Here is a 144,179-nt window from a genome sequence, read left to right on the forward strand (position 1 = left end):
TGTTTAGAACTCATCTGTTCGGCTTGATTAACCAAGACGAACAATGCTGCTGCACCTGATAACGGCTGCTGATTACAAACCCGTTGGAGAGGATCATTTGTGTTTACAGATGTAGAGACAGGAAGTGTGATTTTTAACTCTGTAATGTAGACTTAATGTTAATAATGTTGAGCAAGGACAGATCTGGAGTTCTGTCGGACACACATGAAGTCGCGAGTTGGATTAAGGACAAATTTGGTGAGGTCAATATTAGTGACGTGAAAAGGAGTGGATTAATTATTGTTGGTGTCATTGGAGGGTTACCTAATTTCACTCTCAATGGAAGACTTCCAGTAAATGGTAAAGAAAAAAATGGAGAATTATTTTTATTTTTTAAATTTCTAATTAGATTAAAGTTGGGGCAGATTGGACAATGTCCAGCATTTATTTATGTATTTATTTATTAGTGCATGATTTTCCCTTTGCATTTCACCCCTTATTTATTTACCCAAACTTATTTATTTCTGTATTCTTTTCTATGTACATTTATTTATGCATATAAAAATAAATAAAAACATTTAAAAAAATAAATAAGAAATAAATGCAAAAATACGTAAAGAAATTAAATTAATAAAAAATACATATACAACAATAACACAATAATTGAAAGGCAAAAATAAACAGAAGAGTAAATAAATAAGAGAATGAATACAAAGATAAATTAATAAAGAAGCAAATTAAAACAAATTTATTTTTATTTAAATTTATGTCACATTTTATCAATTAATTAATTAATGACTACATTAATTTTTAATATTATTTTTGCTATGTTTAATGACATATTTATTTATTTATTTTGGCAGGTTCCGTACTCCATATTTGTGAAACTGGCAAGGTGAAGATTTTCAGAAACTCGTTTTTTAGTGTCGACGTGTTGAAAACAGAGATTTTGGCTTGTAACGTCAGAGTGTGCGCCGTTATCTCCTTTGCGAGGCGTCACTAATGAGCTGACATGTCGTGCAAGAGCGGAATAAATACATCCATGAACGGCAGACGTGGCCAAATAACCTGCTAACAGGACTTTTTGTTTTTTATATGTTTACACGTACAGCTACTCTTCCACTATATTAAGGAACAGTGTTACGTTCCCAAAAAAACAAAAACCTGAATGACAGGGGTCGCTACTGGGAGAATCACAAAAATAAACTGCACACAGAAATAATAATAAAAGGGTCTCTTGGGTTCTAAAAGGAAACTGAGGGAATATAACTCCCAACAGCCGCCCACTAAATCTACCAACAATGATAGATCAACACATATCAGACCTGAGGGGGGACACAAAAGAGAAGTCGAGGCTGGCTAAAGATGTGCACACTCAACAATCAAAACCCCACAAAACACAGAACCAGAGAGCCAACTGAAGGTGATGACCCTCTGCAGACCCCCAACCAGCTGAGCAGCCAACCTGCTGATTATCAGCAGCTGAGGCTGATCACAGGTGATACCAATGACTACTGATGAGCAAGACTCAGAGAAACCTGCATGTCACATCTCTCATGATCCCTCTGACCAGAACACAGAGGCGTCAGAATGTGTTACGGAGCAATAGGTGAAAAATTACATGAGATTAAGTAAGTGTATAAGACAATATCAATCCACATGAATATTGCAATATTATGTTTTGCGATACCGTACCGATTCTCCAAAACGCCGTATTTTTCAGAGGTTGTAGCAGGCTGAGTTTTAAAGCTAGTCAGTGAAGGTACTGACATCTAAAACTAGAAAAACCTCATGAATCCATCGGTACCAACCATGTCATAGTAGCATGTCACGAAGGAGGCTAAATAACGCTTCAAACTTTCAAACTGAATTTTGGCGAGGAAAAACTGGTATGGCCATTTTTTAAAGGGATCCCTTGACCTCTGACATAAAGATATGTTTAACTACAAATAGATTCAATAAGACATGCTCGCTTCATGCTCGTGTTGGGCAAAAACCCATGCCGTTTTTTTGAATGCAGTATAAATGTCTTATTTCCGCCTATTCTAAAAATGGTGTGTTTGAATATTTCTGCATGCTGGGGTCTATAAACAGTCTTGAATTACATATATTGGGTATCACTGGAAAGCTGAGACTCTTTTGGATCCAATGAGCTCAACTTTATTCACACATTTCACATAGTGAACATACGTCTTTATACTATGACACATTTCCTAAAATTAGATTCGAAAAAAAATAAGCAAATAGCAGCAAATCTCCTTGCTCACAGTATCGTAATTTATTGAATCGTTACCCCTGTATCATGATTTGTATCATATCGCCACATTCTTGCCAATACGCAGCCGTTAGATTAAGTAGGTAGAAACCCAAAAACTGAAGCCCTTTAGCAGATTCGTGCCTTACTAACTGGCTTTCTAGCACTCAAATCAAACATTGAACTGTGTTTAACTATCACATCATTGCACATTTGCAATCTATATGCAATGCAGCAAGTACTGGGTTGTGTGAGTGTGTGTGTGTGTTTGTGTGTGTGTACTGGACTGCCAAAGAGATTATCCTTCATCTGTCTCCTTCACTAAAGGCCATATGTTTCTACATGAAGCCCCCGGCTCCTCTGAGCAGCACACACACTCACTGATGGACGAGACCACACGCTACGAGTAATGAATCAAACACTACTGTATGTCTGCTTGTCAAACACACACACACACACGCACACACACGCACACACACACACACACACACACACACGGACACACACACACACACACTGCCCCTGGGATTTGTGCATCACAGATTTTGGTGTACGCCAAAATACCAGCTTCATATAGCATGTCAGCAAACCAATGACCCATATTAGACATGGAAACCCTGGACACACACACCACACACATACACATGTAGATTTACAGCATGTTGTTCTTTAACCAAATGGATAATGAGTGAGTATAATTAGCTAAACTTGTAGCTTTATTATATACCCACCTGATTATAGACCCATTTTAGCACTTTATATAACAAATTATGTGAAACCTGTTTGTGTTAAATCATTTAAAGGCACCACTACTTATACAACACAGTGTGACTTTATTGATCTGAGGGGAAATGAGGTTAGTTTTGTGGCCACAAAAGTCTTCTCCAGGGGGATCGAAGCAAATAGAATATAAGAACAGAAATAGAATATAAGGTGAGGAGGAAATAGATAGTGAGACACGGTAGCAGTTAGCGTGATTACAGCAACAGAGCCGCCTCCACGTATAAACTAATCCCTTCCATCATGCAGGCAGCAGTTCAGGTGGCGGTGACGTGCTCACATTGATCGACAGCAGTGGTTAACTGTGGTGTTGCATGCTAAAGTGGTAATCATTCAATTAACTGGAAATCAATGGCACCCATATGGGTGATCTGTTTCAATATTGCCTCGTCAGTCACACAGGGCCAGTTGACTGCTCCAACACACACACACACACACACACACACACATGGAGGTAATGATGAACAAACAAAATGTTATTAATAAGAAGGCTCTGGATAACGGCAGAGCCTTGCGGCCAGTCGGAGGAATATTAAAGATGACCTGTATTCTTACATGTGTGCATACAGAACATGTTGTTGTGCACAATTAAATATTTCAACATATATATTAATACAAAATAAAAGGCTGATATATTGATCATTTTATAGCATCACTTAAATGTTGCATGTGTTGTTCCCCTGCAAACCACTAAATCATGTACCTCCTCCATCCTCTGACCCGTCTGCCGACATAATGGCTTCATTTGAACTTCTCTATGTATGCATCACATCAGCCAGAGAGTCACAAACATCCATCTCCGCTGTCACGGGCTAAAATTAACATGGAAATTGGTGTGTTGCATTTTGGAATGAGGGAACAGGGCTTTTAAATGACGCCGTGACCCCCCCTCCTCCCTCCTCCCTTTCCTGCTTCCTTTTCTGTCTCTGTCTCTTTTCTCTCCTCTCAGGCCGTCGGCCTCTCTTCCTTCAGCCTCGATGGGCGTTCTGGCCCTGACACTGGCCTAATGAATGAGCGAGGTGATTTATGGCTGAGGTAGAGGGGAAACGAAGGGAAGCATGGAGGGGCAGAGGGAAGTTAAAGGGGCATGGAAAGGGTAAGGGGTGTTGGGTCACACCGTAGAAGGTCAGTAACGTAAATCTTCTCATCGTCTTATCTCATGACCTTTGCTCTTTGTCTGTTTGTTTTTTAATTCCACAGTCTCATGAAAGCTCAACCTAATATGCATTATAATCTCAGTAAGGGCATAGAACATACGACTTCCAGCCAAGACAGCAACTACTTAACGAGGAACATCTAATCTCTCTGAAAATCTCAAAAATGACCCACACAAAGATTAATGTTTGACCTCTACAGCAGCAGGCCGCACCCAAACAGCCCATTCAGAGTCTTTGTGTCCAATGGGCTGACTGCTTATGATAAAGGCTTTAAAATGGGTTTTCAATACTACATTGTGCTCCACGTTAACACTGATGTATTCAAGGATACGGCTGGAAATATTCTGTATTTTTCTTATTGTCAAGAAATCCCATTAAAAGACCAAAAGCAACAATAACTGTGTAATTCACTTTTGAGTTTATACGAGCCATCTCTTTGGACCAAATGTACCTCGTCTGTTAATGCTGTTATTTGAAATGCTGAATTTAATCCAATTTATACATCATGACATGAAGCCCATTCAGAAAGGTCTGGGTATCATCGGATAATCCGTAATTCCTTTTGAATTCAAAAAACGATTTTTTTGTTTTTTTGTTTCAGACCAAAAACGATAAACGTCCGTTTTCTTGTTTTTGGTTTCTGATTCAAAAAACGAAAAACAAATCCAACCTGGGCTGTTTTTTTGTTTTTGCTAACTCCTTTTATCATTATTCATTTTTAATTGAAGAACAGGAGTCACGTGGGATTTTCGTTTTTTCGTTTTAAACCAAAAACGAAAAATGAAATCACGTGGTGCTCTGTTGGTTTTTTGTTTCCAAATGAAAAACGAAAAAAAACAAATTAAAAAAACGATCTGATTTTAGTTTCTTCAAGTTTCTTTCTGTAAGGGCGGAGAACGGCAGTCACATGACCCAGAAGTGAAGGCAAACATGTCAAAATAAAAGCCAAGAAGATAGTTTGGTCATTCTATAAAAGTGTAATATTATTTAAGCACAGGATCGAGGTAACAGTAGAAGATAAATAGAATAAATATCTGACTGTCAAAGGTACCGATGAACACAAACTGATCGATCAAAATATTTTATCAGCAATTAATCGCACATTAATATCACATTTTTTATCTGTTCTAAATGAACCTTAAAGGGAGATTAGTCAAGTATTTAATCCTCTTATCAACATGGGAGTGGACAAATATGCTGCTTTATGCAAATGTATGTATATATTTATTATTGTAAATCAATTAACAACACAAATCAATGACAGATATTGATCCAGAAACCCTCACAGGTACTGCATTTAGCATAAAACAATATGCTCCAATCATAACATGTCAAACTGCAGCCCAACAGGCAACAACAGCTGTCAGTGTGTCAGTGTGCTGACTTGACTATGACTTGCCCCAAACTGCATGTGATGATCATAAAGTGGGCATGTCTGTAAAGGGGAGACTCGTGGGTACCCATAGAACCCATTTACATTCACTGATCTGGAGGTCAGAGGTCAAGGGACCCCTTTGAACATGGACATGACAGTTTTTCCTCTCCAACATTTAGTGTAAGTTTGGAGCGTTATTTAACCTCCTTCATGACCAGCTAGTCTGACCTGGTTGGTATTGATGGATCCATCAGGTTCTATAGTTTACTATGATACCAGTAGTAGTAGTAGTAGTAGTAGTAGTAGTAGTATCAGGTTCTGTAGTTTACTATGATACCAGTATCTTCACTCTAGCTTTAACACTGAGCCGCTACAACCTAAAAATCACAAGTTGCGTTAAAGTGTTAAAGAAATTAGTGGCGTTAAAACAAATATGCATTAGCACGTTATTATCACGTTAACTTAGACAGCCCTAATGAAAACCAAATTAATAACTTCCAAAAATTAGCAGTAAGAATGCGTTCCCAAAACATAAAGAAATGCCACAAGCTCTCTATCACAGGTCTTCATCACCAACAACACATCGGTAGTTATCACAAGTAAATGATTATTAAATCTTGAGACCAAACCACAAGAGCTTGAAAATGAATTCACTTTTCCCCCAAACTTCAGTGAATCACCTTCAGAGTGAAAGTCCACACAGGCTTCCACGACAGAATTTATCATTTAAAGACAACAATAAGTGATGTGAGTCTCTGAAACAGCCAGATATTATAGAGATTCATCATCACACTCCAGCTTCATCCTAAACCCTCAGCAGCCTCTCCTCTGGTGAGACGTTGTCCTCTGGTGGGACGCTGTCCTCTGGTGGGACGCTGTCCTCTGAGGGATTTCCATTGTTAGATCTGAGAGATAACCGGGGAAAAAACCAACAACCACTTTTAAAGAGCAATTCAACTGAAATGAAACGTCATGTTTCTGTACAGCAACATGTCTGCTCTGTCAATCAGTTGTTCTGTGTTCAAAAGCAGAAACCAAAAGGGAGTGTTACGTCCCAGTAAGGTCTAAGCAACATGAGCCGGTGGTATCAGGCGTACAGTAGCCGTTTATTGTTAAATGGACATTAAAATGATAGAAAACAGGCTGCAGGCAATTTACCTTCATGACATGGTTGGTACCGATGGATTCATCAGGTTTTATAGTTTCATACGATACCAGTATCTTCACTCTAGCTTTAAAACTGAGCCCACTACAACCTCCGAAAGATCGATTGCATTAATGCGTTAAAGAAATTAGTAGCGTTGAAACGGTTTTGCGTTAACTTTGACAGCCCTGCTACATATTATTCTTTCTTTGTGGGGATTTTTAGTTCTCTATATCTATAGAATATGATATGCCTTTGGGTTGAAAATATTCAGATATACCAACTTGCTCTTCAATGTGCCTTACATTAGATCATGTTCTATGTACAGCAAGGCCTCGTCTATTACAGGGTTCCTACACATTTTCCATTTCAAAGACTTCCAGACTCTACCAGACTCAAATTTCCAGACCTCTCCGTAGATTTTTCAGACCATATTTGACTTTGTGACTCGGGGTTCAGAGGACACTGTGACAAGACTACAGTGCTTCAGTGAAAGCTGATAGAAGGCTGAAATAGTCACACACACCACAACATTGCTAAATGGTATAATGAAGTGTATTTTATTTATCTATTATATTCTGAGAGCTATTTATACATCACTGCCCCATCTAGATGAATATATCGGACTTTAGAGTATTCCGTTAAATGAATAAGTCTTCATAGTACAGGCCTCTGCTGATTGCATTCACGCTTCAAAAATCATAAAGTGGTGTTCATTCTGGAGATTATCTTGCAGAACAAAACGTGTCAGTATCATAAACGTGTGTTTGCCACAAAAAAATATCTATGTATGTATTTATTTGTGTATTTATTTAGCCTATTTATCTTCTACTGTTACCTCGACCCTGTGCTTAAATAATGTTACACTTCTTTTTCACGCTCAATGACAGAAAGAAACTTGAAGAAACTAAAATTAGATCGTTTTTTTAATTTGTTTTTTTCTTTTTGTGTTTGGAAAAAAAACTAACAGAGCACCACGTGATTTCATTTTTCGTTTTTGGTTTAAAACGAAAAAACAAGAAACCCACGTGACTCCTGTTCTTCAATTAAAAATGAATAATGATGAAAGGAATTTGCAAAAAAACAAAAACGGCCCGGGTTGGATCCGTTTTTCGGTTTTTGATTCAGAAACTAAAAACTAAAAAATCGTTTTTTCGTTTTTGAATTCAAAACGACTTACGGATTATCCGATGATACCCAGACCCAGAAACCACCGAAGAAATTGTAAAGAAAAAGTAACTAGCACCTATATAAGTTCACCCAAGGCTATGTGTATTATACTGAAATATTAATGTACTAGGCCATGTATAGAATATAAAAAAGTGTCTTATTTGTGCTGGTTAACCATGTCAATCAAATCTCAATACATTCATCCTACATGTTTTTTTCCTATGTGTTCACTGTGCTGCCACCTCCTCCGTCTCCATCTGCGACAGAGCTGTGCTGCAGCATCTTGTGGTGCTCCTTTCAGTTGATCACAGAGCACCGGCAGAACAACTACACCCTGGGCTCTTCATGTAGACGTGTAGCTGAGCCTCAGAGTCAGTGACTCCGTGCATGCCAAGAAGACACAGCGAGCATCCGTAGAGCACCAGAGGGGTAATGCATGCCTTGTCTCAGGTGGACAGCGGGAGGGAGTATGTGTTGCACTTTCAGAGCAGAGAGCTTGGCAATTTCATGCTCCTCGGCGCGTACTGTACAGCACTCGCCCGGCTGCAATGTGCTGTGAAGTTGGGAGGACGACTGGGGCATTAGGAGATTAAGAAGCAAACACACCTTCAGCAATTTTTCTTTTTTATTTAGTTAGGTCTGACTGGACGGTATGGTCAGGGAGTCCAAGGCTTCAAGAAGTTTAGATGCTGAATGTATTAGATTTGCTTCAGGAGTTTGTAGTTTGCATTAACACACACAGTTTTCAGCCTTCATTTGACTAAATGACTTACTATATATCAAGAAGAATCTCAGATCTGAATCTACTGCATAGATTTGGGTGAATAATGCCCTAAGATTGGTGGGGAAACATGAGAGAGATAATGAGATGTTCGTACTTCTGGATGTTTTCAGACTCATGTTTGTGCATCCAGTTCTCTCCTGGTGATTTGTTTGTTGCCCTTTATGTGAGTAGGTGTACTACGAGGTATGGAGGGAGTTCAGATGTCTTCCAATATGAAATACCAGATCACTCATTGTGACTCCAGTGTTGTCCTTGATGTAATGTTTCCAGATAATGGAAGGTTACAAGTCATGGAAGGAACAGATATGACTGACGAGACATGGAGTAAAGTGAAAATTCACAGCCCAGAGGAATAAAAAAACACTGTAATACTGGTTTAGATCAGCAAATGTATTTTATTGTACATTTACAAAACAACAAGAGTACAAAAGTCAGTCCACGGACATTTTTTTTCTTTGTTTTGGAAGCAGTATATGCAAATATTATCTCACAACTGCAGCAAACAGTCCCTCAGACGAAGAAGGAGGAGGAGGCGACGAGAGAGAGGAGCGGGAGGGGTTACAATCAAACTTTTATAAAGCTTGTCTGTCTGCTGGCACACTGGAACGTTCCGCTGCAGAGAAACCGAAGGGGGACATAGAAAAAGGAGGACATTCTTAGCGGACTAGATGGGTGCAGGGATCCCGGCGTGGACAGCGTCCGTCCCGGGAGTGACAACCTGCTCGTTTTGGCTCGTTTTTTTCCAACCGCTCCTCTCTCAACCAGCAAACACACTTTGTGCTTCATATTTTCTGTTGTTTTGCTATCACAACAAGAGAGTGCAACAGTAGTTAATGCTTTTCCAAAAAGTATACATTTTTGACAAAAAGTTGGCACATTCAAGAAGACGAGCTTTTTCATAACAGACTTTTTTTTTTTCATTTTTGTAGTTTTTTCCTCATAAATACAATATACGTCTCTTTCCCTGTATCCAGAGCCCACAAAAGAACAGTACAGACACAGGTATTTACAAATCAGGGGAGAGGAATGAAACTCATAAATAATACCAAAGAAAAGCATGATGTTAAGTCCGTTGTTGCTTTCTTTAGAGTCTAGTGTCCTGAAACACAAAACGTGTCCTCTTGTCCAGCTCATTGTGTCCACAGTGGAAAGATGGTGGGTGATGGAGGCGTTGAAGAAACACTGACAGAGTCACCGGTGTCCTTATCTCATTTCCTGGGAAGACAGAAATATTTCAACATCCGTAAAACAAATCTAACTATTACATAAAACACGGCTGGATTTCAGCGTACTCGTACTGAAGTTTAATAAGTTGGGTGCAGACTGAAAGAGAAGACTCATCGTGGACGCGGGTTTGAATCACAATCGGTCAATTTTGTGTGTTTGTCAAGAATGAGTCCAGATTGCTGTGTCGTCAGCGGTAGGACTTCAACCTATTTCCTCTCAATCTGGGCCCCTTTTCCACAACAATGATTGATTGTATTCATTTTTAGATGTTTCCTAAAGCAGCACGCTGTTGAGCACTTCTGAACTTCGACTTTGGATGCTGAAACACTTGAAAGTAATGTGGTGTGTATTTCTGTAAGCCATGCAATAGATCACACAGACACAACTCACTGATTGTGAAGGCTGTTAAGCACACAAAGAAATGTTTTCTACAGTCACCAGCTCTCAGCTCTGTCAGCCTTTATAATTCATGTTCCTGTCTGTTTGAGAAGGGAGACGTAGCTGCTGCTACAGCACAAGTTTCATGAATATGCATCTCATCTACGGTGACTAGGGCTGTAACGATTCATCTTCTACATCCATGTATCGATTTATATTCCTACGATCCTACTACATCGATAGGTACTCGGCAAGTTGTCCTTCACGGGAGACGTATCTCGATATAAAATCGATTTGTAAATAATCGACTGTATCGATATTAAGAATTTGCATCTTGTATTTAAGCGTAACAAACATTATATGAATGTATTTTTTAGCACATTTAATAGTAAAGAAATGTTAAAAGTTACTCCGGTTCCCTCTCCCTTTGTATGACGTCATCGACGTGCGCCAGCAGCGCCAATCTCAGAAAGACAACAACAAAATGAAAGATGATCGATGGCGAGGAAGAGCCAGACGAGCGAGAGATTTTCAAGCCGCGTTTTTGCGGTCCAGAGTGTGAAAACATTTTCGCTTAAGGGAGATGATAAATGACTCGCTGTTTGCAGAATATGCAAAGGCCAGATAAAATACAACACGAGCAATCTTTCCACGCACCGACTGAGACGCCATGCGAGAGGGAGAGGGCGATGACGACACAAACTGGCAGATATGCGCAAGATCGAATGCTCAATATCTTTATATGTGTGTGTTAGTTTCGTTATATTTCTTAATTTAAACATCGTCACTCATTTTACATCCAACATCCCTTTAAGGATCAGTGTTCAGATAGAAGTATAGACTTAAAGGTGAAGAAAAACTTCACACATCTCAAATGAAAAGCCCCGTTTTCATGAGCAGAGTTTGAAGTAGTGACGTTGTCCTCTTGTGTGTTACCCAGAATCTAACGAGCAGTCAAGCGTGTCTCATCCACGCCAGTGATTCCTTATTTGATATATTTATTCTGTACACATGCGTATTGTGTCCCCCCAGCCTCGGAGCTGATGGAACAGACCCGAGGACAGCGACGAGCGCCCCGTTGTCCGCCTGGGTCAAAGGGCAGAGATAGCAGTCAGCAGCACCGCAGGAGGACGGGGTAACCTAACCTCGGCTTCCTGTAGAAACATCACAAACTTTATTGTGAGGCTTTCATGTCCCCGGCAAGGCGTGAAAAGGCCAGTTATGGGCAGTTAGGGGGGTGAGGTGTCCCTTACTGCTCCACAGGGGGGGGGTGACCTGAGAGGCACGAGTGACAAGGGAGCTCAATGTGTGGAGAGCGAGAGAAAAGAGTAATTGTGTGTCACTTTTACAAGTTGCTCTGCTACATTCCCATGTCCGATGTGTGTCGAGGTCAGCGTGGACTGACCCGTGACCGGGACGTCCTCTCTGTCCACACACAGCAGCTTTAACGGCGACGCCTCGGGTTACTGCGTGAAACAGAACAACTCCAGCACTAAAAGAAAGCATCAAAGCTGCGACGCTGTTCATTTCTCATTAACCCCTGTGTGTGCTCCTCTATCGGTTTACTTACAACTCCTTTGATTGTTGCTATACAGGCACTTTAAGGCTCTCTAGAAGTAAACTAAAAGCAGTGGTGGCAAGTAACTAAGTACATGTACTAGTACTCCATTAGACTGTTACTTGTAACGGAGTACATGGTACAAGCTCATTTAAAGTTGGATAATCGAGCCATGAATGAATGCTAAAAACAGAAAGGACAAATTTAATATTTACATACATTAATATTATGATACAAAAGCTTAAAAGGAAATTAAGGTTAAATTGAAAATGGCAGTAGCAATTAGTCATTTCAATATCCAATATTCCTTTTTGTTAATACCTAATAATGAAGAAGTAGAGCAAAATCATTTTAATTCTTGAAGCCGTCCTCATCACAGTGAGACAAGTTTCTTTCTGCTCTTGACCGATACAGGACACGGTTCATACATTTGATTTGGTAAATGGACTCACTCACTAACACACCGATGGCAACGAAGCTGCCATGCAAGGAGCCGGCCCGTCAGTGTCTTCACCGAGGACACTTGGACATGAGGACAGGAGGAGGAGCTGGGGATCGAACCGTCTCTACAGTCTGAGCCGTAGTTTCATAAAGTGAGTTACACAACTTTCGATTAACACTTAATTGATAAATGATAAATATATATAATAATTAGCAAATAACTTGTTTGAAATATCTTTAATAACTCCCTGAATCACGACATCAGCTACCAGGTTACATTAGTGTAGACCAGGGGTCAGCAGGTCTTTAGTCCGTCTCCACTGGCTCCCTGTGGCTTTCACAACTAATATACAGGAATGAATAATTTGAACTTTAATGAATCATTGTTGTAGGCCGAGAGGGATTCTTACATTCTCCAACTGCAAACATGTGTATCCTATATCAGGGATATACCGATACCAATGAGCCAAAACCCAAGGCATCCCCCCAGGTATCGCTATCGGGACTGGATAAGTGGGATCGGTGCATCCCTAGCTTTTACACTGAATAATAAAATAAGTTTTAACATTAAACTAAACTGTGTCTCACAGCCCACGTACGTCTACGGCCCGTAGACATTTGTTTGCTTTCTGCGGCGAAATATTTGCAAACAACAAAAAAATTAATTTAAAGACATTTCCAGAACAAACACACCGGAAGCTCCTGCTGAGAAGAGCTTCCAGACAAATCTCCTCAAGACGATTCTTCAACGTCCCGCCTCTCGTTGGCACCCTGGTCCTCTCTGCATCAGACTTAATAGGTGGTGCTACCTTCATTATGAGGCTCAGTTACGTTTTGCGGCTCCAGACAGATTTTATTATTTATTTTTTGGACAAAAATGACCCTATTTGAACCATTAGATGCTATTTTATCATATAATTATTAAATAATGTTTATAATAAAGTCATTTTTAATAAAGTTTGAGGTAAATATTGGGGTAATTTGGCAGTAATTCCAAAGAAATTTCAAATAGGTTGCTTACTAATTATCACCTATAATTACCATGAACTTTAAAATGAAGTGTTCCACACCTTTCTATCAGCCGCTACCTCGCCGTCTACCTACAGGCATGTTGAGGGACATGTCAAACACTGTTAGTGTTGCTTCACCAGCACCAAATACCCGCAGAGCTTTCCACGCGGCTGCCACAACTTGTTCTGCCATAAAAGACAGCGGCTCGATGCGAGGGAGCCTGCGGAGGATGCATTTAAAGGAGCGCTCCCACAGTGAAGTGCACTCCAGAGAGAGCAGTGGGCGTGCACGCTTAACATTGCTTCTTACTGTAAAGCCTATCCTGAGTAGATATAATGGTAGATGTTAGTGTGTGTGGGGCGGGGGGGATTTAGAAGCTCTTTTCATGCTCCTCTCCTGCATGATTAAGGTTGTGTGTTTTACGGAGCTCAAGTATATGTAGATAAAACTAAAGCACATGGGCCTCTCCATGGCAGGAACACTCTTTGTTCCTCTGCTCATAAATATCTGAAAGCATCAATTATTAAAAAACATTTGAGGTGAAAACGAGAACATTTTCTTTCTTGCATAAAAAACCGCAGTGAAATTATAAAAGCATTAGCGGCGCTGTACAGTGTTGTACCTCGTTGTGTTTCCTGGCCGAGTTGAGCCCTCGGGAGCCCGTGGAGCCTCTGGACGAGGAGCTTCCTGTGGTCGAGCAGTTACTGGACATCTGACTCCTGGAAAGGTAACCGGCCTTACCGCTGTACGCCATCATCTCCTCATCTGAGGAGGCAATGATGACAGAAACAAGACGGGGTTAACCTGGAGAGTCTTTGGTCTGCTGTTTAAAGGGCAGCAGGTCAGTATAGATCTTCTCCAGTGGAGGAATGACAGATTAAAGCTGCTCTGGGGAAGATCTCTAGTCAAAAACAGCCCTATAAATTCCTTCTACTTGTCTGTGACAAAGTGAATGAGAAAACACCATTTGTCCCTATTTTCAACATTTCATACTAATTCAACCTTGTTTAGTCTTTATTTAGCCAGACTTCCTTCATCTGTAGCTTGCAGACACATCCTATCCCGGGTTTGGTTAAATTAAAACACGGACCAGTGTTGTTAAGTCTAGTTATTATTTATTGGTTAAGTTCTGCATCTTATAAGTTCATTGTTTTTCTTTCTGTCCTACCCACCATGTGCTCCACAGACAAAAGGAGCCTCCTGCCTCTATGCACTGAGTGACATCATCAGTGATGTCACTGCTTGGTTGACTCCAGTGACATCATCAGTGACGTCACTGGAGTTATATACTATATATACAGTATACATTACGACAAAGTACTAGGGCCACATTGAGGAAAACAAAATAAATCTGAGATTTCGAAAATAAAGTCGTAGGGTTACGAGAAAAAAGTCGTAATATTATGAAAATAAAGTCATAATATTATAAAGTAGTAATTGTACGTGTTATTTTAGAGGTTAAATAGTGTGAAAATGAGGAACGTGGAGCATCTTGTGAAGTTCTACTTTAGTTTAGGTTTCACAAATAACCAAATACTTCATCTTTTGCCTCATCAGCACCACATTATCATCAGTAGTAAAAGTATTTTGGTACTAAGTTAGTGAGAATTACCTCCTTCATTAGTCGTCTCCCTTCCAGAGAAGGTTTGGTTAATATCAGTTACTTTATTCAGTTATTTGTTTGTATATATATATTTTTTTGGTGAATAAAACACCTTTTTTATTTTTCATAACTGGACAAAGTTTCCTGAGTCTGCCTCCTACTCTCTTAGCTTCCTAACATTGTCCATATTTAATATTTAATGCTGGCGTTGGTTTATGGTTATTAGCTGTAACTGTTGTCTATGGAAGGAGGTGAATAAAAACCCAAGGCCAAAATTTAGAATCTTTTCTTAAAAGGCTGTGATTTTCTGGTCCAGGGAGGCGTCACGTTGCAGGATCGTCTAGACCAAACCTTGTGCTTTCATTTATCACCCTGAACTTATGAGTACAGCTGCATCTTATACTGTATATATATATATATATATATATGTGGCATTCAAAAGGAATGATCGGGCAACCGGTCAAGGACGCAAGTCTCATTTAACTATACTGTGTAACGCTGGAGGAGACCATACTGCAGTGCAGTAGCAGGGCATGATACAGCATTAATGTGGAAAAGGCTCCGTCTCATCAACACCGTACACATTTTACTCTCAAGTGTTGTCTTTCCATTTGATTCCAGGAGGAACATGCACTCTCTGTTCTGCTACCGTTAAACTAAATCAGGACTGTAATACTACTCTCTAGACATCTTTTATCTTACTGTCGGGGTGTCTCTGTCCCGAGCCTTTCCGTTGGTGGCTGCTGCTGCTGCTGTATTCGCTCCTCTCCAGGGAGGACAGAGCGCCGTTCAGCACGTTGCTGGCCTCCGTGGGCCCTCCCTGGGGGCCCTGCAACCTGGCGTCCCCTGGGGGCGGCTCTGGAGGGGGGGGCAGGTCTAAACAGAGAGAAAAACATGCATGAAGAATGTCTGACTTTAGAATATAAGGATGAGAATTGTTGCTGCCTTTCTCGGTCGATGCATTGAAGCTAATTTTAGTGTCAGGTCTCTGCTACATAATAATAGATTTATATTGCTTTAAACAGAATCAGAGCATTTTGTTTTTGTTGTCTGTTTTCCCGCACATAATTGAGAGAACCCGAGAGACTGATTTCTTTTAGAAAACAAGGCTACATTTAAATCAACACTGACTTTCTGCTTTTTAAAATGAGGCTTCTGATGTGATTCACAGCCATGGGCCGTTTAATTGCAACTTTAGATAATTAGCATTTCCAAAGTGTTTGTTAGATGGTTACCTGAGGCCCGAGGCCTGTAATACGAAGCAGGATTAGGGGTTAGCGAGGTAGCCTCAGTGTTACGATAGATTGCCATGGTAACTGATGCTGAACAGCTAACCTGCTCCGGAGCCGGTTATGTTCCAGATAAGAGATCAACTCGTATGAAAGCGCCGTCTACTGACCAATCAGAGCTCGGTGTTCAGGGATCGAGCTGCATATTCATTCATACTTTTATATGTGAACTCTTCCCGGTGTGTTCAATAACACTGAACAGAGACGGAGCTGTTATTGGTCACCTCTCTCCCTGAAGTTCATGTATCAGAATCCACTCACCTGCTTGTACATCTCTTCTGTAAGCTGAACTCTTAGACACCTTTTTTTTCAGTCGTGATTTTTGGTTGGGAGGAGTGCACGTGTCTGCTGGGGACGAGCGACTGTGCACTGAATGAGGAAGAGGTGAAAACAATCAGAGTGTTTACGGACATCGATGTATTCAATGCATGAATCAACACAGCTCTAGGGTGAACGCATACACTACTTTCATGATCTTGTGTGTGTGTGTGTGTGTGTGTGTGTGTTATGTGCAGGCTTGTTTACCGGGTGTAGTTGCGCTGACGTTGTCTTCATTCGGAGCTGGCCCCTGGCTGTGGAGGCAGCGATGGGCAGGACTTTGGCACTGCAGCGTGCCAACCTCTGATGAGCCGTGATGCTGTTGGCCAGAGAGGTTGGGGTTGGACTGGGTGAGCAGCGGGCTCGGCGCCTGGGGAACTGGCACTGGACCGCAGGGTAACCTTCTGCTACGGGGATGGGAGGGCAACGTGTGAGAACAGACTGAGCTTCACAATCACACTATATTATTTTGTGTTGGGCCATCTTCTCCTGTCATTAGTTCATCCACATCATTGTTATTTAAATGGACAATTTCACATCTGGCCAGGGGATTGGCCTTTTGGCTAACAATGGTCAATGTGCATTGTTGTAGACAATGATGGAGTTTTTCCTGAATATATGGATGTTGAAAATGTGCAGCTGGTGTCAAAATGCATTATTAAAGTGTATCTTTAGTCTCTAATGTTTGCTAGAATTAGCCACTTTGAGTTACTCGTCATACCAGATCAGGTGAGGCTGCAGCGGCAAACTAAATTAAGAGAGTGTGCGTTTTGTGGTTTATGCATTTCACATTTAATTTACGACGGGATGATTTTGTCTTTAAAAAGTGACATAGTTGTGCTTTAAAGTCAAAGGTACAATAAATAACTTTAAATATAACCATTATTATGATGCAATGATTCTTCTGTTATGGAGGAATTTCTCTATATTTACAGATTGATCTGAACTACATAACAATAACTTTATTTATCGTTGCATCATAATGAGCACTGTGTCCCTCTGCTCCCAGTTCACATACCGTGACAGCTGCTGGCCTTCTAGTTGGTTGAGGCGAGGGAGGTCATGGGGTGCTCGGGTCTCCTCGTGAGGCGACGGCGTGAGCGTGGCGGTCGACTGGTGACTGTAGGAGGTGGCTGGAGACGAGGCGTTGTTCCTCTGCGGGGGAGGGGGTCCATCCTCGCAGCCCTCCATCAGGTAGGTCCTCTCTGGGAGGGGAGGACACCACTCCTCATCCGAGCTACACGACAAATAGGAGATGATACGGTGTAAGAGACGCAGCTTGTTCTTAAAAGACATTGTTGTCTCACAGGGTGCCTTCAACTCCAGCTCGCTACGAGGCTACTTAAACATTAATGCTGTTCTTTCAGGCAAGTTACAGGGCCTTGCCGTTGGCAAAAACTGCAGGAGGCTAAGCTTCCGCGTGGGTGGGATCGCTGCCGCGAGCATGATGCTGAATGATAGTTTGCTCTGAGGCTGCAGAGAGCGACTGGTGGAGGAACACAGCAAATTGTGTTGTAAGGGTGGTGAAAACAGCTTAATCACTAAAGCAAATGACCAACGCCAAAGTAATTGAGTTGTTAAAGCCAGAGGCATAAGAGCCACGTTGGGTTCGATCCTTAATGTGGCCGTTAGAGGGGACGGTAAGTCTGAAGGATGGTGAAGCACTGTAATACTAATTTATAGAGGTGTGTGTGTGTGAGAAAGAGAGGGAATCTGACTCACCCGATGTCCATGTCCTCGTGCTCTGCGGGCTGGTCGTCCGGCTCACTCTGTTCCAGCTCTCCAATGGGGGGAGGCGGGGGCAACGCCTCCATCCAGGTCAGAGACGGGGTCTTGACTGCTTTACCCATCGCCTTCTGCTTGGGTTTACTCCCTAGAAAACAGAGAAAACAGACGGAGAAACACTGTGAGTCACTGGAAGAACATACTGAGCATCATTGAGCTGATTGATCGTGAGCATCATTCACACATCAATGACGCTAAGTCACGTTCATGTGGAGTGAGAAGCAGTGATTAGTCAGTAGATCCGCACTGCATGCTGGGAACTAAACACAGACAGAAAGGGTCGAGTCCCTGGCGGCCTCCTCACCGTTGCAGCGTTCCGGCTGGGCGTACTGAGCTCCGGAGGGCCCCGGCTGAGGGATCCAGTGTCCGTCCTCCTGCTGCTCGCCGCCGCTGTGGGCCGGCGGCGCCTGCGTCTGGTTGGTGAAAGGCATGATGGAGGAGGAGGCGTAGGGAGCGGTGGAGGTGTGCTGGGCATAGGTGAAGCCGTGCAGGTCTTCGTTGGCGGCGTCGATGGTGCTGTAGATGGGACCTTCGGTGGAGCCGCCCATGCTGTACTTCTCCGTCTGATTCAGGTAGTTGGAGATACCGGCTTCTACACAGGGATGGAGGTTCTATGTTCTGTCACACTGAATGTCTCCTCTTATCACTGTACTCAATGATGCTTCAATCTGCCACAACAGCTTTCACATAAGCACAATAATACTCTATCTACCACTCCATTTAGTCTAAGCAGCAGCCTACCGTTGTAGTATCTCTCAGCTGTGTCGTGGTTGGTGGTGCAGCAGCTGACCGGCTCTTTACCGCTGTGGACCAGGTTGGTGGTGGGCCAAGAGTCCGCCAGCCACGGGTAGTTGCCCATGTTTCCTCCCAGCACGCCCGGCCTGCAGAGACATTCTGCCATTAATTTAAGACTCGGTGGGACGCAGTACAACGACTGTCCAGATGGAAATACAGCAAATAAAAAGCTGGATAGACGGTGAGAAACATTTACAACAATCAGTCCAGTCTATTGATTACGACGGAGTATCAGGGCCACACTGAGGAAAAAAAATAATCTGAGATTTCAAGAATAAAGTCGCAATATTATGAGAATAAAGTCAGAAGTTTAAGAGAAAAAAGTCGTAGTAATATAAAGTAGTAATTGTACGTGTTATTTTAGAGGGGAAATAGTGTGAAAATGAGGAACGTGGAGCATCTTGTGAAGTTATACTTTAGTTTAGGTTTCACAAATAACCAAATACTTCATCTTTTGGCACATCAGCACCACATTATCATCAGTATCAGGACCTGGACCGTGTGCAAGAAACTGCGTTTATCCCGAAGAAAGAACCACACGGACCTGATGGTGGAAACTGACTCTTTAGAGGAGGAGAAAATTACTTTTTTCCCCTCGTAAAGTTATGAATTTAATCTCGTTATATTACGACTTTTCTTTCTCGGAATATTACAACTTTTTTTCTCGTAAAGTTTTGACTTTATTCTCGTAATCTCAGATTTCTTTTTCCCACAATGTGGCCCTAATACTCCGTCGTAATTGATTACTGAGAATTTAAAGAGGAGACGGACACATAGCAGGATATAAAGGTAGCGTAGGATATAACTGAATTACCTTCCATTGAGTCCTGCTGCCTCTCCATGAGGGAAACCAACTGCAGGAGACAGAGAGAAAGAGAGTGATGAGAGGGGTTTTGTCTTTTTGTTCAGGCAAGACGATGCTTAAATGATCCGAGATCAGCTGTTTCCACAGAAATGTGCAAATGTACATTGCAACTATTTTCAATGGTCATATTTCCATTTTTGTGTTAAATACATCATACTTGCCCCCAAATGTACAGATATGAAATACCTTGAGCTACAATCTGAATGCCACCTTAGGTCATTTCCACAACTACCGCACTAAGTGCGAGGTATCATGCCAAACACGAGACACAGAGTCAGTAACAATGTTGTCGTCCGTCCTGACCTGCTGGTGTGTAGGCGAAGGAGGCGGTGTAGTGGCTCAGCTCCTTCCTCTTCTTGCGCCGGCAGTAGATCCAGACGCTGAAGCCCATGAGGATGACCCAGCAGGCTCCGCCGATACCTGCGATGAACGCCGGCTGCTTGACCACGTCGGTGATCTGCTCGGCCAGACTCACGCTGCTCTCCTCGCCGCCGTCGCTGGTGCCACCGCCGCCTCCGCCGCCGCCTGGCACGGAGGGCTGTTCAGCTGGCAGCTCTGGGGGAAGTAAACGGGAGGCAGGAGGGCAAAGTAAGATACTGTGAGAGGAAATGTTGTTTCATACATTTGGTTTATATAAAAACATATATCAACATTTATAAAAACATTATTATCATTATTGTTATTATATTATAGTAGTGCATCTGCATCTTTTCCAACTCTTATTTCTCCAGCTGTGTTTGTTGTTTGTGGACTCACTGATGAGGACAGACACCGGCTGACTGCGGGTGCCGACGCCGGCGCTGGTCACCGCCGCCACCTCCACCTGGTAGAGCACGCCGGGCATCAGGCCTTTCAACGCTGTGGACAACGTGTTTCCGTCCACCGTCCTGTTGATGTAGTAGCGTGTTTGGTTGTCGCCACCGCTACCCACACACCAAACCTGTCGGGATACACAGAGGTGGCATTGAATTCGGTATGCGGCTCATTTCGGTCACTTTTAAAAATAAGGTATCAGTCTATACTGCTCAGCTGAGAGTGGATTTGCATTTTCATTCACTGATGAAACAGCTGACTATAGGCTGCAGTATTTCATCATCTTGATCAGTCAGATATTCCCTGTGTTAAATGTACAGTAGTCATTGAAGTTGACCTCTAACCAGTGTGCTCTACTCTACGTTTGAAGTCTTAAAAACACAGCCGTAGGATTTTTCTTTCCCTTTAACAAGGTTTTATCTCTGCATGTAACCTGAATGAACAAAATATTAGCGTCATCTGTCCTCCAATAACCCTCAGCATTTGTGATTCATGTATTGGGGACATTTTATTATTCAAAGTGTGCTAGTGTTTTCTAGCAGCGTTGCAGTAATTGTTCATGCGATTCCTACGTGTTGTTGTGTGATAAAACACACTGACACCTCTCGCGTGTCACACGTGTGACTGGACTCGGCCGAGGCGTGTTTACCCTGTACTCCTGGATGATGCCGTTCTGCATCTCGCTGGGCGGAGGCTCCCAGGAGACGCTGATGCTGGAGCTGTTGCTTAGCTTCACCGTTACCACTGTAACAGCTCTGGGTGGGGCACTGGGGACTGTGAGAGGTGGAGGGGGAACAGCATTCATGTCATTTCATCAACATACTCACAGTAAGCACAATGACTGGAGGAATCATTAACAAGTACAAAGCTTTGAAACTGAAAAAAAGCTCAAGGCAATAAAAGCGAGGGCATATCGGAAAAACAAAAGTCAAGAAACATGAAAGTGAGCTGCAGCAGGAGCGGGATTAGTTTTGTCGAGTGCTTTAAAAAGTTAATGTTTCTTTTGCCAGACTAAGCTACTCAGGCAGGTCGATCCAAAGTCTACAAACGCTGATGGCAAAAGAAGTCTTGTTTTTAATCTGGAGTTTGGATCAACTAACCCGCTGAAAACCTCAGGCTGCAGAAAACGCAGTATGTGGAGGCTGAATTTAATGAAAATAGGGATCAATAGAAATGAACCCAAATTGCGGAGGATATAAAATTAACCCCAAAAAGAGATAACAGTACTGAGATCCATGTGGTGTCAGACAGGCTAATGAACAGCCATTCTAAAGGCCCCGCAATGTCAAAGAAAACCTAGCATATAGTTTATTAAAAGAGTTTTTCTTTGAATCTCTCTCCGGTACAGACGTGTTTCAGAAGTCACCAGATATATTACCCTCGTCTGGGGTTCGAACCAGCAACATCCGGCTGTCCTTTCCCTGGAATTCATCGAAATAGGGACGGATCTTTATCTCGTACTCGGTTCCTTTGAGCAGGTTGGTGAAGACGGTGTTGCGTTCGGAGGGGGAGTTGATGTCCTGGAGGAGCCATGTCCCCCCGCTGGGTCGGTAGAAGAGACGGTAGCCCTGGACGTACTGAGACTGACGGTCAACCTTGATGAATTGAGGGGGAGAGAGAGGAGAGATGGAGATAAAGTGAAAGAGTAGATTTCTCCATTCTCTGACTGTAAGTAAACCCTCAAACGCTTCATAAAAAAGAGATCCACTCACAGTCCAGGACACTCGGATGGAGGCTGTAGTCAGCGTGACGGGCTCCTGCAGCTGGACGGCCACCTCTCCCAGCTCCCGCTGCACTTGCCTGTGGTCCACTCCCTGACCCGTAGGACTCACATCTGAGAGGAAACACACATATCCACTTCCCCTTAGAGCGATGCCGCTAATGCATTAGCACACACTGTGACTGTGGGGTTTTTCACGGCTCCAGATAGGAGTCATGATTTATTTGGTGCGAGGGAGGCGCAGCACTGACCTTGCGTCCTGACGGGCTCAGAGATGGGGCTCGGGTCACTCAGGCCGTAGGCGTTGACGGCTCGGACGATGAACAGGTAGATGGTGTTGGGGAGGAGGCCGGTGATTGTGTGTGTTTCCATCTTGACCATGTCTGCTACGGTCTGCCACGTGCTGCCTGCTGATTGGCTGTGAAAGGAAAGGAGAGTAAAAACCTGTTCAGTTTTATGGACATTTTTTCAACCCCAGCTTTAAGTCCAGTACTTGAGTACATGTACTTAGTTACATTCCACCACTGAAAGACAGTACACAAAAGATGGCCCAAGTTTCATACTGCATTCAGGAGCGCTTTGTGATGCTGATCTGATGTGTAGATACACAGTTTAACTAACAGCAGGATCTATTTTTGGTTTCATCTAATATTTCTTATCTGGTAAACAATAGCAGACGTGAGCAAAGTCACTCAGCGGGGAGAGGTTTGTGCTCACGAGAAGATCTCCAAGTGATGCAATTTGCTGTCCTGATGAATAATGTAATGAGGCTTGCAAGAAGGCACAGCTGCCAGCAGGAAATGAGGGCATGTTCTTAGCCATGTGGCACTCCCCCCCCCCCAGATGCATTACCCCACCTCAACCCCTCAACCCGTCCCTCTTCATCCCTTCAACTCTTCTTCTTTCTCTGTGAATTCACTGTCACCTTGGCAGAGCAGCAGTCACAAAGGCCTCCTCAACCATTTGTTTGACACTTTTAGATTCTCCCCAAGAGGGTACCGTGGGGGTTTGTGGTGAACTAGCTTCAGCGCTGAACTGCACAATTAGACCAAAGTGGAAAACAACTCATGAATACTCATCTCTGTGTGTGTGTGTGTGTGTGTGTGTGTGTGTGTGTGTGTGTGCAGGCCACTGTGTGCTAGTATTCAAGGTAACTTGCGGAGGAGTTGGGAGTTCACAGACTCACACACGAGGCTGTGGCCCCAGAAAAGAGAAATATGAGTTCAATCTCACCAGGAGAATGTCTGCCTTCGCACATTAAATAAACTCTATTACACCTTGCATATGTGCACACACACACACACACACACACACACACACACAAACACACACACGCCCCAACCCTTCGCTCTTCCCTGTGCTCCTACAAACAAACCAAAGCACCTCAGGCGAGGAGCTGTTATTGCAAACATCCCAGCGGTCCCCTTCAGCCGCTTTATAAAGAATCAGCGTGCGTTACTTGGAAATGCTCCGCGGCTACCGTGGGCCATGGTGGACGTCTGAATCTGATTAAGCTCTGCCAGTGTTCCCTTCTTTATCGAACTGGAAGGACATATTTCCCCATAACGCTGCCAATCTTCATCTGGACGCCTCCTTCCATCCGTCGAGCCACCCATCCTGCTCCGCTAAATCTACCTTTCCCCCTAATTAATCCAAGGTGGACTTCCTCTCAGGTGGCGGTAGCTGAAAGTTTAGATTAGCCACGAAGAGTCCTTTCACATACTATGAACTGTGTGCATGTTCTTACCTGGATAAAACTAGTCTGTAAAATCTGAAATGTTTCGCTCCTTGTATATTTTATCCATTGAATTGTTCTGTTGAGTTTTTTAATCTTCTTCTCAAGGTCTTATAATAATTAATAAATGTGGCAGCACGACTCTCTTTAAAGAGCTGCATGAAAGGATGTCATCCGTCTGGGATTCGGTGAAGCTGTTTAATGTCTCCAAATGAAAAAACTTTTCTATTCTGACAATACTTTCACTTATTATAAGTGTTGGATTTGAACAGCCTTGACTTCTAAATAAAGAATGATTTGTGACAAAATTATGTGTGCAAAAAGCCTGCAGGTACAGCAGCGACGGGTTCCTGAATAAATAAATCCTCATCGACCGTGAAGATATAGAGTTCAGGTAAAAACGAAGGTGTGTGTGTGTCCTTTCTTAGATTTTGCGAAACTCACCTGAAGGCCTCGATGATGTAGGAGGTGACGGCGGCTCCTCCCTCGTGCGCGTTGGGTTGCCAGGTCAGAGAGACGCTGTTCTTGGACACGTCTGTGACTATGGGTTTGTGCGGCGGACCCGGCAACTGGAAGGGCTCCGTGGCCTGAGCGACTGACTGGTCTGCACTCTCTGGATGGTGAGGGAGCCGAGGAGGGAACAAAGATGGAGGCAGGAAGAAGGAGGAGAAAGAGGAGGGGAGCGCTCATTTGATTAAACATTAACCATGTCATGATGTTCTCTGTCTAATCCCACTGATGGTCGCTGAGGGCCGACACTTCTAACAGACTTTACAACAACTACTGGATCTTAACTAACCATTATGGCGTTAACAGTCAATAAACCTATGTGTCATCAGAGCAGCTTGTTAAGTCGCCATTTACTTTCTATTTTTATGTTTATTATGTTCATTTTATGTTTATTTTCTCATATTGTAAAGCACTTTTGCTGCATTTCTCGTATGAAAGGTGCTATACTACGACGGAGTATTAGGGCCATATTGAGGGGAAAAACAAATCTGAGATTTTGAGAATAAAGTCATAATATTTCAAGACAAAAAAAGTCGTAATATTACGAGAATAAATTCATAACTTTATGAGAAAAAAAGTAATTTCCTCCTCCTCTAAAGAGTCAGTTTCTCCATCAGGTCCGAGTGGTTCTTTCTTCAGAATAAACTCAGTTTCTTGCTCAATCTTTTCCAGGCCCTGATACTGATGATAATGTGATGCTGATGTGCCTATGATGAAGTATTTGGTTATTTGAGAAACCTAAACTAAAGTATAACTTCACAAGATGCTCCACGTTCCACATTTTCACACTATTTCCCCTCTAAAATAACAAGTACAATTACTACTTTATAATGTTGACTTTATTCTCGTCATATTACGACGTTTTTTCTCATAAATCTGACATTTTTATTCTCGTTAATTATTATTATTATTATTATTATGTAATGCCACTAATGAAATATCTACAGCTTGAACTATTGTAATGCCTGATGGGTTGTGGAGAAGATAAATAGAGCGTAGCCTCACTGTGCTTTGAGCTGCAGCAGCGGCCGATGATATTTCACAATCATGTCCTGACTGAGGCCATCGGCATGTTTTAACCTTTATTCATCCCCAGAAAGTGCTGTGACAGTGAAGCGTTACACAGAGTCTTATAGCCACATTATTAATAGTGCAGAAATAGAAGAGTGATAATCATGTTTTCAGCTGTATAAAAGTTTTTGTTTAAGATATATATATCTGTGTTTTTATATTTCATAGAGTTGTCATTTGCATGTATTTATATCACGCAGAGATAATTTACCTTTGACTGTGAGCACTCCGCTCCAGCTCGTCTCTCCACTGGAGCTGGAAGCCAGGCAGGTGTAAACCCCAGAGTCCGTTTCCTGGCAACAGTAAAAGTGTGTATCGTTAGTTTGGTGTGTGAGTGAGACCGTGACGCTATGTTAATGTACCCATTACCAGTGATTGAGACTAAATGTCATATCTCTCAGAATACTGAGCAGAGGGAAGCTGGCAGAGAGCAGAGAGCGGTTGTTCACCCACGGAGCCGACCAGTTTCACATCCAAGTAAGGTTGGCTTTTTACTATCAGTGTAGAGCAGCTTGGAGCTCCTGTTGTTGCCAATATGGTTTTAAAAAGTGCATCTATTGCATCATGATGAGGTCACGGAAAACCTCAGCAGGCATGGAAATCACAGATGACGGCAAACAAATATCTACGATGGAAACTAAGTGCGTGTAGAGAGGGGAAGTCCCGCCCCTTCCGGTGGACCACCATGGGACCTTATTTTAGAAAACATGAACGGTAGTCAACGGCGAGTTTTTGTTATCCTGTTTGAATTGTGCCATGAGTCACACATATGATATAATAGCCAGTATTGGTGACGTTTATTGTGCAAGACGAGAGATGTGGTTCACTGAGTGGTTTCACACTAAACTAAATGACACTACGACAAAATGAGACTTTCTTAATTGATTTAATTAGCCGGTGTTTTTAAGTAAAATGCAGCATTCAGCCAATAAATTGTTCTAATCTGTTCATCATTATTCTTTCATAGTAAAACAACTGCTTTTATTGGGCATTGATTATTGTTATTTGCATTTGAATATTTGCATTCTCATTAGGCATACCTAAACACAACATCTGTTTTAATGAACTGCTTTTACTTTGGACATTTTGTCAATTGTAGATATGCCTCATAAATGCTATATTCTCTGTGGACCTATTTGAAGTGAAAGCTAAAGCCAAGCTGGTGGCTTTTATGTTGTTCGCCTGATTCCTACACGGCAGAGAAGGAGACGTAGAGGAGGAGATCAAAGGACAGAATTTTAATGACCAGCTAGAGGTCGAGAAATTTCGGCGGCGCCGGTCTTTATACTCAACAGCTACTTAGCATTCTGCACCGGCTACGAGCAGATGTAATTAAGAGGTGTGTGATAAATGTGTGTGTGCGTGCACATGTGAATGCTGGCTATCACATTTTTGGGGAGGCAAGCCAAAAGCTAGACGGGCTGTGAAATTGCCTACAACAGGGGGAGATGTTGGGGGTCTCTACACGGGGGAATGGGACACTGAGGTAGTCACAACCGGTTTCTGCTGCTTTAGCTTCACTGCTCCAGCTCCTTCTTTATGGCTTTCTTTCTTTGCTTTGTCTCATTCTTTCACTTTCAGTTTCAATTCATCCTTTATTTAAAGTTAAATCTAATTTCAACCTGGACCCTATCGTCCCACGTTTTTGTGTCCAAGTGACAAATGGGGTGAACACTTTTTGAAACTGGTCCAGTATTCAAGGCAGAACGCTGCAGCCGCCAGCTGCTAAACAGGCTCTAATGTAATCCTTCGCCAAAAGAGCACCGTCAATGTTTGTCCAATAAAAGTGCTCCTTTTTGCCACTCACATTGTTATTATACGTGTCTGACAGCACAGTCAAGTAGACTGTTGTCAGGCTATTAAATAGACATTATCAGTTGCTATTAGCCCCCAAAGATGTGGGCAAATAGGGGCCTACTACATCCACTAGTAGGTTTTATCATCAGTTCACATGGTAGTTTACCGAAAGAAGGTATACAGGAACACAACAGCGACCTCTAGTCACCGTAGTAATTGTGTAGTATAGGCAGTGTGAAACTCCAGGAGTGGAGGTCGGGGATGATGGATGGGACACAAAACACAGAGTTTTCACCCAGGACACCGGAGTTTGCATCCTGTGTGAAACTGGTAGTGGTCTTTGTAGTTATTTTAACCCAAAACCCAATGTTTTTTTCCCTAAACTTAACTAAGTGTTTTGTTTGCCTAAACCTAAAGAAGTTGTAGTTTTGTTGCCCAAACTTAAAGAAGTTGTAGTTTTGTTGCCTAAACCTAAAGAAGTTGTAGTTTTGTTGCCTAATCCTAAAGAAGTTGTAGTTTTATTGCCTAAACCTAAAGAAGTTGTAGTTTTGTTGCCTAATCCTAAAGAAGTTGTAGTTTTATTGCCTAAACCTAAAGAAGTTGTAGTTTTGTTGCCTAAACCTAAAGAAGTTGTAGTTTTATTGCCTAATCCTAAATAAGCTGTAGTTTTGTTGCCTGAATTTAAAGAAGTTGTAGTTTTGTTGCCTGAATTTAAAGAAGTTGTAGTTTTATTGCCTAAACCTAAAGAAGTTGTAGTTTTATTGCCTAAACCTAAAGAAGTTGTAGTTGTGTTGCCTAAACCTAAAGAAGTTGTAGTTTTGTTGCCTAAATCTAAAGAAGTTGTAGTTTTGTTGCCTAAACCTAAAGAAGTTGTAGTTTTATTGCCTAAACCTAAAGAAGTTGTAGTTTTGTTGCCTGAATTTAAAAAAGTTGTAGTTTTGTTGCCTAAATCTAAAGAAGTTGTAGTTTTGTTGCCTAAACCTAAAGGAGTTGTAGTTTTATTGCTTAAACCTAAAGAAGTTGTAGTTTTATTGCTTAAACCTATAGAAGTTGTAGTTTTGTTGCCTAAATCTAAAGAAGTTGTAGTTTTGTTGCCTAAACCTAAAGAAGTTGTAGTTGTGTTGCCTAAACCTAAAGAAGTTATAGTTGTGTTGCCTAAACCTAAAGAAGTTGTAGTTGTGTTGCCTAAACCTTTTTATTTGTGTTCAAAACATGACGTGTTTCATTCAGTTCTATAACATGTTACAACGTGTTGCTTTTAAGTTTCACTTTTACAATGTAGTAGGTGTAGTAGGCCCCTACTGACCATCATCTATGACGCTTATAACGACTGATAACGCCTATTTAAGCCTGATAACAGTCTAATCGGGTGCACAACGTCATGGAAAGATGAGCTACCAGTGTGCCCCCATCCTTGTATTATCAACCAGCTCTCGCACAAAGGGGCACACTAATACAGTCGTGCATGTCAACTACTGGTGGCCTTAGAGCACCAGTGTGTAGCGTTTAGGGGGATCTATTGGCAGAAATGGAATAAAACATGAATACGTATGTTTTCTTTAGTGTATAATCACCTGATAATAGCACCACTAGATGCCACCAAATCCTACACACTGCATGTTTATTGGACCATAAAAGGCAGCAGTGCACAGGTAAAACAGACGATGTGAACAATGCAAGTTTCCAAACATTCACAAATAAAGGCTTTGCAAAGGTTTTATGAGGTAAGAATGCATTCAACAATTCGCTAGAGTCTTAAGAACGCGTGAAATGTGATTTGGTAAGAAACAAAACCATGTTTGTTTACAATATAGACCCCACAGAGTGGCCGTAAAACTAGAATCTAGGATCTAAATGAGGCTTCGTTTACAGTACATTGAGAGGGCAAAGGGATGGGCTGTTTGTGTTTTAACGTTGACTGCACCTGTGAGGACTGCTGGCTCTCTGAATAATTCCCCTGTTGCCCTGTGTGTGTGTGTGTGGATGTACAGGTGTGTGTGAGAGGGGAATTTTAATTAGTTTTTCATCTCTTCTGCTGCGAGAGGTTTCGGTCCTCTGTAGTTCTTCAATTTACATGCAGACCCAATCCCCCGCAAACACAATAAGCCTTTCCTTATTCACTTATTCTACGAACACAGCCCATATTACTCCCATTGAAAACCTTATACATTATGCAGAGGATGTGCAAGGCAGAGCCTATCATGACTAATGCCTCGCTGAGCGGCGTGCACATACACGTACACGTCTGGGCCGACTCATCAGTAAAGCTGACAGAGGAATTACTCAAGCCTAAGTGGCTTGTCAGAGCGTCCTGCAGGACACGGGACAGGTGACTCTCCGTCCTATACAGCGTCCCTCGCCGCTCCGCCTCTCTTTCTATAGGCCCTGACCTTGAGTTGACCTGTGGGGCCGGCTGACGGTGCGTCTGTCTGTCTGAGGAGGGGGAAAGCGGGTCCCCAGATGGCGGCGTTTGATCGGTGGATGGGGAATCGGCTCAGAGGGGCGGGGTGGGGTAAACAGCCGGGACACCTGACTATTAATCAAGCCCGGCAGCTCTGGGCGCTGCTCGGAAACAGATTGTTGAAAAATGGATTAGGTGAGAGGAGAAGAGGAGGGAGGGAGGGAGAACGGCTCCACTCTTAAAGAGGGAATATTGTTTATTTATTACATCTCTGGGATGTTTCTGCAGCGCACTTCCCAGAAATCATCTGCCAGTCACACAGAGTGATCTGAGCTCCACCTCCTGCTAACTACCCAGTTAGCATCAGCCTCCTGCACAATAGTCCACAGAAGGTCGACAATGATGTCAGATCCTTTTTTAGGGAGGGTTCAGAAGGGGAATGTGATTACCGACTATTACACACTGTGATTTAAAGTCAACATGTGAACTCGATTTCCTACTTTAACCTGATTACTCGCAGTGATCTGTTTTCTTTTGTCCACGTCGTCCTTCTCCGACTCCTCAGGCTTTGTTTGGGTTCCTCTGCTTCCCAACTGTCCCTCTGCCTTTCCTTTTTTCACTTTGCCATACCCGCACACTCCCCCCTACAACACGCCCACATCAACCGTTTAGCAGAATGGCACCACAAACCTCTTTAACCACCCCCCTCAACACACACACACACACTTCCCGTCTGTCCAGGACGTCTTGGCACGGTGAGGGACCGTGGTAGTGTGTGTCTGGCAGAGATCCCAGGGTAATGGCATCTCCTCTTTGCCAGGGTACGAGGAACAAACAGACCATCTGTCCTCCTCCAGGGGCCCCGATGAAATCAACTTATTTATACCCATTATTTCAGGGTTAACGTGTTTTACAAATGCTAATTTCAGTATTTTTACCATCATGCACGAGGAAGATTGAGCTCAATGATTACTGTTTGTGTTTCACACTCTCTTTTGACTTCAAGTTCATTCATAGCTTCTTCACTGAATCATATCATTAGATAATCAAATCATTAAACTCGTATGAGAAACAAGTGTCTACATCTATTTCTATTTGAGCATGACGGTAATATTACAGGAGATGGAGGCTCCAAGTTGTGTTGGATGTTTGTTTTTCTCTTCCACAGAGTCTGTTTAAAATCTGCCTGGTTGTCTGAGTGCTCCTGTTTTTAGTCTTTCTTTAGTGATGTCACCACGTTGGCAGACCTCAGATACTCACTCAGTGTGTACAATATTATAATAAAGTAAGATCCTAGTTGTGATAAACCAAAATGATCTCTTAAGACAAAAACACAGACATCTTTTTAGCCATGCTAGCAGCGTGGCTCTAGAGAAGGACATCACGGCGCCCAGATGATGCGTTCTCATGATCCTCTCACTTCTCATCTAACACCACCAGCAGGTTGATGTGTGTGGTTTGGAGTGAAATGTCTTGACCTCTATTTCGTAGATAAACTCAGCCCTCCTACTTTACAGCCCTGTCCCACTTTCTTTTTAAAGTCGTGAATCACTGTATCCCCCCCAAATGCCCCTAAATTGCAACACGGTATAAAAAAGTTGTTTCAATCATTCTCGTCCACCCTGTGCATGTCGAGACTGGAGGGTGTCAGATTCTACAGATTCGCTCTCGTGTTAATCTGGTCAACAGCCATCAGCACGGCTCCGTCTCAGCTGTGTCTCACGTAACCGCGACCTGAACTGAAGCCTTTATTTACGCTTCAATAATACATGCATAACGTGTGGTTTGATGCCCAATAAAAAAACACTGAATAATATATTTATACATATTTTGCAATCAGCAGAGCAGCGTGTGCTGTGGATCTTTATCCAATCATAATCAACCATCATGTAGCCTAATTCAGATGAAATCAAAGTGATCAGACATCCAGCCCACTACAGACTGTGAGTTTTGCAGCGCCTCTCGCCCCGGGCCGTTTTCACTGCGCAGTGCGCCCTCTCTCCATGTGGAGAGAGACGGGATTCACGGCACGACTGTCAACCGGGGCGGACTGTCCTCAAGTGCGAGGGGGTCTGCAACGATGTCGGCACGCCCGTCTCGTTTTCCATGCTTATGCTGTGTGACTTTTTTGCCAACAGCAACCAAGTTCTTCGTAGATCTAGCCTCTTCATTTTGCTCTCAAAGTGCTCCAGATTGATGCATTTAACAGTGTATTAGTCTAAGTCATCCAAAGCTGGTTCCCCCACTTCTAAACTCATGTCGGCGCCGCTGTCTCAGAGCATCTCTGCCTGACTGTGTAGATATTTAGTCCTGTTTTCTACCATCATTATAGCTGCAGGTAAATGGAGACAAACAACTGTGTGATTCTTTGTTTTACTGATGGACTCTAGTGTCCAATTCCTGACATCACAGAAACTAAAGTGCATCTCAAATGAAACAAACATGATTTCTACAAGTAAGTTTGTGATCTTATCTCTGAAATCCGAAGCCATAAATACCAGGTGTTGTTGTGTCTGCTGTAAAACAATAAAATCAAATACCCCGCCGTCACCGAGGGCATGTCTGTTCACTGTGTAGATAGAGTCTGATCAAACGCAGCCACAGTCTACAGAGAACCTCAACACAGAGTTTGACAACTTGAAAAGCACGAGCGCTTCCAAGTCGGTGCTCTTAGCTGTCAAGTCAGTGCCTTTTATTCCTACATGACATGAATGCAACATGAAATGTACTTGAGGCTTCTGACTCCCGACGTCTCCGTCTCTCCTCTCCTCTTACTCGCTCCTCCATCTCGCTCTCTCTCTCTCTCTCTCATTCATCCAGTCCTCACTCGCAGTGATGTATTGAGGATTTAATTACAAGTCTCAGCGATCGTTAATCATTGAGAACCCACAATCAATTAATGTGTGAGCCTCCTCGAGTTTCGCAGAGGCTGCGGTGACCTCAGGTGCTGCTTCATACCCAGGAGGGAATTCTGGGCAGAATGGATTTCATTAGCACGGAGTAAGACGATGCTAACGACTGCTAATGGCCTCGCGCGCTCATTATCATGGCGATCACGCCTCACAGATGAGGTTTTTGCTACATTCCCCACCTCTCCTCCTCTCATAAAAAACTCATAATTTGAGTCAACGGTAAAACTGTTTAAGTGCTTCGTACTTTCCCTGTAATTAAAACTGGTCTTTTATCACGGGGAATATGTTTATCTTACGTGAACGGCATCATATTTGATGTGCAAACAGTAATACATGAAGGTCGAGGATACATTTTAATGAGTTCACTGGAAATTGTGGTGTGATGGAATGAGAAGTACAGCAATAAATATAGAACGAATTAAAAATAAGTTGAAGGTCATCACAGAAACGCTGAATTTAAAAGGCAAAATAACAATTAAAAAGTTTGTTCCTGCTTCATTAGTGGAGGATTACATTAACGGATGAACTGGGTCTTAGTTGTTCAAGTGGAAGTCTTTTATTCAGATACCTGGAGGTTGGTGATTTGGAAGGTGCCGTTTTCCATCAAGCTGATTCGACCGTCGTTTCCCAGGATCCTCTGGCCGTCTTTCTCCCACTGGATGCTGGGGATGGGGTTGCCCAGGATGTGGCAGTGCAGCTGAGCGGTGGAACCGGGAGCTAAAGTGTGATTGGCTGGTCCCTGGCGGATGAGGGGCGGGAGGCGGTCCGAAGGTGCTGCAGGGACAGAGAGACGAAGGGAGATGGTTTGAGATACAACCAGGCGGCAACCTCTGGGTCTGAGAAGTGAAGCCAATTCTGAAGTGCCTTAAACCTGCATTCTCTCTACCAGCCAGCAGGGGGCGACTCCTCTGATTGTATAGACGACTATGAGAAAATGAGCCTACTTCTCTCTTGATTTATTACCTCAGTAAACATTGTAAAAATGAGTTTATGGTCTCAATCTCTAGTTTCAAGTCTTCTTCAATACAGCATGATGTCCTTTTAGTTAATTATGGTCCCATTTAGAGTCAGACAGACCATAAAGCAGGGGATGCTTTAGGGCGGGGCTACCTTGAAATTGACAGGTCGCTACCACGGCGTTGTCCGTGTTTTCGTCTTAGAACTTTAACCCAATCTTACTCAGCGTTCACTTGTACGTAGCTCCACCCTCTCGTGTCTCTTCTGGTTGCAAATAACCAAGATGGAAACAGTCAAAAACCAAAATAGCGACGGCCAAAATGCGGAACTCGAGGCTTCAAAGCCGTAGCCCACAAACCAATGAGTGACGTCACATCACAGGGATTACGTCCACTTCTTTTATACAGTCTATAAAACCAGACAAATGGATGCTGACAGATCCATCGCTGTGTAAAAAGTTAGCTGTGAGAGAATTTGTTAGCGCAAGCAAATGTAAAAAATAAATGAATAAATGTTTGTTTTCATCAGCTGCACCGCCGGGCTTCACATCCGTGGAATAAGAAGTGGAATGGACACTTATAATCATCCCTGTTTTGATGTGCAGCTACAACAACTGCTCGTAAACTCAGGAGTTCATGTCCTAAAGAGTAAGCCTGGCCCCTTGTGTGCCCACAGCCTTCACAGTCACCACCAAGGAACTCCTCATGGACATATAAGGCTGCGCTCCACATCTTTATGTCCGGAAGTATAATCTTAAATGTAAACACAACAGAGTCATGCTTAGTTTGGACAAGTCCAGTAAATTCCTGCACATACGTACAGAACTGGCTGTGGAGAGGAGTCGAAGATGACATTTACCTTCAGATGTGGAGCTTCTGTGCTGCAGAAAGCTCTGATATCATCAGCAAACTGAAGCTATCAGTCAATACAGGAGTTAGTGTAGATGGAGCTGAACAAAATCCCTGTTTACTCCCTGAATAGGGGGGGGGGATGTGCAGGGAGGGCAGCATATGCTGCAGCGAGGTTATTTGCATAGAAATATCACCAGTTGTCCCTTTTGATTACATCGGATAAGGACTCCTGCTGTTTGCTCATTTGGGGAAGAATATTTTAATTTGAGACAGATTTGTAGGACGCCTTTTTGAATTTATATCGCTGCACATGTGTGTGTGTGTGTGTGTGTGTGTGTGTGTGTGGGTGTTAAATCACTGTGATTGTGAGAAATGATTAATCAGATGTGAAGTTGAAATGTTAACTTTAATGACTAGCAAAGACTTGTTGTTGGTGTTTAGATTAGGAATGAGGTTTTCACCTTCAAACGTGCACATGTGCACGTGTACGTTCATGACTTATTGTCTCTCTTTTTTTTCTCGATTGACTTCATTACACTTACACAGAAGAGAGGTTCACACGTGTTCCTTATTAATGTTTAATAAGCATTCATTATTAAACTAGTGAGTGAAATTAGCTGCCAGCTGAGGATACACACATTGCAGCGGCAAATGCTAATTCTATTCTTCTATTGATTCAAGGCTTAAAGGACCAGTGTGCAGCATTCAGGGGGATCTATTGGCAGAAATGGAATATAATATTAATATAATCACCTGAAACTAAGAGTTGTGTTTTTGATAGCTCAGAATGAGTCGTTTATATCTACATAGGGTGCGGGTCCGACATGTTTCTACAGAAGCCCAGAACGGAAAAACCAAACACTGGCTGTAGTTCTCCAACACGCTCGGCAAACGGGAGAAGTTTCAGTCGGCTGCAATCTACAACCTCACCACTAGCTGCCACCAGATCCTACAGGCTGCTCCTTTAACAGTAATATCTCTCACACAAATGCCCAAAAAATGTCCCTAACGATGCGTCATGTAGCTCAGTGCTGTCTTCTGAAAACCAATGACAATAATCTGCCAAACAGAGGCCAGACAATATACTTCAGTTTCAATAGGAGGGTACTGTCGGTGCATTTGATCAACAGAAAGACAAAGTGATTCTTAATCTCAGTGAGGCACCTCTCCTGGTTCAATAAAGTTAAATATTTGGACCAAACTGAATTCAGATCTTGAGCAAATATATATAACAGGTGTATGAGTTTGAACAAGCCAAGTAACAAGGATGCCAAGTAAGGACCGCAAACAAGCGGCCAAGTTTTTACTTGTAGCTAACAATCACTGAATCTTTAATGTGACCTGAGTCCTTTAATGAGTCCACAGTCGGTTGTGTGTTTACACTCACCACTTTCCACCTCCAGCAGGGCTTTAGTCAGGATGCTGCCGGCCACACTGATGGCCTGGCAGATGTAATAGCCGGAGTCTTCGACTTGGACGTCGGCGACGGTGAGCTCGCCGCTCAGCGACACGGAGAAACGACCCGCCTGTGACGGCTCCTGGATGGGGAACAGCAAGATCTGGGAAAAAGAGACATCCAGATCAGACTTTTTATTCAGTTTCTTCCTGATCAGCTACATGAATGAAGAAGCTGAATGTGATGTACATTAACGTGTTCATCACTCATGTGTTTTAGCTTGTGGGCCTTTTTTTGTAATTAGTTTAAAATACAGGCATTCATTTTTATGCGTTTATTCAGTTAGCTAATATTGAAAATGAAATTCTTGAAACCCTCGAGCTCCCACACAAATGTCAATGCCAGACGTGAGCTGTTTCACCTTCGGCTTTATTAAGAATTTTAATTTCATTTTACATAACTTACATAATATTAATCCATAAATGTGTCTCTCTTGAATGTTCATGGATAAGAGCTTTTCATTTAGACAAAATAGATAAGTTAGGTCACTTGGAAATGAAGAGGTGAAGACAAGGAGGACAGTTGTTACTGTGGCAGTTATTTGAATGCAGTCTGACAGCAGCGATTGACCATGGAGAGATACCTTGAAACTTTATCACATTGTGATAAAGGACATACGACAACAAAGCTGAGGACAAATGAAGGCGAGGAATAGACAAAAGAACTAGAGAGAGCAACACCGAGGCCGCCACATCTTGGACAAGTCTAGTGCATGAAAAAGAGACATGATGTTGAGGGATGGATGGAGGAACAGCAGCACGGAGGATGAACGGTACATCATAAAGACGAGGGCTGGCTCGTTGCAAAAGAGCTGCTGTATACTAGAAAACACTGAAACTCATTACTGTCGTTGTGCACTCAGCATTAACAAATCAAGAAAACTAATTCCTTTCATTGCATCTATATCATGCAGGACCTCAGCTGTTTTATCCAACTTTTCCCCCTGATCACCTCTCCGTTTCCTTTTTCACCTGAAATAATAATAATACTATATTTCCAGGGTGTTTCACTAAAAGGCAGCGAACATTTCCCAACATGCTACCCACACACTTCCTCTCCTCCTCCATGCTTTCTCCTCTTTATCGCTCTCCTCCACTCTTGTTCTCTGTCTCCCACACACATTCTCCAGGCCTCCTCCGATCTCGCTCTTCCCCCCTCTAATCTGTACCTGGGAGCCATGCTCCGGGCACCCACGCACTCCCATCAGGCCTTTCAGTGCATTCCAACAGGCTGCTCTGCTTATCACACGCTCGCCTTTCTCACACTCATACTTATGCATGCACAAACCCACACACACACGCACAGGCCCGAGCACACACTCACGCTTTGGTGAGTAATACCCTGCGTGGATGATGGGAAAATGAGGTGTGTATGAATGTGAGTCACCCTGGCGCTAAACTACAGCACAAAGTGATAAAAGCAAAGGATGAGAGTCAAGAATATGACAAAAGAGAAGAAGAGACTTTCTTTAAAGCACATGCACCCGAGAGGCATGAGAAGAAACCAGCTTAAACTAGCATCGGGACATTATTGTCTGCTGTGTTTATCATAGTGTATTCATCTTGTTTTATCATATAACGTCATAGAAATGTTGCATACTGTACTGTCAGGAATGGGAGTTTAATTAAAGACTGAAGAACAAAAACAATACAGTTTCTATTTATGAACACTGTTGTGAGGTTTTTGTTGGATTTCACATTGGACTGCTTTCAACTGGCTCAAAGAAACATGTTTCTGACAGCTCTCTGTCTCTGTTTCAATATTATCATGATCCCAATATTTCAGATATTTTTAATTATTTATTTGCTTCAAAACTACAGTGAAAAGGAAACACAACACATCCCTCTGGATGGATAACTTTACATTTTCAAGATGGATCTGAACTTGTTCTGAACTGTATATTCGCACAGTGCACGCTGGGCTTCCAATGATTTCCAACTGCTCTTCATACCAGGCACTGGACCCCTCATTCAAAACATGCTCCATGAAAGATGTACCTGATATATATATATATATATATATATATATATAGTCAAAGATTTAGGAGAAAAAAGTGGTAAAATTATGAGAATAAAGTCATAATATTATAAAGTAGTCATTTTACGTGTTATCTTCTTTTTTTCTCGTAATATTATGACTTTATTCTCGTAATATTACAACGTATTTCTCGTAATATTATGACTTTTTTCTCGTAAAGTTATGACTTTATTCTCGTTATATTACAACTTTTTTTCTCGTAAAGTTATGACTTTATTCTCGTTATATTACGACTTTATTGTGTAAATCTGAGATCATTTTTCCCTCGATGTGGCCCTAATACTCCGTAGTACATTGTCTCTTTGACCCTCACTGCATTAGACTTATATACTATATACTTAGACTATAAACTGTGTTACCTTTCAATAGTAAAGGTTGCTGACCTCTGATCTAGTTCATTAAAAGGTGCTCAATCATTGTGATGGATGCAGTATATTCCCCATGGCTTCACTATTTTAACTCCTATTGACGTCATAGTACAGAAACTTCTATGACCGCTGGGCGCGCTGTTAACCACGAGGCCACGCTGCCACTCAAACACTGTGCTCCAATACACCTGCTGTCAGAAGCACGTTGACCGTGAGACCCCGGATGGATGCCTCAGAGGGCGGTGTAGTGGTGTCTTCCTCTATGAAACAGAGGATGACTTTAATACACATGAGCCACAAGACGTTTTCTTACCTGGCTGCCTTCTTTTTGCCAAAACACAGCTGGCGGAGGGTTTCCTTTGGTGCCACAGAGGAAGGTTACGGTGCGACCCGGCGCTGTGATCTGGTCCCGCGGCCGAACCACGATCTGAGGGGGCACTGCGACACAGAGAACGGAGAGAAATCATCATCAGGGCAACATAGACATCATGTCCTTGTGTGTGTTGAGTGGGCTTAATACAGTGAGAATACACGCCCTTTAGTCCTGCCCATGCAACATCCCACCATCTCCATCCATCTGCCTTCTTGGCGATCTGTCAGACTTAATAACACCAAGCAACACATCTTTACTTCTGGCTTCATCTATCGTCAAGAAAACAACTATTCTTCTCAATGTGAAATCCAGACGCCTCCTCTCTATAAAACCACGGTTGCACCTCCTCTCAGAGCACACGTCACTACAGCACGTCTCCAAACACAATAATCAAATCACAGAATTCAATAAAGATGTCTCATATCTTATCCTGCCTCTTAATTATATCATCTTCATATTACAATCCCACCCCGTCCCTTACCTATACCCCATCTTACCCGTTTATTTATACGTCTCTGTTCTGTCTGTGAGCTCTTTGTTTTCTCTCAACGTTAATATCTGTCTGTTTGCCTACATGTGTCCACGTCCACTCTTGAATGTTTTTTGTCGTTGTCTGTTTATTCGTTTAGATGTCGTCAAGGTGGCCAGCTCTTAAATACAGTGAGAAAGTGCCAGCAGTGACATTGAGTGCATGAATCTGTGACAGGCCACCAGTGATCATAACCAGCAGCTCATAACTCTTTCACTCAAGCTCACCTTGTCTCTTTATCTCTCTCTCTCTCTCACACACACACACACACACACTTACACTAAAGGCCACATGTGGGACAAACTTAAAAAGAAAGTATAGATATAAAGGTGTTATAGTTCATTGAGGAGAATGTAAATCAGCTGTTATTCTATTATCAGCTGCTAGTGGCTTTTAACACTCAGTTAACTATGTTCAAATATTCATTATGTCCTCATATTCAATCAAGGTTACCAACCAATTATTCTTGATTAAACAGATGATTTTGTTTCAAAATAGCAAATAACACACCATACTTTCAGCCGCTGACCTTTCAAATAAATCGCAACCGATGAGATAACAGCTGCAACTGTTGTTGTTGCCTAGAAATAGTGAGTAGCATTCCTTCGATGACATATTATACCTGCGCTGTGCTTAGCCTTTGCAGGGCTCTGTGCCACACCTGGTGCAGGCAGCTTTAAGTTGGTAGAGACTCAGGAACATGGGAACCAGGGAATACATTTAGTTCCTCTAGGATAGTTCCCGGTCATGTGATCACTCTCTCTCTTCTTCTCTCTGTCTTTTCTCTAAAGTGAAGCCGACAGCAAAGCCTAACTTGACTTTTAATGTTATCAGACAAAGAGAAATGCTCTCCCCTCGTCCTAAACTTAAAACTTTTACTTTATTAGACCAGATTATACGAGCATGAGATTTGACCTCTAAATTCAACCTTTAACCTTAGGACGCAGCGGGCTGCTGTAAAGCACCCGGGGTTCAGTGTCTCCCCAGAACTTAACGTAGACCTTGGTCCCTGTGGTCAAAACTCAATGAGTTCCTCTGAAGGTTCTTAGTTCTGGGAGAAAGTTCCTGGGGGCTAAATGAGAACATCCCAATGGTTCAGGAACTATGGGGGCGGGCTTTGCAAGGCTGGACGTCACCAATTGGCCAAACACAAACCCAGCAGCTGCTTCAACTTATGAAGCTGGGTAGTACCAGAGACAGTTCAGACAGGAGACAGGTGAACACGCCATGACCCCGCCCACTTAGGAAACAGGAGGCGTATACCATTTCAAACTACCGGCAGAGCTTGAGAGGCGTCATCTCTGTTACAGAGCATCTCTGCTAGTACTGGGCGCGGCTAGCAGCAATATTCAAATGTGGAGTAAACATCTGTTGTAACGTTTAATAAAGTTAAAAACAATGTTGTTTCCCTCCTGTCTAGTTTTAAAAAAAGAAAGAAAGAGAGAGATAGCGAGATGAAGAGAGTGTGTTAGAACGAGCTGAGAGCACGAGAGAGAGAGAGAGAGAGGGATGCTTATTGGTTAAACTACATGTCTAAATTCAGGTTGGTGGGTCACCTTTATGATGCAAGACACCAGGCTCAGATGTCTTTGAACACACACACACACACACAAGCACGCACACACATACGCACGCACGCACACACACACACACACACACACAAGCACACACACACACACACACACACACGCACACACACACCCCTCTTTGATTTCTATTGATTCTGTAGCAAGTGACAGGCCTTCCTCCACAGAGAGGGGGATGGGGGGGTGTGAATGCATAATGATGCCCTCCACCAGTCCTAATTGATTTCTCATCTTCCCACCTGATCTCATGCTTCTCTTTCATTCTCCGTCTCAATTAGCACTGAGAGAAACCGAGAGAAAAAGAGAGAGAGACAGAGGTGGAGAACCTTCCTAAAGAAGAGAAAGACAAGGACCAGAAACAGAAACACCAGCCAGTGTTTCCATCCACAGTTGTCTTATGTGAGTGGCTTTGGGGTTTCTTGCAAACGGTACGCAACGTTGTTGTGTGCCCTCCTTACAATATACTGTATTTGAAAAAAAAAGATTTTGTTGTGTTGTGTTCAAGCACAACATAACTTTGCTTCAATTTATAAACCTAAAGCAATTGCATTTTAAGAAATGCCTGCTTCCCTCAGAGGAGGCCAATTTCTCTTACACTGTGTTTAGAGGCTCAGAGATGGATTGAATTCTTAAAGCAGCACAGAAGCCAAGATAAACGGAGAAAAACTGGAGGGTCAAGTCTGAAAAACGGGCCAGCACTTAAAGCAGATGAGTGTGAAGTGTTGACATTTTCTCCGACATGAAATGTTGGTGCAGGGCCTGGAATGAGAATCCCTGACTACCCGATATCTAGCATCCCTCTTCCTGTAATCACTCACCTCAGATGAGTGTAAAAGCTTCATTTCATGCCCTGCATACACATTTGTATTCCCCCGTCTTTGGGAGTTGCCCGGCCCTTTGCTATCCTAAAGACTGCTTCCACCACAGAGCCCCTTCACACAGCAGGAGGGGATCCATGTGTCGGCCTCAGGATAAATCACATTGTAAGGAGGCCTTGGCCAAGGTGGGCAGGGTCATGTTCTGGGATCAAAGATGCAGCCCCCCCCAGTAACCCTAAAGGTCAAAGGCCAAACATGCTCCCCAGGGTTTTGGATGTAAACCACGGAGTGCAACATGGGCGCCGAACCCCTGCTTTCACTTCCGAGCTCAAGGACGGGCTTCCTGTCAAGACTGATGCAAGGCCTGAAATATTAAAGAAATGCAGTGTAATACCGGCGTCTTATGTAATGCATCTCCAGGCTCGTGCACATACAGATGTGTGATGAACACACAGGAGAAAAGACACTGTGCCATGCTAAGCAGGCCATTTGACAAAAACTTGTCAACACCTGAATATTCCCCTTCACGTCTGACACAACGCCATAACTTTGACCCACATACAGTGACAGCTTGGAATATTCAGACTATTAAAACGCTGTTATTTGGTGCGCTACACAGCCCTGTCTGGAGAATAACAATGTTTGATTTGAGGAGGCAAGCCGGCACACTGCCTGAGGCTGCAATAAATAATTAGCAATAATGGGTGCACTAGGCGCGACACTGAGCTTTAGATTTAGGGCAGGGAGAAACATTAGCATCCCTACATGGGCTGGAAACAGGGAGATGGATCGGAACAGAGCAGCTGAAATATACATGACAGAAATCAGGGAAAACAATGCCTGCATGTCATGGATGCTATTTGTACAGCACGTTGCCTGTACTGTAATTTAGTATTCTCGGCTGCTAGCTTTTAGGTACGACAGCTTTTGTTGTTTAACGTACCCTTAAAAAAGACAGAAATACTGCCTCTGCTTATCAAACACCATGGCACCTTAATTTTCCAATTTTATGAAATATTAAACCGGCTCTGCAAAAATGATGGCACATAAAACGATAACTGCGGGAGGCAGTGTCAGCGAGGTAAATTGGGAGAACGTCTAAATAAAGAATGAAACACTTGAGATAGGAATTTAAAGGAGCCTGGAGACTTCTTTTATATGCTGGGTATTGTCAGAGCTGAGAACACATACCAAGGCTAACATGCCAAGAGGAAGCAGGAATAAACAAGGACTGTTTAAAGTTCAGCCTTTAAGAGTAAGATTAGAATAGGTGGGGAGGGTTACAGTTACTTTTTGTGATGGGATCTATGGCAGATTAAGTAATCATGGTCCTGCTATGACTTCCAACAGTGATCAGGATGAAGTATATCAACAACATCTATGTAGCAGGTTGGAGACATTAGGTCAAGTTAGGCAACAGAAAGCAACAAATGCTAGTCTTGAGTTGTCCCAGACCCAGAAATGGTTTGTCCACTATGACACCATTTTCAATTTGGATGACACACGCCAAATGCGTCGAGCCATTTAGGGACTATATCATGTAGTGTGATCCATATGTCCATATTTGACAATTCTGCACCTCACCAGTTATGCCCAATGCTATTGCTCACTGCTAATGCAGGAAGTAGTGTTCCTTTCATGTAGCGAGGCACTGTTACGGCAGCGCGTGGCAGCTAACCCGCTGAACCGCTGGGTGTGCCTTGTGTGTGTCGTCCACACCGGCAGCGTTTCTGCTGCTGCTGTCAGCCCTTTCTTTCTACATAGAGTTTGCCTTTCATAATGGACATTTCATTTCACTATAAATGTAATTTATATTCATTTTAGACAGAAAAAAGGTAAGAACCGTGTTGTAATTTGTAAATAATAATCTACAATTAAAACCCCGCACTTCATTCATGGAGCCGTACAAGTCACTGCATGTTCTATAACACTGTCCTGAAAATATTTCAGAATAAAAGCCTTGTGTTAACAAATAAAGGAATTCTGTCCACAGGAAAAATGCATGAGTGTTTTTATTTTGAAATGAAAGCAGGAAGTGTTGATTTAAAAATAAATCTTTGCTTTTTTATTTTGCTGTGCCATATTCTACAGCTGTCTAGACATTTAAACGGTAGTAATGTTGCTGGTATGATGTCAATTTACTGTCAAAAGATCATTTTCACTGTCTGTTGTTGCTGTGAACTGCACACAGCTTGCGGTAAAAATAGGCGAGACCTTGAATCTCTAGAAGAGAGCTGACACGCAGCCGAGCAGCGCTGCTCACGCCGGCGGTGTAGACACGCCGTTAGGCAGGTAAGGGTGTGGAGGTCGGGGTCGTGGATGGGCCTGTAGCGAGTTTGACTTTATTGCAGGGGACAGGTGCCCTGAAGTGTTTTAGTTGCCTAACCTTAAAGGAATAGTTCACCCGAAAACAACATAAATTGTAAATAATACTCACTCCTAACCTAAACCACACTACAGTTGACAAAACAGCACTGAAGGTAATCGAGGGTTTTGCAGAGTCGTCCGATATTGCCGTTCTTCTCTGGTGTAGGATTACTGATCCCAGTTTTAGTTGGGTTATAGGGAAGGGACATAATCGATGGAAAACAGTCATAAACCCAAATACAGCAGACAAATGTTTCAACCGGCTCAGCTGCGCACCACATACTGTGCTCCCACTAAGACAGATCAGAGTGTGATTTGTTCCACTGCTGCTGTACGAACACGGTGTGTTGCTCAATCCCGCAGACAAAGTGCTTACAACCAAAGCATCTTACCTCCCCCACACCCCTAAACACACACTTGACGTGTGATTTGCTCCAACATACTGAAGCTATCACACACGAGGGGGGAACACAAATACACACACACATACACACACGTACACACTCCCAGCAGGAGCTCCTCAGGGGCCTCGATGTGACAGGCAGCTGTCACAGTCCCACGCTGATGCAGACAGCCTGTTTCACACACATATGCTTGAGTAAACACACTCTCACGCTGCTGCTGCCGCCGCCGCTGCTGATGATGATGGTGATGATGATGATGCTGCATGAGTCCTCACCTTCATCCTTACATGTAACACCCTCTTTTTCTCAGACACACACACACTCTTTTTCCTGACGTTGTTTCCAAGTGTAATGTATTAGAGTTGGACCATAATTGATATATAGGAGTGGGACTATTTATCCAACATCAATATGTGAATTGGAGGGCTGGTACAGCTTTAAGAAGACTGAGTATAAGTTATAGAAGCAGCACTGTAATTATTTGCTTTTATAATGTCTAAGCACCCACAGGCAAGTCAAGGAAGTCAACCTTCATTCTGTCTGTACAGACAATATCTAAAGCATTAGTTAGCAAAATGTGTGGTACAACTTGCACTTGTTTTCCTTCCCCATCCTTGCTTCTTCATTCCCCCCTAGGCTGGCTGCACACTAACACACTGTCAGGCTTGAGACACACTCAAGTTGTCAGAATACATATCAAGTTCTGTTCTGTACTTTTAATTTAGTAAACAATCCCAGTGGAATACGGAGCAAATTATAGCCTCGGTTTCTGTTTAGTTTGGCTTCTTGCTCAGCGTCTCCAGGAAGCAACGAGGATAAGCTTGAAAGCAAATGGGCAACTAGAGCAGTCAGGATGTCCCGATCCTTATCATGCATGCTTGAAATGTTAGTTCGAGCTCTTGTAGTGGGAGTGATCGAACAAGCCAGTTTGTTATTCTGACCAATGTCAAGGTAGGAATCACGGCTGGGTAAGGGGAGATCAGCCTGATGAGGGTGTGACAGATGAAAAGGAAAATGTTTACGTTCTCCTTTTGGCCCTCTAATCATATATCAGTATTAAACTGACACTGTTTCGTAAGTTCCTTGCAGTAACTTTAAGTACGCTCATTGCAGAGGACCATATATGAAAAGACACTGACAACTAAGTCAAACCGTCTTGGAGACGATCTCTCTTTGTCTACGTAAGACTCAATACAGAGTGAAACATGATAAGTTGATTTCATGTAGTGTGGACCGATGTGGGATTATTCACACCTCTGCTGCACAGAACTGTTTGTCTAATGGACGTACATCTGTCGATGCCCTCTGCCGATGTGTGTCATAGCTTAAAAAGAGTTATTTCATCCCTCTCAATTGCCCCTGCCCACGCATAATATGTGAAGTGACTGAGAGGCGGAAAAAGATGAAGTGTTAGACTGATGTCAGCCTTTAAAGCATCAGGACCTGTAGATACTGTACATAAAGACAACACTCTCTCCAGACACACTGTCCTCTTTGTTGTGTCAACTAAACAGTTCCTTGCCATCATTTATCTTCTCTTCTCATCTCTTATTGTCAGTAGAAAACGTAACCGTCTGGTCTAACAGCTGATTCCTCAGATACCTGTCAAAAACCACTTTCCTCAAACACATAATTGTCTTCCAGGAAAGCCAATGAAAAGCTCCTACACTATAATGAATTACGGAAAAGAGACCTATTTTCACTTTCATGGTAAAAAGGTCTACTTTGGCATTTTTTTTTTATTTCACGGCACACAAAAGAAGCATCCTGCGCTCCCTTTTCATTCACAGCTTGTTGCCATCTAATCACCATAAGCACACAAACACACTTGTTAATGACATCATCAGCCTGTTGTTATGTGATGAGTTTGTCAGCTTCCGAACTACACACAACTACACACTGCTCTGTTAGCTGTAAAATGATGATACTAATTTAATTGATTTTATGGTGTTAAAAAAAGACTGCTTGTCTTTTTTATTCCTATTTTATGTATTCAAGAGTGTACAAAATGAAAGATGCCTGGGATGAATGGAAGCTCCACCTGGATGAGCTAAAGCACAACAGGAGAGCAGTTGAGGAAAATCAAAAGCCTACTCCCAGCGTTTTCAGAGGTACTTAAATACTAATTAACTATTCTCTATTCCCAATTACCAAAAAAAAGCAACAGTGGTAGTGGGGGGTTTGCCTCCAACATGGCAACCTAAATGTCTGTATAAGTCTCTCTCTCAAACACACACACACGAGATGGGATGAAATGGAATACTCACTGGATGGGCCGACTGCGATGGAGTGATGCAGAAAGGGATGGGAAAGAAAAGAGGAAAAGAGAGATGAATGAGAATGAAATGATGAGCCCATAATGAACAGTTGATACTGGATAAGATGTTTCAACATGACAGAGTGAAGCTGTGAAGCTGTGGAGCCACTCAGAGGTCTATTCCAGATGAATAATCACAGAACGGACTCCAGTGAAATCGTCCCACTATTTAGATGAAGTGGTCCCAAAAGAAAGGAAGAGTGGACGAGAAGGAGGAGCAGTGATGAACTGAATGTGGGCGTACAGGTGTTCTGATTGATCTGTGGTTTTGTACAAGAGGGTGGGGGGGGGTTGCTATTATCTCTAATACTGCAGCTGCATGCACCGACCCACAATCCATCTCTGTTAGCCTGACAGCTGCTGCTGAGAATGACTCCTTCATTCTGCTGCACGATTCAACAACACTTTCTATGACGCCCATGTATGCATTATAAACACTCTACTACATACTGTATATAGGTATAATTACAAGCACTGACAAGTATCCATAATGCTTTATAACAATAATAATAACGCATTTTATAATGACTCATACGGTCAAGAATCATAATACTTCATAATTGCTGCTCACTCACTGACATTTTCTTTTGCGAGGATCATAATACATTATAATAATTCCCATAGTTTTAATACTTTATCATCTTTTTAGAATACATTACAACTTTTTTTTAATAATATAATGTGATTATAAGTTACTATAAGTACCAATAAGTCATTGTTTGCTTTAAGTAAAGTACCTATTAATTTGACGTTTTGTGTTTTTCTTGCATTTCTTTTTCACTTTACTTTAAATATTCAATGACCACTTATTATGACTAACATATAATCACATTATAATGCATTATAACATTAGAAAAAGGTTATAAAATATTGCAACTATGGGAATTATAATGCACTATGATCCTCGCAAAAAAAAGAAAACGTCAGTAAGTGAGCAGCAATTATGAAATATTATGATACTTGACTGTATAAGTCATTATAAAATGCGTTATTATTATTGTTATAAAGCATTATGGATATTTATGAGTTCTTATAATTATGACTATTCAGTGTTATAAGGAGATAATAATGCATTGTAGACATGGGCGTCATAGGAAGTGTTACCTGTTAGTAAAGTGTGTTTCTGCATGTGCATGTGAGTGTGTATATGTGTGCTGTGTCTGTTTGTCAGTGCATGCATGTGGATATAGTATGTGAGCAGATGTCCATACTGGAGCGCCCGCTAACAGAGCTAACTGTTACAGAATATAACTCTAAATATTCCCTTTTATCATCCCAAATGACAGATTTCTCTTGCGAAGGCCCGATTTTATTCCAAATCAATTTCAATGCTTTTTGATCTTGGCTCTCTCTCCAGAGGGATGACGAATCCAGGCTCCAACTTAAAATCCATTTTTTTTCTCCTTCATTTTTCCCCCTCTTATAGTTTCAGTTAACAGCAGGCTACCAGTGGCGTAATATGGGGAGTTTCAACCAGCAACAATGTCCGTCTGGCTTTCTCTATTCACTGATTGTTCTGACTTCTTATTGGGCGATGTGGTATAAACATCTTGGACATTGATAATAACACTTATGCTTAAAGAGGAAACTGACTTGATGGCAAATCTTTTGCAAAAGCTACCAAATGTAATCCATTCGAAGAAAGAGTGAGTTAACGAGAAGTGAAATGAGAGTAAGCTGGTGCTTTGTGATGCATCACAGCAAAACTGTCCATCTGTGCAAATAATGTACTCATGTATTCAGTGTTAAAATCTAATGTTCTGCAGAACATCAGAGAGGAGGAATGCCTCCACTGAAGTTTACAATTATTCACACAAAATATTAAATGAAATGAGTCTGCAAATCCACTCGTATTCATCCTCAAATTATAACAAGTACATCATGACTGTGCAGCCAGCTGGCGCTGTCAGTAACCGTCGCCGGAATCTCAGCTGATTGACCAACAAACTGAATTCAAAATGGAAATTTCAGGGGTGACATTTTATTAAAATATTTGGTATGCATGCCCGCGTCTTACCGTGCACTTGCAGGGCGCCCGATGCCTCGGCTTTGCCCACGCTGTTCTCCGACACGCAGGTGTAAGTGCCCTCGTCTTCACCTCGCACCTGGGTCAGACGCAGACTGTTGTCGCTGCGGATCTCAAATCTGGAAAGACATCGACACACAAGACTTGTTGTCTATTACACCACCTAAACATCTTCTCTGCAAAAACGTGTTTTTGTTTTGTTATTTTGTTCGCTTAAAGCGAGGGTGGGTGATGTGTTTTAGAAACATTGTTTTGTTATATTAGTTGAAATTCTCATGACATCCCGAACAGCAATCAATAAATAAAATGCTCTGACAAAAAAAGAAAAAGAATCTGGTATCTGTGGGTCGCAGGACTGTAACATACATGCACACAGTTGCTCTCCACTCGGAAGCTGTTATTGTATATTATCAGTGAAATGAGCAGAAATGTAATATGTTGCTAAGGAACACCCTGTTCCAGTGGCCACCAGCACATGTCGTTGCCATGATGATACCAGGGTGGTAGCCGTACCTGCCCCGGGGCAACTCTCCCTCCTCTCTCCGCCAGCGGACAGTCGGAGTCGGGTCTCCGTGCACCTCGCAGAAGAAGTCGACCGTATCGTCTGCCAACACCACCTGGTTCACCGGCTGTTTGGTGAACACTGGCCTCTCTGAAATTAGACGGAGACAGAGGATGGAGAGAGGATTAAACATGCTGGTGGTACTAAACCTAAATGACTCCTCCAGGGTAATTAGATTGTTGCAGCAGCAGAGACTGTGAGATAGAAGAGGATAACACAAATAGTGACCACCGAGGGAATAAATTGTGAAAACTAAAACCAATTCACCAACTAAACACGGTAACATTATTAAAACATTGATAGAGTTACAGGTGCATCACCAGAGACATTATGTCCAGAGAGACTCTTATCATGATCATAATCCCTGTTAGAAATGGTGATAGCCTGGAGAAATTAGTGCAGATGTGCACTGGTGATTATCTTGCAAATTGCACGGATGGTAGTAATATTAAATATAAGGAAAGCCATGCATTTTCAGAAACCATACATTGATAAATTATGCGGTACACACACTGGGTTAAGGTTCGCTGTTGCACAACAACGTGCAAAATGAGCAGCATCTGCGTGGTGGTGCGGAGGAGGTTGGGGGTGGGGGGGGTTTGGTGGGACTGCAAAGAAAAATATCAATCTTCTATCTGTTTCCTGGGATCAATACACACTTTGAGAACGCCTATATGCTGCTGCAGAGAAGCAGAGAGAAGGAATAGAAGCAGAGAGGTCAAGAGAGCAACGCTGAGGGCAGCTGGGAGGGAAACATCCACCTTCTGCTCCAACAACATCAGACTGAACAGCCCGAGAGACAAGAAACCCAGAGAAAGGAAGAAAACAGGAGACTTGTGCTTTGCAAAGCTAACTATAAGAACCATTACAACCTTCTCATTAGAGTAACTTCTCCACAGGATTATTAAATGTCCTTTGCTAATTTATGGTAAAGGACATTTATTAAAGTCCAATACTTTTTTTACAAAGTCAAATAACTCCAGTTTACACTATTTACACTGTAATCTGAATATATTTTATCACTGTATAACCTTGACCAGGATTATTTGAAGGTAAAGATCTTTGCATCTGAAATATGTGTTTGTGTAATTCAAGAATAGCCATGTTTGGAAGTTGTAATGATGATGATAACAACTCAGATTACTATATTACCCATATGTTTCATTTCCCATCAGTACTATCAAAGGGACCATGACTCACCAAACACCACCAGCTCAGCAGGATCGCTGTCTTTCTCTCCAACCATGTTGGTTCCAACACACACGTACATGCCAGCATCACTTTTCCTGGTGTTGGAAATCATTAATTTGCCTCCTCGCATCTGAAAATGAGGAGCAAAAGGAGGAGAAGAGGGGAAGGAGAGAGGAACAGAAAGAGATGGATGGAAAGGTAAGCAGAGGGGGAAGGGGAAGAGGAGAGGAGGAGGAGAGGTGGTGGTGGAGGGGATGAAGAGAAATGGAGAGAGGTTGGAAACAGGATATTGAGGCGTGTTAGTCCGGAGCGAGGCCACTCGGTCATGTTCAGTGTGTGATGACAGACGGATCCTCTGTTTGACGATGAGCCTCGCTCTGATAACACCACAGAAACATCTTCCACCGCTCACTTTGTAGATGCATTGATTAATGTTGGCGTATAGCGTGCACACACACACATGTATGCTCCTGAATAGCAGGTTTACATGTCTGCTTTTATTGTATTGTGACGTTTGCACATTCTAGAAGGTGTTCCTCTGAAGAAGGATTCAATTAAACAACAATCAATGCAGTTCAATAGTGATGCTGCTTTTCACTTATCGACAATGATGGAACTGGACTGATTCTTAATCAGGGCTTCTCATCAAAACTCTAAATGATTGATTGGTCAGTGGATGATGAAAAAAAAAAAACATTGGAAGATCACTTGAAAAATGAACTTAACTTGTGTGACCCTAACGCCACAACAACTCATCATTTGTCCAAACAAAAAGTTAAAAAAGCACAAATTAATAAGTCCAACAATATTTATATAAAATAAAATAAGGGGGAAAGAAAATCAGCAGTTCAGCTGTTTCCAGTTCAAATCACTGATTTCGTGATCCTTCTATAACGTCTATAGGGAAACTTACAGTGATCCTCTCATCTCGGTCGTTGACCCGGATGTTGTTTCTCTTCCAGGAGATGGTGGGCTCAGGGTGACCTCTGGGGGGGATACACTCCATGACGGCCGGCTCGCCTGCTGCTACCACCACATCGCTGGGCGTTTGACGGAAGTCGTCTCTCAGAACTGGGGAAAAGAAGAAGAAGAGACATGGTTAGAGTATGTGTGAGCTTCTTTGTTGATGATACTGTCTTTTATCTGACTATGCATGCGTGGATCCTGTTGACTTTGTTGGCCTTCCAAAAGACACAACATGAATGCCAAACAGGTGCAAATCACAAATTAGGATCATCTCTCACTGTTTGACTGAGCTGGATAACACAAAGCATGACAGGACATTGCTATTGATACTGTGTGAGATTGATTCCTAGTTCGGCAGTCACTTGCCAGATCGTCTAGTGTTTTGCCGCCTAGCTTTTTTCTTTGTTTTGCCTGACTAACTCTGACTTTCCTGTTTGCCTGCCCCTCATCAGGTTTGTTCACCTGTTTGGACGGATTTTCTGGTACTGAACTTTGCCTGCCTTACCAAGTAAAAGCTGAACTTTAATGTCAAACTGCCTCCTTGTTGTGCATTTGGGTTCCATTCTGCCAGTTTCATTACATGCTTTACACAATGACCTCAGATAAATCAATGATATCAACTGCAGGAAGCCACACTAAATATAATCCAGAATATAACTCCCTCTCTTTAGCTTTACTGGAGTCTCTTCATAAAACATTAGAGAGCCTCATTTACTTCCAAATGCATCCCTCTGTGGTCGACATCTTGTGCCTGTGACCTGAAGGCACTGGAGTCTCTAAAACCCTGTGACCTCTCAGATTACAGGTGTGGAGGGTGGACCAGGAAGAGACCAAAGCCATGCAGGCCTGCAGGCTAAGTCTGGCCTCAGCCACTCCAGGGACTCACAACGGGGATAAACTAATGAGCTGGTTTCTTTGGCATTCCTATCTGGACCCGAACGTATACCCAAAAAAGACGCCATAGCTCATCTGAAAAGGAGCTCCCCCCTAAAATCCCTTCTCACATCACAATCTATCCCGGGCATTTATTAAGTAACGTCTGAAGTCGAGAAGCAACTCTTTCAAAATAGCACTTGAGGAGTATCAAAGTTCTACCCTCAAATATTCTACAAAGTTCTCTTTGAAGGTATGGGAAGATACGAGATCACGGAGTTGGTGGATGATTAATTGATGCAAGAGGAGAGTATGGCTGATTTGCATACTGTCTTACATTATATTGATATATCTAATTGAGGATATCAATAAGTTATTTCTCCTGAGTGTGCCGAGATCTGCAGGGCTGTTGAGGCCGGCAAAAAGAGAGAAATCAGTTACGCAACCTTAAAAAGGGTGAGTCATGTCAGAAACTAGCTACAGACTTCACAGACTTTTGAACACCACGACTAAAAAAAGCTGTAAACCTAAACAACCCAACCAACGAAGGCAACGAGTACTAACCAATCAGAGGCACAGTCATTATGCATAGAAAAGTAGCTCATCCATTAAGATTTGAGACTCATTGGGGAATCTTTGAGAAAGCCCTACAAGCTGATCTCTACATCCAAGAGCATCAGTGAGTTGACGGATTGAGTACATATTGGCCTTTACACTATGTAAGTATGATAGCCTGTACTTCTGCTGAGGTGAGTTACAACACAAGTCATTTCTACATGAGCAATATGTACTGTAAGTACAATAACTTCTTGAGGTGAATCATTACTATTACTCTTTCCACTCCCATTCATCCCTGAGGAAAAAGATCCCTGTAAAACCTGATTCATTTCTCATGTATTTGATTCAAAGAAGTCTTCAGTAGCATGAACAGTACAAGTGCTCTGTTTACTGAAAATTAATAGAATACAGAAGGGGTTTCTAAGCTCATATTCCCATGTATGTGAAGCCTTGAGGACCAAGTAAGCAAACAGAGGAGGCCTCATCTGATTAATGACACAACTCCCCCAATGACAGCACAGGACGTTACCATTATCATCATCATCATCCACATATCTATGTGTCCATCCATTCATCCATATAGCATCGCTTACTTCTGACATGTCTTTATCTGAAATACCTGGGTTTGTATGGGAAATGCATTGTATCTCAATGTCAGGCTGTACGGCCCAAAGTCTAATTTCTCTTCTTGTCAAGATAGTGCGGCGTCCTCTTTGAATGAGGGTGAACGTGGGCGTGTATGTGAGGAGATAAATCAGCCTGTTGTGTTTGTAATCAAGGTCACGTCAGCGTTTAAGGGGGATATTTTTCATTTCCTCATTAGCTATCGGAGCCTGTGCTTGCCTTCGCTCTGATAAAAGACAACGTCTACGCGATTCATTGTGGGCTTCTGAACCACTATGTTGTTGTCTTCTTTTATCTGTTCCTCTTATTGCCACTTACGGCTTTAGTCAGACCCGTATCCTGATGGCCAATTACTTAGAGCATTTGAAGCACTCCAAATCCCATTGGCCCTCTCCATTCCTGGAATGATATGCCAAACCACACCCCTGACCTTATCTCTACCTGCTGCTGACATTTCTCCCAATCACTATTCACAGCAGATTACTAAACCCTGACTAAATTGTTCAGCAACCTGTCCCATCACGCAAAGCGAGGAGGGAAATAGGGCAGCGCGTCGCTCCCCAGGTCTGAATTACCATGCGGCGGGGTTAAAGGACCGCCGCAATGACCTGTCACACACCGTTCTGAGATCACGGCTCCAGGGGGGCCCCTGATCTTTTCCATTCTGCCCTCCGCACTCTTCACATCTGAAGCGAAAAGAGGGTGTCTAGAAGTTTATTAGGCACTGGCAATTACCCAGGAGGCCCTTTGGGGCCCATATTAAGTGGGTGCACTTTGACCCTTTCTTTAAACCCCTTCAACAAAGCCAGAGTAATCCCCACCACTGGGCCTGAACGCTGTGCTTTAATCAGAGCACAGACACACAGTAACACACAGGCCAAGAGATAAGGACCACAAGTGCATAGATTTGAAATATAGATGATTGGAATTGAAATCCTGAAAATGTATAATGCTTCACCCGCTCTGACACGTACAACTAGAGTCGGACATGACGATATAAACCATAACATGATATATGTCTACCAGTTTGCCATCTAAAGTATCAATATGTTTAAAAGCTCCGTATTTACATCTTTAAAGCTCTTGTTATTGGGCTCAACTGGAGGTAAGCAGTTGTGGGAAATATGTTTTGGGGGTTTACAGGATTTTTGCATATTATCATTATGTCATTTTATGTATCAACTGTTTCGAAAGCTGCAACAATGGATCAATGAATCGATTAGTCAATGAAAAGAAAACTAAAAGGGAAAAAAATTAAACTATTTTGATAATAAATTAATTGTTTTTGTCATTGTTCAAGCAAAAATGCCCAAATATTCTCTGGTTCCAGCTTCTCAAATGTGTCGTCTATGATAGTAAACTGAATATCTTTGGGTTTTGAACTGTTATATAAATAGCAGTAGGGAATTTTAACAAGCATTTTTTATTCTTTTCTGACATTCTGTAGACAAGTTGCAACCCTAATTGTTTCTCAATACTATTTCACAACACATATAGGTCGATGTTACGATATAAAGTCAGGTATATCACGAGAGGGGATTTCATCGTCTGCTCCTAAACACAACCGCGTCTACGTCTTGACAACAATACAGATCAGATCATCTATAAACATCTTAGTTTCTCAGTCTGTGACAGGTTTCTGGCAGCCTGTATCTTTACACAACGACAAGCACATTAGTCACACAAAAACAAACGACACCCGTCTGCATGTAGCATTTATCAGCTTGTGACGTACACTGATGGATTTGCGAATTGCAAATTTCACTGAATCATTACAAAAATTAAAAACCCACGAGAGCAGCTAATCTATTCTACGCCAAACAAAGTGTGTTCTTGTATGTTAGTAATATTTATATGTGACCACTAGACTCCTGATTTACCACCGTGTGCAAAGCACCACGACCCTGTTGTATATCAGGGCATCATTTGAGCATTTAATTGGACATAAAAAACACCTTTGGGGTGAGCGCAGGCTCACTTTTAATTAAATGGCTTTATCGCTGTCATTAATGTTCCAAGGGCTACATGTGTGTGTGTGTGACAGCACCCCCAATAAATATTCAGATGGCAGAGAGAGAATGACGGATAGTCCCCTGGCAGGCAGAGCAAAGTGAGGGATGGAGGGGAGGGGATCAGGAACAGCGTCCTTGGGTTGCAGCTCTGTTGTGGGGGGGACTGAGCCGGTCATCCGTCTATCCGTCTATCCGTCTATCCGTCTATCCGTCAGCTTACATCTTGTCCCGACAAGAAGCAATCTGCTTTGGTGTGAACGCACGCTAATACACACCGATGTTTGTGCTCTTTGCCCCGGTTCATACGTCATTCTTATCCCTTTTTCTCTGTGCTCTCTGTAGGTGTAGCGCAGTCCCCAAGGCAATATCTGCCCAGGCCCTTGGGCCCAACAGGGGCCCCCATCAGAAGCCACCTTCCATCAGCTACTCTCATTATCCAGAGTGGACCCCCTCCGATCCCTATCAACCATTACAGCCCGCACAGGATATTGTGTGTGTGTGTGTGTGTGTGTGTGTGTGTGTGTGTGTGTGTGTGTTGTGGTAACAGGAGGGTCTGGAGAGGATGGAGGGGAGGCGGGGGTCTCACAGTTGGAGACAGATGTCCACGCTGCCTTTAAGCACCCACCGCCTCCCCACCCCACCCAATACAAACACAGACACTGGCGCAGATACGCTGCACGGCAGCTGTAGCAGCAAATACAGCAAAGCACTGTCTACATCCAATATCACCAGCTCAGTCCAATATACAGGCTGACTGGAGACTGCAGTGTGCCAACACACACAAACACACTGTCAAGAAGCCCTTACCATTTCTTTATCAACCTTTTCTGACAGCTGACCTCAAACGTCGTCCCTTCTAAAAAATAAACCAACAACTTGGTTTAAATTGCATTTCTCTCATGGTGCTGTCATTTAGCTCTTTGGCCTGAGAGTATTTTATGGCCTTGAGTAAATGGCATAACATGGTTTAGCTCTCGGGGAAACGGTCACATAGCCAACGGCGAAACTGAGCCGGTGCTAAAGCTAAATGAAGGGGAATCACAGCGACAGGGCATTTCAATTACTCCCTCCGTGAGTCCAGAGGGGTCACCTTCTCGGCTCGACTGTTCCCGCCCGCCCTTCACGTCAAGCACACGATCGCATAACCTGTTCATCAATGTCTGATGCATTCTCTCCCCTTAATTTTATTCCCTTTTTGTCCCTTAGCGTGTCCACTGGTGTAGCCATTTAGGCCACCATCACTGCTGCTTGGTCCTGTCAGCTGAGTCCATTTAGCAACCACAAAAGCAGCCTCGACCCCACCCATCCATCCCCAGTACCCTGAGCCCTCCCACCCATGCTGCCAGCAAACCTGAGCTGATGGTTGAAAAGCAGTTGGTCCCATTAGTCCCAACGGCAAGAGCATGAAAAATGGTTTCCACGCATAGTAGGGATGCACACATTTATCGGCTGAATGCGGTATCGGCTGACATTCGCCGTGTCGGCAAATAAGATGACGTTCGCCGATGGTATAGTGGCTGATGTTAATCCGTTGTGTTGCATCAATTTTGTGCCGGCTAAATGTTGTGTTGCTTATTTGCTGATTCAGAGAAGAAGCCGCTGGCTGGACACGACTCTGACGGCGGGTCCCGTGTGTCGTGTTCAAGCGTGTTTTTTCTTTACAAGTAAAGGTGAAAGAAAAAGTCGGCCTGTGGGAGTATTACACCGTCTCAGAGAAAGATCAGCGACAAGTATGTTGTATTCAATGAAGAATTAAGCAGTAAAACAACAATATATGGTGAAATGCAGTGGTCAAATTTCATGTATGTACCTGTATGTATATGACAATTATAAAATAATAGCCCAGAATTTTGCTATTGACCGTACAGGGTGAGGGGAATGTTTAGAGGACCTCCTTTTTGTGTGGTTATTAGTGAGGAGATCAGGCGTTAAAGTGAAAATGGGTTAGATAGAGTTTACCAACATGATCCTGACCAGAGGTTGACAGAAAATCTCTGCAATACAAACTCACCTTAACGTGAAAGCCCTGGCAAACCTCAGGAAAACCAATTATGAGCCACCGCGCTCAGACAACTTTGAGATGAAATCCACAAATCACTGTGATGCATTACAGGCAGATTATAAACCTGTTATCAGCATTGATAAACCTCTTCTTACAACATGATCAGCAAATGACATTCAATTTAATATTCATGTCATGCTCTGATACTGTTTATGTGTTACCATCGTAGCTACGTTATGTAAAATACTGCCCAAAAATATGATAAAATATGAGACCATCAGCCACCAGAGCTGCTGAGGAAAAAATAGATGGGGTTATCTGTCAAGGTGCGACATTTCATGGCTTTTTAAGCGCTCATAAATGCCCGGGCCTGGCCCCTCCACGGTGTCTTGTCACACCCAGACGTGTTGGAAGGGGGATGGGGGGGGGGGCTAATACTTGGCAGCAGTGTAGTCTGCAGCCAATATGACCGTGGGCCCCACATGCAGCAGTGGGGCAGCACAGGAGGCACTCATTATCAGCCACACAGACACTAGAGGGGGGCTCATGGGAGGGGGGGTTGTTCTGTCTCTGTGTGTGTGTGCGTGTGCGTGTGCGTGTGCGTGTGTGTGTGTGTGCTATAATATGGCCCAAAGCATGCTGAAGAACACGGGTTGAGGATGATCAGGCCAACTAACACGGAGCTGCAATCATGTGACGATAAGATTCTATGTTTAAACTGGCTCATGCTTTACGTTTAGGATGCACGCTACACAGAGCAGGTGGTAAATATTATGTAAGTTCTATAGAAATGACGGGGAGTTAGTGAGTCTCACAAGGTGCATGATAGAAACCGCAGACGCTGCTGTGCTGCCTCCAACCAGGAAGGGGAGACAAGGACTGATTCAGATGAGTTTCTATCTTCTTGGTGAGAGATGTCGACATCTGGACTTTTCTAACTAAGCCGGAGTTATCAGCCATGCAGTTGTTGTTGGTGAAATGTGAAATTGATAAATGTCAAAGGAGGGATGCCTGCGGGGCCGGGATGCCCCGGTCGACAGTCGCACCGGGAGCAGGGGGACCCGTCCCTCCCCGGCCGTGAGAGAGGGCGCAGCGAGCCCTTTGTCCACGGCCCCGGGAAGCACCTTCGCCCCGAGCCTTTCCAAGCCGACCTAGAGCCGGACGCGGCGCACCACCTCGTATGCGGGACTCCCCAGCCTGCCGTGTGTCGCTCACACCCTCCAGCTGGCTGTTAACGAGGGTCTTTTGGCACAGAGAAGTACTCGTATTGGTACTCGGTATCGGAGAGTACCCAAATGTAAGTACTTGTACTCGGTCTGAAAAAAAGTGGTATCCCTAATCAAAGGTTCCGTTCACGCAGCAGCTACACAAAGGTTTCAATGCCTCATTTTGCCTTTCCCTCAAAATACTCAGTACAATCAACATCAGCTGCTGCTGTATACCCCACACTAGCAACCCTATCACTGGATAGGCAACATCAAAATGATTCCACCGCCCCAACCTCCACACCGGATTTACACATGTAGGCTACTTCAAATGAATATGATTGTGAATTAATCCTTTTAAAAAATGTATAAAGTAATGCTGTGATATCATAGACTCAGGTAGACGTTACTCCTCTATATCTTTACATAGACAATAGTTGATGATATATTAACGCTGTGATACAGTACAGAGAACCTTTAAGTAACGTATATAGGTTCATCTGGTTCATCCAGGTAGTTGAATCCATGAAGACACAGATAAAGTAAAAGATAATTAAAGAAGAAATATTATTGGTACTTTTGAAACGATGAATGATCAATGACTTTTCGAGCAATAAGCCGCCCTCACACTTTACTGTGTGTATGTCTACAGAGCTTTTAGAGGTCTTGGCTATAACCTTCCATCATCCTGCTGGGCTCCTCACCCATCTCCCTTCCTTCCCCCATCACACGGTGCACACACTCAAACAGAGTAGAACCAGCCTGAGGCATTGCCAAGCCCATTTGATTGAAATAGCCATATTTCAAGTCAAGAGTGAGGCTGTATTAAAATACTACTCGCAGGCAAAACCTGCCCCTAAACCCAACCTCTCCTATTAACCTGCTGCTACAGAATGGATGTGCACAGACACAGATAAAACCAGTCCGCTGTAAACATGTGTACATTCAAACACACACCAACACCAACTTTCTCCTCATTCCCGTGTAAATCCTTCCAATCTCCCGGCGTGGGGAGTGTTCACCTATGTGTGGCTCAGCAGCAGGTTCCCATCCCATTTGTGAGCCGGTGCTGCTGCTGCTGCTGCTCCGGCTGTGCTCACCCACCCAGCAACCTGGAGGTTAATCCACCGCAAACCTTCACTGGCATGCCATGTTGGCCTCCGTGTGTGTGTGTGTGTGTGTGTGTGTGTTTTTCTGCCAATTTTTCATCTATGTTTCATCTCTGCAATTCCTGATGGGATACACATGACTCCCCCCCCGACCCCTGACAGCCTGCAGACCAAACTCAGCAGAGTACGGACTGTGTAATTCTCTGGGAATTAAAAGTCACATTGTGGCTCCTCTGCTCTCGGCTTTTCCTCCAAGAAAGCCGACTGGTAGGAAGAGAGACATCCTTCAAACAGAGAGCCTGGTTAGTGCTACAAGCATCCGCCCTGCTGAAGGGCCCTTGGGCAAGACCATGATTTGTTTCCTACCGCAGGGTGTTGTGTCGTGTAGCTGACCCTGACTTCTGACCTCCTGCAGTGAGGAGAGAAAAAAAACAATTTCCTTGCGCGGATCAATAATATCACATTATCAAAACGCTGTGTTTAAGATTTATTTCTGCCTCTCTTTAGTCTCTTAACGGGAGCTGGTGATAAACAGTGAAGGCTCATGACCTCTGAGGAGGAAAGCTATGTGAGAGGGAGTTCAGTCGAGGTGAACGGTTGTTCCATGTTCAGTCCGTGTCAGATCTATCAGCTTAATGAAGCTGTGTATTTATTGGTTTATCTTTTGGAGGATTTTAGTCCAAAAGTTTTTATGTTTGATGAATATTTTTGGATTGATACCATAATCTCCCAGACACAGATGTTATGAACTTGCCCCTGCGTGAGTCTCCTCTTTAATTGAAACTAGCATATATCCTTTAGGGGAGCAAATGTATGCCTCTCTCACGGACACTACGGTGTAAAAATGACACAGATAGAAACATGTCTCTTGAAATTACCCCAGCGATTCATGAAATATTCAAACTGTTTGGCAACACTTAATTCAGCTTGAGTGGCTCCCTGCTCCTCGTAAAGCTGAATAAATTATCAGGTGAAGCCGTGCACGCCTGATTGACAGGCTCATAAAAACGGCTTCTACCCTTTTGACAAAGAACAATCTGTCAGTGAAACCACACAATTTGAAGTGTTTTTTTTTTGCTTCAGTTGGAAATGCACCATGCCTTTAGATACGGAGGAAAAGACGAGATGAAACAGCATGTTGGAGGGATTTTTTTTTTCTTTTTTTTTGGCAAAAACAAGCCAGTCGAGAGATTCAGAGAAAAAAAAATCTGGACCGCATGCTAAGAAGGGGAGGAAGAAGAGGAGGGGGATTTGCAATCATGCACACCCATACCCGCACTTAATCTGATTGTAATTCAGGCAATATGTCCACCGATGAGTGATATGGAATATGAGGTGTGGAGAGTGCCATGTGTTGCACCATAAATAGAAACACGTACATGCAGACCGATATGGCCGGTGTGAAGGGTTAAACAAGGAGAAGTAATGTATGCATGGCATTGCTAAGGAGAGCCAAAACAACAGCGACAAAGCTCCAACAGCCTCCACCTATAACACCCACCCCAAGACCCCGAGGGCCCCCCTCAACAATACCATTACAGAGGTGGTCGGGCTCCTGTGTGTGGTCAGCTAATAAAGCAATTGTCTGGACCTGAAAAGAGGATTACTTTAATCTAGTAATGGCCGGCGTCGTGCAGCCTATAGCAGCAGGGTAAGAGGGTCACTGGGATTTTCTGAGAAGCCCATTGTAAGGCAACTCCCCCCCCCCCATCACCCCACCAACCCGCCTGCCCTCAGCTGACCCTCCCGCCCAATCAAAGCTACTGTAGCTCACCCATCTGGAAAACCAGAAACACTCTTTAACCTGACCTCCAGGAGAACGGGGTGGACAGAGGCGCCTACAGACAATGGGTGCCCCCCCCACCCAACACTCACACACACTACCCATTAATTATTGACCGCCACGGTGGGATGGAGATGGTGGCGACGAGCACCTCCAAGAATTCCACTCCAACAATGTGAAGTGAACTTTTAACGGGGTGATTTAGGTCGTGTTCACAGTCAGACCGACTGCAGCGCTACGTCATGAAGCACAGCTCATTCACTTCAATGAGACCACGGCACTGGAAGAACAAACACAGGCCTGTCAAGTATTCCCATTCCTAGGAGAATATTTTGTTAACAATGTTGTACATCCCAGTCATTGAGAGGGAGGAGAGATGACCTGATAGATTTATAAATCCTGTCTCATAGTATTCTAAATCCACGTGCAGTGTTTTAGTATTAACAACACAGTCACTTGCATTGTTTTTCGCCCAGTGTTGTCTTTGTGATGAAAGCTTATTGTGTGATCACATACAGTAGTATGATGTTGAATTTGCTGCACATGTTGATAACAGCTTGTTCTTGTATTGGTGGAAAAACAGGCCGATTTATTTGCTGGGAGATGGCAAAAAAGAAAGGCAGGAGAACCTTGACGGTTACTTGTAACCAGGGTCTGAAATTAGCGGGTAAATTGTTGGCAGTGGCGTGTGAAATCATCAGGACATCTGTCGCTTTGGCATGCAGGGAAAACGCTGGTGATGGAATAGAGAACCGTAGTTATCCACTTTCTTGGCATCTCATGCCTCCATGACCATCGATTCCTCTTATTGATGATTTCCCACAGTTACGCTGCATCGTGTTTCAGTTTGATTGGGACCGGAGACGCGGCGGAGAGGAAAAAAGTGCTCAACAGCATGGCGCTACTAAACCTGAGGGGACGCACCCTATTTTACCTGATAAAGCGACACTGTGAACAACACATCTGTGTTGAAATCAGCAGGAGGAGAGTTAGTAACGTTAGCTGTTAGCAGCCGTTAGCAGCACAGTCCTGACTGGTTAAATAACGGAGATACGAACGTTAACGGAGGTGCCATTGAATTATTATTATGAGGCGTTCACGGTCTGCTCAGCAAAATACCATTTGGCGAAGGTAAATTACAACGTTATTATGATGCGTTCAAATGTAATCTCGCAAAAATTAAGTTTTTGGTGAGAAACTGATGTTTTCACATCAATATAAAACAAATAAAAGGGAGGGGATTATGACCTGTTTAACTTCATAACAACTTACCAAGATTTTTTTTTAATCAAAGCAAATATTTAAATAATCATAATCATTTGAATTGTGTTTTTATGCAAATAACCACTATAGATGACAGTTACAAAGTACAGTACTGTGTACAGTACCCTCCCATGCTCAAAAACTAGGACTCCCCTGAGACACGGTGTAATTCGAACACTGTAATTAATTAAAATTGTATTCCTTAATTTAGCGCAGAGCTTTCAAAGGTAGCAGATACAGTTTCTGAGTGGCAGACAAAAACAATACTTGTTTGCCACAGTGGCAGGAAGTGAAGAAAGTTAATTTCAGACCCTGCTTGTAAGTCTGTGAGCAGTTCCCTATGCTTGCTGTCTCACCATCTCGTAAGTTGTGTCAATTTTGTCAGCAGTGTATCTTGTTGTTTGCACACACACACACACACACACACACACATACACACACAGCCCTGTCATTTAACTTGTGTGCGGTTTCATTGTTGGGTCGCTGGCGTTGACACTGTCCACTATCCCTGCCGGCGAGGTGCCCGAGAGGTGAAGAAGGTGAATAGTCTCTCTGACATCAGCGGCTTCCTGTTGGAGGAGAGCCAATTTCCCCCATCAGCTGTCCCTGTCTGCTAATGCAACTTATGGCCGAAGCCCAACCAATGCCGCAGTTCTCCCTGTCAAACATACACTGAATGTGTTCACATAGCTGGAGCAGATGGCCGGGCCTTGTTTTCTGCCTCGTGCCCAGCACACTCTTTACCCTGCTAGGGTGCCGTTCCTGTTCATACCCCTGCACTGAAAGGGGAGGAGGTGACGGCGGTGCAACCGGGGGGAGGGAAGAGCAACAGTTCCAATTTTCCACCCTGTCAACAAACTCCAAAAACAGATGGATCTTGGAGCAGAAATCCATTTAGCTCCACTTGAATGACTTAAGCCCCCATTCGCTGACCTTTTAGAACTCCGAGGTGGGAGTGCGTCTTAAGGAGAAATGAATCTTGTACAAATACACACGCAAGTAGAAATCAATAAGCGTTTTCCACAGCTATTTGCCCTCCTATTTACCATGTGCAGACAGGTCAAATATACCTAAATCCCCCTGGAATACCTTTTCTACCACAAAGAGCTGGCGACCAGTATTACTCCGGCCGTACCAAATACTCAAAGGTGAATGCTTCTGTCGATAGAAAAGTTGCAAAGGATCATTTTAGGCGAGAGACTTTGAAACAGCCTCTATCCTGTTATCAGTCAGGGAGACTAGAAAAACTGTGACAGAGATATACGAACTAAAAGCACATCCAACCAGGCTGACATTAAAGGTAAACCAATCTCAACTGAAGATGCTCTTCACATGACAGTAGCAAACTGTCCTAAAATACAAGGGAAGAGCAGAAGCCCCTTATTCATACGCAGTAGGGGACAAAGTCAATTTACATCATGCTAATTTAACATTTCCAAACAAATATGTTTGTCCTTCACTCGGGTTGTCAAGTGGTGGGGTGTCTGACGCTTGCATTGGGGGCATTGGGTGGCTTCATTCACAATACTCTGCCGACCTATATTGTGAATGTAGCTCTCAAACTGTAATCCTTTCTGTTTACTTCTCTCTGATAATTCAGAACTGTTATTCCAGAAATCTTCCATTATTTCCTTTGGAATATCTCTCACTGACATCATTGAAAACGCCATATTGACACGCCGGGTGAGAAAGCTTGACAGGCCAAGCAACAGTAACCAAGTAGGGGAGGGGCTTAGCGAGGGGTGAACTCTACACTAGATTGTCCTGCAATTACATGAAGTTGTTCAGTGATAACAGTGAAATGTCCGTCTACTGCAGCTCCTGCAGCTCCTGCACACTGAGCTCATAAATAACCTCAATCTGTGGTTCAATAAACGCAACGGTTTTTCCCAATAACTCCACTGATTGGTTCAATAGTTGCAATGTGCCGTCCAATTACCACAACAAGTCGAGTAAAGATCATTTTGATTCTTAGAAGGCAATCCCCCGTTTTACTCTGATTTTCCTGCTTAGTAACAACCGGCAACCAGATCCTTCTCCCTCAGTTTAATGTCTAAATGTTTAATGTCCTCCCTTTTCTATCCGCTCTGTAATGACGCTGTGATTGTGTTCCACTGATTCGTTTGAACCCTGTATTGATTGTGTTGGCCCGTCTGTCATTAATGACGCCTGAAACTCCCCAGATGTATCCTGCTTCTTCTGTTATTTGGGATGAATTGATGGATTTCTTTTCAGCTACCCCCTCTGCACGTCTGCACTGCTCATACGAACTGTCTGCCAGATGTCATATCTATCTATACATCTATCTATTTATGGTATGTTCTATTTCCCTGTCATATCTATCTATCTATATATTTATTAGGGGTGGGGAAAAAAATGGATTCACCTATGTATATATTTGCTTCATTTGAGTCTACGCGGAGGTAGAAGGAAGTTACTGTTTTATTATTGTCTGAGTAACGTGATGTCATATCCGCTCCCGTTACGTCACCAAAACAAACAGCAGCCCGCCGCGCCGCTGCGATCCAAGACGATAAAGTAGAAAACATCAGAGGGTCAGCGTGGATACAACCTGAGCCTTCACATGTTAAATCCAGCGTGGTAAACACTACACATCCAGTAAAGGATGGAAACACTTTGGGTTTCACACATTGACAGGAAAAGCAGAGCTAGACAGAGCAGAGCTAAAGCTGCATACTAACTCTGTCACGGACAGGAAACGTTATCGTATGGCGGTAACGTGGCGGTCGAGCCGGCCGTCGCTCTCATCTCCGTGTTCTCTGCATTCAAACGGCCCCGATGGAGCTGACCATGGATGGATAAAGAGAACGGAGCTGACGGGAGAGCTAGACCACCTTGGAGAAGTTAGAGGAAGTAGACACGTGGGACTACGTCTGCTTTTCAAAATAAGGTGTTAACAAAGGGAACTGTATATACAAAATACATCTATGGAAATAAGATTGATGGATTATATTGAGCAGAATATAAAACATGACATGTCCCTAATAAATTACAAAGGAAATACCACTAATCTGTGAGGGAAATGTCTTTATTCTTTGATTTTGGGTTTGCTGGATAAAAAATAATTCCTGTCAATGATCCTGATATATTTGACTTCAGGACATCTCTGTCTACATACATGCTGAAAATCAAACATTTTTACTGGATTAATTTAGATATTTTCCAAAGGAAAAGTCCCTAGAAGTGTATGATTCAACTTATTCCCATGGTCTAGTGTTAAAAAGAGTTAAAAATCGCAATAAATCATAATATCGAGTCACAATACATATCGAATCGGCACCCAAGAATCACGGAGATAGGCGAATCGTCCCAGCCCTACTATCTACAGTATATATCTATTTGTGGTACGTTCTGTCTATTCGCTGTTGCAGCTCATCATTATTGTTGGCTTCTATTTTAGGTGCTGCTGCAGAGAGCTCTGGTTAAAAACATTTAAAGTTTATCCTGGCTCAACTCTTGACCCTGCACAAATCAACCACACGCAGAACAAATTACATGTGGGATCCTTCATGGCATGTTTACCTGACAAACACTGAGACAGAGGAGCAAATAATGTCTGATATGATGAACTCCAGTTCTGCTCCAAAAAGCAGAATAAACTGCGGTGCAGTGTCTTTGTGTCTGATGAGGCTCCCAACTGGACTTCCTGGTTTGTATTTCTGTCTCTAATCTGTACCCTGAGGCGCCGCACACACACACCACACAGCCCCTTGTGTAGCTTTTGCCAGAGGGCTACTGTTGGCCTCAATGAGCCCCAACAGGGGGTCATTTACATTCTGTAAGACCATGACTAATGACTCCCAATTAATTACATTTTTAATCAAGATAATTCAGCAAAAAAACTTACAAAAATACATAACATATTCATGAATACATTAAAGGCTTATGATGCATCCATTCTGTGCGTACACCCCCTGTACGTAGCTACGTATTTGTATGAGTGTATAGATGTACACGGGGCCCGAGGAAACAAGCGATGAGGACGGTCATTTAGCAGAGACGGACCGGTGAGTCTGGCAGCGCAGCGCCTGAGATCAGCAGCTCGGAGAGATAATGGCGTGTGATTGGACACAACGGTCAGAGCAAGGGGCCTTTATTGTTCTCCACAGCCCCCGTGGCCCCTGTTCTACGCTGTCATTAAAGAGGGGGGGGGAGGTTATAGCTCTTCCTCACACCACCTGTTGTCAACGCCAACCCCCTCCGACACCACCCACCCCAACCCCTCATCCTTCTGCTTTTGTCCTACTGACCCTTTATGACACACACACACACACACACACACACACACACTGGTCACTGTCACACTCGCCTTTAGTATGGTCTAATTAATTCATGGCTATCCTCTGGGAGGAGGGGGGGGGGGGGTTTGGCTGCTGGGTCTGGCTCAATGACCGGCAGACAGCCGGATCATACAGAGGGGGTTAAGCCAGAGGCCCGTGGCCTCACTCCGGCCATCTGATCCCTTCTTTTAAGACCAGAACGGCCACCGGCTCTGTCCTCCGCAACGCCGGGACCTGCAATCCCATTAGTGACGCATGAACACACCTCAGAGCTCACACACACACACACACACACACACACACACACACACACACACGCACACACACACACACAGAAGAGCTTATTATCATTAAGCAAACTGAAGAGTTGAGTATGAGAGGTGATGGTGATGGTGACGGTGTTACTGTAGGGGTGTAACGATTCATCTACTACATCAATGTATCGATTTATATTCCTACGATCCAACTACATCGATAGGTACTCGGCAAGTTGTTCTTCACGGGAGACGTGTATCGATATAAAATCGATCTGAAACGCAAAAATGGATTGTATCGATACTAAGGATTTGTACCTTGTATTTAAGGACAACAAACGTTATATGAAAGTGTTTTTTAGCTCTTTTATTAGTATAGAAATGTTAAACGTTACTCCGGTTTAATCTCCAGACATGCACCAGCTTGCCAGCTCTGCTCTCTGCAGCGCGAGCACACATCCATGGCGTGCATGCAGACGAACGGCGCACTGGACTCCTCGCTCTCTCACCCAATAGCGACTGCAGACACCGGTCTGCAAGAGCTGCTGGTGCTGCGGTGCAGAGGAGAGTTTCAGGCACTATCAATCCACTTGACGAGGGCGGCTTCACCCACAGGTCATTTTTTCATTCAGAGAAAATGACTTTCCTATCCCCGTCATGATATCTACGTGCACGCAGCATTAGCCTCACGTATCCAGCCGGAGAGCAGACGGTCCGCGAGGTACATTTTATTATTTTCTAATAAAAGCTGTATGTATTTGCCATTAATCATTGTAAACTTGTTTATATCCATAATTCATTCTTCCGGAGATCGTATCGTTGTAAAAACCTTTCGTTACACCCCTAGTGTTACTGCATCACTCCCTCTTGCCGAATACAAATCTACACTTGAGGGGAAGGACATGGATATGATGAAGCATGAGGATGCACATATCCTGATGTCCACAGAATATCTCAGCTGGTATAAAGCATGTGAGTAGGTAAAGGAGGTAATTGGAGAATAAGACTTGACAGTCTTGACAGATGAGGTCTGAATGGACAAAGTGCTTCAGACAGCTGGAGGGAAACATTGTCATGCTCCTGTGGATACACCTGAAACTCTTACCAGTGGGATGTGTGCTCATCCACCACTCACTGACTCCAATCCAGCAATATGGATTGTTTAATCATCCTGTCATGGTGTTAGCAGCAATGACAATTTGTATTCTGATGTTGTCTAAGGACGATATGAAAGGAGGAACAATAATGAATATCTAACCAGCTTTCCTTACCTGCCAGAATTAATAAAGTCGGCAAATAACAGGAGGATTACTCAGTGATGCCATCTACAATCGATTCATAATAGAACAATTACAAGATACTTGTGTGCTGATGAAGATTTCAGATTAAACTGTGTGCTGCGGCAGCAGGTCGATAGCCTCTCTTTCTTTCTTCCAACATTTAACTGACAGACTCTCAAAAACAGCTCGACCGTAACAGGTCAGAAGACAAACAGATAAACACAGCCCATTCACAACAGGTTTAAAGATTATTCATTACATTATCTCAGGACCTTTTCCTTCCACAAGACATTTTAAAGGAACAGTGTGTAACATCCGGGCGGATCTATTGGCAGAAATGGATTATAATATCAATACGTATGTTTTCTTTAGTGTATAATCACCTGAAACTAAGAATCTACCTTAGAATGAGACATTTATATCTACGTAGGAAGCGGGTCCTCTATGTTTCTACAGTAGCCCAGAAGGGACAAACCACTGTGTTAACGGTTCCTGCTCGGGCCGGAGTCGATAACGTCACTCGCTCCGGGGTTAACCGCCGTTACTCCACTCAGCCGCCGGGAAACAAGACCCGGGAAACCTCTGTTGGCCTCGGGGAGCTGCAGCTGTTATTACTGCACAAACTGAACATTCACTGATGTTCTCAGAGCTGAACTAACTCCGTCTACTGCCCCACCAGCTCAATGTTCTCACACATTCGCCGCCGCTCTCTCTCTAGCTTCAACACTCACTTCCCACATACACATTCTCTACACACCGACTCTCCTCTTCTCCAAATGACCTACGCTACTCTGACAACAGCTCTAGAGAGGGACGTCGGCCACCGTAGTTGTCCTACACACTTGGCCCTAGGAATGCTAATTTTGAAAAAAAATCTAAACTGATAACCGACCCTCGTTAACCGATTATTAACCGTTAACCGACAAGATTAGTGCCTCGCATGCAGCGGTGCTCCAGCTGCAGTGTATGAGTTGCGTGTAATGTCGCGGACATGCAGCCGCGTTCCCAGTAAAAGTCTCCACCGTACATTTAGTTTAGTTCAGCAGGTTGTCAGCTGTGTGTCTGTCCAGATTAAAGACAGCGATTGTGCTACGTTAGCAGCTGTAGCTCTGCTGGTAACTTCGTGCTCGCCGCCACTCTGTTATTGCGGCGTAACTTTTACGGATTTCCGACAGACCGTGTGTGTGTGTTGGTGGTGAGTGTGAGTTTGTTGGTGGCGTTCTAGCTATGAATGTAGGTGTAGCAGTGTGTGTACAGTTTATTTGTCAGTGGATAAATGCTATGAAACTACAACTCCTCCGCTCCGCTCAAGCGAGCCGGAGAGACCGGAGCCGACATGCTGTATCCTGCAACTCCGTCTCCGCCTCTTAAAAGCCTTAAAGAGACGAGCCGCTCCTCTGAGCCGCTAAGCTTTTTAATTAATTATTAACATTTCTTTTAACCGCTTTAACCGATAGCGTTAATCGGTTAAAGTTCTTAACGTCGGTTAACGGTTAAACGGTTAATTATTAACATCCCGAGACCTTACGCATACACCAGTGATTGGTAATGCTGGTAAACACGTCTACACAATCTGAGAGCAGGTCAGTGCTCACTTCGCTGTACGGTCTGTGTAGATGTACAGATCAGTGTGACTGCGCTCCACGGTGTATGACAGCATGCACCACAGAGCTCCAATCACAACCCATATGGCTCCAGACCACCGGGGTTAATAACGGGGGCAGAGGGCAGCTCCAGGAGAGGACACTGACAGCGGAGGGAGGGGGGGTCGGGGGTTCACTTTATCTCTTTCATCAGAGCCACCCGACCTACACTTCTCTCTCTACGGCAACTCTTTCCTAACACCACCACCCCCACCAAATCCTTTCCCCATTTCCAAATCCATAAACCCTGAAATCCATTTTTCTGCACGGGGGTCTCAGTATGACAGGTGTGTGTGTGTGTGTGCGTGTGTGTGTGTGTGTGTGTGTGCATCCTTTAAGTCTTTGAAACGGTATTCTGGCCAACTTTCTCACCCGTAGTAATCCTAGACACCAGTGTGGGAGAAACAGCTGAATGGTACTGTCACCACTTGGATCCTCCTTTCTCTTTCTGTCTCCTTCTCACACGTGCACACACACGTGCACACACACACACACACACACACACAAGAACTAATTCACATGAAGGCTGAGGAAGACAGGAGTTTCACATCTTCACCTGTTTATTCCCTAAATTCCACAATGCAGCTGCCATGTTGAACCTTGAAGGCTTGACCTCCAAACAACCTCTGAAAACAGGGGATGGGGGTTGGCCTGGGGGCGGGGGGGGGTAGCTTTATTTGAAATGCATTTGACTCCGCCCCCCAGTACCTCTTCTCCTCCCCTGTTAGCGTGAATATTCATGAGCCATAAAGCCAGGCGGTAGAGACGTAGCAGGCATAATAAAACCGTCAGACATATAAAACACTCAAAGACAGAGCCTCCGGGAGCTCAGGGCGAGTCACTCTGAATGTCAAATCCCCACCCAGGGGTGTCTGGCCCGTTAGGCCTATTGTGCTCGACTGACTTTTATGCATCCGACATGAATTGGCCTCTGCTCCTGGCACACAACTTTGTAGTCTGCATTTTCAGGATCAAAGAATCTCTTTTAATGCGTGACATCGGATCGGAGCGCGGCACAAAACACACAGCCAGGAAGTGCTCAGTAAAAGTGGTCCGGGATCTGTTCTTAACGCAAGATCATCAAATGCACTCTCTGAAAAGGATGTTTAAGGCTTACTGCTGTGATGACTGCTACACTTACAGCACATAATATGCATTAAGGTAACTCATATGTGTTTTTCTTTTGATCCTACATTTGTGGCACATTATTTATGACTCTTCATCTTCAACAATGTTTGTTTAAACTCCTGCAACCTGCCAGCTATACATCATATCTGAGGTTCAGCTCCACCTGCTGAAGCTTGAAAAGACTCATGCATCAGACATGTCATTAATAATAAGTGGAAACTGTTACTGATGTAACTGAGCAGAACTAATGACTTATTGAGGGCCTAATTGTCAGTATAAAAGCTTGGAAAGGAAATATGGTCTCACTTCTAGTGGGAGAATCTTAATGAAAGTGTATGAAACCTGCTCAGCATTCTGAATTCATGTAATGTATATTAATGTTAATCATCTGTGCTATAAAGCCAACCAGCTGCAGACAGCTGCAGACAGCTGCAGACACCACGGATGTGTCATACTTCTGTTTATACTGTCTGCTTAGTTAATGACGTGCTAACATACTCCACTAATGTTAGTTCCATGGGTTTAAGTAGAAACGTACCATTTTAGAAACGTACATCTCCCTCCAACCTCTCCGGTAACCAGAGTAGAGTTTCACTATTACACAACGGTTAACCATGAGTAGCTGAGAATCTGTGTAGGTATATCGAGCCTACGTTGAAAACCCTTTTCCTGCCTCTGAGTTAGAGATGTTGTGAATGAGGAAATAGAGTGATTTAATATCACATTTGTTTTTCTCCTTTTAATGTTTAACGTCCCTCTTTTGTTGAGAATTTGATTATTTAAAGTCCCACTAGTGGCAAAGCAACAGTGATGTTCGTCATTCTAACATGTTGGTCTAAACCAGGGGTCTGCAACCTGCGGCTCCGGAGCCACATGCTCCTCTTTAGCTCCTCTCCAGTGGCTGACGGAGTATTAGGGCCACATTGAGGAAAGAAAATGAATCTGAGATTTCGAGAATAAAGTCATAATTTTACGTGTTATTTTCTTTTTTTCTTGTTACATTATAACTTTATTCTCGAGATTATTTTTCCCTCAATGTGACCCTAATACTCCGTAGTACATTGTCTCTTTGGCCCTCACTGCATTAGACTTATATACTATATACTTAGACTATAAACGGTGTTACCTTCATCACAATGCTCATGTTTTGCGTCTCCAGACAGATTTCTTTTGTTAGTAAAGCTTGCCGACCCCTGGTCTAGACTGTCTCAGCAGCTATTAAACAGATTGCCCAGAGGATGAACCCGAAGTTTTTCATCCAGCACCACCAACAGGTCCAAATTTCCCATCAGCCAACACTCCATTCATGATGAGGGACAGAAGCTGTGTCCACGCCAGGTGGGAGGTGTTGTAAGTTGTTGTATGAAATATTTGTTTTGGATATTTTTTTCCTCACTTCTGAACTACAGCGTGACGGACTGAATTCAAGCTGACTACAGCAGATGTTCTCCGTCAGAGAGGAATCTACAGACATTTAAAGCCACCTTTTTAAAGCCTGAAAAGGGTGTTTGATCTTCAAAAGACAGATTGTGGGTGGCGGATCGGACTTTAAAGCTGAAATCCATAACTTTGTGCACTTTCAAACTATAAAGACGATGGAGTGTCCAGTGTTACATTTGTTTGGCTTGCTGCCTCAGTTCTTCATTAGCAAATGTCTAGACAAGCTGCAGTAAAAGCTCGACTTCAAAAAGATCTTTAGTCTTTAGCCTCTTTGGCACATGCACTTATGCTCTTATATATTTGTCAGCAACATTCTGCCAGTTCATCCATACTGCAGCTCAGTGGTCTTCATCACCCTGCCTGCCTTTCAGCTGCAACAGATGGCCTGTGAGGGGTTAAACCTCCTGAACCGTCCACCCTTCCCACTGTGTTGGCTCCCACCCCGATACCAAATATACACACCAACACAGCTCCCTCTGAATCGCCCCCAGTGAATCCAAGTCACAGGCTGGGGAGTAAAGTGACACCGTGCCACAAAGTGCCATCTTGTGCCTCCTCTGGTGCCACGCTGAGCCCCCTGGCAGCTCCAGGCCGGCTTATGTGCCCGTGGCCTTATCTCCGGCCCCCATTGGTGCCATGCGGAGGGGAGCTGGCACTGCCTTGGCTTTGGCACTGGCCACTGTTTGTTCTATATAACCTCTCTGTCCGTCTCTGGAGGGAGTGCTCCAAAAAGGGTTTGTGGGTTTGCGTGGTTGTGCAGGCGGACGCATGCTCAAGAAGTAAAACACACAGTTTGTTCTCTATACCACTATAACAACTGCTTTGTGCCGAGTAGTGTCCCTGTGCATTTGTCTGAATGTCACTTCCTGAAGGACCGCAGCACAACAGAAAGCTTGAGCAGCTGTGTGGCCTTGCAGACTGAAAGACACCAAGAAGCTCAGAATACACACCAAACCCAGCCTGGTTTCAGATCCTCTTTGTTGGCCCACCGTGCACAGAAACACATCATTCATGGGGAGTGAGAACCTTCTAGCATCGGTCACTGCTCTGCTCCTTTGTGACAAGTGAGTCACAATGCCTCCGCCTCTTCTACCTGCTCGGTTTCCACGTATACGGCTTATATCACAAATACCCTGCAGCTCCCGATGCCGATACCGAAACAGAGCGAGCTGAAAGGTAATCCTTCATGTTGCTTTTAGGAAAGGTGACGGACACACTGCCCAGACCTCGGCTGTTTATAGAGAATAGAGGATGATTCATGGGCTGTTTTTCTGTGCAGGCAGTCAGGGGAAATTCAGCCTGATGATTAAGTTAGGGGCTGGAGCCTACCAGGAAAATATGACGCCCGGCCGTAAGGTGTTTGACAGGAGTCTAGTTTCACCCTTTTTTTACTGGGAATAGAGTTTCCTTTACCACTTTCAGCTGGTTTGTGTTAGTGCCATGAGAAAATTCCTGAGATGGTTTCAGATGATATTAGAGGCTGGAGTGAAGGGGTTACAGGAAATGTTTAAATCTTCTTTCTGCAGAAGCTACTAACAGCGAGCTGCTGAGACTCATTCATGTCTAAATTAGAAGATAAGCGATAACAGGCAAAAGTTCATTTTGTGTGTCATACACTTCTAGGGACTTTTACTTTGGAAAATATCTAAATTAATACAGTAAGAATGTTTGATTTTCAGCATGTATGTAGTCAGAGACGTCCTGAAGTCAAATACATCAGTCATTATCGGAAATGATTTATTATCCAGCAACCCAAAAAATCAAAGAATAAAGACATTTCCCTCACAGATTAGTGGGGTTTCCTTTTTAATTTATAAGACACATGTAATGTTTTATACTTCTGGTGAATATAATCCATCAATCTTATTTCCATATATGTATTTTGTATATACAGTTCCCTTTGTTAACACCTTATTTTGAAAACCGTACGTGTGTCTACTTCCTCTAACTTCTCCAAGGTGGTCTCTAGCCCTCCCGTCAGCTCCGTTCTCTTTATCCATCCATGGATTACCTGCGTAGACTCAAATAAAGCAAATTTATCGATTCTATTTCAAGATCGTTAAAATAAAAATTGCGATACATAGGTGAATCGATTTTTTTTTCACGCCCCTCGAAGTCATTCTGCAGCACCTGATTTGAGTCACATTATCTTGTGTCAAGGTAAGACTTGGGGAAATGTCTGCTGCTGTCAAAACAAAGTTCTACTTTACCGTGATATCCGAACACTAAAGGTAACGAAGGTTAGAGCTAATTGGCCCGATCTGCATTTCATTAAAGTGACACTGATCACAAGTAGCCTTGTTATGGAGAGAGAAAAAGACCTCGAGGTGTCTGTTTGAAACCCACCTGACAAGATTTTGTTGTATTTTAAGGAACTAACATCTGCTGGAGAGAAGCTGCCAACCAACAGTGGCCTTCACCTCCTACCCCCCCACCCCCACCCTGCAAGAAAGGCTTTTTAGCTTTCCTGTCCAGTGGCGACAACTGTTATCTCTTTGCAGGAGCTAGCTGTCATCCATCTACATTAACAGGCCTGGTCGCAACACGACAGAGGCCAGGCTCTCTGGAGCGGGAGAAGATAGGATGTGATGTCGGAGGCCGGAGAGGAGGATGGGGGTCGGGCGGGAGGGGTGTTGGTGGAGGGGGTCTCGGGGTGCAAGCTGCCAGGAGATCTGACACCAAGGTCAGGGGTGGCGTCTTGAGTTAACTCAGCCGAGTGACGGTGATGATAAGAGAGCAGAGAGTCCTTTGAAGCTGCCTCTATACGCTCCTCTGCTTTTATAGTGCAGCTAACACTATTACCTCTATCTGGGATTTCATTTGGTTCTACCACATAATGCAGGACATGATGTTTGACACCTGATATGTGCACAAACACTGGGCTATCACAGCTATCTTTTCCTGCCTGTACACAGACCTGTTCCCTCTGTTTCTGTGTGTGTGATGTTCTCTCCAGCTTTACATTTCCTCTAAAACACGTCCTGTGTATTTCAGTCCACCTACATAAAGATAGACAGATCATCTGAGTTAATCTGTGTCTGTCTCCTCCGATAGATTTCTGTCTTTTGGTTCATTCGCACCGACACACACACATCCTGTGACATAATGCATTCCCCAGCCCCTTACCCTCACCTTCACCATCACAACTAAATGCCTGACCCCAACCTTAACCCTAACCTAAACCTAACTCTAACCTCAACCTTAAAACCAAGTCTGAACCCTCAAACAGGCCTTTGAAGAAGGGAAGACCGGACAAAAAGTCCCCACTTTCCAAAAACGTCGTCACTCTGAAGGTCTAAAAACTCAACTGGTCCTCACAGAGATACCAAACACCTCAGCTCTCCAGCCTGAACAGCAAAAAATGAAAGACTTACTTGCCACCTCCAGCGATGCATTGCGACTGACTGCCTCGCCCAGGTAGTTGCGCGCCACGCACACGTAGACGCCTTCGTCGGGTTTGCTTCGCCTCCCGTGTACGATTCGCAGGAAGAAGAGGGAGCCACTGGGTAAGAGCATCCGGTGGGATCGAGGGTCCTCTCGATCCGTCTCGACGCGCTCGCCGTCTTTGTACCATTCCACCATCGGAGTCGGCCGTCCCTCTGCCTTACAGTTGAGGGTGGCCGGCTCGCCCTTGGACACGATCAGATCGGACGGGTGTTCTATGATCCGGGGAGGCGCATCCTCCAACCTGGGTCGGGATCCTGGAGATAACACGACAACGGAGGGAAGAGAAAGGGTTAAGATTTAGTCCATTTTGTGATGCATTTTCTGTTATGATGTTGCAAACATGATTTTAGAAAATGAGCGTTGAACTGGTGATTTGGTGTTTTAAAGCCGACACATTAGACAACAGATTGAAGAGAACGGCGATAACAATCGGTGTTATTGAGAGTTGTTAAGGGTATTTAAAGAGCACATGTGACAACATGGTACCTTTAGATTGTTCACAGATGGCGGATGTAAAGAGTGATGTTAGGCTAGTAGAGTAAGGAGGATAATAAACACAACATAAAAGCCTTTTTTTACATTCTGGCCAGCGAGCGGCACATCCCTCTCCAAACCTCTCGAGCTGCAGAAATACACACCATTTTATCACAGACAACACGGCTGTGTGAAGCGAGCATGTAATGTAATTACTCAACAGTTACATTCAAAATATAAATCAAGAGGACGTGTGAAATTACATGCTCTAAATTCTGCATCTATCGAACCAAAGCCAAATTCCCCGGCAGTGGAGGGGAAGCAGGAGAGAAGGAAACATGGTAGAACTGTGCTCATCAGGAGCTCACGGGTTGACTGGACTACTGATATATTCAGCCGTAAATATAAAACCAACTCAAGTGTCTGTATATTAATTATCAATATAAATGTATTGCGTTCCCGGTCAGTGTTTTGCAGTCTGCAGGTTTCTTTTGAAAGTCTGATTGAAAGGAATGAATGAAGACAGAGACAGAAGCAGACGGAGACGGAGACGGAGACGGAGGCAAGGTAATTCCCACAGGTTTTTTTGCAAGCTTTGAAATTGCTTTTCTCCCCCCCCATCTTTCCTTTTCCTCCTCCAATTTGAATGACAGCATGTTGGCGGTACAATTATGTATGAAAAACAGTGACACAACCTCAAGCACCATGAGGCACAAGTGAAATTTCTCCCTGGAGAGCATATATGAAAGAAAGACAACAGGAGGTGCATCATGCCAGGTTCTTTCAGGTTTTTGTTCCAGGGGATTTCAATGCTGTTTTTAAACTGAAACCGGTTTTCACTGTCACGGTGTTGCATGCTTTAGCCATGCCATGCAGCAGCATATTACGCAAATGTATGTTTTTTAGAACATCCCAGCAGGAGATTGGCGGTCAAGGTTGTGCACATAACAGGAAGACAAAAAAACATGAATTGCTTTGTTCAGCGTTTAGGAGTTCTGTAGCTTCTGCATCACGCAGAAGTCAAGAAGTTCACTCCGATGATGCTGTTCTTGTGGAATAACTCATTACTTAGTTCATGTTTAAATATGAATTATGTGGCCAAAAGTCAGTGGACACCCCCTCATGTAATCTCCACAGACAAACATTTAGAATTCAGAATGGGTCCTAAAGAACTCAGTGACTTAAATGTGTTGCTGTCATAAGATGCCACAAGTCACTTAGTTTCTGCCTTAGATCTGCCTAGGTCAACTGTAAGTGCTATCATTGTGAAGTGGAACAGCAACAGCAGCTCTGCCATGCAGCGGTAGACCACGCAAACTCACGGAGCGGAGCCAACGAGTGCCGAAGCTTGTAAAAGTCACCAATCATCTGTCGCATCACTAACTGCAGAGCTCCAAACTGCCTCTGGAAGCAACATCAGCACACAAACTGTGCATCGGGAGCTTCATGAAATGGGTTTCCGTGGCTGAGCAACCACACATTCACCATGCGCAATGCCAAGCGTCGGCCGGAGTGGTGTAAAACACGCCACACCTGGACTCTGGCGCAGTGGAAACGTGTTCTATGGAGCGATGAATCACGACAGTCTGATGGACGGATCGCGTTTGGCGGAGTCCAGTAGAACGCTACCTACCGGACTGCATAGAGCCTACGGTACAGTTTGGAGGAGGGGTAATGGTCTTAGTTCCAGTGAAGGGTCTACTTAATGCTACAGGACACAAAGACTTTTAGCCAATTGGGTGCTTCCGACTTTGCTGCAACAGTTCAGGGCTGTCCAACCACGACTACCCCTCTGCACAAAGAGAGGTCCATAGTTGGACGAGTTCAGTGTGGAGTACAGCTGATCAGGAGCCTGTTGCAGTTTGGGTAAATCTCAAACCTCCAAGGTGATCAAGATAGGAACTGGTTTCCTGTGTTCTTCCTCTCCAAAGGAAAGGTAGCTGAGAATGTGCCTGCAGCACAGCTATAGACCAGGAAACAGTGTAATCAAGTCCAACATGAGAAAGAGGGTTGAAACGGTTCTTCCCACAGGTGCACGGATGAGAAGCAGTTCAAAGGTTCAGACTCTCCTGATAACACCCGATAACAGAAGCAGTCAGAATTCCTGTCCTCAAAGTGACAAATCCTCCGGAAGGTTTTAGGGGATTAAGAACTCAGCTAAAGTTCTTGTTGCTGATGGGAATATAGAAGTACCGTCTGATGGCTCTGCTCTCAATGCAATTACATTCACAAAGACGGAGGAATAGAAAGCTCTGAAAAGGAGGAAATGGTATTGAGGTTTTGAAGTTGCTTCTAGTTAGAATCAAACTGCTGCTGGGTTTGTGTCTGACATACTTCACTATGGATTCAACAACTTTTCTTTTCTAGTAGCCATTCCAAAACTATCACAGTGAGTATGGATACCTCATCACCACTGATGTGCTTTTATATAAATCTACACATATTCGTATACATATACATGTAAAGCTGTACAGTAACGTTCATCTATAACATTTCAATGAAGCACCTTGCCATATAAATCTACTAGTGTCTTTTGTTCACTGTTGATATTCAGAATGTGTCTGTGTATAATCTGTAGGAGTATCCTGACTGGGACACCGCTCCTAAAACCTGAATGATGGCCGACTATACTACAGGCTACAGATAACACAGGAGAGCAGTTTAACTATTAACACTAAACACACCACCTTAACCCGAAAATGTTCCAGTGGAGTATTACAGGCCAACTATAGAAGATGCATAGCCCAATATAATAATAGTCATACAACCACAGCTGATTATGACTGACACATATGATTAAAGAAATAATGAATAAGTTGACAGAGGTTGCTGATACCGGCCGATACACACGCCTAAGCGGTCATGTCGATGGTGGATGAGTCTTCATGGATGTACATTAACAGACAGCTGGCATTCTCCCATCACGCCACCTTTGGAACATCCATGGAAGTCTAATGTTATCTGTACCTATAAAGCCGCGTTACCACTACCAACTCCCCCCTGTACTTTACTCACTCCGTTGGCTTCCAGTTCGCTTTACAATCCATTTTATTAACGGCCTCGCCCCACCTTATTTGTCCCAGATTTAACTCTCCGCGAGCATAACGGGGCTCTGCAGACATCGGGTCAACTTTTTATAGAAGTCCCGAGGTGGAGGTATAAACTGTGGGGTGATCGCTGCTCCTAAACTACGGAACACGTTCCCCCCTGATATATACACACTATCACTGACCTGGTCCTCTTTAAATCTAAGCTCAAGACTTTTTTATTTAGACTGGCTTTTAATACCTACTGTAGTAGCACTGTGACATTTTCCCTGAGCTTTTTATGTACCTTTTTATGATTTTATGATATGTTGTGTTTTTATTCCTGTTATTTATTGATGTTAATGTGAAGAACTTTGGGAACCTTTTGGTTCTTGTAAAGGGCTATACTAGGCTGTACTTCCTGACCTTTTGTGGGTTAAATGTCCCCCAGAACTTAATTTAGAAACGCAACGAGTTCCTCCAATGGTTCGAAAAGGAGCTTAATATTCTAATTCTATAAAACAGGGCTACAAGGTAACAGATTTTGGATATGATCAATTTATATTAATAAATAAAAGCAATCATCTTTATAAGGCATCCTGTGGAATAAAACAGCCTCTCCTCCCTCGAGGTCTCTGAGCGGTTAAAGAGCCCGTTGGTCTGATAGCTTTAAGGTAGCGTATGTATCACGGCTGAACTGAGTCTGTCCCGTCGGGAGGGTTTGGAGGAGGGGATGGGGGTAGTGGGGGGGGGAGGGTAGTCTGTGGTGAGAGCTCAGCAGGACAGAGCCTTTAAGAGCTGACTCATAAATTTTACAGTCCAAACTGGTGGAACAAGCCATGTGGAAATGTAAAGCGGAGGCTTTTAAAGAGGAAGAGACCACCGTGTTGACTGAGCTAAATATCATGAAGAGGATGTCCCACTGAACACCAGCTCAGTTCAGACATGATGAAACCATCCCTCAGCTACTACACACAGAAACGCTCGGCTCCCTTACTCTGAGAGGTCACACAGGAAAAAAAGTAACTGCATCCGAGATGATTCTGCCAGAACGATCTGAATCTACGTTGATATCACTATAATGAACAAGCTTCTCTTGTGCAGCTGCAGGCGGTACATTAGTACGAGTGAAGATCTGCATGTTGATAGAGACTGACTGCGTTGCCACAAGACTCAAGGACATTTGAGTTTCTAAGCTGCGTTGTATTCCCCCAGCTACACAGTGAGGGTAGACGTATGTAACAGATAAGGGTGAGGCTGGAAAAAGATGAACTCAAATCGGGTAAAATGGACAGCTGGAGTCTGGAGAGTACGGCCGCCTGTCTAGAGAAGGGTGTCTAATAGGAGAGTCTGGACCCTCTAAGGACCTATTAGCTCCTGGCTGTGGTGGACTACAGCAGGAGAGCAGCAACTCTCAGAGCTCCATGTGAGCTAATGAAACCAGAGGGATGCTGTAGGAGGCCAGACTGGGAGAGTTTGTGTTTGACAAGAATGGTGCGTGGAGAAAAGATGAATTACGGTTTAAATTCCCAAAAGAAAGGTGTAGTGCACGTGAAGGGTTTATGCGTGATTTCCCGTGGAGATCTGATAGCTGTCGTCTGTAGCTGCGTTTCCATTCAACTGTCACATCTTAGCAAACGTCGCAAATTAGGTGCATTTCCATCAACTGGTTTGGAGCGAATAAACTCTGCTACAGCGTATATTTGATACTTCAAAATGTGCATAACATATGTTGATGGCACATGGTTAATAGTAGTGAAAAGGTTCTTGTATCTAGTCTTTAGAGGCGCAAACTGTAATTTTTGATAATGTAAATTGACAGACGGGTTACAAATTCAAGGAAAAACCTGCATACATGTGTCTGAGACACAGTCAGAGTCCTCCATACAGGACACCCAGACAATGGGCCCTTGCTTCTGTTGGAAACAGTAATAAAAACACTTGAATATCTTTTGTAGTGTAATTATATGGCTGGTTAATCCAGCAGAGAAAAACAGAGCACTGTTCTTTTAATTAACCCGACTCAGCACAAACTCTCCGGGCCTTTACCTGACGTGTCCAAACTGACAGAGGCAAAAACCAAACAGGCTTAACGTGGTGCACTCTGTATATAGATTACATTCAAACATGGAGACAAATGCAGAGTGAATTACTGTCAAACATCTTCAAAGTCATTTTCAGTGATGGGTGGAAATGGGAGGAGGAGAGAGTAAAGCCGGAGAGGGTGACAGAGAAATAAGAAGTGCGCAAGACAAAAGTGGACAAAAACAAAATGAGAGAAATCGGAAGAAACCGCCGCGGGGAGGACGACGTCCTGCTGCAATGTCCTCTCTGGAAGAGACCACAGCAAAGTGCTGAGACACACTTTCTCTCATCTAGTACAAGAACAAGTGGCTCGGTGTGTCACGCTGATATGAATCAAAAACAGAGGACCACTGCCAAAGATCTACAGTGGATACGCTCCCCACCCCCCACCAGCTTCTCTCACCACTAACACAAGCAGGCTTTCATCCATACGCAGATTTACTTCCTCTGAAAAGGCAAAACTGTCGGAACAACACACAGTAACTTGGCGGGGGGTCAGACTGTTGACATAAATGAAAGTGATATCAATACTAGTGACGAGTAAGATCAATTTTAAAATGCCTGAAAGTCCTAAAATAGAGAAATGTTAAAAATAAAAGTGGACTTTTTCTATTTTAATACCAGATTAGACGTGCATTAACAGTTACTTTGACTGACAGCGTGATGATAACGCAGCTTCTTCTGGCATGAAAATCATTCCGCTCCTATTTATCACAGAAATAACCCCCCTGCTGAGAAGTCACAGGTCAAATGAGCAATGTGATTAGAGATGCTGTCGACGAAAGACACCTCAACAGTTCATCATTACAACAAGGAAAACTGAGGCTAATACAAAGAAAGAAAACAATTTAAGAAAGCGTTGGAGAACGTCGTCTGGTGTAGATCTTCAGAGAGCTGTGAAAAGTTCATCTCAACAGAACTTTACTTCACTTCAGGTGACGGGCTGTTAAACCGTTCTCTGCACCTCAACAGCTTTGTATGTAAATATGCACTTCCTCCCTGCATCTTCCCCAGGCTGCATTTCACACGCAGCATTTCCCAAACACAGATGGTACAACACTCAGATGAAGCTCTGACTCATGCAATAAATCTGTGAAGACTGTCTGATACAAAAATGGCTCAATCTTGAGGTCAACAAAAATCCTCACACCTACCGACCAACTGTTTGACTTCTAGCAGCATGCTCCCCAAACCCCCCACCCCCACCACGAGCCAGCACCCCCGGCTCATACGAGTATGTGTCATCACACGTAGGATCAAAACTACTCTGTTCACCGCAGCCCTGCAGGGAAAGGCACATAAAACATGGATGGCACTTCAGCCCCATCACGTCCTCCACCCAGACAGGGTAACAGATGCCTTTTCATTCTGCGGGAAGGACTTGGAAAATACTGCCGTATATCAAACGCCTGCACTCCTCATCTCTCTCTGTGGTGAGTTATGGTAAAAAGAAAGATTAAGCCATGCTCTGGCTTACCAACTAAAATTAAGGCTAAGCTGAGCTAAACCTCACACTGCACTCGAGATAACCACCCTCCCGCCCAACTCTACTTAAGAAAAGACATAGTTGTTAATGGCTAAGAAAAGTCGTTTTAATCTGAACTTCCAGTGCAATAAAAATGGTGAACAGCTTTATAATCATTAAAGAAGAGACCGAGGGGGGGGGAGGGTGTAAGATGACGATCAAAGACAAATCAACAGCTTTCCTTTTCCCATCTCTTCCTCATCTGCAAGTCTTTTCAGCGGCTCGATTCCCTCTTACTGAATTTGTTGTTTTACAGTTTTGTTGCCTCCTCCTCCTCCTTCTCTCCATTTCCCACCAAAGCCACAGGAATTGATTTGCAAATGTGCATTCAAAGTTAAATTGGCAGCAGTGAGGGAGGCAGGCTGGAGAGCTCTCTGCAGCCTCCTACTCTTTGACCCTGTGGGGACAACAAAACCAGGCACTTGCATGAGAATACAAAGTGCTGGCCATAAAGAGACGACCTCCTTAATTGAGCCTGTGTTGATGCTAAGCACCTAAATGGGCAGGGTCAACTTTGCAAAAGGAAATTGGGTGTTTTCATGGTGTCTCTCTTGGGGCCGTGAACACATTCATGAGTAGGGAATGCTTCTTTCTGCTCTTCCTTTAGAAGAGGGGATTGAGGAAATTGTGAAAAAGATCCACGGCACTCCCACGGCAGCTCCAAAAGAAATGCCCCTGTGGCCTCTCGCGCTGGCGGAGCAGCTGAAATGAGTTTTGGCTAGATGTTTGGGCAAGTTGACAAGGTGGAAGCAGCTTGCTGCAGATAGAGAGCAAACAGTGGCGTCTTCTCTGGTCCAACAGGAACAGACAGTCGAGCCCAACGGACCAATTTTACACAAAAAGTTACTCATGGTAAAACATGGCTGAGAGGCTCGGGAGTCCATTAAGCTTTGATTCAGTTCCAAATACAGAAACAACTTTGAGGGGACGGCAGAACATCAATAAAGCATAAATAAACAAACATTAAATAAACTGTCTGTGACTTTGAAATGTACTCTGCTCAAGTTTCTGCAGCACATTGTGGTATTAATAATCATGTCTTGGCTTCTGAAGAACATGAAATGTCCACATTGATTATGCGGGGGACGGTTCGGCTAAACTATTCTCATATTTAAACATTCAGAGAACTTTGAATGCAACTCAGAGAAGCCTTCCAAACAAAAAGCAGTCCTGAGGACTTAAATACAACCAGTCCAGAAACCTTCACGTTATCACAAACCCTGCCAAGAGTTGTCAGTTTGAGTTCCAGTAACAAGCATCGATTTTCACCACCGAGGGGTGTTCTTTCTTTTTGGATAGGGCTTTGAATGAACAGCAGAACGGCAACTGCATGTGGCGACTAGACTCCCACTGTTCACTCCATTTTGCTGTAAGTGTTCTATGTGATGTGAGCGAGAAGAGACAAGAGGAAGTAGAGGAGAAAATGCCGGAGCGAGGGCAGTGAGGAGATATTTGGCTGTAGTGATGCTTCACAGGAGAGCAGACAGAAGAAACGTTTGAAACACAGTTTGTATGAAACAGGGCTGATGATTTCTTATCACTAATTATCAGTCCATTAAGGCGCAGCAGTGTATGAGCTCTCTCTCCTTCATGTTAGGGAGGAAACCTTGGAGCGGCTCCAGTATGGCACACCACTGGTTTGGTTGCGGGTGGCCAAACACAGCTGCAGGGAAATGCAGTTGGTTTCCTGTCCCACAGCAGCATAGTTCCAGATTAGCTCCTATTAGATCTGTGACCGCTTACACACACATACACACAGGCTGACTGCTATCTGCTCCTATCCGTCTGACCACATATTTATCACATAAGGCCCTCTGAGGGAGGAAAGGGTCCAGACGGGGACTTCCTGAGGCCAGGACTCAAAAGACAAACAACTGAGGTACTGTAAAAAAAACAAAAATAACCTGTTTGAGTTTAAGTTTAATTAACAGTTTACATGCAAAGATGAACCTACAGGCTGCTGTCCTTCTCGGGTTAGTGCTAGTTGGATGAATCTGAAAGTGTGCTTGTACTAAAATATGACGTTTCATTTGGTGATTTGGTGATCTGGCTGGCACTGTAAGGAGACTGCATTATGATACCATAATATGAATGAATCATAAACGAACGCTGCGTAGTGAATGTAGTAGTGAAAGATCCTTTATTTATGAGTGTGATAACAACCATGAAAGAGGAAAGTGGAGAAATGCACTCTCCGCACGTTGTTGAGGAGATTTGGAGGAGCGTTGGTTCTGAAGTATAATTAAGAGATGAGGTGGAGAAACGGGAGATGGATTCAAATCCAGCTGCCGATCACAGAGTTGCACTTAAGAGATAACAAGTAGAGGACTCTAATTGCCTCGTCACCCCAAGTCACATTTCCTTAATAAGCATTTCCCTTCAGGACATCATACATAACCGTCAATCATCAAACTGCTGCTACAGAGAACAAATAGCCAAAGAGACTCTCTGGAGCTGCCTCCTATCCCCGACTCACTTTCTGTGTATCAACACCGTCATCACGAAATAACAAGTACCCAGCAACTGTCACTTCTCGAAAAGAGCCGTCCCCGTCAGCTCTAAAGCCAGCCATTAAATAATCGACAGCGGCTGTCAAAATCCCCCCGCCGCAGCATCGCCTTGATACACCGCTGCTGAAAATGATCCATTATCAGTTGGCTCTTTCCCCACACCGAGCTCCAGAGTGCCACACTCTCACAAATATATCCTACCCGCCCACAAAGTCACGGCGGTGACAGCTGCAGCTATATACCCGCGGGCTTTCCTTTTGCTCTGTGGCTCTGAGTTCTGTTGTGCTTCAAACTGCACAACGGAAAAAGTCTGTAGACAAGAAGACCTGGGTGAACACGAAGATTTGACCGACTGTCTGCCGGTCACACTTGATGGAAACCACGAGCTCTTGTTAGACGGGTGGTCAGACACTAAAGACACTAAAGGTCAGGATGTTAGTGTTGTGTAAAGACAAAACCACGACATCGTCAGGATCATCGGGCCATTTGTGCTACTCATTTAATCATTCTCCATTTCCACTTCCGCCCCCCTCTCTTTTCAATCCTATGTTTGTCCCCTTCGCTTAGATCCATTCACTGAAACACCTCTAAACCAGTGAGACTGGGTCGGGTGTGGAAAGAAGACCTTGTGGATGTGTCCCATATTTGTGGGCACAGAGGATGCAGCGGAGGAAGACGCCTCTCTGGAGACGAGGCTGCATGTCAATGTTTATTTCAGTCCCTTTAATCCTTCGCCAGATAAATAAAAAAAGGCATGAGTATTAGTTTCTGGTAGAGAATCACACGCCAAGTTCACAACAGAGGAGCCAATTATTCAGTTTTCTTTCCTGGAAGTTAAAAGTAAAATCAAAAGTTGAACATAAAAATGCTGTTGCACTTGTTATTTTGTTATTGTCACTAGGGATGTATGCACTACGCCTCGTATGAGGGACTCCCCAGCCTGCCGTGTGGCGCTCACACCCTCCAGCTGGCTGTTAACGAGGGTCTTTAGCCACAGAGAAGTACTCGTATCGGTACTCGGTATCGACGAGTACCCAAATGTAAGTACTTGTACTTGTACTCGGTCTGAAAGTGGTATTGTTGCAGCTCTAATTTTCCCTCTTCTAAAGTCACCAGAATGCAGAAAACAAACACCCCCAGACCCCCACTCTAGTTTTCAAGTGCAAGTACGGTTCATGACTGACAGTCAGATGGCAGCAGCCCTCGGTTGGTCTATTTCAGTATTATGACCAGCACAGAGGTCCGCCCTCCTGAAACCACTGGAACTAATGCTGGGGGGCCATCCATCTGTCTGCAGCCTGAGGTGGGGAGCTCAGGCGGTTATTGTGTCGGGCCCCTCAGGCGGTCGCACTGGAGACCTTTAAGGAGAGGGAATAGCTGACTCGTCCTGTCAGCACACACTGCTAAATACAGTTCCTGTTCAGTTTCTTCCCTTTCCATCGGGTGAGGATTGTGGCCCTCTGTGGTAGGAATGTGCTGGCTAGATATTAAATAATGCCTCTTCACTACACCTTTCCTACAACCCTCTTTAGTTCCCTATTTGTTTGTTTGTTTGCAGCCCTGCGGTTACATTTGGAAAGAGGAAGTGACCAGGCTTTTTGTCATTTACTCCAGTCAAATGCACAAATAGCTTGTTAATAATGCATCATCAGGCGGCGTCAAGCTGTTGTGTAATGAATATTTGGGACTGTGAAATTCTATTATCCTGGGTGTACATAATGAGCGGCTGCACAATGACAAGCAAACCGGAATACAGCTCAACCCCAGCTTTTTGATTACTTATTCCTCATTTCTAAATTGAGCCAGGAGCTGTGGAAAAAAGCCGGAAATAAGCAACGAGGCTTCAAACGTGGATTCCAGCGTTTGATTAACACTGCTGATTCTGGGATGACAGGGAAAAGGGACGTTTAGTTCCTTGCCCTGCCTTTTTACTGTTATTATTCAGTGAGCGTGAATTAGGATTCACTTGAACCTTCAACGATTTTCAGGAACTCAATGTATCATACCGAAGCTGGCCGAGCTATCGACGGCTAATTGATCTGTAGAGAACAGATGGGCGGGCAGGTGGGGGAGGAGGAAGGTACACTGAGTGTGTGTTGCTTTTCAAAAATGACTACAAAGCTTTCTGTCTCCTTTTTTTTTTTCTCTTCAGACATGTTGTCAATATGCCAACAGCAAAACCCTGAGCTGCTGGATGTTGCCTTGCTGCGCTGTTATGACCGTTATCCACAGTTATACTGGTACGTGTCCACAGGGCGCTTTTTATCACCAGGGATCGCCTCACTTCCCAGCATTGGACGCTTTAAGAGCTGCCACTATAGACGCAAGGCACCTGATTGGACGACATGGCGGCTCGTTTGGAAACCGAAATGCGTTTCTGAAAACATTTTATGCGAGAAATAATCCGTGCAGTTGCTGAATCCGTCTTTATTTTTGATTGGCAACATTTAGTTTAAAAGTTTCACGGGAGTTTCCAGAGGTGGCGAGTCACGTCGGACGCCTCTGATTTGCATAAAGTAGCCTCTGGACCTCAACTTTATGCAAATGAGGAGCGGGCGACGTGACGGTCCGATTCTCGAATTGCACCGCCACGCTACCAGAATGCATTGAACAGCTGCTTACATAGACAATTAATCGGAAGCGTGGAAAGGACGGAGCCTGTGGACATTACAAGTCAGTCATATCAGCAATGTGTTAATAACTACAAGTCTGAGACTGTTGAGTAAAACTCGCTAAAAGAGGCGATAGACTCCTTCCGATTGAGAGTACGCCGTGCCGTTGCTCTGGCCTTTGTGAGTTTTTTTTGCTTCTGTGTCACGTTCAACGTTACGGACACTCCGGCCAGCACCAGAAGCCGGGTTAATAAACAGTAGAGAATATACGTATTCAGTCTCTCTTTCAAACTGTCAAACCAGAGCTGGTGGTTGTTGGAACAATGGAACGACTAACGGAGACGGTTTTGATGAGTTTTATTTTATTTCTGTCCAGTTTGAATGAAGTGTGTTTCACGACGATCGGTGAGGTGAAGTGACTGTCGTCGTCTGACTGGAGTCTCTTTGAGGAGAGCAGATTAATTGTATGTTTTGCACATTAAATAAATTATAATAATTGAAACAGCATTGCACCAGAAAAGGGGTTTAAGATTATTGCATCCGCCCGGGTGTCATGTTTCGGAGCTGGAACCGATAAATACCCGTAACTACTGCAGAGTCATTTGTCCCGGGAATGAATGCTGATTGTAACCTGTCCCTCTGAAGACAAAGACCAGATGTTAGAGGGTTAATTGTCCGCTGGGAAGGGGGCTTAACAATGCCATACAAGCGTAAGCTGTGCCTGTAAAATAAACTAGATGTGGGTAAGCCCTGTGTAATGTGGGTAATTACTTCAAGTTATGGGCTTCCAACTGATGACCTGAGCAGTAAGATCATAATAGTGTAATATGTAATCAAACAGATACGTTTCTCACTGGCCTCTAGTGATATACAGACATGCAGATAGTCCAGGTTTAATATGTCCAGGTTTCGACTCATCGTTTAAATAATATTTCAAGCAAAAAAATGCCAAACATTTCCAGCTTCCAGCCCCTCAGACGTTGAGAATATACGGCGGTAAACTTTGGGTTTTGGACTGCCGGTCAGAAAAAACAAGTCTGTGGAAAATGGAAATGGGCACGTCCTTGTGGCATGTTGTAGGCAAAACAATGAATTGGTAAATGGAGGAAAATAAAAGACAGATTAATGATAATCTTTATCGGCAGCGTTTCTCCACAGAACTGCCTGTCAGCCCCTCTACCAAAGAGATCGTCCCCAGTGGAGCCCGGTGATTATCAGAGGAACAGGGACATTGTTTCTGGAGAGAAATGCTGCTGTTCACCTCCATTGTATTGGGCAGATTTCTCAAAGCCAAACAAAAAACCTTCACGGCGAGATATCTCTACGGTTTAGAGAGGAGATCTGTTCATCTCGTCTCTGTAATGTGGCTGATTTTAACTAGCTGTTTTTAGGATAAATGTGATATGTGCATCCCAAGAGTAAAGAACCATACTATTACTGGAATGTCTGTCACAGATTCAATCCCAGCAAACTCCTGTCAAACTGTCCTTGACCAATCCATTAAAGGCCTCCCAGCCTCCTCTACTGGAAGTCACCGTGGCTGACGGCACGTCTTAAATGCCACAAGTGAAAACGCATAACTGCCAGTCACCGCAGAAAAGGACTGTGAACAATGAGACGTCTTGTTAATTGTGCTATTTCAGCTGCATTACACACCCACCACACTTCCCTCCCTCCAGGAAACGGAGTTGTACGCTCTGACGGTAATTGCAGTGTGGGTATTTGGCGTGGACTATTTGATCTGGTTACTGGTCATGTTTGGGGACAGTCATGAGACAACGAGACAGCTGTCTTCAAGCCCTCCCTCCCAATCACTTCGATGAGAGCAAACACATGGCCCGTTTGACGGAGACGCTGTGTTGACTGATGGTGACAGACTCCAAGTGTCACCTTACCGGCCAAACAGTCTGAAGACCAGACCCCTGAAACACCGAGGGGCCCTTCAGATATGAAAAGGAAAGCAGAGATAGTCAGGCACTTCTTCTTATCATAGCGTATAAAGCTCTTTTTATCACTTTGCATCACATCCATGCTGGTACTGATCTGACGCTTCCGTTCCCTTTAATCTGAGCAGCTCTGGATAACGGTGTCACAATGTGACACTTATTCAAATGCAAATTTCAACGAATGAAAAAGAAAAAAGTCTTGTGGCTAAAAACAGTTCCAGGCCTTTTGTTAAAAGTCACTGTGTGCTTTGCTAAAGTGAAAATAAGAAGCTTTAATGCAGCCTTTGTAGTCCCAGAGGAGCATCTGGAGTCACTGAAGGAGCACTTTCACAGATGCTGGGTTCATATGCTCCGGGTTCATAGCCAATGTTTACAGCGTTGTAAAGAGGGAGCCTCAGCGGTAGGCCCGTCCCAAAGACACCACGCTGTCACAAACTATAACATCACACAGAACAGTCGGGGGGGTTTCTGAGCACAACACAAAGACGTAGGTATGTTGACGAAGAGCCTGTAGCCTCAATTCACCAGTTATACGTCTGTGATTGATGGAGGATCTATGGATCCAGCATCCAGTCACTAGTAAGCAGGTTTTCAATATCCCACAGGTGAGAGTCACACTGTGGCTGACGGTGTTCCTGCAGTGGAGCTTCATCTCCACACAGTTTAGTGCGACAGGAACTAAATCTACTGTATGCATATCTCTCAATATAGCCAAACCTACAGAACACAACACAGGAGTGCAACCAGTTTAACACTCAACATGCAGCATCTGGTGAAGGCTTTTATCCAAAATGTATTTCAGTAAAATAAAGAAATTAAAAAAATGTGTAGGGCTATCAATCGATTCAAACATTTAATTACCTTAAAGGGAGATTAGTCAAGTATGTAATACTCTCATTAACATGGGAGTGGACAAATATGCTGCTTTATGCAACCATTTATATAAATCAATTAACTAGGGATGCGTCCGACTGGATGTGGGATGTGCAGTGTTTAAACAATGAGCTGTATGCCTCACTGTGTGGAAGAGACTGGGATCATTATTTATGTGTAAGGAAACATCAGGCTTTGACTTAAACATCGCCTTCTTACCGTTTTAAAAACAAATATTGATTTAAATTTACTGAATTGATTAGCATAAAAATATAACAAATCCTAACATGGCAAACTGCAGCCCAACAGGCAACAACAGCTGTCAGTGTGTCAGTGTGCTGACTTGACTATGACTTGCCCCCAAACGTGGGCATGTCTGTAAAGGGGAGACTCGTGGGTACCCACAGAACCCATTTACATTCACTGATCTGGAGGTTAGAGGTCAAGGGACCTCTTTGAGAATGGACATGACAGTTTTCCCTCGTTTGGAGCGTTATTGAGTTTTAAACGTGTGGGAATCAAACCCCCAACTCTGCCTCCTCCCTTACAGTACAGTGCATCAGTAACTGTCTGCATCCTGCTGTTTCTGATCCATTGTGCCGAGGACGTGTCTCCACCTCTAATGGGCCTAATAATAGAGATAAATGAGCATCACAACAAAGTCAGATTTCAGTGGGGAGCAGATGCTGGTGTGAAGCCAACGTCCCTTGGGCAAGACACCCAGTAAGAGCTGCACATGGGCTACTACTCTGCTGTCTGCTGCTTTAAGTGGCCTTTTAAATGACATCATCCTGGGGGGATTACTCACTTTTGCCCAAATACTGACATGTGTGCTATGCAAGGGTGTTTTCCTGCATGGAAGCATACACTGGTAGAAGGAGGAACTCTGCATGTTATGTGGGACCCCTTTACAGCCCTGGACAATAAGAGAGATATAAAAGATACAGAGTGAATGGGTGAACATAGTGTGTGCAGTCCATCAATGAATAAATGTAGTATGTGCATATGTGCAGTCTATAAAGTGGTATATAGGATGTATAGTGTAAAGTGCGCCAGTGGTTAGAGCCCAAGATGGTTGCAGATAGTGCATGTTCAAAGGTAGATAGTGCATGTGTAAAGGTAGATAGTGCATGTTTAAAGGCAGATAGTGCATGTTTAAAGGCAGATAGTGCATGTTTAAAGGCAGATAGTGCATGTTTAAAGGCAGATAGTGCATGTTCAAAGGTAGATAGTGCATGTTTAAAGGCAGATAGTGCATGTTTAAAGGCAGATAGTGCATGTGTAAAGGTAGATAGTGCATGTTTAAAGGCAGATAGTGCATGTTCAAAGGCAGATAGTGCATGTTCAAAGGCAGATAGTGCATGTTCAAAGGCAGATAGTGCATGTGTAAAGGTAGATAGTGCATGTGTAAAGGTAGATAGTGCATGTGTAAAGGTAGATAGTGCATGTGTAAAGGTAGATAGTGCATGTGTAAAGGTAGATAGTGCATGTGTAAAGGTAGATAGTGCATGTTCAAAGGCAGATAGTGCATGTTTAAAGGCAGATAGTGCATGTTTAAAGGCAGATAGTGCATGTGTAAAGGTAGATAGTGCATGTTCAAAGGTAGATAGTGCATGTTTAAAGGTAGATAGTGCATGTTTAAAAGGTAGATAGTGCATGTTTAAAGGCAGATAGTGCATGTTCAAAGGTAGATAGTGCATGTGTAAAGGTAGATAGTGCATGTTCAAAGGTAGATAGTGCATGTTTAAAGGCAGATAGTGCATGTTCAAAGGTAGATAGTGCATGTTTAAAGGTAGATAGTGCATGTTTAAAAGGTAGATAGTGCATGTTTAAAGGTAGATAGTGCATGTTTAAAAGGTAGATAGTGCATGTTTAAAGTTCTTAAAGTCCTAATAGTGTCATATGGTGGTCATCCTTGGTTGTGGAGCCTGATGGCTACCAGCCTGATATGGATCATAGCCTATAAGCTCCATCTGTGCAAACATAACCCCAAAACAACAACAACCAGCCAATTTCAACTCACCATATGCCAAAGTTCTGAGAGCAAATAAAACCAGTAGAGGAACCAAAGTGTGGCTGTACTCCATCATCCACTCAGGTGTTTCATCCACTCAGGTGTTTCAGGTGTTTCATAGGTAGTAGTTGATGATATATATCCAAACAGATGTCCAGTCTATGGGACGGAACCAGCAGCAAACTCCATCTCAGGAAATTAATTAGAAGTTAAAAATAACAAATCCTCATCACGGATCCGTCCAGAGAGAGAACCGGTCCGGTACCGGAGAAGGTACCGGAGAACCTGAAGTGATGGAGCCCAGAGAGGAGGACTCTTCAGCGGGTTAAACACACAGCAGCAGCTCCATCTCCGTCTCCATGTCCGCTGTTACTACACAGCCTCATCAGCCTCCTCACACAACAGCACAGCGCTCCTCCTGCAGCCACAACACACACTGGAGACGCGCACTGCACCTACAGCAGCACGCACACAGCTTCCTGTCCGGCTTTCACAATACAACTAGGATTTATCAACGTGTTGCATTGCTTTTTCTTTTTTATTATAATAATATTTTTATTTAAGAAAACTAATATTATTCTCAGATATTTAACACAGAGTATTTTCACTTTTCTCCCACTGCCTAGACAAAATAACTTATAATAATATATCCACGCAGGGAATGAGAGTCCAAAATTAAGTAATAAGATTTAAAAAAAAAAAAAGATAAGTACAAAAAAATAAAAAATATAACAATGTAAATAACCAAAAGCAAAAATAAATAAATAAATAAATAAAAAAAATAAAACAATGCAAATAACCTAAAGCAAAAAAAATAAATAAATAAATGACGTAAATAACATAAGGAAAAAATAAATAAAACAAAAAATAAAATAAATAAAGAATAAAAAAAAAAATGTAAATAACCAAAAGCAAAAAAAAAAAAATAATAATAAAAAAATAAGGAATTAAAAAAAAGAAAGTAATTAATGAAATAAAACATACATACAGATGAATTAAAGCTGCAGTAGGCAGTATATTTTTGGCATCATCGGGCAAAATCCCATAATAACCTTTCATCATATTGTAATTGAAGTGTTCTGAGAGATAACTAGACTTCTGCTCCTCCTCATGGCTCTGTTTTCAGGCTTTAGAACATCTAGCCCGTGACGGGAGACTTTGGCCAATCACAGGTCATTCCATTGAGAGAGCGTTCCTATTGGCTGTGCTCCGGTCATGTGACCAGAACTTGGCGTTCCTTCACCAGATTTCACAATGGCGTTGGCGTCACAAACTTTCTAATTTTCCAGCTAAACCGTGCACTACAAGATGATTCTGAGAACATCTGAGGAGAGAAATAGACATTAACGTAACAGAATATTGATTCATATTTGATCAGCGCTGCCTAGTTTGACCGTTTGGTCGGAGTTCAGAGTGATTGACAGCCGGCTCTCATAGACAGCAGATGGACAGCAGACCTCAGATCAGCTCTGACTGCTTGTTTTCCTCCGGTCTGTGAAATCTTGCAGATGCCGTTAGGAGCACCGGAGGACACATGATATTTTTCATGTTACCTGTTTCATGTACTACTGTCACTATAAAAAATAACTTTTTTTAAATCATATTTGCTCCAATCTCCCTACTTCAGCTTTAATTTAACATTTTGCATAAGAAAACACACGTATACATATCTGAGTTCCACTTCAACAAAATATTTCTATATATATGAGAGAGAGCGATGATGAGATGATTTTATGTTGAAGGCACACTCACCAAGCTTCCGGTTTGCTCTTGGTTGAATCTGTGTGACTTCACCATCCCAACACCCCTCTCTTAAAGGGCCAGTGCACTCGACCAAAACTGGTCAGGCATCTTTATTAAGATTATCCTTTAACTTTCTGACATGAACATTAAAAAATGTTAACAACAATTTAAACTCAAAATAAGATATAGCCTAAGCTCCAGTGGGTGTATTCCTCAAACAAATAAAAGTCAATAAAACTATTGATATTTAATGTCTTTCTAATATCTGCAATTTCCCCAGTGTGGGACTAATAAAGGAAAATCGTATCTTATCTTATGCCTAAATGCTTCAGAGCTACTATAGTCTTTATTAATTATTATTTACAGTGTTATTGTTTGTTTGATGTTGTTTAATTCTCCATATAACATCCACACATAAGCCTTGGTTTTGTAATAGCAATAACATTGTAAGTGGTAGAAGGTAGAATGACTCAACATGGGATCATTTTACATTTAGAGTGTTTCCGACATTAATTGTGGTGATTTTTAGGCCTTTTAACAGACGTCTCATTGTCCCACCTTAGAAAATAAACATTTGTCTGAGCAAACTTGGCATTAGAGTACTGATATGTCTACCGTTTCTTTTACGAGTGTGATATCTGCATTTTCTTTTTTGCTGTTGCACTGTATTCTCTCATTTGGAGCATAACCACATACTGTGTATGCTGCTGTATTATGTTATCTATTCCAATTAGGCCACATGCAGCCCCTTTATGGTTAATTTGTGTTGAATTGTCACCTGTAGGTCATATTGGATTAGACGTTCACTTCTCTTAAATGCTGCAAAAGTGTTCCATCTTTAAGAGGTAATGCATGACGGGACAAACCAATTACCATCATCAAAGGCTAAAGCGGCATTTTGTATCTATCTGAATATTAATATTTTCCTACTAACCCTGTCACAACATAACATAGCCTAACTATAAGGTTTCCAGGGAATGTGAAAGGTATCCACTGTAAAGGCCTTTAGAAGTCGACTTGGATTAAATCTATTTAGAAATTTAATTGAAGTCGCACCATTCAATTCAGTGCAAATGTCAAACATTTATCTCAAAGCTGCCATCTATAACCACAGAGGCATAAGTTATGTTGGCAGTAGTATGAATCCAAATGCAAATTTGTCTTACATGTGAAAGACCTTTGATCGTGCCGACTGTGGTGCTATGTATACAAATCAGGCAATGGAAATGACTCAGGCACTGAGAGATACAAACAAACCCCACACACCACTGCAAAATGTCACTATTTATCTGAGCACAGGCTTTGCCTGCACTTAATGGAAAGCGAAAAGCAATATTACATGTGCCAGGAGATACTGCGAGCTGCAGCCAATGAGACTTGACATACCGAGAGCTACGATTCTGCAATGAAGCAATACGGAATGATTGGCTGGAGTGCTGTTGAGCTGAATAAATATTAGGGGTCAGACGGACCTAGTAAACACACAGCTCTTGACATTTATAGAAATGCATTGGATGGTGGGATGCATCAAGCAGCGCATACTAAGATAAGATTTTACACATTCTGTCACACACAGCTTCTGACTTTAGGTGAAAAAGAAATAATTCCACATCAGTAAAGTCACAGAGCGTGTTGTAGACGTCTTTTTGGGAGAGAACCAAGCGGTGCTTAAACGCCCTGCTACTTCTTTCATGTTTTATGCATGTACATGTTTAATTTAATTGCAGAAACTGATTAATTGAGCATCGCTGTGTGATTGAATAAAACATGATGAGGCCCTCCACTAAATGCATTTCCGTTCGCCTGTGACTGATGCTACTGTGGTGTCTTCGTCAAACATTTTGGCGTAGCTGTCAGTGGAATCAAGCACTCCATGAATTTAGACTAATTATCCCCATTAGGTACTGAATTAGACCGACAGCCCATCAGTGGGGTTCGGTGCCGGGCTGCACACTTGCAGCTGAGCCATAGATCATAGAATTATGCCCTCTCTCTCCACACACACACACACACACAAAGGCATGGTTTTATGAGGTTATTCTTATTCATTTGAATGTATTGTAAAGGCCTTCACAGTCAGTCATTAAAACATTTCCTGGCAGCTCTATGAAAAGACAACCTCCTCTATGGTCTAGCGACTGTAATTAATCTGAAAGGTTCGGGCGGCCAGTGAGTTTTCATTTCCTTGGATCATCTTTTATACATCAATGTCTGAAGTAAAATGCTGGAATTTACAATCCAGCTTGGCTATCCTATATCAGGGGAGTCGCAAGTTTTTGCTGAAACTGTTTGAAAGCTTTACCAGCTGATAAATGTAATACATTAATACAACTAATTACCACAGAGACAGCTGATATTTAACGTGAATATAGTACGTTTATAGCAAAAACTTGTGTTCTTTTCATAATGTATTGGGCAACTGATCATAATTAAACTAATGACTTTACGGGAATTGAGACTGTGATTTATGTGTGACTATTTATTTTGGCCGAGTGTGCCGCCACAGCGAGCTATTTCATCACTCCACACCGTTTAGAGTTGATTAAATGCTTCCATAAAAAGAAAGAGCAATATCAAGAGTCCTCTTTTTTTTCCTCAGAAATCAAATTCAATTGCCACGGAGACCAAATGAGCAGCTCCTGAAACTTATTACACACATCTCACTTAGCATGTCAGCTCCAAAAAATGATTAAAGAAAACTCCAGTGATGGCAAAAGTGTTATTAATTTAAGATGAGACAGTCCTGGGTTTGTACAGCTGACTAGTGGCTTTGTTGTTATCTGATGCTTCTCTTGCAGAAGCCACACTATTGCTTAAGGAAGCTCTGGGAAAAAAAGGCTAACTCTTGGTATATTTTGATTTGCTTGATCCTTTTCCTTTTAGCAGCGTGCACAGGTCAGACCTGTAGCTCCATGATTCATGGACTGTCCAGCACAGCAATATTCCCTGTCCAGGGACACCTATAGATGTGACTCCCCTCCTCACCTCGGAGGATGGAATAATACGTTTAAAGCAGCGCTGCATAGAAAATAACAACACCAACAAAAACATCTACAATATCTTCTTAATAGAATTGCCTCATATGAGCGATATTGTGTGGAAAATGAGAGGGCATATAGTGCTAAAGAACCCTGAACATAAATCAGCAACCATATAATGTAAATCCATGGTGTAAAGAGGGAATGTGGATACTGCTATAAAATAGCCTCAATTCTCAAAAATACAATGGTCATCTTGTCTACTGGAGGAAGGCGAACAAGCTTCTTTTGTCCGTATGAAATGACCGTTCAGCTCACAAAGAAACAGCCAACATCTTTAACCAGAACCGCTTCCTGCATGGGTATAAATCACTTTTTATCATGTGTGAACAACAGTGACAGCAGCTCTGATACATACTATTAAAGATGTGATTTTTGCATGCTTACAATTACAGCTGATAAAGTTGAGGAGGGGGAAAAAGTCCCCTCTGATACGTGCGCTGTCTTGAAGCAGAAAATAGCAGTGTATTAAGAAGATAGCATCAACAGCACACTGTGCAGCGAGCAGCCTGCCTAATGCATGTGTCCCTGCAGCAGAGCATCATGGGTAATAACTCATTAGGACTATTGCTTGGAATGTGGGTAGGCTGACCTATTCTTGAGAAACAGGCCCTAGAAATACCATTGAATGCGTATCACCTGTGTCTATAGCCAGCACCCCCCTCATCATTACTAGTAATGAGACCCGTATATGTCTGCACCTTTTCTGACCCATAGCTGGTAATGGGAGGACGGGCCCTTTAAGAGGCTCCACTGAATGGATTCTATTATAGATTAATTGATTAAGAGGGTGGCGCTCCGAGATGACAATATATCTCTTTATTGATCTGCCTTTCAATGAGATTGGCTGTTACCCAACCTCCCTGAGGGATGGAGAGAGAAATGAGAGGGGGAGAAGGTAAAGCCGGGCTATTTTAGGGAGCAACTCATTTCCTGTTTCTCTTGCTGGCTTCTTGCAGCTCGGATTCAGCTCCACGGTGGAAGGAAATATGAGCGATCCAACCGACTGCATCCAGGCTGGAGTTCTCTCTCGCATATATCATCTCCCTGTTTCCTTCACACACTCTCCTCTGCTCTCATTATATAAGAACCCACCTCTCTAGCTCCCCCCTTCTTCACCGAGACCTCTTTGTCTTTCCTGTTTCTCCATAATGAGGGGCCCTCTATTAATTTTGGGGCTCTGAAGCGAGACGCTCCTTCTGTCTCCCTCCCACCCCCCTCCCTCACCACCACCTCCTCCACGCTCTCTGCAAATCTACAAATTGATATGAGTGTATGAAGACAGAGTGGGCCGGGGCGTCCCCGTCTGTTTGCCACCACACATCATGATGAGAAGGGCAGATTGGAGTGTCAAAGGCGACATTAACCCCTTGTCGATCTACTGGGGTTTAACCATTCAACTGGTTTCATGCGCTGATTGTATTTTGTAATGAGTGGGGATTACATTTGGCACGCACGCCATAAACTGGATCTCTCTGTGAAGATATAGCAGTGGAGAGGGTTGCCAATAATGGAAATGAAAGGGGACCGAATTGGGTGATGAAAACGGTTATTTTGAATGTCGAACTGCAATTTAGTGTTTTATGACTTGGCTGTCTTCTGAGTTTGCAAGATGATGAGGGCATGAAGGAATCCTGAATGTGTTTTCATTGGTGCTGAGCCAGAGGAGCTCCAGTACACCCTGGAATACATTACAGTAATGGTGTCACTCTACAGGCTCCCTTAACTGTTCAATTGGGTTTATATCTAGTAACACAGATGGCATGCGCTTCACACGGTTTTCTTTTTTAAACCTGTAATTTCTTGACCTTGGGGGGACACACTGCCGTCACAGACGAACCAGCTCTCATCAGGAGACAAATCCTTCCTCTAAAAGTCTGTAAACACTCTCTATCTAAGATCTTTACTGGACCTGAGGAAGAAAGATGCACTCTAATCTATTCTCTAGGTGTTCTTTATGTATTCAAAACATCTGAGCATTCACATTCTGGTCATATGTTTTAGCAGCAAAATACTATTTCTCCATGTGACCTGTCGAAGGTTTCTGCATGATAACTGTGCTACATATACAGTATATAAATATGTACATCCTTATAGTCAGTGTCTTACATTCAGTAAGTTAGACGGCGGTCAGCATGCTCCCTGTTTGGAGAAGCAGGCAGGAAGCTAAGCGACGTACATCTGTGGACGCCACGTTAGTTCAGATCAGAAAGTCACACAATAACACAAACTAACTAACCGGTCGATGCAGCGGTAGACCTGCTACTCCCGTGTTCTGAGAGGTAAAATTACTGTTTTGTGAATGGAGTCTGGTGGCTTTGAAGAGAGCATAGATAACGTCTTCAGTTCCCCGTCAGAAAGGGCCGTCTGGTGGTGAGGTAAGTGGTGAAGATATTCTAAATATAGCGTACACTGATATTGATTTTTTTAAGGTGGCTAAAACCTGTTTTTCTGCTGCTCCCGTCCACAGCGCAAGCCGTTGAATGTGTAATTTACAACCTTAAATTTGAATGTCACAATCTCAAACTTACAAGCAAACAGAAGAGAGCAGTGAAGGTCGGTGCAATAATAGTAATCTCAACCCTGATACAGCAGCCGAGATAACACCTTTATAAAAACATGTTGATCCAGCGCCTTGGTCATTTTTTTGAAGCTACAGGTTGTAGTTTCATTGTTTTAAACTGTTGGACACCTTAACAACAAGGTAATATTTATTGCATGGCTGCGTGATATTGTACAGGACGTTATTGTGTCCACCCCATGTCGTTTCTGGCAGAAGATGTGCATCTTCTTCGAAACAGCCTTGTTCTTCTTGGGCTCCAAGTGGAGTCAGGGCGGAGGGTCAGAGTACACAAGCGGCCGCCACGCCGTGCTGCTCTGTAATTTAGCCTCCTCGGCTTCCCCACCCCACAGAGCTCCCATCCGCTCGTTTTCCTCAGAGATGAAATGACTCTTCCAATTCTCCCAGTCTGCTCTGGGGAGGAGGAGAGGAGGAAGGGGGGCAGTGGCAGCAATTACGGCCCTCCCTCCCTCCGACACACACACACACTCTGACAAAGCTGCCGGAGAGCCAGAACAAAATTGTCTCTGCTCCACAGACAAGCTCCTCCGGCTCCATCCCTGCTCTCACCTGGCATTAACAGGCAGCCCTGGCCTTTCACACAAGCTATTATGGTGTGTGACAGGACCCATTCAAGCCTAGCGGTTCTAGGTATCCTGCCGGAGACGCCTTAAAGAAAAGGCATTGATCAGTCAACATGTTTCCCTGCTGGTGAAGGCATTGTAATTATTTCATTGCATATGCATGCAAAGAGTTTATTCACCTAAAGCCTCGTCATCTAGGACTGCATGCAAAAGCTGTTTTCCTACCGAGCCGGCATGTGACGGGGAAGCCACATGAAATAAAAAGATGAAGATAGCATCTGTGAGATGGAAATCGGAGGGGAGATTGCAGCCCGATAATTCGCCTTGTTTCATCATATCCACTTCCAGGGAGCAATTATCACACACATACACAGATCACACAACGCTATGTTTTCCACATTGATTGCGAACAAAAAAAAATGCCAGAAGCTTCTGTCTGCTGCGTTGAATCTGACCTCATCTCATCGGACTCCCCGCTGAGAGGTAAGCTAATATTCTGTTATTACTTTAGCTGTGTTGGATGTAAAATAGCCCATTATATTCTAGGACGGAGCTGTTGATGTCTGGCAAATTGGGAAAGGGAAAGTAATTACACTATGAATATACACAGCCGGCTCATTTGTAGTATAGAAAATGGATCTAATAAAGCAAAATAACACTCAGAGCAGAGATGTTCTCATTTTAATAGGAGATGGCAGTAAATAGTGAGACACTGACTGTGCATACATGCAGTCATTTGTTGAAAGCATAAACCTTTAAGGTCCCGACACACCGAGCTGATGGTCGGCCGTCGTTAGGCGTCTGTTGGCCTAGTTTTTGCGGTGTGTCCACACCGTCGGCTCTAGTCTGCCTGTGTCGGAGGTTTTTCAGAAACAGAAACAGATCAGAAACGTTGAGATTCAAGGTATTGTATATCTGTGGTTTGCAGAAACTTACGATGTAATGTGATTTCTCACCAGTCCTATAGAAGCTCCTCTACAGCTCTAGTGTGTGAATCAGCTCTAAAAGGTCCCTCCAGGAGCTTTCTCTTTTTACACAGAGTTCGATTCCATGCCTCGCGGCGCTCTCCTTCATAACTCCCCTCCCCTGTCTGTCCGCTGAGGAAATGTAAAGAATCCAGGCGAAAAGTGGCATTGGCTTTCCCTCCGCGACCCGCTCCGAAGGCTGTCAGGGTTAAGCCTCACTATACCTCAAGGGGAAAATGTGAGATGATGGGTGAGAGCCAAGTCCAAACACTCGCAGAGGTCGGCGAGAGGGGCAGCGAAACATTCCACAAGGCTTAGTTACCTCTGAGAGAGGAGATACCTGCAGGGGCCGGAGGGACAGCGAGCAGTGAGCAGTGAGAGCCAGGTAGCACTGAGTAAACCCACCCTTGACAGCCTCGGTAAACAGAACAGACAGAACACTAATCTTCCTCTCTTTTAAATATAAAGTAATAATAATAATAATAATAATAATAATAATAATAATAATGAATAAGTTTGTGGGATGTTTTCATTCCTAAAAAGACATTTTTTTTTGTGATTTGTTCTTGTGGTTGGTATGAAAATGGGAGGACAGTGAGTCACACAAAGGTACCATTCAGCCATCACACACACACACACACACACACTCTGTATTATCCCTTTCATCAGTGCCTCACTTCAGCCTCTTCCCTCTCCATCAGCAATTCGTCCCCCACCATTGTCAGGGATGGCTTTATCCCCGTGAATGCAAGGACATTGCTTGGCTGTATGGGCTGGGCAGTGTTGCACTGAATGAAAGCCCTTCCCAGATGATTTTGGCTCTCTCCCTCCTGGCAGGGTAGAAATCAAAATCCCTTGTTCGCTGAAAATTATTGCCGGATAACCTTTGTCTCCCAGCGGCAGCGCTGTCAGAGCTAAACCTAGCCAACCTGGATTTATGACCTGAGCGAGTGACACAGAAAGCACGAGAGGGACTACACACACGTATTTGCTGTTTTCATTATATATGTCCGTCTAAAAAGTGTGTATCCTCGCCCACCCTTCTCTCTCCCTCCATCCCACGCCTCATCATCATCTCTTCCTGCCTTTGTCTCCCACGCTCCCTAACGACGACAGGAATGGCCCGGCTCCCAGAGAGCCAGGTTCCCACTTTAATGTCTCCTTGCCTTACTCCCTTGCTCTCGGCTCAGGTTTCTCTGATTTACAACGTCCCCGGTGGCTGACGGGGGAAGAGAGACAGAGGGGGTGGGGGTCATTGTTCTCTTTCTCTCTCCACTGTCTCTCTTTATTTATGACATCTCCAGGCTGACCGGGGATGTGGCATGACCCCAGGGAGAACGTGCAGCACGCGGTGACGGTGCCTCCCGAGGCTCAGAGCGAGGGAGTCAGCTGGGTTGAAGTTTGGGTGAATGAGAGCTATCATAGGATCGCACGCAAGGTCGGACCACGACGAGTGAATAATGGTTGTATTTGGAGTTCAGGGGGGGGAGTGGGAGGTTTAACGCATTAAGTGTAACAATGAGTGTCGCCGCCGTCCTCTGACATCGTCCCTCGGGGGACGTGTCACTTGTTTTGTTTTGTTGTTGATGGAAAACAGTAACCCCGATGCTTCTACAATCCAAACCGGACAATGTGAACGATCACTCCCACATTTTCTTTTTACCATCTGTTTGTTCTCCTGATCTATCTAACCTACACATTTAACTCTTTCAGCACATGTGCAGGTCGGTATTGTAGCATTGGGTTTCGCTCACGGCTCCCTTTGAATTCATACAGAACTAGGATCTGACTAAGTAGTGACTTATCTATCTGTCCCATCAATAGACAAAATAAAAAGAAAAACTCACCCTTTAAACATTTTGACAGATGTTTTCTTCCAATTCCTCCCTTTTTTATATTACAAATACCATATTGACCAATGATTTTGGATTAGAAGTAATGATTTTACCCGGCCTTACCCTTGGTAACCTGCTCAAAATGACAATGTTAAGCAGGTATGCCATTTTACCATCTTGGTTTAGTGTCTTACCGACAGACCAACATTGCCATCCCTATAGCCCCGGTGCTAGCCAGGCCAGAAACACTTGCCATCAACAGCTGCCTTTGACCGGTATATGCCTACACAGCAGAGCAGCTCTGACTCAGCAACTCATGTCAAGACAGGAGCCTACAAAAGAGCTAATGCAGGTAATAATGAGCTATTTGCAGCAGTTAAACAGACTGTGTAAAAAGGTTGTCAGAGCGTGAACACCTGTTTGACTGAGCTTTAGAGCAGGTGGACAGGCCAAAGGCCGGAGTCTGTCAGGAAGCAGCTCATATAGAGGTGGACGTTGTGCAGCGTTGGAAGTAGCTGAGAACAGCATCTTCAATGAACACACAAACAACTGATATGATTCAACCTTACAGCTGCTCAAGCAACTGTTGTTGCACACTATTTACACCCCTTTACCTCCTGAGTCCTGTAGCTTTGGTCATGCTAGGGATGTGCATTCCAAGCAAAAATACTATCAGACAGTGGGGGGAAAACGACGTGTAGGATCGGCACATTTTCCCATCTAACACTACGGATTAAGAGTTTATTTCAGCCATATTGTTGGAACAGTGGGAGAGGCCGGTGGAAAGACAACGTGCAACGTGCCACACATGTTTTACAGGTAGTAGCATTACTACTGCGATGGTTAAAACAGGGGAAAATATATATTTTTTAAGACAGGACGATGGTCGTATAAACTAGTAGATTTTTTTATAATTGAATTACTATTCAAAAAATAGAAATTCATGACCCATCCATAGGTCATGCCAGTGTCTACATATTCAGTCTGTGTTCCAGAAGGGCAGACGGGGTTCACCAGAGCAGCAGACAGACATTTTACTACAATAATCCAATTAAATCTTTAAAGCAATTTTATGACTCAAAACTCAATTTGGTCACCATTTAATGTAAAAAAAAAAAGAAGGCTTCCTATAGAAAGGTCATGCACTTTAAGTCTGGTTAACATTTATGAGGCAGAACTCATGCTGAGTTAGAAGATCTGCATGTTGGATCCCATAAACTGGACTTGCAAGGAAGTGGAAACACGCTGTGCAGATCACATAGGAAACAAAACGAGTGTAGATAAGGATGGATGTTATAGGAGGTTAAACATTTTGATGAGGATCTTCCAGTTAAATCTTTCCTCATTCTGAGGCATGCCCTCAAACTGGTTCATCATGAGGACAGTTTTTATGAGAGTGATTGTAAGATGAGATCAAGATAGAAGATTATTCACCAATAAAACCATAAATAAGCTTAAATCAACATTTCACATTACTGCTTGAATTGTGTGCACTGGAAATGCTTCGTGGGCAACACATGACAATACAATAAGAGACTCAAAAGAGATGAGATTAAAACTGGAATGTCAACAGGACTTGTAGGCGCTATTTGTTAGACACTAATGGAGGGAAAAGAAGCCCTCAGTGTACACCACTCCTGTCGGCAAGAAAGGCCAGTGTCAATAACAGCACATACTGTACATCTGCAGACAAATGGAAGCACGTAAAGATAAAGTAGAAGAGCTGAGCATGAAGCCGAAGTAAGAAGAGGTTTTGAATGCCAGCGGGCGTCAACTGCAATTCCCGTCCTTATCGTTTCCACATCACACTCGCAGGATGGAATGAAATATGGCAGGGCGGACTGTGAACATGTCATGAGGCCAAGTTGTGTGGGCGCGGAGAAGTGAAAACCAACCTGTCTGTCTGTTTGCTTCATTGGATGATCTCTACTGCATGTTGAGAGCTGTTCACTCACTCTAGTTTTGACTATGTTTACATGCACACTAATATTATTCAGAATATGACACTATCGGATAACAGCATATTCAATTTGGATATTCTGAATTAGGCCTTAATCCAAATGGAGCTTTTTCCATTTAAGACCATTTTCATACCCACATTAACGCACCGATACCGAGTACTGATACAAGTACTTCTCTGTGCCAAAAGACCCTCGTTAACAGCCAGCTGGAGGGTGTGAGCAACACACGGCAGGCTGGGGAGTCCCGCATACGAGGCGGTGCGCTGCGACTGGCTCTAGGTCGGCTTGGAAAGGCTCGGGGAGAAGGTGTTTCCCCGGGCCGTGGACAAAGTGTCACCGGGGCGGACTGTCCTTAGTGTGCCCCAACCGCAGTGCCCCCAATGCTGTGAGCAGGTAAAAGGCGCCAGGGGTCTACGGCGATGTCTGCAACTTACCCGACCCGTCTTGAAACACGGACCAAGGAGTCTAACGCACGCACGAGTCAGAGGGTGCAAGCAAAACCCCGTGGCGCAATGAAAGTGAGGGCCGGCACGCGTCGGCTGAGGTGGGATCCCGGCCCCACGGGGTCGGACGCCCCACCGGCCCTTATCGCCCGCACCGTCGGGGAGGTGGAGCGTGAGCACGTGCGATAGGACCTGAAAGATGGTGATGAGAGGTTAACGTCACGCTGCCATGAAGTGGTATCGGAGCTGTTTTGTACCAGGTCTGAATAGCGCCTATTACTGCCTTGGATGGGTTTACATGGAGTTATTTGAAAGCCCGGTGCGTCTCTAAAGGGTGCCTTGTGCGTCGGTATTTGACGATCGGCTAATGAGACCGGGCTGAATTGATTGATTTGTCAAAGCCACCACTCATTTGAAGCTGCCAAAATAATCATGAAACTATCACCAGAGATATTTGTTTTAAACACACAGGAAGACATTTAAATCTCACTCACTGTTAATATTATGTATGTATTTGATAGTTATGAGACAGACCAACAGCCTCTCACTCGACTAACGGCAGGTGACTCGTAATGCAGTCAAAACAGCCGGCGCGGCTCCTGTCGGACACCGTCGAAGCTCCCGCTGCTGAGGCATCATTAGCTTCTGTCTTTGTTTTCATCGGAAATGACCCATGATATTTTGATGGTCAGCTCGTTAATTCACAGTTTCTAGCCAGAGAAAATATCCCAGCTATGAAATTGGCCAATTATCTGCCAGTGTTTTCTTTCTGGATGGGCGAAGCAGGGCCGGCCTGCCAACAACTCATTAGGGTATGACTGGCTGCGTCTCCCGTGCTGGGCTCCAACATATCCAAAACCAGGCTGGGTGAGGAAACTCAAACCACAGTGTTGAACATGGCCTCTCAGGTTGCAAACAATGATGACTGATAAAGCCATGTCAATAATTGTGAATGAGCAACGCCAGAGGTAAAAGAGAGAGAATATTGGACTTCCATATCAACTTAAAAGGTGATGATGTGTCAGTGTTTCAGAGTGAAAACAGCTGCTGATTGTGTCCTTGTGAGAGCACTGAGAGTGAATCAGGACAGTAAAGTTGCAGCTGGACAGATAAACAATAAGCTGACACTGACTATAAAGCTCCATAAAGCCGAGGCGAGCTGCAGAGTCAGGTGATAATTCTCTTCTAGGTTCATCACTACAAGGGACCATCTTACAAAAATGTCATCACATTTCCCTCGACTAGAGTTTAAATGTTTTGTCTGACCAACAGTCCCAAAACCAAAGACATCCAAAGTTATAAAACAAAGGAAGCATCGTCACGCTAGAAGCTGGAACTAGAGAATGATTGGAGTTTTTCATTAATAAATGCTTATCACGCTTATTGCCATCCTGCTGTTGACTTTAGAGGCTTTATATTAATAATTTCCCCTGTGTTCCAGGGCACGGCAACAATAAAGAATGAGACTAGGGCTCTGAAATGTCTTAATTTACTGGGATACTGGTATTTATTCATTCATTAGTATTGATTCGAGGCATGCATGTGGCCGAGGTAAGGCCTTGTACGACTCTATCTTGAACAGAGACATCCACTCATGCAATCATCAACGCCAATGGAATGAGCAAAACGATTTACTACACACTACTATATTTACAATATCTAAATAGAATAAGCTGCAAAAGCAAGAGATTGGGTTCACGTGTGACAGTCAGCTGGTCACACCATGCATCTATACATGGTGAAATAAATACCATTAATTACAGCCTCACATTGCACACATAGCCTGCGGTATACTGACAGAGTGCTGTGCTTAAGCCAACAGGAGCACAAAATGTGACTGAGCCTCGCTGCTCTCAGCCCAATTATATGAAGCTCATAAATAACAGAAACAATGGTGTGCTCCCTTCAGGCATTGTAGTAATCAGCCTAAAGACGCCAGGGCACCGAGGCAACAGCACACACACACACACACATAAGGACAGGTATCATGTGATGGAGATAATAGCGGATAAAATATGATAAACAATGATGATAATCACTGGATTACATGTGAAGGTGATGTCACATCTGGTCGAAAACAAATACATAAATTAGAAACAAAAGAGATGCATTACACATGCATGATATTCAACAGTCTAAATGTAAAATGTGATGCTATATAACTAATATATATATATAAATATATATATCGAGCCTCCTCACTAATTGAGTGGGGGCTGAATTTATTCCAGAGCGGTTAATGAGTCGTTTGGGACCGGCGTTCTCTGGAGCCCGAGTACAGTGGCGAGTTCTTGTAGCTTTGTTTGACTCCCGTCTCCCCAACAATGTGCATAGCTAATGCTTACTCACAGCCGAGCCCAACACACACTCACTGCATATTGAAACCTTGTACTTTGTTCTGAGGCTCCCTGGATAAATTGGCTGAGGCTTATGCATACAGATTGCAGTTATTTTAATTGGCTGTTGTTTTTGCAACAAGATTATGAGGGATTTTTTTTATGAAAATAGACGACGACAGAGACACATATACACGTGTGATGCACAAACACACACATTCTTTGACAGCAGCAAAGGGGAATGTGCCTGTGGCCACAGCGCTCCGTGGAATTGTCAAATCCGGAAGGCCCAGATGGCCGTCCGCCGCCCTGGGCCCTCTGCTCTCACATCAGTGGCACGTAAACACGTTCACATCATTCACTCCTGACTCATTACTGTAGATACTGCCTCCCTTTTATGATTTTCCTTGGCTGCTTAATTCCCCCGCACTGCTCACTTTAAATCTGTGTATGACTGCCATTAAATTTTAATATATTGCCTCCGCTGTGACCTTGAGGCAGAGTCTGTCCCTCGTCAGCTTTAAAAAGGGAAATTAGCAAAACTGTATTGTTAATTACGGATACGCTGAGAGTGGCAGTCTTTGTTTGTTTGGGTGAATTTATTTGAAGCTGTATAAGCACAAATCATGACTACCTAAAATATAGAATATATTTGTAGCTGCCAAACTCATTCCTCAACTGAATTCCTCTGAGCCAGCAGAGAGCACGTTGGCAAGTTCACAAGAGTGCTACCGGATAAACAAAGGATGGATCCAAATATCCAGCTTCATAGCTTCATCATTATCATGCTGTTGTTTCTCCCTTTATCGCTCTATGAAGTTAAGCAAGTATATTTCACAACAAATACAATCACACGTAAACCGTTTTGCATCAGGATATGCTGCAGTATCACCCAGGCGGCAACCTCCGGGTCTGAGAAGTGAAGCCAATAATGCTGAAGTGTCTTAAACTTGCATTCTTTCCAACAGCCAGCAGGGGGCGACTCCTCTGGTTGCTAAAAGAAGTCTGATTGTATAGAAGTCTATGAGAAAATGAGCCTACTTCTCTCTTGATTTATTACCTCAGTAAACATTGTAAACATGAGTTTATGGTCTCAATCTCTAGTTCCAAGTCTTCTTCAATACAGCATGATGTTCATTTAGTAAATTATGGTCCCATTTAGAGTCAGACAGACCATAAAGCAGGGGATGCTTTAGGGCGGGGTTACCTTGTGATTCACAGGTCGTTACAACGGTGAACTTTAACCCCTTTCACAATGTGTTTTAAGTTCATCAAAGTAACATTTTGGTTACCTGAAAATGTTTTATTCAGCGTTCAGTTGTACCTAGCTCCTCCCTCTTGTGTCAAGATGGCGACAGCCAAAAAGCCAAACTCAAGGCTTCAAAACCGTAGCATCCTCTACAGTCTATTTGCACCTGATTTGACTGTTATCAGGCTTAAATAGGCGTTATCAGTCACTATAAGCATCATAGATGTGGGTCATTAGAGGCCTACTAAGTTGTAAAAGTGAAAGTGAAACTTAAAAGCAACACGTTATAACATATAAAACTGAATGAAACTTCACATTTGGAACACCAAAAAAAAGACTTCTTTAGGTTTAGGCAACAAAATTACAACTTCTTTAGGTTTAGGCAACAAAACTACAACTTCTTTAGGTTTAGGCAACAAAACTACATCTTCTTTAGGTTTAGGCAAAAAAAACAGTTAAGTTTAAGGGAAAACATTGTGTTTTGGGTTAAAATAACTACAAACAGAAAGACATCTACACATTGTTGGTTTCACATAGGATGTAAACTCCGGTGTCCTGGGTTAAAACCCTGTGTTTTGTATCCCTGACAACAGTCTAATTGGCTAGTCGATATCAGTTTTCCCTGCAAACACTGAGCCAATTGGTGATGGATAATTAATAGTAAATATATTACATGTTAATAGCTGATACAGACATGAACTGAAGTCACTGAAATCGGTTTTGTCGTGGATGGTATGTGCATAAATAAAGTTGTGTGTGGAGTTAAAAGCAGGATATTTGCCAGGAACAAAAGTGTGTGTGTGCATGAATACAGTATCTGTTTGCTAAGCAGGTTCTACACATATAACCCTTTGACACGCCACTCTGCATGCATGTGCACACGCGGAGACGCACACGGCCGCTGCCTCTTGTGCTCCCATGAGGGGGGTCTATTGATCACAGATGAATCTCGCTAATTAGGCCTGAACTGAGTAGGGAGGAGAAAGAGAGAAGCTGAAGGGGGGAAGGAAACACTGGGACGGGAGGAAGGAAAAGACAAGAGAAACGGAGGAGAGGAGAATCTGAAGAGGCAGTTTGACTTGTTGCTCTGCGATAGATCGGGACATGACGACGCAGACGAGTAAACAACAAAGGGATGCACTCACACACTGGTGGAGAGACGAGAGGAGGGAGAACGACAGACGGGATCACAAGGGAGAGAAGAGTCGTGAACTGAGGAAGATCACAACGAAGAGGGCAAAGGAGAGAGACAGAAATATTCCGGGGGTCTGACAACCTCTCGGATGATCACATCCCAGAATGCTTTGCTCTGGTTGTCTGGAAGAGGGAAGACAAAGGCTGAGGGAGGTTTGATTCCAATCACCCTTCGAGCATTTCAATGCTCCTGGGATTCAATTAAAAGATGCAATTATCTTTTTCACAACACGCCCCACCTCCCCTTTGTTTCCCCTACAACTGTATACCTCCACCACTGATTTCACTGGCTTGATGTGTCGTCTCAGACTGAAGCATGCACTTAATATTAGCCAAAGCATGGCACATCACCATGAGTGCATTTTCACTATGAGCACTGTTTAGAAAAGTTGCACCATGAGGTTTGCAAAGAGGGATAGAAGAGAAGAAAACACAAAAGTCAACAGCAGACAGCAACACTGAAGCATCCCATCCTTTGTCCAGTGATTGAACATGTTTGCCTGTAATATTTGATAGTTTTAAGTGGGGAATCATTCTTGAAATGATCATATACCAGTGCAGTATTGCTTGATCCCCGGAAGTGCTGCTTAGCAATATTGACGAGAACTCCTCATCACTCGTTGACTTCAGAGAAGTGAAGAAGAGTTCCTTGTAATATTAGTATATCCAGCATCCAGCAGCAAAAGGGAACTGCAGCCGCGGCCTGTAAAGACCCGTCAGAGACCCGTCAGAGACCACATGCTCGACTCAGTCTGCAGAGCCCTGAAGCCCCGCCCTTGTTTATTCAAAGTTTATTAATACTGGCCGTGTCGTGTGTCCACATTGCACCAAACTTGACACCAGCAGTACACCTGCCAAGTGTGAAGTAGATCGGATGAACGGTTCTCAAGATACGCAAAGGACAGAGACACATGCAGACAGAGATTCTTTGCTTTATAGTTAGATGAAATATCATATTTCAGAAGAAGAAGTTCACACTGCCGTGTTTCAAGTTCTGCTCCTGACACCAGACACATATTATGTGTCTGTAGTCACTAAAAGTATTAATACAGCACTGCATTGTAAGAGAAATATAGCCCAATGATGCTAAAAACATTCTGCCTGCTGCAGATTTAAATGTGCTTGTCAACCACATAGATTAAATCCGAGCATTGACATGAGTGGTCCAGTTGTCCTTGTGGCCTCAAACTCGAATCCCCAGCCTGGATTGTTCCTAATCAAACCAAACCTTACAAAAATACTTTTTACAACGTTAAAGGCTTTTTCTGTGGCCATAGATTCTACCTCTGAGGAAATTCAAATGTCTTTTGATCCCATCAGGCAACACCTCAGTCAGCTCACAGTGGACTCAGCTACTGCTGTGAGATGTAACAGCAAGGGATGCTGCCTTCTACATTCACCAAAGAAATTCACTCCTTTACAGCTAATTGTTCAAAACATTAGTCGGAAAAAAGCCAGACAATTAAGATCTGACAAAATAAACGCCCGACAAAACATGCCAAGTAGTGGGAGGGCCGATTGTTCAGTGTCGGGATGTTCCGAGACGAGGTGGATGTCATGCTTGTTGAGGGGAGGCGGCGCCGACGTTGAGCTCAGCAAGCAGCCCGTTTCCACACAGCCTGTACACTCCGACTAAATCTAATAAAGCTCTGCAAAAACGCTCTGCAGCACATCAGAGAGCTGTCTCACAAAGCTCTTCCCTTCACCGCCTCCGCTCGCGTCGGTCTAAAATTGCACGGGCACATTGCCTGAAGTGGTTTGGAATGTGGAACGCCAGCGTGGTACAAAATGTGTTAATTACGTGGGAGTGAGTGGAAGTAAGCTTCGAGTATCATTTGTCTGGGAATGTGGAAAAACTGAAGAGCTCGGTGGCGTGAAAGGCCACAGATGTGATTGTAAACTAGAAAAAGCCTCATAGTCGTCACCCCATCTGATATTCAGAGTTTTGATTTCTCTACTGTTTCACTTTGCTGAAATGAACTTAATCTGCACTTCAATTAATGAATGCAGAAACATATTGTATAGGAGTGTGTCCTCATGCTGTAATGTCTTCATGCTGTAATGCTATGTCTGTTTCAGCGAGTTCCTCTCCTCCCATCAACCCCTGCTGTTTACAGCCTGGTTAAACCTCCAGTATGACCTCAGACATGCATCAGTTTAGATGAACGAGTCAAATCAAACTGTCGAGTACGGAGAGTAACATAACACTTTCTCTGTAATGCATTATAAACATACTTATAATGTGTTATAATCTGCTTATAGCACTGTATAGCTATAGTTATAAGCACTCATTAATAGCCATAATGCTTTGTAACAATAATCATGACACATTGTAAAGCATTTTATAATGATTTATACAGTCAAATATCAGAATTACTTTTCACTCACTGACATTTTCTTTTGCGAGGATCATAATGCATTATAATTCCCTTAGCTGTAATACTTTATAATCTTTTTATGATATATTATAATCACTGTTATAATGCATTATAATGTGATTATATGTTAGTGGCCATTGGATACTTAATAAAGTGAAAAATATCATTAAATCTATGCAAGAACACAAAACCTTGAATCAATTTGCACTTTACTTGAAGCAAACAATTACTTATTTTCACTTATAGTAACTTATAATAACATAATAACAGTGACTATATATATATAAATTAGGGCTGTCAAAGTTAACTGGTATCATATGAAACTATAAAACCTGATGAATCCATCGGTACCAGCCATGTCAGACTAGCTGGTCATGAAGGAGGTTAAATAATGCTCCAAACTTACACTAAATGTTGGAGAGGAAAAACTGTCACGTCCATGTTCAAAGGGGTCCCTTGACCTCTGACCTCCAGATGTGTGAATGTAAATGGGTTCTATGGGTACCCACGAGTCTCCCCTTTACAGACATGCCCACTTTATGATAATCACATGCAGTTTGGGGCAAGTCATAGTCAAGTCAGCACACTGACACACTGACAGCTGTTGTTGCCTGTTGGGCTGCAGTTTGCCATGTTATGATGTGAGCATATTGTTTTATGCTAAATGCAGTACCTGTGAGGGTTCCTGGATCAATATCTGTGTAGTTAATTGATTTCCAATAATAAATATATACATACATTTGGACAAAGCAGCATATTTCTCTGTTGATAAGAGGATTAAATACTTGACAAATCTCCTTTTAAGGTACATTTTGCACAGATAATAAATGTGCGATGACAGCCCTAGTCTTTTAAACATTACAAACAAACATTACCGTTTCAACTGCTTTATCTGACGCTGATTCTCCCTTCAAGCTTCTTTAAACCCGTAGACCTGGATTTACATTGTGAGGCAGAAAAGAGAAATTGAAAGACATTTCTCTCCATCTGATTTCTCTGTGCAGAGTTATGAGTTATGAGTAACATTTTCTTTTATCAAGAGAACAAATGTAAAGAACTGCACATACTTGGCAGAGATAAAAGCATCTCTGCATGCCTCCTTGATGTGAAGTGAGCAGTTATAAAAAATGCTGTTTTCTCTTTTATTCACAAGGCTCTGCACATTTCAGAACTCTGTGTTCTTCATCTTCGACGACTTTTACAGGAATAAAATGTGCTATCCATAATGAGATGAGCATTACATGACAGCATTGTAGCACCAATCTTTACTTTGCCTGCTTGTTTTTGCTATAATCCTGTCCACTGCCGCGGTGCTGGACACATCACAGCTGGCAGCGGTAGAACGGCAGAACAACACTAGGCCGCGTTCCCTCTGCTGTAATCAGCTGCTGGCTTTGGGTTATCTTCCTGTGTGCACACAGGTAGGAAGGATGAAAGGCAGCGTGGGACAGAAATGAAAGGAAATGTCTGTAGTTAGATACAAAAGCAAAATGCGAGCGTCCTCCCAAAGACGTTTGCGGCTGTAGATGTGAACATGAAGAACAGCTGCCTGTGTACACAGACATGTTACTGTAAGTGTGTGTGTGTGTGGAGCACAGCAGAGAAAAATGCCTCAGCAACTGCCTTCCCTTCAGCCTTCATGCAACATTGATTGCTTCTATTGATTGTGTCTGTCCTTCAACACGAGGGAGACGACTCACATAAAACACCCCAACGCACAGAACGCCTCCCTCTCACACACACACCTCATGTATGACAGCCATGTCGCAGAGACACACACAGGAGCAAATAAATGAAGGTAAAGCTCTTGTTTGTCTCACAAGTAAATCTCTCCCTCTGCGTCCGTCCCTTCCTTCTTCCCCCTCCCTCCGTTCCTGCAGGTAACAATGTGCACCGAGGTCACGCAACAAAGAGTCATGGCTCCTTCGCTTTAATTTGTGTGAGGACAAGGTGGAAATCTCTCCGGTTTCAATTGCCTCAGCCCCTCAGGCTGTTTTCCAACAATGAAAAGCGAGCAGATGACCTTGTAAGGCCAGCGACCAGGAGAGAAGGCATTCATATTTCATTCTTACGGGGCCTCCTCTTTCTGTCTGTCTCTCCTGAAGGGGGATGAGAGTGACTGAAGCCTGGAACTAGACTGAGGTGTTTTACTATTTAGGTGAGTTTGGATTAAAAAGAAACAGGAGTTAGTGTCCTCTATATGTCTGTCCACGTGGTCACAGAATAAGCACATACCTCTATCTATTTTCCATCTAAAATAATAAACCAAAATGAGCTTGTGCATAATGAAAAGTACAAATCACCACAGCCGCTTACCAGCAACATGAGCCGCCTTAGACTCATCTTGGTGAATAAGAACTGATATGACTTGAGGATATATGCAAATCATTTTTTCTTTTCATGATGCCTGTCGTAACGCACACAAAGCTGCCATATGTGCGACCACACGCTGATGTACGCACAACGGTCGTTTATGTTATTCAATTAACCAAAACAGGTTGTAATTGTTTTTAATTGAAATTTAGCCAATAAAAACCCATAGCTTTGCCAAATTACTTCCCACAAAGATGTCCCCGGAGATAAGGGGGGGCGCGGCGCTGGAGACCTGTAACATTAACACGCTACAGGCGTGTCAAAAAATGACCTTTGGGAAAGAATTAGATCTTAGCAGCGAACCAGTCAGGAATTTGCATATCCAGATGTAGCCGCCTTGATTTGATTTCATTGCCTTAATTGGATTTCATGTGCTGAGCAGCAGTAGCCATAAAAAGCAGAGGCCTGGACGTCACGGCGGCTGCGCGGTGGATCGCCATCACAGCTCTGGGACGATATTAAACCAACATGAGCGGGGAATGTTAATGAAGAGAACAGCTGTCACATGAGGCCCGTTGGTATTCTTGCCAATTATGAAGCATTATGGCAAGTGTGGTGAAGCTACTCCAGGATTGTCATTTCTTCATTTAGACACTCGAGGAGCTGGTGGCAGATTGGGAGGAAACTTTAAGTGATGCGTCTGTTTGTTTTTATTCATTTTCAGCTTATTTATTTAATAAATCCCTTCCTGTCATCTGCGTGTGCGTGGACTCATATCTCTGTATTACAAGCTTGTTAAGGTTGTAGCTCTCACACCGCAATCTAAATGTCACAATGCATGTACGGGTCAAACGGTGAATGTTTGCTATTATGTTCTGCCCTATGTTGCGTACTGTGGTTGAGTATGGAGATGAGGGTTGAATGGCTGGATGATCGCTGCCTACTCAATCTAGAAATCAGTGCTAGCACGGGGTGCCCAGCATAACGACAGGTTTAATTCCATAATTCCATGTTGAGGAAATACCAAGCACCGCCCACCAGCCGGAGCACAGCCAATAGGAACGCTCTCTCTCTCTGAAATAACCTGTGATTGGTCAAAGTCTTCCGTCACGGAATAGATGTTCTAAAGCCTGAAAACAGAGCCATGAGGAGGTGCAGGAGTCTCTCTCACAACACTTGAATTACAATATGCTGAAAGGTTATTATGGGATTTTTGCCCGATGATGCCAAAAATATTCTGCCTACTGCAGCTTTAATGAAAATGTAAAATGTCAAAATATACCCTTTATTAAAAAACACTGCTGTAACGTCCACATTGCGTACAGGTTAACATGCAAACAGACTTGCTGATGCAGCTGCAAGCAGTCATTGTGCACCATAGATGTTAAAAAATGCACATTTGAAAGCATTTATTCAACAAAGGGTAATATATTCAACAACTTGTGATTGCATAATAATCATTTCTTTCAGACTACAGTACTGCGAGAAGCATAAATTAAGTCAAAATGTACATTTTCACTGCTCTAGTCCTCGACGCTCGGCTCTAGCTGCAGTCGGGACCGGAGCTTCCCCTCCGGGCATGGTGGAGGTCAATAAAAGAGGGGGAACTGAAGATACATGTACATTTTATTCAGGACCTGAAAGTACTTATATTCAGCGAGCAGCAAAAACATGTCATCTGTACAGAACATCGTTAGTGTACGCAACATAGTCTACGTTACATCTGGCCCTAAGAGAATCCCGTCCTTACGTCATTCTAAAGGAAGAGATGGAAGTTATTCATTGTTTTCTTATTTATGTGTGAAGAGATTTGTGTTGCGTTAGGAAGGGATCTCTGCACAGCCAGGAGGGATAGGAGGAATATTTACAGCAAGTAACTGTTTAAATGTTCACATGGGCATGTGAGTTTAATATTAAGATAGACTTGAAAATTGTCTACATGAAGTAACTAAAGATTCTTCTGGCTCTTTCTCTCTCACACACACACACATACACACACGCACGCATACACAGCGGAGCCTCACGTACATTGAGGCTCAGCAGGTAGCCTTTCATTTGCTTCCCCTCGACAGTTATGGAGGATGGAGCTTGCCAAAATCGAAAATAAATGAATAAATAAATAAATTAAAAAAGGAACAAATATGTCATTAAGTGTTGCAAAAATAATATTAAAAATAAATGGAACCATTAATTTATTGACAAAATGTGACAAATTGCTATTTCTGTTTTAATTTGCTTCTTTATTTATTTATTCCCTTATGCATTTACTCTTGTTTCATTTTTCCTTTTATTTATTTATGCATTTATTTTTTATTTTTTTGGCATTTATTTTTTTATTTATTTTATATTGATTTTTAAATGCATGTATGTATTTATGTATGTATTTATTTATGTATTTATGCAGAATTTTCCCTTTGCATTTCACCCCTTATTTATTTCCCCAAAATTATTTATTTCTGTATTCTTTTCTACATACATTTCTTTATATATATTTCTGCCTCATTATGCAAATTAGGGGTCTGTCACTCAAGGTGTGTCGTCATGGGGTCAGAGTGCATTAGATCTATTGACTACATGCTAGCCAGCTAGCTGCACTCCAGTCTTCATTCCCGGCTCTGTACAGCGGGTCGTCCGCCTGCTGCTGCAGAAGCAGACAATTAGCTAGCTATGTCACATTTGATCAATTAATCAGTGGCTATTTTAACATTATTTTTTTTACATTTAATGACATATTTATTTATTTATGGAGTCATTTATTTTTTTATTTTGGCACGTTCCGTCCTCCATAAGGAAGAGCGCCCGTGGAGCCCCTCTCCAATCATTACCATGTTAATATCTGCAAAATAGTCTTTTGTAGCAGCAGACAGCAGGACGCACAGGGATGAGGGCAACAGAGGTCTTCTTTAAAGCCACAGCACGAGGCGGGGGGGGGGGAACGATTGGATGGTGGAAGAATGAACGTGGAGAGAGAGAGAGAGCTGTGAGGCTGACCCAGAGAGACCAACGTCGGGGCCCCTCAGGGTTGCGTGAGTTCAGCTATGCCTTTCACCTTTTACACCGATGACTGTCGTACAAATACACCAAATCAATACATCCTAAAGTATTCTGATGATACAGCTATAATATCTCTGTTAAGTCACTCAGACAACCCTGAGCTGCACCAACATGGTGTGAACAAAATGGTCGGGTGGAGTGACAGTAATGCTCTTAAGACTAACACAAAGAAAACGGAAGAAATTGTATTTGGTTCACCATCTGACTCTCATAAAGTTCCTATTGTTATTCATAACGAAAAAATCCTGCAGGTATTTTCATATAAATATTTGGGAGTAATGATTGATCATCTGTTATCTTGGAAAGACCACATTGAATTTGTCTGTAAAAAGACAAAACAAAGAATTTACTTTCTCCGCCGTCTCAGGTCTTTTGGGGCGAGTAAACAAATTCTTCTATTGTTTTTTACTTCTGTGATTATGAGTGTCCTGCAGTATTGTTATACTACATGGTACAAGAATTTGTCAACTACTTTAAAGTCAAAACTGCTCCACCAAATGAAAATCTGCTCAAAGATTGTAGGTCAACCCCTTGAGAAACTCTATGAATCAGCCGATCATAATATCATATTAAGGCTGGCTAACAACATCGTCTCTGACCCCAATCATGTTTTGAACAGTGAATATCAATTGTTACCATTGAATCGGAGATACAGGGTTCCACGATTTAATAAGGTTAGACTGAAACACTCTTTTTTGCATCAGTCAATCCTTAAAGTAAATATGGAGCCTAATCCCAGATCAAATGTGCGTTAAAGGGCCCTGAATATTGTCTTCTGTGATTGTAATGTTTAAATGTTTGTATCCTTGTTTATTGTCTTTGTCCTTTCTGTGATGTTGCAAACGGAGCTGCTGTTATGCAAAACAAATTTCAGACCTGTCTGACAATAAAGTATAAAGTAAAGTAAAGTAGAGCTGTGAGGTTGACCCAGAGAGAGCTGTGAGGTTGACCCAGAGAGAGCTGTGAGGTTGACCCAGAGAGAGCTGTGAGGCTGACCCAGAGAGAGCTGTGAGGCTGACCCAGAGAGAGCTGTGAGGTTGACCCAGAGAGAGCTGTGAGGCTGACCCAGAGAGCGCCGCTGGTTTTAATTCCAGATGATTTCCTCCAGTTCTTAGCCGACCCAGGCCGGGAGAGGCACTGATGGAGACAGTAACCCCTGCTAGCCTCATTAGCCCTCTCCAGCTGCTTTGGTGACATTTTGCACTTCATCCGAACCCCCAGCGTCTCTCCGATCTACCGCCGCCGCTGCCAGACCACTTCAAACACACCAACAGTAATTTAGTCCAATCTTAAACCCCCTCTGAAGCCTCCGTCCAACACAGACATCAATAAAATTGCCGTGTGTGTCTCTCCTCACGTACATTTGTTTTCTTTACTTTTTTACCTCCCACATGCTCCCGCCGCCATCACCTCCATCAGTGCCAATATGGCCGCTGTGAACAAAGAGATGGTCTTCCATTAGCGTAATTGGGCAATTTAGCTGCTGCTGCAGCTGAGGGCGGCTTTATACAAGTGGCTTTTTCATGAATAACAAATTAGCCGTTACCTGGTGACAGCAGGTCCAACAAGTGGGTTCTGTCTATGCGGGGGAAAAAAAATCTAGCACTTATCAACAATATCATTTAAATAGAAATATGCTGTTTAACTTTTCCAATATGTCCATGGATGAGCAGTTAAGTGTACTATACAATTCACAATTTGATGTAAAACACAAATGAAGGCAATATGCATTATAATTTTTATTTATGGGAAGCTCCTCATCTGGAAGTAAACTGTCCATTTGCATTGTTGCGTCGTGCATTTGTCCAACCGGTGAATTATAAGAACAGACAACGACGACGTTTTGTTGCCTCCCTTCAGTACTTCCATCTCTTTACAGTGATGTACATGGAAGCTCTTCTCTCTGCTGCAGATTGAAGTGTTCTAGATGTGATTATTTTAAGATTGACATCCACATTTTGGCCATTTGTGAATATCTTATGAGGTGAAAATCAGTCCAGTGTTAAAGAATATCGGAAACTCAGCCTCAGTACATGTTAAAAAAAAAACAAGCTCACTCATATCTGATGAAAACTGTTCATAATAAAACAAATCTTAAGAACAGCCAATAACAGAATGTTTGAACACATTTATTCTGCTTCCGTCTGCCGTTAGTGCACTTTATGTTACCTGTGTGTGTATTCCTGCAGGGCCGGCTGATGAGCTGCCACCAAAAAGGAATGACCTTTCGCCACCTCTCCTCTGGCCATCACGTGCAAAAGGCATTAACCCTTCAGGCTCCCTTCAAACAAGCCGCAATCAAAGCCTGCAGGGAGCCCCGTGTGTGTCTGTATTCATGGCTGTGGTGGCACTGTGGTTCATTTCAATTCAATGCAGCTCTGATAAGCAACTTGTGATAGCCCGGCAACAGCTATTCTCCAAGCAGCAGACTATCAGGCAGGCAGATAACAGAAATAACAGGACGGGACCTCTTGACTGTCTCGATTCACACACAATTACAACGACTGTGTGGAATGATTGTGCTCTTAAAATGAAGACCTGAACAATGTCTGTTTTCAGTGTGATATATTAAATAATCCCACCTTTGCACTATATTTCACATTTACTGCAGCTGACCGCATTTTGAACCTCTGGCCACATTTTACACATTGCTGATATACTGACTGTAACCGACAGAAATAGATTCACCTTCAGCAGTTCTTCAGTCTTCTCTCAGACATTTTCCAATAGCTTTCTCCACCCTATCATTAGCATGTTGGTGTCCCATAGCGCTGTAACGCTACAGTTGAGCCAACAGCCAGTCTTCTCTGCCAATCAGAAGTAATGCATTAACATGAGAATTGATCTCGGCTCAGCTCGGCTGGCTCGATCCACGACGGCAGAGCGCCAAGAGAAAAGAAGTCAATCATGAAACACTAGATTATTTAATAGAGACAGTGGAATATAAAACCCCAGACAGGATCTGTCACTGTGCTGTAAACACATAATGGACTGTTTGTCCACCTTTAGCTGTCTTGACTATACACAGCATCCTGACTTTTGTGATCTGAGACCACCTGGCACCTGGTTGACTATAGGAATGAGAGAAGATAGTGGCACATTAGGGCTGCATGGAAGAGAAAACAAGTCCAGCACCCATCCAACCTTTCATTCCCAGACTGAGAGACAGAAAGGGTGACAGGATGGGGGGTGGGGGGGAAGAGGAGAATAAGAGAGATTGATTGCCACAAAGAGGGATCGATCTCTGCGATCAGTTCTTGGATAATCCATCAGTCCTCATACAGGAAGGTGAGCGCTGGAATGCAGGAGAATCAAGCCGGTGATCCGAGTCAGCATCAAGAAATTCTATTTCCCCAGTCACTGATTTAAATGTCATTTGGTATTGGTGTGTAAAAGCGCATATTTCTTGCAGGCGGATGTTTCCATATCTGATGTAAATGGTGGGATGAAGTCATTGTTCAGCAAGTTACAAGTTCCTGCCACCAAAGTCATTCAAAACAGGCTGTCAAGTTTTAAACAAGGATTCCAGTAAAGAGGCATCGCTATTAAACTGAGACGGTTTCAAAAACCAGTTAAACGTTCCTCAAAGTCACAAAACGCTGTCATACTTTAACCTCAGCTCGTGATAGGATATAAGCGTGCCACTGTGTCAACAATAAGCCTTTCTCACACGGCCTATCTATGCAATGTATTACCTGATAGCTTGGACGTCATGCTAATAGATTCACATTGATCTCATCTCATTATCTCATTTGACCCGCACAGTGCTGCGTAAACTACAATGAGACCCTCTCTGTGGTTCTATTAACTTCTTATCTAATCTCTCCATATCTCACAGCCCCTCCCTTTGCTCACATACACTGTTACTGGGTTTGTTTTTTTATCATGGCCACAGACCACAGAGAACAACAAAACGGTGCAATTTAAATTCTTCTCAAATTCTTTTAGATATTGAGGAAATACCTCATCAAGGCTGAGGAATTACATTCAATTACATGAAATCCCCCTTTTCAACATCCACCGAAACTGTGCACACTAAATGCATTTACTCTCGTATTGAGTCATACTTGATTTGTGGAACAACTTGGTTTGCATGATCTCATCCCGTTGGCTGATTTTCCACCTGATTTGTGAAAGAATACAGACTCGGTGCGACATGAATTGACTTGTTAAGATGGATATGCAGACCCAATGGAATTACAATTCATTTCCTGACATGAATGGGAATGAAAGTGAAGTGACCTGTGCTGCAGCCATAACTTGGACCCAGACAGCGATGAAGAACGGAGATGAGGAAGAGTGAAAGGGATGTGACCCCTGTTTGCACTGGCCCCTGTTGTATAGAGTGCATGTCTTGCCTTGTCAGATGAGGCCCATCATCTCATCTAAAGAAGTCAAAGCGTGGCGCCGTATGGCCAGATGGACCAACACATGGCCTGAGCATTGTCATTGAGATGCAGCGTGTGCCGCGTCACTCTTAATAAAGCATAAAGTGCATAAAGTCAAAAGCTTTAAAGGGCCAGTGTGGAAATTAGTATCATCTGTTACTGTGTGATTTGGGATTTGAACATTTGTTTGCTCAAATTTAAACCATGTTTTCCAAAAGAGTGTTGGGTTATCATATCAGACAAATGATGTTTATTATATTTTATAATCATTTACAACACATGTCTCCATGAAATGGTTTAGTTACGCATTTGTATTGCATAATACAAATAAGCAGTGAATAGAAGCCTCAGAGTCACAATCTGTTTTTGTAGATATTTGAATATCAATTTAAAATCTGTTTTATTTGAGGTTACTGTGTTTGTGATGAATCCTATTCATGGCATTGGTTTGCCTGCAATATATGTGCACTACAAAAACAAAACTAAATCATCTTAATGAATGACTGATTTTATTTTCAAACATAAAAATAAATAAAAACAGGTACAAAATAATAACAAACAAATCAAGAGTAATAGTGTCTAAAAAGGAATAAGTAGAAGTAAAACTTATATTTCTCACTTCTCCTCTATTAACTCATATATCATAGAATTATAATATAATATATAAACTATCCCCGATTTATTTACATCCCAGATTAAATATATGAACAGCATCCCAAGTTTATTTATAACCCACATATTCATCCGGAGTTAAAAAATAAATATAAACCAACCCTTAACACAACTCTTCCTCATCCATATACCTCCCAAACATATCTTTTGTTGTATAGCTTTTTAAAATGATTTATATTATAAATTATGATGATATATTATATACTAACCGGATTGCTCTCTTTTATAATATGCATAATGGTTTTAAGTTGCTTTTATAAGTGTTACCCCAAACTTCCACGCAGTAATTCAGATATGGTGATACAAGTGAAGAATACAGAACGTTCAGTGATTTATGGTCCAGTGTGTGTCTTGTTTTCCCTAACACTGCTTCGCTCTTTGCCAGCTTTGTTCTTATATAATGTATCTGAGGTTTCCAGCAGATTTTGTGGTTCAGTATCACCCCCAGAAATGTATTTTCATATACTCTTTCAGTATTAACATCATCTATTATCATTTGTACTTGTATGTCTATTTTTTGGTTTCCAAATAACATAAATTTAGTTTTGTCCAAATTTAATGACGATTTGTTTTTGTCAAACTACCGTTGCAATTTTCTCATTTCAACAACAAATGAACCTGAAAATTCTGTTAGTGTTTCTTTAAAACAAAGATAGATACCGACTCTCAGATAGGATCATTGTTTAATACGGTTAGATCTTGGCTGTTATTATTACACAACTTCTTCTGCCAAAGACAAAACATCATGATTAGGGCCAAGAAAACATTTGCTCATTCAAATGCAGTCGTCTGTAACACTCAACACTCTCTTCTCAGGACTTCGTCTCTGTAGCATTAAAACTCGTACAGTACTTGAAGCCAACATTTTGAACACATGACACTGATTCTGTCCTCCCTTCACGGCTCCCTGGTCAGACGACGAGCCGCTGCCGATTACCTGAGGAGCTCATCGTGGATTAGCACCTCCTCACCTGGCAGTCCTTCCCTTCCTCCGTGTGCACTCAGACCACAGCATGCAGGTTAATCGCTTCATTCTGAGGATTAATGAGCATCATAAAGTATTCTCTTATAATCCTGCTGTGGAATACTTTACCGCGCCTGAGTCAAACACCACTGAGATTTTTAAATTGAGACTGAATATCTTCTTATTTTCCCTCACCTGCCATTGAATTGTACAACACTTACTAACACTACCACTACTACCAGTACTACTACTACTGCTGCTACTACTACTACTACTACTACTACTACTACGACTGTTCTTGTTCCTCATTTACAGATTTTCTGTAAGTAAGCATTAAAGATTTCTTCTCTTTTGGTTAACTGTCGTCTTTCTTTTCCGTAAAGTGTATTGAGACACTAAACGTCAGGCTATCTCTGACTGGGTAACAATGCAAAACAGAGTTATTTCATTGTCGATGATGAACACATGTACATACAGTACAGAATATGTATGTGGAGGTAACGGGTTGTTTGGGGCTGTCAGCAGGACGCAGAGTGGCTCTAGTGGTACTGAGTAACTTCTGGGTTAATGCATTAAAGGGACTGTTTGTAAGAATCAGAAATGCTTGTTAACAGCTTCACCTGTGTCCGTTAAGTCAACTAAAGTCAGCGTCCTGTTGCTCGCGCTTGTGCTCACTCCACATAGACATGAATGAGCATCGGTCAAAACAGTGAGGAGACACACGTCAGCTAAAAGCACAATATCACTCTATATTTCAGCTGCTTGGCAGTAATGTTAGCTGACCAGACCAAGGTCTCTCCATGAATCAATGCTGATACTGTGTTTCCTGCTTCAGCCTCCCGTCTTCTGCAGTGTGTAGTGTGCGTGCATGCACGTGAGAGGTGGAGCGAGTGAGAACGAGCGCGATGCGTGAGTGAAGACAAGCAGAGGAGCAGAGACTCCGGCCCTGGAGACCAAAGCTATGGTCTCCCCTGTGTCTTTTTGTTGTGGTCGGGAGGCTGGAGCAGGAAGAGTTAACACTGTTTAACAGACGGACTTCACTAGATAGAACTTTGCGGTTTTGGTGCTTCCATGTAGTTTGTGTTGGAACAGCGTAGCCACACGCGAGCGTGCATTGGACTCTGACCCAATTTATATGTGTAAGAAGTTACAAACAGTAGGCCTACCTTTAATGCAATTGTTGCCCCACAGTAGCTAAAGGCTTGTGTGTATTGACTTAGTTTGTGTGATGATGGATGAGGTTACCTGTGTTCACCAACAGCCGACATCATTAATAGAAATATGCAAGGAAGACTTGTAACAGCGTGGGGATCTATCAATCCTACCACGTTAAACCGCAGACACAGAAGGAGAAAATAGATTTCAGGAGAGCTGTTCCAAATCCTGCTGTCGAGTAGTGGGAGTATCATACAGGTATAAATCCCGGGGATGAGCTTTCTCCCTGACCTCAGCAACAACACTACCCTACAATCATCCTGCTGTGAATGAGGCCACCGCACCGCCACCGCCACCCCCATCTCATCTCTGACTCGCTCTCCTTCTCCTTCACCTTCCATCTCTCTGTGCAATCTAACTTTACAAGACCAACTCCTGCTTTCAGGTGCTCTCAGAAGAGCTGTGTCGGCATTACCTGTGGCTGTGGCTGGGGATTTCCAAAGTCATTATCAAGGCGGGGGCAGAGGAGGGGGGCTGAAATGGTGCAGTAGACGGTGAGATGCACTGAGATTCTGTCGGACAGAGAAGACTTTCTTACTTTCACTTCCACTTCTCTGACTTCCCACCATAATACAACTCTCCACGCCACGTTGAGGGAAAAAAAGTCTTGAGAATAAAGTCTAATAAAATGGAAAATAAAACTAGATGTCAGATTATTATGAGCCCTCTTACAGTATGTACAATCATATTTTGTTAATTTCCCCAAAAATGGAAAAAAAAAAAATAAGAAAAACAACCTATATACCCAGAATATCTCCACAACCAAGATAAAACGCACTGGACGACCTGCCTACAGTGGTGGAAGAGACGCACAACGCTCCTCTGAATGATCTAGTATTCTGTTAAATTCTTTTTACAAGGTCTGCAGCCCTGTCACAGAGATTCAGGTCTCAGATTCTGTTCTAATTGGCTCTGAAACATCTTTGAAACCTGTTTTATCTGTAGCTTGATGCAACCTGCGGACACCCTGAGCGGAAGAGTAAAAGATGAAGAAAGGAGCGAGAACAAGAAAAAGTGTGGAAGGAAGGAATGGAAAGTCAGCAACAGAAGATGCAAAAACAAAAAGGTTCATGGTGAGAAACTTAGAAGGATTGATGAAACGGGACATATGAACAAAAACAGGGAGTGAGGAAGTGTGTGTCTTCCATCCAGCACCTGAAGGGGACAGAGAAAAATAACTTGAGCAAACGCAGCCTGTTTGGAAGTGTGCGTCCTCACAGTCGCTGATCGATACCAACGGCTTCTCAATTTTGCCGTGCAATGAGTTCTCAATAAAACCGGTGAACGGGCATTACGCCCCCTCCCTCCTGTTGCTGAATCCAATTCCGCAGACAACTCCAGCCTTGCCCCATAATGGATTCTCCATTTCATAGGCTTTGGCTTGTGTTCCTATGGCGCTTGGTTAATATTTCAGCCCGCTGTCTCTCTTCCCTGCACAGCCCACTTTGTTGTATTGATTTATTTGTGCATCCCCCCCTACATACCACCTCTGTGCTGGGAAGACAATCTATTATGGAATTTAATACCTTTCAAAGAGCTCATTTTAGTCTTTTTTCTTCCTCTTTTCTACAACATGACGGGGAGATACAGTACGGTCAAGGCTGAATAGGAGTGGTCTAAAAGGTGATGTCATTTATCCAGCGTTATCCTCCAACTAACAGGGAGTGTCTGGTTTTCTTAACGCTGAAAGGCATTCATCGAACCAAGAACTGCTTTAGAAAGAGTTAAATTAGCAGTGGCATGGACGCAGACAATGCTGAGACTTCCGTTTCCTGCTCGGTGTTGAAGAAGGATGCATGTCCACAGATGTGGAGGAGGAAGCCTGAAGCCAGGACACACGGCTGCTATCCTTCCTGTATCCTGCATCCTACGCCGAACACCTGCTCTGTTCATTAGAATTGACGTTTTTCCCGCACATGCACACGGTGATTTTAAAAGCTGTGTAAACACTATATAGACTAAAGATGAGGGGATGGAACTTTAAATGTAGAGTTCAGTAGGAAGACCATCTGTGAATAAACAGCTGGAAAAACCCTTTAGACCAGTCTAAGAGCTGTTCAGTCCCTGCTGGTGTCTCTACAGGATGTCATAGTGCAACAAGCACTATAGTGGATTGATGGAGACATACAGACAGATGACAAATTAAAGGAAAAGTCTGGAGAAATGAGTGGAGAAACATACCAAATGCAGATCCTGTATCTCTTCTTCAGAACGGATTTAGCCGCTTGCCCCGTTGCACTTTAGTGAGAACCATCCTGCATTAACGTTATGCCTCCAAGTGATAGATTTCATTGTCCCTAAAGGGGAAGTTTGTTTCCACAGCGTGTGCATTAAGGCCATGCCAGACTGGACGCGTCAGCAGCTGAACTGCTGAGTGTCTCTCACCTGTGGCATCCACACCAGTCTGCTGCTAGCCCTTTCTTTCTACATAGAGTTTGCATTTCAAAATGGCCATTTCATTTCATTATAAATATCATTTAGATTTATTTTAGACAGAAAAAGGTTAAGAAGAGTGTTGTAAATAATAGTCCACGATTAAAAGATGGTACTTTATTCATTCATGAAGCCCTGCCAATCACTGCGTTTCCGCCTGCTGGTGTGGAGAGTTATCATCTCACGCAAGCGCAGAATGTACGCGGTAGTCGGCTGTCGGCCGTCATCTTCGCGGCGTGTATCGAGTGCAGCTTTTTTGGCCGAGACAAAGGCGGCGTGAGGCAACTCAATGATCGGTCTTTGTCGCCGCTAATTCTCCGATGTCGGGTTAGTGTGTCTGGGTCTTTAAAGTTGTAAGACCTGTCAATCACAAGGTAGCCCCGCCCTAAAGCATCCCCTGCTTTATGGTCTATGTGACTCTAAATGGGATCATAATTTACTAAATGAACATCATGCTGTATTGAAGAAGACTTGAAACTAGTGATTGAGACCATAAACTCATGTTTACAATGTTTACTGAGGTAATAAATCAAGTGAGAAGTATAGGCTCATTTTCTCAGAGACTTCTATACAACCAGAGGAGTCACCCCCTGCTGGCTGTCATAAAGAATGCAGGTTTAAGGTACTTCAGAGTTATTGGCTTCACTTCTCAGAACCGGAGGGAGCCCACTGGTGACCAAGTTACTGTGATTTTTCAAGCTGGCCAAAGCAAAATAGTGACTCATTACAAAGATATTTGAGATCCTTCCAGATACTGGTCTACAGAGATGGAGAGTGGAGGATGAGTCATCCATACTCTTGCATATTCTAGTGATCGGCTTTATGATAAATTCTGTCTGCCCAGATGGGAGTTTCTCTCTTTCAAGATGAGTCACTGAATGGTTTGACGAGTATGAAAATGATGGAATAATATAATATGGCCTTCAAAGTCGTCAGATCTCGACCCAGCCGAACACCTCCGGGAGATTTTGGAACGAAATGTTTGACAGCGTTCTCCACCAAAGCTGTGTCAGTCACATTCAGCACTTTGTACACATGCAGCTCAGCTTTGGGTCCGTCAGAGGATTTCCAGCCTCGTGTTTAATCCAGTTAACAGCCAGATTTACAAACTGACGGATCGGAATAATCTAATTACCCAAAAGGAAACTCTAATTTGTCTCAATTATTACGAAACTACTAATTAAATTACAGCGAAAACAGGCCATCACAAAGAACCTGACTGAAGACACAATGACAAATAGATTTGCAATTAGGACAGTTCAGTCGTAATATGATAGACCGTACGATGATTCCTCCTCGTCTCCACGTAATGGCTGATGACGGCTGTGCGTGATAATTGCGTTCTGCAAATTACAGTCTTTGTAAATTAGCTTACAATAGATTGTTGAGGCGTGTGCTGCATAGATTCTTGGAGTCAAACTGGAAGTAATCAGATTGTGAGCGCACATAGGAGGATTTCAGTTAAACTGCACGTCTGATTGCAAATTCCAGGGAACAAATAAGTTATCTGCTGCAGATAAAATGTGAATATGGAATAACTGAGGAAGTGCAGCACTACTGTACATACAGCTCAGTTGATATATAATGGTGGCTATATAATGCATCATTAACTCAATGTTAGAGCAACTTCCATTAGTGAGTCATTGGGACTGGCATCCTTTACATCTGTCGACCTCGATCCTCTCACTGCCGAGCCCCAAATACAAGTTATTCTGATAAGAAATATTGTTATTGTTGTTTTTCCTGTAATATATCATTTTAAAGCTCTTTATGTTGGAACTATCCGACGGCACATCACACCAATATGAAGATAGGTTATGAGGGCGTTTTGCAGAGGCATTCAGAATTTGCCCCGTTGCAGCATTAGAGGTCAAATCCTCTTGACCTGAGTGGCATGACAATGTGACCGATGGATAGATTATAGACTAAGCTTTACAATGATATGTGACTTCATGATATTCTGTGTTGGCTACCCTCTTTTATACGGGATCTTTATGTAAACATGGATAAATGATAATGATGGATGATGCCTTTATGGTTCATTTTTCTCAGTGCATGTATGCACACTGTATTGATTATTTGACATTTTAAATTAGCGTCAAAGCCAGTTTGAAATTAACAACAAACACACCATCAATCAAATATTCAATGCATCGATAAGGTTCGTAGAAAGACAGTTTCCTCCTGTTGTTTCCTGCAGCTGTCATGATGTGATTGACAGCGAGCAGCGATACAGCAACTCAGACACCGAAACAAATAACAGCCTCGCGTTTCCGTTGTTGTTCGGTGAGAAGACTGAATGTCGGCAACTGTTTTTCCTCTGCAGAGAGCAACATGAGCCCTGATGTTTCCAGCTGTGCTGAGACTCCGTGAGGAGGAGTATGAAGAGAATGGATAGTAAACGTTGTACATTATATATGAGCCCTTCACTAGAGTCCACTCCTAACTCTACTCCAGGACCTTACTAAACATTTGGTACTGATTTCTCTAATCGCTGCATTGTTGGGAGGACATCTGGCAGAAGTACAGGAGCACGCAGCAGCATGTCCGCTGTAGAGCACACATAAATCACGCCCCATTGGCAGCAGCATATATCACAACTATATTGCCTTGGCATCGATCGCCTCTCAGACAAGATTGTGATGAGGATTGTGGAAAGGGGGTTGCCTTGATATCCCCAACTACGGCCAAGCAGTGATCCATTAAATGGATATAGCCCATTTCTGAGTGGCTTCGCTAAAGGGTCAAAGAATATGAATATACATACATTTGATAAATTCACTTATTTAATTTCTATCCAATCTTGAATGTCTACGAACCGAGAAGGTATAAAGGAGTTGAAAACAACTCTTAAAACACCACAGTCTGTTTACCAAACTGACGAAGAAGGCCAACGCGGTCACCGAGTCATCTTTTATCCATCCATCCATTTTCCTCTGCTTATCCGATGTCGGATCGCGTTGGCAGCAGGCTAAGCAGGGAATTCCAGACGTACAATCACCCTAACAAAGGAAGCTCATTTCAGCCGCTTGTATCCACGATCTCGTTCTTTCGGTCACTACCCAAAGCTCATGACCACAGGTGAGGGTTAGAACATCGATGGACCGGCACCAGCTCCCTCTTCACCGACGGTCCGGTACGGCGCCCGCATAACTGCAGACGCCGCACCCAACCGCCTGTCCATCTCCTACTCCATTTTTCCCTCCCTCGTGAACAAGATCCCGAGATACTTGAACTCCCTCGCTCCCGAGTCATCTTTTAGTGGCGTAGATTCTAGTGAAAGGCAAAAAGCCCTTCACCTGTGGTGGGATAGTAACAGAGGTGATGACTGCGGCGGCTGAAACGTTATTAAAAAGATCACAAAAGTAAGAGAAATCATGTCCGCTAAAGGCGACGTACAACTTGGTGCTACGAGTAGTTCTCAGAGGAAAACAGGTTGGAGACCACCGAGCCTAACCTGGAGACAAGGTTACTGAAATGATTGTGGTACTGAATTCAAATTGTTCTCCAAAGATATGAGTCATATATTCATTCTTTTGTTCTCTATACGAACACCAGCGGAATAATTTAATATCCCGGTAAACCCACTAAGACTCTCTCTGTGCTTCAAATGACAGAATATTAGGATTAAAAGAGGATGTTTGGGATTTGACTGTAAAATAAAAGCTCTTTTTTATGTGTTAAGCAAAAGGAGCCGTTGTGTTTTAAGAGGTTCACATTTAAAAATACTCATTGATTCAAACAGCGTCCTGCTAAAATAAGGACATGAGATATAGTCTAAAGACTCCGTCAGGGTTTCTATTCAGGAATACGAGCTTGAGAGCAGAACCAAAGGAACACGAGGACGGCACAAAATCCATTTACTAAACCTGAAACACACATACACACTAAACAAGAAAAGGTGTACTCTGATACACGAGAAGCAGACAGTGGATTCCAGATCAGTGCCAGAGGAGGATCAATGTGTGGTGGGGGCTGGGAAGGCAAAAGCGCTCATGGCGAAGATATATTTAGAAAGGTAGAAGACCTGTGAGTGGGACGGCTGCAGAGGAGAGAGAGAGAGAGAGAGAGAGAGAGAGCAGGGGGGAGGAAATGAAAGAGAAAAAGGGAAGAGGGGAGATTCTAATTGATTAAGCGAGGTTGAGGATGCACCCAGCTCTCCCCGAGGTGCTCATCGATGCCAGATGCTGCTCACCTATAGCAATTACCTGCACATCTGATATCAATGTCCCACATTACCAAACCACACCAGATGTAGCCTCTTGCAGGCCAACAAGCTGCCACTTGTCTCCCGTCTCGTCACTGGGACGCCTCCTTAAGAAGTCTGTGAAGCTTCTTAGAAGAGCATCTGCACAGAGACGGAGAGTTTACATGTTGACGTGTTTGAGATTGTGCGGTCAATTAAAACCCACAGCTGTTCCATTTCTCCTCTGATTCTATAGACTCGGCCCGTAGCATTGCTTGGGAGGATGTGCTTTTTCCGTAGAGGATTTATTTGAGTTATGAACATATGGTGCGTTTATTTATCTGCCTTCCATTTTTGTGTATTTCATTTGTGAGTGTTTAGCTTCAGGACGCTGCAGCAGCTCTGCAACGAGAAGTTAGAGAATCCCTCTGAGTCCAAACATTACCCTCCACCAGCAGATCGTTTCACAGCCAAACAACACAGCTTGAGTTTTGTTTTTAAAGTTTTAACAATGAATACAAATTAATACAGCCGAGAGAAGTGAGGAGAAATGCACGATGGTGCAGCGGTTAGCACAGCAAGAGGGTTCGTTTATCCTGTACCTGTGGTAGTTTTTACAGACAGACGACTGAAAGATAGAGTCTCTGAGCAGAAGTATGCAATCTGGAAAGCTAATTTGAGTCACCCTATACAGCTAAGCACTTTTATAGCAATCCAGACAGCCTTATGGTTGAAGGCGCGGTGGTGATCAACTGAAATTACTGCAGAGAGAAACTTCTTACATCCACCAAATGAAGGCCAGTAGCTCCTATGCATGTGGTACTGTTGCTATAAATAGTTATATATTATTACTTATTTAACTTTTATCTGTATATTTATGTTTTCATTATGTTCTCTGCTTTCTTGACGTCCTGTAGAGCCATCTACTGATTACATTTTGCACCTGTCACCTGAGAGTTTATTGGCCTCTTGCTCAGGTGTTTGCAACCATCAATTGTCTGGAATCGCCTCGTACTCACAGAAAGGGAAAGCTGTGTGCTGAGGGTTACACCCTGAAGAAGGCTGTTTGTGCCGTTATATGCGTGAGTTGTTACCCAAATGTGAATATGTACCAGCATTGTTTTTAGCATTTCATCATGAAATAGCTTGAATAAAGGCTTTTTATTTTTTGCCAGAAGAGTGCCTTAATTGGACTCCCCATTTTACAGATAATGAATGATTGAATCAATGTGATAATAGTAGAACTCAAAAGGTCAAGATGTCCTTTTCAGGATACTGCTTTTGCCTTAAATGTTAAACTTATCTTTGAGACCTTTTTAATTACATCCACCCTCCGAATGAATAAACATCTTTATAAATCAGTGAGAAAGACTCAAAGAGGGATTCAAGCTGCTGCTAGTGTCCTTCACTTCATTTAGACTTTGCATTAAACATTAGTGTTGAGGGCGCATACATACATATACATTTATACTTTCAGATGTCCACAAAGAAAGGACGGTGGGCCCGCCCACTCAAACACACACACATCCATAAGAGATGGAGAGTGGGCGTGTCAGCGTTGCCAGAGAGAGTGATGGATGAAGGTATGTCTGAGGGCGGGACGGGCCAACAGGGAGGCTGATTCAGATCAGTGACGCCCACTCACCTGCCACAGACACCCAACAAAAGCCACCAAAACCCACAGGCAGATTTGATGAGGAAACTACCGTTTGATATGCAGAAAGAGATGACTGGATGAAACAGAAGCTGTTTTACAGAAAGATGTCAGCCAACATCTCGAGCAGGTAAATCTGAGCCCTGAACTGTCCAGGAGGCTGTAGAGCATCCTGACTACAACACCAGTGAAGATCTCCGTCACCCTCCGGTGGTCAAACGTCAACACAACACTCATTTCAGGCTTTCTGAGGCACAACAAAAAGCATACAGCTCACATTATGAAGGTGCTGAATGTTCCCATTGTAAAACAAAGGAATGCTAAATCTGTATTATAATGACATAAAATCATACATTACATTAACAGTTTTGTACCCCCAGTTGATTTATCATATAAGGCTAAATAAAATGGATTTGTATTAGTTTTTCTCATTCGCTTTGGCTCAATTCTTGTTTTTTTCCTAAACAATAAGCTCAACTCTCTGAACCATTAGTTTTGTTGTTCACAATAGATTTGAATTTCTCATTCAGTCAAGCAAATTACATGTGTTCTGAAACATGTGCGCGAAAAGAGTCAGTACAATAACCACCTGTCTTGCTGATGAGTTTACACAACTTCTAAACATTCGTCATTTAAGCCGTCACATGCAAAATGATCCATTCAGTTACAAAGACCTATCAGACATACTTTATATACTGATCAGCCATAGCCTTCAGACCACTGACAGGTGAAGTGAATAACATTGATTATCTGGTTACCATGGCACCTGGTAGTGGGGGGGATATATTAGACAGCAAGTGAACATTTTGAACTTTGTGTTGGAAGCAGAAGAAATGGGCCAGCGTAAGGATGTGAGCGACTTTGACAAGGGCCAAATAGAGCTGGCTAGACGACCGGGTCAGAGCATCTCCAGAATTGCAGCTCTTATGGGATGTTCCCAGTGAACTGACGAAAAAAAAACAACCCACAAACACACACATACCCAGAGAGCCAACTGAAGGTGTTGACCCTCTGCAGACACATAACCAACTGAGCAGCCAATCTGCTGATATAGCCTCCCAGTCAGGCTGATTATCACCAGCTGAGGCTGATCACAGGTGTCTCCAATGACTCCTGATGAGCTCAGAGAAACCTGCAGCCCAGATCCCTCTGACCAAACAATACACATATACATATCCTGTTTCTGTGTAGCTACTACTTCCCCAGTAAACTTTTACCTGCTGGTGAAACGTGAATCTAAACAGCTCAGTCGATACACAACGACATTCAGCTAGACAAAACTAACATTCTGGTTTAGTCCAGTCAGTGTCAACAAAACAGAGATTTGTATATAAGAAACATCTCCAGGGTGAAAAAACATCACTGCACTTACAGTTTAGAGAATGATAAGAGAGCGACCATAACGTAGTACTCACTCCTTGAATTCAGTGAGTGTATGCTGAAGAGGGGGAAATTATATGTATATCATGTTGTATTCATTTGGTATGAATACATGACATTTCTTCAAATGATGTATCTCTCATTTTTACGATGGAGTAACAGGGTCACATTGAGGGGAAAAAAATCTGAGATTTTGAGAATAAAGTCATAATATTATGAGAATAAAGTCATAACTTTATGAGAAGAAATGTCGTAATATTACGAGTATAAAGTCATAACTTAACGAGAATAAAAAGTCATATTACGAGAATAAAGCCATAACTTTATGAGAAAAAAAGTCGTAATATTACGAGAATAAAGTCATAAATTTACAAGAAAAAAGTCGTAATATTCCGAGAATAAAGTCATAACTATACAAGAAAAAAAGTCATAATTTAATGAGAATAAAGTCCTAACTTTACTTGGAGGCGGCCCTGGCCATCCTCAGCAGGCAGGTGGCTGATGAGGGGGGGTCGTCAGCCTGACTGAGCTCACCTGTGGGCCTTCCAGGTGATAAAAGCCGCCCCATGTGCTCACTGTCTCTCTCTCTCTCTCTTCCTGCAGCCACATCCACCTGACATTACCTTTGTTTGGTTCTGCACCTCCCACACATCCATGCACTCCATTCATTTGATGACATTACTGATCTACACATTGTTCATTTTATGTTAACCTCAGTTTAATAAATTGTTTGGTTTTATATATATAACCTTGGTGGACTCCCTTTTAGTCACACTGAGCAGCACACTGTGACGTGATGCTGACATCTGGTGTCAGATTACAGGCATTACAGAGACACTGTTATGGGCTGGCTGGCTGGCTGATATCCCCAAGGGAATTCTCAATGAATTCTCAATGTGTGTTTCTGAATGAGCCCAGCAGCTGTCAGAGAGCTCCTCATCAGCTGTCAGAGCGCTCCTCATCAGCTGTCAGAGAGCTCCTCATCAGCCGTACTGAACATGTTCAAGAGAAGAATATAGAAACCAGTTTGTGAGGTGTTAAATAAGAAGCTTTCAAGGCAGGGATGAGTCAGTGTGAGCTCAGAAACAGCGGCCAATAGACTATACCAAAATCAATAAATGAATACACCAACTCCAGTTTGATTGATGTTCCTTTAAATCAGGGGTCAGCGACCTTTACTATCAAAAGAGCCACTATAGGCAGAAACAAAAGAAAAAATCTTTCTGAAGCCGCAAAACATGTGATCATTGTGATGAAGGTAACACAGTTTATAGTCTAAGTATATAGTATATAAGTCTAATGCAGTGAGGGCCAAAGAGACAATGTACTACGGAGTATTAGGGCTACACTGAGGAAAAAACATCTGAGATTTACAGAATAAAGTCAGAATATTACGAGAAAAAAGTTGCAAAATTATGAGAAAAAAAGTCGTAATATTACAAGAATAAGGTCACAACTTAACGAGAATAAAAAGTCATATTACGAGAAAAAAGTCATAGGTTCAGGAGAAAAAAAGTCGTAACATTACGAGAATAAAGTCATAACTTTACGAGAAAAAAAGAAAATAGCATGCAAAATTACTACTTTATAATATTATGACTTTATTCTTATAATACAATGACTTTTTTCTCGTAAACTTATAACTTTATTCTCATAATATTACAACTTTCTTTTCTCGTAATATAATGACTTTATTCTCTAAATCTCTGATTTATTTTTTTTCTTCAATGTGGCCCTAATACTCCGTCGTACCGTCGTACCATAGACCTACAACAACGATAAATAAATATGAAAATGTAAACAACAAACAGTTATTCATTTCTATTTGTAATAATCCGCAGGGAGCCACTGGAGAGGATCTAAAGAGACGCAGGTTGCTGACCCCTGCTTTAAATAAACCCTGAACTCCTGTCATGGTGACCAGATATTAGAGGCTGAGCTTTACCTCTCAGGCCACTAGAGGGAACCACACATCTACACACTGAATCATGGGACGCTCTGTGAGGCGACAGCAATATGTGAATAATGTGTTTTATAGTTAGTATTCCACCTAACGGGTCGGAGATGATTTGTCTTGTTTGCCATGTCGTCATGCTGTTATAGTCATGGAGCATAAAACACATATGTATCTTCATTAGGGAGCGTTCAGAGTGGAACACAATGTCAGGTTCTTCTCCTGTGATCCACTGGAGGTCGCCCTTACTGCATCTAGTATATAGTATAGTGTGGAGTTTTCATAGTTCAGTCATCAGCAGCTTTTATCTTGTTCACTACTCCCTCAACCATTTAATTCATCTAAGACAGGGGTGTCAAACATACGGCCCGAGGGCCAGAACCGGCCCGCCAAAAGGGTCCAATCCGGCCCACTGGATGACTTTGAAAAGTGGGGAAAATTGCAGAGATGTCATTTAATTTCCAAGTAAAATGGGACAGTTCCTGTTTCTTCACAGAGTTAAATGGGAAGCCAGTGTGCACGGTGTGTTCACAGCACCTTTCAGTGCTTAAGGAATATATTGTTACCACTAATCAGACGCTTTATGGCGAAAAAAATCAAAGAACTTGCAAAGACAACTGAGAACAGAGAAGATGAATGAGTTGTTGGCAGGTTTGAGGAAAACAGCAGTCTGTTTTTAGTCGTAGCCGAGAGATCAGGCAGACATCTCAGGCTGTTCATCAGATGTTTTTTAACGGACATTGACATGGACACCATGGTCGTTAATTGGGAACGTTTTCAGAATGTACTCGTACTTCTTTACACTAAAAGAAAGAGACAAATTTGGAGGTGTTGTTATTATGCAATGGTGTTACTGTTCCGGCCCACTTGAGATCAAATTGGGCCGTATGTGGCCCCATGAACTGAAATGATCTAATCTGATAATTGCTCTCCTGTTTTCTTCTCCAGATGAATTGTTGTCTCTCAAAATCCGACCCGTCCTGAGCCTCTCTGATGGAGCTCTGTCAGAGACGCCCGTTGTCCCTTTCATGTGCAGGGGGCTGTTTTTTTGACTGCCAGAGAGCCTCTTTCAAATGCAAAGCTCCAGCGAGCTGAAAGAGTGGATGATGGAGAGATAGAAAAGAGGGTATGAAAGGGCAAGAGAGAGAGAGGGAGGGATGGAGAGACACACCCCGTCCCCTGCCACCTCCCTAATGCTCCCTTTGTCGATGGGTTTGCTCACCAGGTAGCGGGGGGGTGGCTTCTAATTGGCGGCGTAAATGCTGTGGCACGCATCCTAATTGTGCTTCCCCTGGAGGAGGCGCTCCAGAGAGACGACAACGTGACTCTCCTCTCTTCACTCCTAATCTGTTCTCCTCTGTTTTCTCATAACTTGCTCCACGAGGCTACAAACAAAAGCAAAGCTCTCTTGACAAGTTTAATCTACAGCTCCATACACCAGATTTATATTCTAGTACAAACAGGAAACAAGTGAACTTGGTTCAGCAGCAGCAGCAGCGTGGAGATCTGCCTTATTCAAAGATGAAACTTTTCATCCTCTACATTTACAGATATGGAGGGAAGTGATTGAACTAATGGATGGAAAGAAATAACAATGAATAAATAAATCATATTTTATTTATTCAGAAGTGTATTTTATCTGCATTCAAAGATCAAAACATTTGATTTTCTCTTTTGTGTTTTGTCCGTTTTATAATTCTGTTTCATGTTTTAGTTTTGGACTGATTCAGTTCCAGACTTTGTACCTGGTTCAGTATATAGTAGCTGTGTTGCTCTGCTGGCTCTGAGCCTGCATTAGAGCAGCTGTTTATTTCACCTTCATCCACAACTGCTTCTGTTTCCAGAGGGCCTTACACTTTTATTGTATTTCTCTGAGTAAAATCCACCATAAAGATGGATGTGCAACTTTACCTTTATGAGTCAAAGCATTTTCAAACTCAGTAAATATTTAAATTTGGGAAAGAAAGGTGTGAGTAACACTTAATTTACAGGTCCGCAAATGTCATGGTAACTAGGTGATAATTAGCAAGTAACCTATTTGAAAATTTCTTTGGAATTATCGCCAAATTACCCCGATATTTACCTCAAAAATGACTTTATTATAAACACGATTTAATAATTATTATGCTAAAATAACATCTAATGGTTAAAATAGGGCCCTTAGGTGGAAAACTAATAGAAGACACTTCTGATCAGGCACAAATATCACCATTGTGGGACTTATTGTCTACGCAAATGTAACCTGGTAGCTGATGTCATGATTCAGGGAGTTATTTAAATATATTATCTATTTATCAGCAGACATGTAAATAAAGCATATCAATTAACTTTGTATTCTTTTCCTGGAAATGTATTAAGAGTTCAAAGCTCTGATAAAAAAACTGTATAACTGAAAATCGCAATGCTATTCCTAAACTGGATTTTGTATTATGTATCTGTTGTCTTTTGTCTGTTTCAACATGCTCCATTGTATAATTTTGGTAATCTCTAGGGACCGCCTGGTTAAACAAAGGATAAATAAATAAATAAATAAATAAATACAAATTAAATAAATAAATAAAAATGTAATAAATAAATAAATAAAAATTAAATAAATAAATAAAAATGTAATAAATAAATAAATAAAAATTTAATAAATTACCAGCTCTTTATTACTGCTTATTGGGAAACAGGAATATAATTATTAAAATAGACATCAAATAATAATAATAAAAGTCCAGAGTCAAGTCCCAAGTCAAGACAGCCAAACAAAGTAATTTTAGATAGATTTTGAGGTAATTATTGGGGTAATTTGGCAGGAATTTCAAATAGGTTACTTGCTAATTATCACCTAATTACCATGAAATTTGCGGACCTGTAAATTGAAGGTGTCTCTCAACAAAAGGGATCGCGAGGCCAGCAGGCCTCACTTGTGTTTGCATTAATTCGAGGTGACTTCATGCTGCACTGACTCACATCTTCACTCTTCTTTCCCACCTGCAACCTTTACATCAGCTCCTTCCTTTGTGTCAAGGTGAACACAGCTGCAGTATACAAGGTCACATGACGTGATATCAGGCTATGATGTCACCCCCCCGTCAGGGCTCCGGGATGCACATTCCCAAAAACCGATGAGCTCAGCCACCAGCTGCTTGTCTTCTTCTGCTGTCATCACCTGTTTCATTACCTCCTGACAAGGAGGCCATGTTGTTTTTGGTTCGGCTTCTTTGTTTGTCAGAAAAACTAAACTGGTGAGACTTGGTGGAAGGATGGAGCACGAACCACGGGGCGGATACATCAGGTTTCACTTTCATTAACATTGTTAGATAGGTCATGGCCTTGGTGGAGGTCTCTGCTCTCTCTCATAGTTCACGATGTTTATGAGGAAATATGCCCTGAGCGGTGCCTGTCAGACACAAACATTCATATTGTATTGTAAAGTACAGCTTAAAGTAACATGCAGCCTTTCCTTGCAACCATTCATTTAAAAGTATGATCTCACACCAACATGTGAGTAACTAGCTGTAGGTCACTGTTGTTAGTCACTGTTATTGCTATTATAAGTAGGACTCATAGCATGTTGTAATCAAATTCCTGCTAACACTTCATTTTACACATTTCATGGTAATTATAGGTGATAATTAGCAAGTAACCTATTTGATATTTCTTTGGAATTACTGCCAAATTACCCCAATATTTACCTCAACATTTATCAAATATTACTTTGATTGGCTGTCTTGACTTGAGACTTGACTTTGGACTTTTATTATTATTTTAATACATATATAAATATAATTTATATGATATATAAATAGCTAATACATTTCCAGGAAAGAATACAAAGTTAATTGATATGTTTTCTTTCCATGTCTGCTGATAAATAGATAATAATTATCAACTAACTTCTTTGAAATGTCTTTAAAAAAACTCCCTGAATCATGACATCATCTACCAGGTTACATCTCAAGCCTAAGGGCCCTATTTTAACCATTATATGCTATTTTAGCATAATAATTATTAAATCATGTTTATAATAAAGTCATTTTCGATACATTTTGAGGTAAATATTGGGGTAATTTGGCAGTGTGTTGAAACTGTGGAAAACTTTAAATCCCTCGGTACAGTCCTGGACACCCAGGTGAGCTTCTCGGAGTATATCTTCAAGAGATGCTCACAGACTTTATCTTCTAAGGAAACTCAGTGGCCTCGTTGTCAGCCAGCAGGTTTTAGAATTAGTGTACAAAACTATTGTTGAGAGTGAACCCCAAAAGGGTTAAAGTTATCATATCCCTTTATGTATTTCAACATATGCACATTTGATAAAGTGATTCTATTTTTATAAGGTTATATGGAGCACGTGATGCTGGAGGATTTTGTTCAACTCCAACCATTAGACAAAATTTGAATGCGATGTTGCATGATAATGTTTGCCTGCCTGGACCAGCCAAAACTAATGTACCAAACCGTCCTCATGACACAATAACAGTGACTGGTTGCAAACTAACACACACACACGCCGACCCTGCAGCCAGGAGGCCTGCAGCTGCTTCAGCAACACGTTTAACACAAAGACCCCATGGCATTGATTAGTATAAATAAGTTATGAGCCCAACAGGACCGCTGGGAGACAGACTCTCTCTGGATGAGTGTTTGGAGATGATATCTACATATCTGTGTTCATGCATTCTTTACTATCAGTTAACAGTTTTATTATATTCAAAACAACATGTTGAAATGTATGAATTAAAAATGAGAGGTAGAGTTGATTATAAGAGAGGGAATAACAGACGGAAGGAAGATCTTTATGAAATTAAAATCTTATGTTATTTAATAATAATAATAAATGTATTTATTTACTGTAGCACATCTCAAAGCAGATGTTACAAAGTGCTTCACAAGACAATAAAAACAGATGAATGAAGTAAAAAAAATATGGTAAAACAGAACAGAACATATCAGTGATAATAAAAGTGGTAAAATGGTTGATAAAACAAATATATACAGTATATGTGGCTATGCTGTCCCAACACAAATTATTTATAAACTATGCGGTTTTGGTGCTTCCGTGTTGGAAGAGTGTTACAAACAGTACCTTTAATACGTCATCGATTTTGGATACTTTCTAGTGAAGCCCGTCCTGCAAAACAGTGTTAACTCTTCCTGCTTCAGCCTCCGCCCACGGCCAGAGGACACAGGGGAGACGATGCTGTGTCAACTCCGTTGCCTGCCTGCCTTCACTAACACACCGCGCTCCTTCTCTCTCTCTCTCTCCACCTCTCACGTGCATGCTGCTCACTCCACACTGCAGAAGAGTTAGTTTAGCTCTGAGAATATCTAGTGAATGTTCAGTGGACGTTTGTGCAGAAATAACTGCTGCAGCTCCTCCAGACCAACAGAGGTTTCCCGTGTCTTGTGAAGTGACGGGGCTCCGCAGAGAGAAACGTTATTGCCTCTGACCAAAACTCCGGCGTCTCCCCCGTTCCCTCCGGCCGCGGTCGGGAGGCTGAGGCAGGAAAAGCCAACACTAGGATCAGCATTGATTCATGGAGAGACCTTCGTCTGGTCAGCTAACATTACTGCCAAGCAGCTGAAATATAGAGTGATATTGTGCTTTTAGCTGACGTGTGTCTCCTCACTGTGTTGAGTGATGCTCCTTCATGTCTATGTAGAGCGAGCACAAGCGCCAGCAACAGGACGCTGACTTTAGTTGACTTAACGGACACAGGTGAAGCTGTTAACAAGACATTTCTGATTCTTACATAGAGTCCCTTTAAGCATTTATTAATGATCGCAAAAAAATAAGTGCATTACTACCAAAAGGATCAGTCCCAACCTGGCAACACTTATTCTTATTAACTGTCTCCACTCATTGAATACTACAGTCTCCTTCCCTTCTGACTCTATGTCTCTGCACCGATCTTCAGAGGTTCATACAGTAGTGGTATTTGTTTTGTGCAAACTTCGGTATCTGTTTTGATGAAATTGGAAACCTGCACACCAAATATGAGCCTGGACCAACAAACCAACAGGGATC

General features: G+C 42.9%; 1 protein-coding gene across 4 annotated transcripts; it reads right to left on the minus strand.

Moving 5' to 3' along the window:
- Positions 1-9,018: 9,018 nt before the first annotated feature.
- robo3 (roundabout, axon guidance receptor, homolog 3 (Drosophila)) lies at positions 9,019-94,123 on the minus strand. 4 transcript variants are annotated; one of them, XM_037749330.1, is made up of 28 exons: positions 93,677-94,123; positions 76,530-76,856; positions 51,628-51,785; positions 50,724-50,844; positions 49,475-49,613; positions 48,953-49,080; positions 46,886-46,897; positions 38,855-38,979; positions 36,068-36,239; positions 33,441-33,646; positions 25,974-26,055; positions 24,626-24,794; positions 22,698-22,864; positions 22,439-22,560; positions 22,105-22,321; positions 21,376-21,500; positions 20,670-20,853; positions 20,217-20,468; positions 19,863-19,902; positions 18,995-19,134; positions 18,558-18,845; positions 18,191-18,341; positions 17,487-17,705; positions 16,676-16,875; positions 16,412-16,519; positions 15,564-15,737; positions 13,881-14,023; positions 9,019-9,858 (listed from the first exon to the last, which is right to left on the minus strand). In XM_037749330.1, exons 1-28 carry the CDS (start codon positions 93,741-93,743, stop codon positions 9,847-9,849), a joined length of 4,248 nt encoding a protein of 1,415 aa, XP_037605258.1. In that variant the 5' UTR covers positions 93,744-94,123; the 3' UTR covers positions 9,019-9,846. The 4 variants fall into 4 exon arrangements, with proteins under 4 accessions (XP_037605258.1, XP_037605259.1, XP_037605261.1 ...); XM_037749331.1 differs by having other exon boundaries at positions 16,676-16,872; positions 93,677-94,122; XM_037749333.1 differs by lacking the exon at positions 46,886-46,897 and having other exon boundaries at positions 16,676-16,872; positions 93,677-94,122.
- Between the last annotated feature and the right edge of the window lie 50,056 nt (positions 94,124-144,179).

The sequence above is a fragment of the Sebastes umbrosus genome, chromosome 17, assembly GCF_015220745.1.
Source record: "Sebastes umbrosus isolate fSebUmb1 chromosome 17, fSebUmb1.pri, whole genome shotgun sequence".
In the NCBI taxonomy this organism is placed as follows: domain Eukaryota; kingdom Metazoa; phylum Chordata; class Actinopteri; order Perciformes; family Sebastidae; genus Sebastes; species Sebastes umbrosus.

Excerpts from the sequence above, each read along its gene's own strand:
- robo3 (XM_037749330.1), bottom strand. The coding sequence starts at position 93,743 with ATGATGGAGTACAGCCACACTTTGGTTCCTCTACTGGTTTTATTTGCT. Across the intron at positions 18,342-18,557 it reads CCAGCCGGAACGCTGCAACG|GGAGTAAACCCAAGCAGAAG; the intron begins GTGAGGAGGCCG and ends TCTGTTTTCTAG. Across the intron at positions 15,738-16,411 it reads CAGAAGAGATGTACAAGCAG|ACCTGCCCCCCCCTCCAGAG; the intron begins GTGAGTGGATTC and ends CTCTCTGTTTAG.